The following is a 144,179-nucleotide window of genomic DNA, read 5'->3' on the forward strand; positions in this document are numbered from 1 at the left end:
CCCAATGCTGCAAAGAACAGTATTGCATAGGAAACTGAATGTTAGGTCCATGAATCAAGGTAAATTGGAGGCAGTCAAGCAGAAGATGGTAAGAATAAACATCGACATCCTAGGAATCAGTAAACTAAAATGGACAGGAATGGGTGAATTTAATTCAGATGACCATTATATCTACTACTGTGGGCAAGAATCCCTTAGACAAAACAGAGAAGCCCTCATAATCAACAAGAGTCTGAAATGCAGTACTTGGGTGTAACCTCAAAAATGACAGGATGATCTTGGTTCTTTTCCAAGGCAAGCCATTCAATATCACAATAATTTAAGTCTATGCTCCTATCCCTGATGTCAAAGAAGCTGAAGTTGATCAGTTCTATGAAGACCTAGAAGACCCCCTAGAACTAAAACCAGAAAACAGATTTTCTATTTATCACTGGGGATTGGAATGCAAAAGCAGGAAGTCAAGAGATAACTGGTGTAACAGGCAAGTTTGACCTTAAAGAACAAAATGAAGTGGGGCAAAGGCTAACTGAATTGTACCAAGAGAATGCACTGGTCATAGCAAATACCCTTTTTCAACAACGCAAGAGATGACTTTACATATGGACATCATGAAATGGTTGATACCAAAATCAAATTAATTACATTCTTTGTAGCCAAAGATGGAGAAACTGTATATAGTCAGCAAAAACAAGACTTAGAGCTGACTGTGGCTCAGATCATCAGCTTCTCAAAGCAAAATTCAGGCTTAAACTAAAGAAAGCAGGGAAAACTGCTAGGATAGCCAGTTACTACTTAAATCAAACCCCATATGAATATGCAGTGGAGATAGCAAATACATTTAAGGGATTAGATCTAGTAAACAGGGTGCCTGAAGAACTATGGATGGAAATCCATAATAATATATAGAAGGCAGTAAACAAAACCACTCCAAAGAAAAAGAAAAGCAAGAAGGCAAAGTGGTTATCTGAGGAGACTTTATAAATAGCTAAAGAAAGAAGAGAAGCAAAAAGCAAGGGAGAAAGGGAAAGGTATATACAACTAAATGCAGAGTTTCAAAGAATAGCAAGGAGAGACAATAAGGCCTTCTTCAATGAAGAGTACCTAAAACTAGAAGAAAATAACAGAATGACATAGACTAGAGATCTCTTCAGGAAAATTGGAAATACAAAGGGAACATTTCACCCAAAGATGGACACAATAAAGGACAGAAATGTTAGAGACCTAGTAGACAGTGAAGAGATCAAAAAGAGATGGAAAGAATACATGGAAGAATTGTACAAGAAAGGTCTTAATGAACTGGATTACCATGATGGTGTGGTCAGCCACCCAGAGCCAGACATTCTGGAATGTGAAATCAAATGGGCCTTAGGAAGTACTTCTGTCAATAAAGCTAGTGGATGAGATGGAATTCCAGTAGAGCTATTAAAAACCCTAAAAAATGTTGCCATCAGGGTGTTGCATTGAATATGTAAGCAAATCTGGAAGGCCCGGCAGTGGCCATAGGAATGGAAAAGGTGAATCTTCATCCCAATTCCCAAGAAGGGTGGTACTAAAGAATGTAGTAACTATTGGACAGTTGCACTCATCTTCCATACTAGCATGGTTATGCTTAAAATCTTGCATGCTAGGCTTCAGAATTATGCACACTAAGAACTTCCAGATGTCCAAGCTGGATTTAAAAAAGACAGAGGAACCAGAGATCAGATTGCCCACATGCACTGGATCATAGAGAAAGCAAGAGAATTCCAAAAATATCTACCTGTTTCATCGACTATGCTAAATCCTTTGTGTGGTTCATAATAAACTGTGGAAAGCTCTTAAAGAGATGGAAATACCAGACCATCTTACCTGTCTCTTAAGAAACCTGTATGCGGGTTAAGAGGCAACCATTAGAAGCCTGTATGGAACAGATGACTGGTTCAAGACCAAGAAAGGAGTAAGACAGGGCTGTCTGCAGACATCCTTTTTGTTTAACCTATATGTTGAGCACATCGTGAGAAATGCCAGGCTGGATGAGTTACAAGCTGGAATCAAGACAGGCGGGAGAAATATCAACAACCTCAGGTATGCAGATAATATCACTCTAATGGCAGAAAGCAAAGAGGAACTAGAAAACATCTTGATGAGGGTGAAGGAGGAGACTGAAAGAGCAGGCTTAAAACTAAATATTAAAAAAACTAAGATCATGGCAACCAACTCCACTACTTCATGGCAAATAGAAGGGGGAAAGGTGGAAATAGTGACAGATTTCCTCTTCTTGGGCTCTAAAATCACTGCAGATGGTGACTGCAGCCATTAAATCAGAAGGCGATCGCTTCTTGGCAGGAAAGCTATGACAAACCTAGACAGTGTGTTGAAAAGCAGAAACTTTATTCTGCAGACAAAGGTCCATATGGTCAAGGCTATGGTCTTCCTGGTGGTCACATATGGTTGTGAGAGCTGGACCATAACAAGGCAGAGTACCAAAGAATTGATGCCTTTCAACTGTGCTGCTGGAGAAGACTCCAGAAAGTCCCTTGGACAGAAAGGAGATCAAATCAGTCAATCTTAAGGGACATCAACCCTGAATATTCGTTGGAAGGACTGATGCTGAAGCTGAAGCTCCAGCATTTTGGTCATATGATGCAAAGAGCCGAGTCACTGGAAAAGTTCCTCATGCTGGAAAAGATTGAGCTCAGAAGGAGAAGAGGGAGTCAGAGGATGAGATGGCAGGATGGCATTACTGATGCAATGGACATGTACTTGGGCAAACTTCAGAGATGGTGAGGAAGAGGGAGGCCTGTCGCGCTGCAGTCCATGGGTTGCAAAGAGTTGGACATGACTGGGCAACTGAACAACACGAATTATTTGACATTAGCTACTTTATAGGGTGTCCGAGGTGACACAGTGGTAAAGAATCCCTCTGTGTCAGGAGACACAAGAGACATGGATTTGATCCCTGGGTTGGGAAGATCCCCTGGGATAGGAAATGGCAACCCACTCCAGTATTCTTGCCTGGAGAATCCCCATGGAGAGAGAAGCCTGACAGACTACAGTCCATGGGATGGCAGAGAGTCCAACATAACTGAGCATACACACACACACACAGCTACTTTATGAATGTATAGTTGATCATACTTGGAAATGTCATGGTAAACCGGGAGCTTCTTGAGGGAAGAGTTTTTTTAAAACATATTTGTGTTTGTGTCCCTAGCATGTAAAAGAGAATTTGACACATTATGTGCTTGCGCTTCATTGCTCAGGCATGTCTAACTCTTTGCGACCCCATGGACTGTGGCCCACCAGGCTCCTCTCCTCATGGGGATTCTCCAGGCAAGAATACTGGAGTGGGTTGCCATGTCCTCCTCCAGGGGATCTTCCCAACCCAGGGATGGAACCCAGGTCTCCTGCCTTGCAAGCAGTTTCTTTACCATCTGAGTTACAAGGGAAGCCCAAGAATACTGGAGTGGGTAGCCTATCCCTTCTCCAGGGGAACTTCCTGACCCAGGAATCAAATCGGGGTCTCCTGCACTGCAGGCAGATTCTTTTCCAGCTGAGCCACCAGGGAAGCCCTTGACACATTATAGACATTTGATAAATATTAAGGCTTAAATTGCCTTAAATCCATTACAGAAGTAATAATTGCTCATCTGTCTACTTATCTCATCATCACTAGTCTTACATTAAACTAACACGGTCATTTTTTTTTCTGGACTTTCTAACTGTTCTCCTTATATCTGCTGCTGGCAATACTAATTACATTGAAGATAGAGTACTTAAAAATGCAAATATGATCACAGGACAACACTCACCCACATATATACCCACCCACGCCTAAAACCATTCAATTGTGTTTTATGACTCTATTGCTTTCATTATTTTCCACATTTATTGTGTGATTATTTCATTGATCTATGTCTTTCCTAACAGACTTTAAATTCCATTTTTAGTGCAGGAACTCAATTAGTTTTTTGTCCTTATTGCCATCTCCAGGTCTCTACATAGTGCTTAGAATACAATGTGTGCCAAATCTAAACTTGTTTTATTTTAGCATGTTACTTTCGTTACCTGAACTGAACAGGTAAAATAAAATTATGGAGGAATATTCTTGTCAAAGACATTATTACTTTGCCAACAAAGGTCTGTCTAGTCAAAGCTATGATTTTTCCAGTAGTCATGTATGGATGTGAGAGTTGGACTATGTGTTGTTAGAGAAGACTCTTGAGAGTCCCTTGGACTGCAAGAGATCCAACCAGTCCATCCTAAGGGAAATCAGTCCTGAATATTCATTAGAAGGACTGATGCTGAAGCTGAAACTCCAATACTTGGTCAGCTGGTGCAAAGAACTGACTCCCAGGAAAAGAACCTGATGCTGGGAAAGATTGAAGGTGGGAGGAGCAGGAGACGACAGAGGATGAGACGGTTGGATGGCATCACTGACTCAATGGACATGAGTTTGAGTAAGTTCCGGGAGTTGGTGATGGACAGGGAAGCCTGGCCTGCTGCAGTCCATGGGGTCAGAGAGTGTCAGACACGACTGAGCAACTCACCTGAACTCATTATTGTTAAATTAATATAATTGTTTCTATTTAACCAGTTGCTACAATACCTGTAATATTACAGCTTACTATTTTTTTTTTTCCCAGTGGGTTTTGTCATACATTGATATGAATCAGCCATGGATTTACATGTATTCCCAATCCCGATCCCCTCTCCCACCTCCCTCTCCACCCGATTCCTCTGGGTCTTCCCAGTGCACCAGGCCGGAGCACTTGTCTCATGCATCCCACCTGGGCTGGTGATCTGTTTCACCATAGATAGTATACATGCTGTTCTTTTGAAATATCCCACCCTCACATTCTCCCACAAAGTTCAAAAGTCTGTTCTGTATTTCTGTGTCTCTTTTTCTGTTTTGCATATAGGTACCATTACACGCCAGTCAGGATGGCTGCTATCCAAAAGTCTACAAGCAATAAATGCTGGAGAGGGTGTGGAGAAAAGGGAACCCTCTTACACTGTTGGTGGGAATGCAAACTAGTACAGCCGCTATGGAAAACAGTGTGGAGATTTCTTAAAAAACTGGAAATAGAACTGCCATATGACCCAGCAATCCCACTTCTGGGCATACACACTGAGGAAACCAGATCTGAAAGAGACACGTGCACCCCAATGCTCATCGCAGCACTGTTTAGAATAGCCAGGACATGGAAGCAACCTAGATGCCCATCAGCAGATGAATGGATAAGGAAGCTGTGGTACATATACAGCTTACTATTAACAGAAAAGCAGCACCTACATCTCCTTGACACAGAGTGACCCTGCTTGTCAATTCAAAAAAAACACTGAAAGAAATCCATTTATCTGTCTTTACCTATAATGGTTATGTAGAAAGTGAAAGCATATTTGGCAGCTTTCAGGAGCATAAGCAATTCTAAATGGACAACAGGCAGTAAGTGGAAGCTGTAAAAAATGCCCATTCTGTTTGAGTCATTTGACTTTTAGCTCTTTGGTGAAACTTGTTTTACAGAAAAAAAAAAAAAATGCATAGAAAACTCAAACTTACTGTAGGTAAATTTCAGAGCTTGTTATGTGAAAAAAAAAGAATTTTGAAGAACATTTGTAACCTGCTTTTTTTTTTTAATTGCTAGGTCCCAAGGCATGGCTTCCCAGAACTTTCCTTGCTAGTTCTAGGAGTGATGCATCTTTTGCTCTCTCAGTAGCACCATGTCTCACATTATTATCATCCATGTGCTCATGTTTCTTTCACTGGTTTATAAATGTGTGAGGTCAAGATCTGGTTCTACCCACAGTAGGTGCTAAAGTTCAGTAACTCTATTGAATGCTGTGATCTAATTTACAAAAATTCAATTTATACTGATGACTTCTGTAACAATAGTCATTGTGTTAAGTAGAAGACGCGCCAAGGGACATGGGCCAACTGTAGTAGGAAAAAATCATCACATATGGACTGGCCCAAGGAGGGTAATGGTGATCAGGGCTGACTTTATCTTTGGAGTTCTTTTTCCATCTCTGAACTCCATGTTGGTTACCCCTTCAGATCATCACCCTATCTTCTGTTCAATGGAATTAGGATTTAATGAGTTTCACTCTGTATGTATTGATACTGAAGACCTGGGTAAAGTATCTGATTAATTGTTTAAATCATTTTAAAGTGAGATTTTACTTAAAGGAAATATCATTAAATTATAGCAGCTTATAATATTATGATAGAATAAATTTTTTGCAAAGTTTTTATTAAAAAACCCTTTTGAAAAGTTTTTACTATCTACAGAAGGATGCCGGCTTAAAGTTCATAGAATATTAAAACAGGAAAAGTTTTCAGATAATTTCTGGTTTAATACACTAAAGACTCAAAAAGATTAAGTGATTTTATTAATCAGCTGATAACAGATATTTATTGAGCAGCTCCTGTACTATACAAGGTAGTAGGAACACAAAGGTAAATAAGAACAAGAATCTGATCATAATGAGTTTCCAGTGCAGCAAGGCACAAAAAATGATGGTCCATGTCTTCCACATGTAGAGGAAATATTTACAGACTCTCAGCATTTAGAAAAAAAAATGTGGCTTTTCAATGATCATCTTGATGAGCATATTAGTATTCATGGGGTGCTTATGTCTCTCCATAGGTACCATTGTTATGGAACATATTCCATCTGAAAAGAAATAACCCCCTGAAGGGTGTGCATTTTGAATCTAAATAGTACCCTTTCTTTTTGAAATTTTAATTTTTGGAACTTAATAGAGAGTCTACTGGTACCAGAAAGACTTCATCACCCCAAAATCATCTTAAAGTAGCTATAGAATCCCAAAAGGCTAATGAGTTCTTCAGAGTTTCCCTAGTTATGGAGAGGAAATCATTAGTAACTTAAGACAGAAATAAAGAAATCATCTAATTAATGTATTCAGAGTTGAATCTTAATGTCCAATTATTCTCTTGATTTAACACAACCTAGTAACAACATAACATAGTCAGCAACATTGTATTAATGTTGGAAGAATTAATGGAAAGATAGCCCTGTGGGGGAAGGAAGAATTTTTTTTACTCCTTTCCTTTTTCCCATACAATAAGCGAATCTTCTGCTTAAGTTGATCATCTTTTAAAAAAAGAAAAATAAGTAACCCCACAGAATTAACCTGAAAACAATGTTGTGCTGAAAAGTCAGAATTATATTAATTAAAGCTTATAAAATATAATTTAAACAAAGGTCAGTCTGTTCAACTCTTTAAATATTAGCAAATGATTTTTCTATCATTCATTCTAGTCTCCTAGTTCAGATCTATTCATTGATTAAACCAATGTCTATTTAAAATGTTTAATTTCCATATTTTATAAATGGCCCAATATTAAATAATACAAAGAGTAAAGAACTAAAGTGACACTATTGTCACATCCATGTTCATGCTTCCATTTCTTGAAAGGAGAAAATTAAGAAAGATTCTTTTTTAATATTTTAGTATTTTACATTAAATAATATAACATACAGTGGTAATAAAAAATTGAGAGTATACAAAGGTATTACAGTACAAATCTGTACCAATGTTTAACCCCTAGTCTCCCAGTTTTCCTCTACAAAAAAGGAAAAATTCCCTCTAATTGTTTTCAAGTCTTTCAAAATTAAAAGTTCTTATCTTTTAAATATTAATAATTCATAAAATGCAATAGCCATATAACTGGCTTTATTTTTAAATCATTCAACTACATCTCACATTCCCTCATCAAAACATTAAATAAATTTGTTAAGATAAATTTCAACACTGCTTTAAACTTTCATCAAAGATAAACTTATATTCTCTGGTTGTTTTTAAAAATTGTTTATTTATGTCTGGCTGTGCTGGGTCTTCACTGCGCACGTGGACTTTCCCCAGTTGTGGTGTGTAGGGGCTACTCTTCATCGCAGTACATTTGCCTCTCATTGTGGTGGCTTCTCTAGTTGCAGAGCACAGGTTCGAAGTGCGCAGGCTCCAGTAGTTGCGGCTGACGGGCTCTAAAGCATAGGCTCAACAGTTGTGGTGCACAGGCCCTAGTTGTACATGTCTGAATAGTCTGTGTCCCCATAAAGAAATAGTATTAAGCTTGCAATGTACATACAAGAACCCGTTCTTGGTACTGGATTCAGTTCAGTTCAGTCACTCAGTTGTGTCCAACTCTTTGCGATCCCATGAACCGCAGCACGCCAGGCCTCCCTGTCCATACCAATTCCTGGAGTTTACCCAAACTCATGTCCATTGAGTCGGTGATGCCATCCAACCATCTCATCCTCTGTCGTCCCCTTTTCCTCCTGCCCTCAACCTTTCCTAGCATGAGGGTCTTTTCAAATGAGTCAGCTCTTCGCATCAGGTGGCCAAAGTATTAGAGTTTCAGCTTCGACATCGTTCTTTCCAATGAACACCCAGGATTAATCTCCTTTAGGATGGACTGGTTGGATCTCCTTGCAGTCCAAGGGACTCTCAAGAGTCTTCTCCAACACCACAGCTCAGAAGCATCAATTCTTCTGTGCTCAGCTTTCTTTATAGTCCAAATCTCACATCCATACATGACCACTGGAAAAACCATAGCCTTGACTAGATGGACCTTTTTTGACAAAGTAATGTCTCTGCTTTTTAATATGCTATCTAGATTGGTCATAACTTTCCTTCCAAGGAGTAAGTGTCTTTTAATTTCATGGCTGCAGTCACCATCTGCAGTGATTTTGGAGCCCCCAAAAATAAAGTCAGCCACTGTTTCCACTGTTTCCCCATCTATTTGCCATGAAGTGACAGGACCAGATGTCATGATCTTAGTTTTCTGAACGTTGAGCTTTAAGCCAACTTTTTCATTCTCCTCTTTCACTTTCATCAAGAGGCTCTTTAGTACTGGATTAGATATCAAGAATTACAATCTCTTTCCAAACTAAATTCAAGAAATGGAATCTGACTTTGAGAACCACAGAGTCTAATTGAAGAGATATAGTCCAAGCAGATGACATATATATGGCATTGTTATCAGTAATCACTGGACAACCAGAAATGTAAGAATTCAAAGAAGAGAAAATGACCACTATATGCTAATTGTCAAGAAGTGCATTTTTTTTTCTTTTAGAAAAACAAGGTTTAAACTGGTTTCAAAATATGTGTAAGAGTAAGATGCACATTTAAAAATAGACAGAATCCCAGAGGCATGAGGAAAGAGATCTAGAATACTTCTACAGGACAGTGAATGAGCATTGTGTCTGAAGTACAAAATTATTAAATGGGCATAATGGGAAATCAGGCTAGAAAGGCAGTTTGGGAAAACCAAGTTAGAGAATCTAGTCATTATGTGTCAGCAAGGTACCATTAGGGATGACTTTTGATGAGAAATGACATGATAAGTAATTATGTATTATGAAGATTAGTTTGGGGAATTCGTTTTCATCTAATCATTCATGTTTCCATTCATTCAACAAATACTGATTCAAGCTCTAAAATATTCAGGTATTGTACTGTAATTAGAAGCAAAGACAAGTAAGATACATTTCTCACCCTCAAGATGCTTCTATCCTAGAGATAGAAGTGCCATTGATTGTGATGTGTGGCATGGTACCGCACCACTCTGAATACTATGGATGTTGAGAAGAATGATTTCCAGATGATTCTTGTGATCAGAGAGAGAGATAATACTTGGATCAGAGAGAGAGATAATACTTGGGATCCTGGCAGAGCCAATTCTGGAATAACAGATTGAGGTATCAGTATGAGTTAATTATATGATGTGGAGAAGAGGAGGGAATGAAGACATTTAAGCACATGGGCACACTTCTGTGAAGGCGGAAAACCATAGCATGATGGAGCCATCTCTTTGTTGCCCAATGGCCCTTCTGTGATTTCAGCTACAGCTGTAATACACAGTTCTGTGCAAACTCAGAGGTGACATCCCACTCCAACACTTCACACGTAAGGGCCTTTTCTCAAGTTCTTGAAGTCACTTAGCTTCTGAACAAATGCAGCCTGAAAGGGTTGGGGTGTTATACCCAAAGATATCCTTCAACTGGGGGCGGGGGGAGCAAGAGATGGTAGAAGTATGTCTCAGCTGCCTGTTCTGACAATTCAGATAGTATGACAGGCTTCTCAGACGTTTCCAGGAATGAATCTCTATCGCTCAGTATAGGACTTCCCTGACATACCCTGAAAAAACACCCCATCACTCTATTCCTCCTCCCTCATTTCTGCTTCCTTATATAGCCACCCAAATAAACTCCCTGCTACCAAGTCCTTGCCTCAGGAGAATCAAAAAGAGACAAAAAACCTCTTATTCAAGGTGACTGTAGAGGCATGGGTAGCAACAATGAGAGGGGTCACAGTGGATGGAGGATGGTTGTTTTTCAAACTAGAGAGAGCTTTGTGTGCCATGCTCAAAACTTTGAATTTTATCCAAAGATTTATAGAGAATACAGAATGATTTTAAACAAGAGAATAACATGTTTAAAATTTTTGTTTTAAAAGCTCTCCCTGGCAGCAGTGTAAAGAGTATGAATTGCAACACCATAGATGGAGAGTTGAGGTCTGATTTAGAGACAGCACTGTTATCCAAGGAAGGAATTTTGAGTCTTAATTAAGGAATTAATGATAGGGATGGTAGGGATGAACGTGAGAGTTGAAAACCATCTGCTTTTAGCAGTTGGTTGGATGTGTGGCATGAAAGAGAAGGGAGTCTCTGCTTTGGGACAATGTTTGAGTAGCAACACCATTTGTTCAGGGACAGAATACAGTAGCAGTAGGTTGTGGGGGTGGGGGTGGAAATGAGTCTATTTTTCAGCATGTTAATACAAGGGCTTGGGGTAAAATTTACATGGAGAGATAGGTAGAGAGGTTATTATTGGTAGAGGTTTGGATCACAGACATACGCATCTGTTGAATAGGATTGTGTTAGGCCCTGTGATAGGTTCTTTTAAATATGACTTCACTTAACCCTCATAGTAAACCTAAAGTGTGGATTATTTTTATAACTTTGCATTTGAGAAAACAGTTTCAGAAAGATCATTTAATTTGTTTAGGATCACACAGCAAATGAGCACTGGTGATAATATTTGAACCCAGGTCTGAAAGTTTGAATAATGCTTTTACACTCTGTCACTCTGGCTCCACCATACTGATTATACCACCATCATCATCTTGAAATAGCTGATTGTAGAGCTACAGTTTTCAACTACAGCAGATAATAAAGGTAACAGGACCCACAGGACTCAAGCTTGTACCACAAAAAGCTTGACATTATGCAAAACCATGGAGCTAATCTATTACCCTACCTGAAATGAAACTCACTTTATATAGCTGTCACATTGTTATAAATGGTTCTACCCAATATATGGGATGAAAGTAATATTATCTTTGTGAGTTTATAAAGCATGTCACCAGTTATAATTAAAAGCAAAGAAGGAAGAAAAGTGCTCATCTTAAGTAATATACTCAAGATCTACAGGATGAAGGGTGGTAAAAGATGTGTTTAACAGCACAAAGTGGTAGGTGTTATTTTCACTGGAGTGCTTCACAGAACAGATGGACTCCTAAGAATGAAAGGGTGAGGTATCTTGTGTGTGTTCAAGAAAAGCAGTTCTGGGTGTAGAGTGAAGGCTTGGGAGAACACACATACAGCTCTGAGTGGGCAAAGATTCAAGACCATGGTTATACAGAAATTCACAATTGTAGTTAGAAACAGAAAGTTACAATGATAGTGAGGATCAAGACAATAAGGGATAGAGAGAATACATAGAGAAAAATTGGCTATATGTACACACATGTAGTGCATATATGTACATGGGACACATATTAACAGAGACTTCTAAAGATAGAATCATAAAATATTCAGATTGGAGAAGATCTGGCAGAGTATTGTAATTCACAAGTCCTACTTCTACCCTCATTCTGCAAAAGAAGAAACAAATGGAAAGGTTAAGTGATTTTTTCCAAGATTTTTTTTTTCCCAAGATTTAAACCCACAAATGGGCTGGGCACTTATTTGTCTCACTTTATGGTAAACTTAAGATTTTGTTAGAAATAATAGTGACTATTCCCAAGGACCTTCCTATGCCTGCATCTTATAATACATGATTCTATCTTAAAATGTATAGTCTTTTAACATTCTTGAAACAATAGGATCACCAAAGAGATGTAACAAAATCCATGGGATTTGTGAGATACTCATTGGGTTTTTTGGTTGCTGTTGTTAGTATTTTTAATCAATCATGTGAAGTTAGTTCATTGTCAATACATCTTGGCCATAAACCTAAAGGATAAATATTTATGGAATCTCTGAAGTTCTATGGAATTATAGCTCTCTTAAATGGAAGTATCCTGTTATTTTATAATCATTTTGACTATAAAAAAGATAGTATTAATTGAAAGGTTTTTAATTTCTTCATGCAACTTGTGGTTCTCAAGCTTTAGGGAGAAGCACCAGAAGCATCTGGAGGGCTTGTTAACACACAGATCACTGGGTCTCACCCCAGTGTGCATGATTCAGTAGGTCTTGGAAAGGCCTAGAAAATCTGCATTCCTCACAAGTTCCCAGTGGTGTCAATGTTGCTTGTCCAGAGACCTTCGTCTGAAAACCACGGCACTAATTAGATCATAAACAACCTGTGGATAGAAACTGTGTCTCACTCATTTCTGTACGCTTAGTGTCTACCATAGTAGAAACTCAACAAATGTTTATAGGGATGAATAAATGACTAAGTGATTATATAAATGATGTCACGAAAAATGTTAGCTAATTTGGACTATTAACTGCCCAGCTTAAGAGTCTTCTTGTTACTCCCACTTATAAAGAAATTAATAAATCAAGAAAATATTAAGTAATTGCTGTCCCATTTGCTGAAAATGGAAAAGCTGAACTCTGTTGTCATGGATACAGTATTCTATTTTCAGCACTAGTCGTGTCCTACTTGTTAATGACTGTTACAGTAACCAATAGGAAAATAACACTTCACTCACCACATTTCATTAAATTTAACACCTCATATTAAGCTTAATGGGACAATAAGAACAAAGTTCTGTTTGCCAATTGTTTACAGAATTCCACCATTTCCCTGTAGTTAGTGAGTTAGACAGCATCAATCTTTATGAAAATCTCCCCAAATAAAAAGGAGAGAGGAAAATAAAAGCTTTCTATTTGACTTAATAATAATGACCTCTGGGCCGGACATTTCCTGACATTTAACCAATAGTCAAATTAAAAGACTCTACTGTCTTTGATTCAGGGTCTCTGCTTCTACCACAGATTATTACCTTGCAGGAAATGCCCTTACTTTAGAACATTATAAATTTAATAGAAGAGAGAGCAAAATAATATGAATTCTGAGCACCAGGACCTTAAATACTTGCATTGTAAAAGGATAGATGCAAAATATGGTGGAGAAAAGACAAACTCATTTAACTTGAATAAAATCCTTCACAGTTTGATTTTGATGCCAATCACAATGAAATAATAACCTTAATCATTGCAACCTGGAATCATGTTACTTTATTTCCAAGGAAAATTGCACTGTGAGGGTAAAGAGCTTCCTAATGCATCAGGAGAGGACTGATTATAAACAAACAGTTCAGGCTCCAGAAGAAAAAAAGAGATAATTAAATATATTTAACGATGCATACATCTGAGCAAAAGATCAAGGAAATATTGGAAAACACAATCATTTAGAAGTCAAGGGGAATAAATAGGGTAGGAGAAAAGGACAGATAACTCAGAGGGACTGAATAAATCTCAGATAGGATATAAAAGACTGGAAACAGATGTTTATATTAAACTGCCAATGGAGTGATGAAACCATACAGATTGCGGCACCAATTTAACTGGAAAAAACTATGGCGAGCAGACAGAGATTTGAGTTGGAGCTCTATTTTCCACCAGTCAACTAAAGGAGGTGACTGCTGCCGCTGCTGCTAATGATGAATACCATATGCTAGCAAGAGACAGCCAGTGTGCTCGGCTGTGTGTGTTGGTTTGGGAAGATATGTGTAATTTTCTTTATCTGATACAAAATTAGTGCAACTTCAAATAGCTGCATGCTAAACGCCTGAAGAAGAGCTCATATCATTTCTCATTGAAAAAGTTAAGTGAATCATTTAAAATTTTTTCATCTCAACACAATAATTCAGTTTGAATAGTTTTACCTGATTTAGCCTTGATATTGTCCTATTTTTTTATTATTTTTTTTAACAGAGAGGAAGGCCTACAACAGAATAACCATGTAGTCAAATAGTCAAATGCGATATTAAAAAACAGGAAATTTGCTGCTGACAGACTTAATTGAGTATATATATGTAACATATATATATATACACATATATATATAAGCATGTAAGGTTTATTCTTGTCTCAGCTAAGAAAGGATCCAAAACTTGTACTTTCATCATAAATTTCATTTCATATTGAAAAATGTCAATTTCCCAGTTTACAAAAAGCAATCTTCAAAAAAAGAAAACACTGGATTTGGCAATTTGGAGTTGGTTGTTTTCTTTAAGGAAAAACTGTGGTCTGGATGCAAGGTTAAAATAAGCAAATGGGCAAGGTTGAAGAAAAATAGGAGATGAAAATTGGTGTATAAGTGTTATTATTTTCTTTAATGAAAGCAGCTATAATTTCCTTAATTCTGAGGCAAACACCTGGTTAACCTGATCAATTCAGCAAGAGAAAAAAAAAAAAAAAAAGAAAGCCTTGGTTATCTTCTTTCATATCTGACATGACTGTTGATCTGAATTTTTTATGTCCCCATCATTATCTTAATGCCATATAGACGTGGTCTAAATGTTCATTTTTTCTTTTCCTCCAAAACTCATTAAAATATGGAGAGGAGAAAGGGAGAGCCACAGAATAACTTAAAAATATTTTGGTAGTCCTCATTAGAAAGAGTTTTAAGCACATTGGATTTTATTTTATTACATGGTAATAAAATTTGGCCAGAGGAGAGATGTTCAATGTGGAACTCCAAGGCCAAATATAAGTGCCGCAAAGTCATAACCACTGAGCCTTTGACCGAGTAGACTTGGAGCTGAGGAAAGCAGTTGCCCTAGAAAAACCCTCTGCGCTATTAAAGCTACTACTTTTTTAAAATACCCTCTGCCTTACCAGCTGAGGTTCCTTTTACACTTATTATTATGGAAAGAAAAAAAGCTTCTGACTGAATGTGAACCTCCTAACAAATATTATAAGATCAACAAATAAATAATAAAATATGCCTACTAATCTAGCTCTGTTCTGAAAAATGAAAGAATTTTTTTAAAAAAAGACAGTGTATACTGAAACACTGAAAGAAGAAAATGAACTGTTTGTAGAGACATTATGCTGCCTTTCACACTCCTGTCATTTCATTCCTTTCTATAGGCCTGGGACTTATTTTCTCTGCTAAAATAGTCTTTTGGATCTCTAATATCAAGGGCAAACGTGTTACTTGACGGCGTTCCACACTTGTCTGTTGGGAAGACTTACGCTACCTGATTCTCTCTCCTGCTCCTGGTCCAGTGCTGACCTCCATCACAGGCCTAACCCTCTAGCTCCTCCGAGACTGTGCGTGATCAATCCCAGCACCTGGTGAGCAAGCCTGAGTTCACCTTCAGATCCTTCAGAGTCATGAATCCTATTGAAATTCCTCGCAAAGCTTTGCATTCCTTGCTAGGAAGAGCAATTACTCCCTCTGGAAAACTTGAAAATACTCCCTAACCTAACAAGGGAACTGGGGCTTGCTTGAGGAAGCCAGACAGACACCAGGCTCTGCTCCATCCCCCACTATCCTGCTTGGGTTCCAAGAATCAACAATGAACTAGCAAGCAAGGAAAAGAAATTAGAATTGTAGAAGTGCCAAAGGTATTCCTTGGAGCAGTGAGAATATTGTGTTGTCATGTAAAAGAGCCCTTGAAAGATAAAGGAACGAAGTCCAATTATTTTGCTGGTTCCATGTTCATGTGAATTGCTGTCTAACTTCAGACCTCCAGTGATATCATAGTGCCTGAAATAATTAATTAACCTCTTACTTCCAAAACATGTTGGAAAATTAATTCCCAGTGCTAAGACAAATTTGGCAGCAGAACACATTACAATTTTGCAGGTTACCTGGCAGTCATTTTAAAATGTCATCTTGGGTAAAATATAGTCTTCTATCTTCCCTACAGATGCAGTCTGTCTGATTCGTGGGCTTCATTTCTCATTATATTAAAGAAAACATATGCTTTTTTGATGTTTTTATAAAAGAATACAAGTTACCTTTCTTAAACATTTATATAGATGAAAAAATATATAACTGTAAAAAGTATTAATTTATATCTACAAGTAAGCAAGAATAAATATATGAAAACCAATTAAATTAAACATCATAAATAAATGTTGGAGGTAAACTTTGATATTATTGCATGGCTGTTTTTGAGGTTCATCATGGAAGGTACCTACATAATAATTTAATCTCAGCGTTAGGGCAGCCTAGACTGCAGTGAATTGCTTTAACTGGCGATAAACCCCTGGATTTGTATATAGAAACCTAAGAATGAACATTGAGACACCACCAACATCTCAGTATATAATTAGCACCCCGTCAGACAACTAAGGAAACAAACTGAGACATAAAAACAATTACAGTGGTTGAAATACTGCTGCTGCTGCTAAGTCGCTTCAGTCGTGTCCGACTCTGTGCGACCCCATAGACGGCAGCCCACCAGGCTCCCCCGTCCCTAGGATTCTCCAGGCAAGAACACTGGAGTGGGTTGCCATTTCCTTCTCCAATGCATGAAAGTGAAAAGTGAAAGTGAAGTCGCTCAGTTGTGTCCAACTCTTCGCGACCCCATGGACTGCAGCCTACCAGGCTATTCCATCCATGAGATTCTCCAGGCAAGAGTACTGGAGTGGGTTGCCATTGCCTTCTCTGGGTTGAAATACTAGGTGTAATCAAATGAAAATATTTCTTCCATCACTTTAAGATTTCTTTTTTAAAACTAATGAGCAAGGCTTCAGAATGCACAGACTCTGAAGGAGCCCAAATTCCTTTTGATGGAATCTCATTTGGGCTACTTCAGTCCCAAGAAGAGGCTATTTATGTGAATACTGCAGTAAAGGAAAAAAAAAAAAAAAAAGCCAGACACAGCTGGTTACCCTTTCCTTTGGCAAAGAACAGCAATGGCCTTACCATCCTTATGTTTATGGCAACACAAACTACTTTATTTGAAAAGTCACTCATTTCTATGATTGCAGTGGACATGTTTTCATCAACAGAGCAGTTCAGGAGGAAAAAATTATTTTATTAGCTAATTTTCCTTTCATGAATTAGGGATTTTTCTCTGCACAGAGAGAAACTTCAAACCCCTCTAGAAATGGAAGCATGCCCATGGATTGACTACTACAGATCAAGTTTCCAGTGGGCTAATAACGTGCTCCAGTGAAAACATATTTTTAATTTGCTTTTAAGGTTATTTATTTTTTTATTATTACACTAAGGGTTTATAATTTAATGTCAAACATAATTTTGCACGAATTATGTGACTGTGCTATGATGCAGTAGATAAGCTGAGTGTGCCTGGTTGGCATGGTCTCAAACGATGTTTTTGAGAAAATGGATCACCATTTGGCAGGTTGCCAATTCCATAAACTGCTCGGTAGAACTTAAAAAGGAAAAAGTTGCAAAAAATTTTTGTGTTTGGCAAAAAATAGTCCCAGTGATATTAGAAGCAGAAAAAAAAAATAATTACTCTCTATTGCCATCTACTAGATGTAACATAAATTGTATAAAGCTAATTAAGAAATTAAAAGGCTTCCAATTAAAAATTGCAAAGTCATAGTCATTATAAATTGTCATCCAGCCAAGTGGAATCATATTTTTCAATGAGAATATTTGTTTAAAAATATAGTAGTCATCATAGTGTCTCCAAGGTTTATGATCAGATTGCTAAACATTTAGGAGCCTCAACAAAGTGCCAAGCATTATGCTGGGAATGGGAGACACACAAATAACAGCTATACTGTTATACAGTTCACTGTCTAGTGGAGGAGACAAGCAGAGATGTCCTGCCAGAGTAATGCAGTAAATGTTGTAATGAAGTTATGCAGAGGGTCCTCTGGAGCACAGATAAGGGGCGTCTGGTCAAGATTTGGGAGTGGGGTGAAAGGTTAGGAAATGGCCGCAAGATGAGACTGCAGAACAGATTTAGTGTTCTAAGTTGGAAGACAATGACCCAAGAGAATTAACTTCTGAAATAAATATATATTTATATATCCATCCACAAGTTAAAATAAATGTAAATATAACATTTCTATGACATCAAGCCATTTTCAAATGTGTCAGCTAATCCAAACCTCACACTGACTCTGGAAGTTTAAGGATGGGAGGGGAGAAATATCTTCACTCTACAGGTAGAAAAAATAAATCCCAGAACAGTTAGTGACCAGCCCAATGTCACCAGGGTTAAGAAATGCATTATAAGAAAGCCAAGAGCAAACTCTGGGACTCCTGACTTCCAGACCAACTGTCATGCTGGTGCACACCACTCTGCCATTATCCTGCTCATTTATCATATCATCACTAACAAAACAGCAATAATTGAACCTTTAGCCATAGAATGTGTAATTAGAGAATAACGTGAAATGTCATTTTGGCTCTCCAATTAAAACAAAAAACTTCAAGTTAACATAATCAGTAAGAATCCCATATATATTTTAAATGCCATTCATTTATCAACCACAAATTCTAAATCAAATCATACTGAACATGAAATCAAAATTTTTCTGTTTCTACACTATCAAATTCAAACAAATATTTTGGCAAATAAGTAAGTAAATCTGAAGGCTTAAAGCATTCCACTAGGCATCTGGCCTACTAGACAGAGTAGTCACATAAGTTATCTAACCAATTTTAGGAAAATTGCTATGATGTTAATTGGGTTGCTGTGTCATTGATCTGATTTTGTCATAATGGTAAGTGAAATAACTGAATTGTGAAACTTTCAGGAATTTTTATTTTTTGGTAAATTCAATTGTCTTTGTAGACAATCTTTAGCAGCATACAGTTCTACTTTTGAGTTTCTACTCTTGTCTCAAAGTATTTATTTTTGACAAAATGAGAGATGTGAACATACAAAGCAATGACCTGACTTGGAATAACACAAGTACTTGAGGTTCTTTTCTTTTATTATTGAAGAGTTTTTTTTTATCAAGCATAGGATGGTCTGAGTCAATCTCTAATCCATACAGGAAAATACTCAGTGACTAAATACTTGCTTTCAAATGTTAGGGGGAAAATAGAACTTTCTCTCTACGTAGAATCACAGAGTTGGTTACTAGCAATAATGACTTATCGTATTACTTGTCTACTTGGATTACTTAGGCAATCTATTGCAACTCCTCTTAATATTTTCTAGTTGCCTGTATCCTTACTGTGTAAAAGAAACAGGCTCCTCCAAAGGCTGTATGTATGTCAGGTTAGCTTAGGCTATGCTGCAACAAGAAACATACCCCAGAATCTCAGCGTAATTCATAAAGATTCAGTGACTGTTCATGCTACGTCCTTTATGGGTCAGGTAGATTCTGAGTGATGTCACAGGGATTTAGAATACTCCTATTCTGTAATTATGTCAACAGGAACATTCCAGAGCAGTTTATTGCATCAGAGAAAGAGAGAGCTGAAGAATCTACACATCAGTTCATAGATGCTTTTTTATCTTTTTACTTCCCCTCCCAGACGTTTGGCCAAAAGGAATCAGCTGGGACTGGCTGACTTATAAAAGGGAAGGGAATGTGGAATAACCCTTGTATATTCTGTGAACAGCAAAATTTTTTGTCATACTGGGCATGGTTCTAGTGCAATTTACACTACTAACATACTCAGAAACTCAAAGTCCCTAATTTAAACATATCACAATATAGATTATGCATCTAGAGTTAGAATGAGTATTAAATGTTAAATAATAAAGGAGATAAAATTTTAAAACAATAACTAAAAATTACACAATTTCTAAAAACCAACAAAGTAGAAATGAAACTAATCTTCCATATCATTTCTATTTTGTATTTTTATTTATATATTCCTACACTAAATCTTTATAGAAATCCTGTATTCTAGGAAAAGAAGACTCAGTAAGACTCTAAAGTTCACCCAAAGTGATGATGCTACAAGCACTGGATCTTGGATTGAATCTAGTTAGATCTTAATCTAATATCTCTATTCTTGCTACTTTATCATGCTGACTTCTCAAGTGTAAATTGATCAGGAAAATGATCAATATTTTCCTTCAGTCCAACTAAAATTACAAACAAACAAACAATCAAAAAAAGCGCCACAAGTAAAGGTAACTCTAATCCAAGGTTCTTGAGTGTCCTGAGAGCAATACTGTAAAAGCTGAGTTCAAAAGTATAAATTAGCCGGCTAATTCAAGAAGGCCAAATGAAGAATGGGAGTGTACCCATAGTGCTAAATAGAAGGGAGAATAAAAGTAGCCTAAGAAATATGAGGATTTGAAAATGCAGGAGTTAGGCTTGACACCGTAACACAAAGAATCTAGTGCCTTGATTAAGAACTGGCTCTGGCATCAGACTCGCCTGGGATGATTCCTGATTTGGTTAACCTTTCCATGTCTTAATTTCCTTTTTCTATAAGAAGAGCATAAGGCCTACCTTATTAGGCTCTAATGAAGATTATTTTAAAGGAATGTGTATTTGAAGTGTTGATCACAATGTATTACAATGCCTTTTTCTGAAAGTCGAAAGGTCCTAAAGGGCCTCAAGTCACAATATTTACTATTATGAATAATAACCTAGCCAGAGTGAGACTGCTCACATAGTTTTTCATGTGACTTATAGGGCTTTTACAAGGACTTTTTGGTCATGAGGTGGGATACACATTATTATAGGATGCAATGTGCCATATGAAACCAACATGGCACTGAAAACTCATTCTAAATATCACAACTAACCTTAAATAATAGAAACCTTCCCTACAAAATACATAAGCACTCAAAAATTAACATAAATTCAATAAGACTAAAATAACTTGTCTCAATTTTTCTACAACCTGAAAAAAATTTCCCATTATATTTTCATAGTTCCTGATAACCTAGTAAGTTATTAAGATGGGCAAAATAACTCATGCCCCCAGGAAGTGACTAAAAATATAGGTTAAGATGTTAATCCAACTTAAATCATCTGTGATTTCAATAGCTTGGTTTTACACAATACTGTTCAGCACATTTTCCAGTAGTCATGTATAGATGTGAGAGTTGTACCATAAAGAAGGCTGAGCACTGAAAAGTGATGCTTTTGAACTGCGGTGTTGGAAAAGACACGTAAGAGTTCCTTGGACTGCAAAGAGACCAAACTAGTCAATCCTATAGAAAATCAACTCTGAATATTCATTGAAAGGACTGATGTTTAGCTGAAACTCCAGTACTTTGGCCACCTGATGCAAAGAAACAGCTCATTGGAAAAGACCCGGAATGAGAAAAACAAGTCAGGAATAACCCAGATAGCAGCGTCATGGCCTTGAAAAAGACCCTTTCATTCAGTTCAGTTCAGTTCAGTCGCTCAGTCGTGTCCTACTCTTTGTGATCTCATGAACCACAGCACGCCCGGCCTCCCTGTCCATCACCAACTCCCGGAGTCCACCCAAACCCATGTCGACTGAGTTGGTAATGCCATCCAACCATCTCATCCTCTGTCGTCCCCTTCTCCTCCTGCCCTCAATCTTTCCAGCATCAGGGCCTTTTCAAATGAGTCAGCTATTCGCATCAGGTGGCCAAAGTATTGGAGTTTCAGCTTCAACATCAGTCCCTCCAATGAACACCCAGGACTGAGCTCCTTTAGGATGGACTGGTTGGATCTCCTTGCAAGTCCAAGGGACTCTCAAGAGTCTTCTCCAACACCACAGTTCAAAGGCATCAATTCGTCAGTGCTCAGCTTTCTTTACAGTCCAACTCTCACATCCATACATGACTACGGAAAAACCATAGCCTTGACTAGACGGACCTTTGTTGGCAAGTAATGTCTCTGCTTTTTAATATGCTGTCTAGGTTGGTCATAACTTTCCTTCCAAGGAGTAAGAGTCTTAATTTCATGGCTGCAATCACCATCTGCAGTGATTTTGGAGCCCAGAAAAATAAAGTCTGACACTGTTTCCACTGTCTCCCCATCTATTTCCCATGAAGTGATGGGACCAGATGCCATGATCTTAGTTTTCTGAATGTTGAGCTTTAAGCCAACTTTTTCACTCTCCTCTTTCACTTTCATCAAGAGGCTCTTTAGTTCTTCTTCACTTTCTGCCATAAGGGTGGTGTCATCTGCATATCTGAGCTTATTGATATTTCTCCCAGCAATCTTGATTCCAGCTTGTACTTCCTCCAGCCCAGTGTTTCTCATGATGTACTCTGCATATAAGTTAAATAAGCAGGGTGACAATATACAGCCTTGATGTACTCCTTTTCCTATTTGGAACCAGTCTGTTGTTCCACGTTCAGTTTTAACTGTTGCTTCCTGACCTGCATACAGGTTTCTCAGAGGCAGGTCAGGTGGTCTGGTATTCCCATCTCTTTCAGAATTGTCCACAGTTTATTGTGATCCACACAGTCAAAGGCTTTGGCATAGTCAATAAAGCACAAATAGATGTTTTTCTGGAACTCTCTTGCTTTTTCGATGATCCAGCAGATGTTGGCAATTTGATCTCTGGTTCCTCTGCCTTTTCCTAAACCAGCTTGAAGTAAGCAGTAAATCTTCTTTTGATGAAAATTTATAAAATCAAACACTATTTTCTAATAACTCTTAACTTTTCTAATAACTGAATGTTATCTCAAGTGTATCAAACAAGACTATACCATTTGTCTTTTGGAAAGAGTATTCATTATAAGACATTTTCAGTTTCAAGCAGTCCTCAAGTAAACAAGAATCGTAAATAGAAGTAGTTGTACTATAGGACCAAAAGTCAAGTGTCCTGGATTCCAGCTATGGCCATACCCGTTTTACTAAAGTATTTTATTCCTCCATTCCTCAGCTATATTCATCTACTAGATAAGGAGTTTGCAGATAAGATGATCCTGTGAGTTCCAAGTGAAAACGTCAAAGTCTTCTCTTTGTTCAGTGCCATTCTTAGACCAGTATGTGTTTCCCTCAAGAACAAAATGTTTCCCAAAATATACTAAACACTGACCACCAAAATATAGTAAACTCTGACCACACACAGCCTATGTGACAATCTAAAAGAGGACTGTATCTTAGGAAAACAGAATGACACAGTATGAATGGATGGATAGTTGTCTAACATCACATAATAAAAGACAACTTGGGCCTAGTATATCTAATCATTCATGGTAAATTCAACCAACCACTTTAAATAGGGGTATTCCAGATTGTCTCAACCTCACTAAATGGTCATCTTTGTTTGAAACAAAAAAAGAAACTTTGTGAGTCACAGGGAACCAGACTAACTTAAGACCTAACAACAATTCTATTAGTTATTATTTCTTATGAAAGTGGTAGTAGCTCAGTTGTGTGCCACCCCATGGACTGTAGCCTGCCAGGATCCTCATTCCATGGAATTCTTCTCAAATCCTTTTTAAATGTCATCTTGTGTGTTAAGCAATTAGTAGGCATTATTATATGGAATCCTCTCAACAACTGCAGTTAGATAATGTTATTCACATTTTACATGGAAAAGATGACTCTAGACTTTTTTTTCTAAGGTTGCATTATTGATGTATGTAAGAGCTAGTGTTTGAACACACTTCTGTCCAACTCCAAAGCCTATATTCCTAACTACTGCTTTATGTACAATGTCTCTGTTGGACGCATTCTCCAAATCTTCTAATAGAGTGTACAAAGACTATTTTAGGAGCATATGGTAGGGAAGAATATGTATAATTCTGCTGCTTAGGCAAGGGTTATTTTAATAGCCACCTTAAACCAGGATTCTACTTGTCATTTTGAAAGTAAAAGCTTTGCAATTTAATAAAAAGAGACTAATTCATCGAAAGATACTAAAAGTAAGATGAATAAAAGAGATATATCTCTTTTCCAGAATTAACATATCTATTCTAGGGTCAGACAGATTTGCATATAGTTCAAGTATCAGATTACTGTCATAATCTTCAACTGCCTTGAATGGAGGTAGATTTAAAACAAGAATATTTTCTAAATTTTTTATTGAGGTATAGTTAATTTACAATATTGTGTTAGTTTCAAGTATACAGGAAGGGGATTCAAAGAATAAATATATTCTTTTTCAGATTCTTTTCCATTATAGGCTAATTTACTGAGTATTGTTCCTTGTGCAATACAGTAGGCATTTGTTGTTTATCTATTTTACATATATATTAGTGTATATATGCTAATCCTAACTCATAATTTATCTCTCTCCACTCCCCTTCTATCATCTTTGATAACCATAAGTTTGTTTTTTATGTCTTTCTATGTTTTTTATTTTTTTCTATGTTTTTTAAATAAGTTCATTTGAATCACTTTTCAGATTCCACAAATAAGTAATATAATGATATTTGTATTTCTCTGTCTGACTTCACTTAATATGACAAAGTCTAGGTTCACCCCTGTTGCTGCAAATAGCATTATTTCATTCTTTTTTATGTCTGATTACTATTCCACGATATACCACATCTTTACCCATTTATCTGTTGATGGACATTTAGGTTGCTTTCATGTTTTGGCTATTACAAATAGTGCTGCTATGAAATTTGGGGTGCATATATATTTTCAAATTACAATAATAGGAATGCAGGACCATATGGTAATTCTAGTTTTAGTTTTTTAAGGGACCTCCATACTGATCTCCATAGTGGCTACACCAATTTTCATTTGCATCAACAATGTAGGAGGTTTCCCTTTTCTCCACATGCAGTCCTGCAATTATTATTTAGACTTTTTAATGATGGCCATCTTGACCAGTGAGTCAGTTCAGTTCAGTTCAGTCATCAGTCGTGTCCGACTCTTTGCAACCCCATGGACTGCAGCACACCAGGCCTCCCTGTCCATCACCAACTCCCAGAGTTTACTCAAACTCATGTCAATTGAGTTGGTGATGCCATTCAACCATTTCATCCTGTCATCCCCTTCTCCTCCGACTTCAATTTTTCCAGCATCAGGGCCTTTTCAAATGAGTCAACTCTTCGCGTCAGGTGGCCAAAGTATTGGAGTTTCAGCTTCAACATCAGTCCCTCCAATGAACACCCAGGACTGAGCTCCTTCAGGATGGACTGGTTGGATCTCCTTGCAGTCCAAGGGACCCTCAAGAGTCTTCTCCAACACCACAGTTCAGAGGCATCAATTCTTCTGTGCTCAGCTTTCTTTATAGTCCAACTCTCACATCCATACATGACTACTGAAAAAACTATAGCCTTGACTAGGCAGACCTTTGTTGACAAAGTAATGTCTCTACTTTTCAATTTGCTGTCTAAGTTGGTCATAACTTTCCTTCCAAGGAGTAAGCGTCTTTTAATTTCATGGCTGCAATCACCATCTGCAGTGATTTTGGAACCCAAAAAAATAAAGATGCCACTATTTCTCCATCTATTTGCCATGAAGTGATGGGACCAGATGCCATGATCTTAGTTTTCTGAATGTTGAGCTTTAAGCCAACTTTTTCACTCTCCTCTTTCACTTTTACCAAGAGGTTCTTTAGTTCTTCTTCACTTTCTGCCATAAGGGTGGTGTCATCTGCATATCTGAGGTTATTGATATTTCTCCCAGCAATCTTGATTCCAGCTTGTGCTTCCTCCAGCCCAGTGTTTCTCATGATGTACTCTGCATATAAGTTAAATAAGCAGGGTGACAATATACAGCCTTGATGTACTCCTTTTCCATTTTGGAACCAGTCTGTTGTTTCATGTCCAGTTCCAACTATTGCTTCCTGACCTGCATACAGATTTCTCAGAGGCAGGTCAGGTGGTCTGGTATTCCCATCTCTTTCAGAATTTTCCACAGTTGATTGTGATCCACACAGTCGAAGGCTTTGGCATAGTCAATAAAGCACAAATAGATGTTTTTCTGGAGCTCTGTTGCTTTTTTGATGATCCAGCAGATGTTGGCACTTTGATCTCTGGTTCTTCTGCCTTTCCTAAAACCAGCTTGAACATCTGCAAGTTCATGGTTCACATACTGTTGAAGCCTGACTTGGAGAATTTTGAGCATTACTTTACCAGTGTGTGAGGTGAGTGCAATTGTGTGGTAGTTCGAGCATTCTTTGGCATTGCCTTTCTTAGGGACTGGAGTGAAAACTGACCTTTTCCAGTCCTGTGGCCACTGCTGAGTTTTCCAAATTTGCTGGCATATTGAGTGTAGCACTTTCACAGCATCATCTTTTAAGATTAGAAATAGCTCAACTGGAATTCCATCGCCTCCACTAGTTTTGTTTGTAGTGATGCTTCCTAAGGCCCACTTGACTTTATATTCCAGGATGTCTGGCTCTAGGTGAGTGATCACACCATCATGATTATCTAGGTCATGAAGATCTTTTTGTACAGTTCTGTGTATTCTTGCCACCTCTTCTTAATATCTTCTGCTTCTGCTAGGTCCATACCATTTCTGTCCTTTATTAAGCCTATCTTTGCATGAAATGTTCCCTTGGTATCTCTAATTTTCTTGAAGAGATCTCTCGTCTTTCCCATTCTATTGTTATCATCTATTTCTTTGCACTGATCACTGAGGAAGGTTTTCTTATCTCTCCTGCTATTCTTTGGAACTCTGCATTCAAATGGGTATATCTTTCCTTTTCCCCTTTGCTTTTGGCTTCTCTTCTTTTCACAGCTATTTGTAAGTCCTCCTCAGATAGCCATTTTGTTTTTTTGCATTTCTTTTTCTTGGGGATGGTCTTGCTCCCTATCTCCTGTACAATATCACGAACCTCCATCCATAGTTCATCAGGCACTCTGTCTATGATCTAGTCCCTTATTTCTATTTCTCACTTCCACTATATAATCGTAAGGGATTTGATTTAGGTCATACCTAAATGGTCTAGTGGTTTTCCCTACTTTCTTTAAGTCTGAATTTGGCAATAAGAAGTTCATATCTGAGCCACAGTCAGCTCCCAGTCTTGTTTTTGCTGACTGTGTAGAGCTTTTCCATCTTTGGCTACAAAGAATATAATCAATCTGATTTCGGTGTTGACCATCTCATGATGTCTATGTGTAGAGTCTTCTCTTGTGTTGTTGGAAGAGGGTTTCCTATGACCAGTGCATTCTCTTGGCAGAATTCTATTAGCCTTTGCCCTGCTTCATTCTGTACTCCAAGAGCAAATTTGCCTGTTACTCCAGGCAAATTTGCATTTGTCTAAAAATTAGTGATACTGAGTTAAATAAGAATTCGGATAGATGTTTCTGCCTTGTTAGATTCTGCCAATAGAAAAATGCATATATACATTCAGCTCCAAAGTAAAACCATTTGGAGCAAAAGCTTTTGTCTCCTGAATTTCTTTTTCACAGTATGCCCTTTACTAATTCTACTATAAAATCCACAAATCTAATTAAGAATGTTTGAACCAGCAAGAGAACTGTACAAATAATTTTTATCCCAGTTTTAGCTCACAAATGTAGATACTATTTCATTTGCTATGTATTCAGATAATTCTTTTCCTTAAGAAAAAGATTTTTGAATTCTAGAAATGTCCACAAACTAATTATACTAAGCTTTCCATCATCACAAGAAACACAATTGTACCTCTTGTGGCTTGTAATGGTAATGGTAGGCTTCCGCATCATTGCTTTGACAATCTGCCACTGGTTCTTGTGGTCTTCATCCTGGTCTCCAAACACTTGAAAACAGCTGGCAATCTTGATGGAGAATTACTTTCTCACTTGTTGGTCCTTGAGCTTTTTAACAGCTTAAACTATTGTCATAATGATGTGGCCATGCCCTCGGGCTTCAATCTGATACAGCCACCACAGTCTATGGTTAGAGCCTCTTAGTATGGTCCTGAAATACTTCTTAGAGTTCCAATCTGAAAACTTCTGAGAAGAAATTTGTTATTTAAAATATTTGCCTTCATCTAGCATCAGATATTTATAAATAATTGGAGTTAGGAAAATAAGCATCAGCAATCAATATAATAGCAGGCATTTTATTTTTTTTAATGAATATTCTCTTAAATCCACACCTTGAGAATTGTCTAACTCAGTGAGATTACATGGCATTAATAAAGAGTGTTATAAAATATAATTGCATAACATAATATCACTAAACATGGGTGAGGGAAATAGTAAAAAAAGAAGTGTAGAAAGGAGATAACTTGAGAAGACTATAAAGAAAACAAGGGGGAAAAAATGTAGATAAACAGTACTGAAACCAAGAAGAAAGGAATGAAAAAAAAAAGAAAATTATCATATGGTAAAGATTGCAGATTACTATAGCACTCTGCTGAGTTGAATTACAGCATTATAACACCAAGATGTGAGTGGACTGCAGTTGTATGATTCCATTTTTTCAAAAAGGCCAAAATCATTATGTGAGTTTCAAAATATGGGATATAACTTGTAGGTTGTGGGTCATTTTGGCTGGGTGAAGGGGGTCTAACCTTATCAGAGACTGAAATAGCAAAGGTTATAAAGTATACAATTTCATAAAATAAATTAAAATGTCATGGCTATTTTGGGGATTCGCTGTTAGATTATTGTTACTTTTATTAATCAGTGTTGGCCTCTGAATCTTTTCCTATATAACTGGAAGCAAATCCATAAAGTATTGGCTAATTTTGCTAAAGCGTTTTTGGTAGTAAAGAATGATGTTAATGACCAAACATCATATTCTTCATAAAATATTGGGTTAACAAAAATACTGTTACATTTCCTATAAAATAGCAGATAGTTTTCTTAACATCAGATTTGTGGATGCTTTCAATCTCAATTCTTTGTATGAATCTTCAGAGTCCTAGTAGTTTAGCAGTGCTAATAATAGTTGAACAACTATACTAGGCTCATCAGGTCAAGAGCTTCCTCCCCTTACTGCAGCTCTAAACAAAGTTATCATCATCATTTCTAGTAAGTTGACAAACCTGTGATTATTGGTATTGTAGACTACATGACTATTATTGTATGATTAAAAAATAAACTGTTCACATATTTTGCATTGTTATTAGAATTGAATTACCAGTGAGAAGTAGAAATTATTTATTTAATAGTTAATGTGTCAAAAAGTAGCAAAAACAAAACATTCTCTATAGATGCCTTCTTAGTAATACTGGCTTCCCTGGTGGCTCAGCTGGTAAAGAAATCACCTGCTATGCAAGAGACCTGAGATCAATCCCTGGGTTGGGAACATCTCCTGGAGAAGAGAAAGGCTACCCACTCCAGTATTCTGGCCTGGAGAATTCCATGGACTGTATAGTTCATGCGGTCGCAAAGAGTCAGACGCAACTGAGCAACTTTCACTTTCACTTTCTTAGTAATACCAGGTGTGAAACCATTGTTACACACATATCTTTCCATTCTTCAACCCCTAGTAGCATGTATTGCTCTAGCAAAACACAATATTGAACCTTTCTTTTTCCAGAAGTAGAAATGCTAATAAGAAATGATAATGTATCAATAAAATAAAGTAAAATGAGGGGGAGAGAGAGACTACATTATCAGAGACCATAGCCTGAATCCTATTAAGATAAACTATAAATGCATGGGTGAATGGGGAAAAGTACAACAAAAATTAGGAAGAATAGCTTATAGAGAACACCATGAAGACAAGATTTCTGACAGTTTTTTTTTTTTTCCAGTGGGTACAGTTTTATACCGCCATTATATAATGAGATGACAAAATCTACCAAAGTTATTCTAGCACAAGAACACAAAAGTTACTTTTTCCCTTAGGTGAGGAAGATGAGGAAGACACTGCTTTTCTATAACAAGCTTTGTTACAATCTGAGTTCTGAAATGTACTAAAAGTATTTATCCCTTAAAATTAGAACAGTAATGAGTAAACAAAATGGATTTTTTTCTATACAATTTATAGATCTGTTTGTTTGTCTTTTGTCTGAAAATAAGCTGTTATGAAAAAGCCTTTCTCCACCTTGGTCTTGACTGCCCAGAATTTATGCCTTCTACAAATAGAAAGCTAAAGGTGGCCAAAGATGGCAAAGTAGTCTGCCTCACAATAATATTAATCACACACAAAGCATTAAGTTAACACTCTTAGGTCTAGTTCTTTCCCATAGCACATGCATAACAAAGGCTTCTGTTAAATATATTCATGGATAATATCAGATTATTCCCTTTTTTTTTTTCTCAAGACAACTTAGGGCAAAAGACCTTAATAGACATGTTTCCAAAGAAGACATACTGATGGCCAATAGGCACATGAAAAGATGCTCAACATTGCTAAGTATTAGATAAATGCAAATTAAAACTACAATGAGGTACCAGTCAGAAAGGGCATCATTTAAAAATCTACAAATAACAAATGCTTGAGAAGATGTGGAGAAAAGGGAACATTACAACATTATTGGTGGGAATGTAAGTTGGTGCAGCCACTGTGGAAAACAGTATGGAGGGTCCCGCAGAAAACTAAACACAGAATTACCATATGAACCAGCAATCCCATTCCTGGCATATGGCCAAACAAAACTATAATTCAAAAAGATATACACACCCCAAATTTCACAGCAGCACTATTCACAATAGCAAGACATGGAAGCCACTTAAATGTTCATCAACAGATGAATGGATAAATAAGATGTGGTACAGGTAGAGTGGAATAAATAAGATGTGGTAATAATAATAAATAAGATGTGGTACAGATAGAGTGGAATACTACTCAGCCATAAAAAAGAATGAAATAATGCTATTTATAGCAACATAGATGCAACTAGAGATCATACTAAGCAAAGTCAGAAAGAGAAAGACAAATATCCTATGATAGCACTTATATGTGGAGTCTAAAATATGACATATGTGAAACAGAACAAACACTCATAGAGAATAGACTGGTGGTTGCCGAGGGGGAGGGGACTGGGGGAGTGATGGAGTAGGCGATTAAGATTAGCAGTTGTAACCTACTATATACAGGCTGGATAAACAACAAAGTCTTACTGTATAGCATAGAGGACTATATTTAATATCCTATAATGAAGTATATTGGAAAAGAATATTTTTTAAATGGAATGTATATATACATGTGGGGTGTGTGTGTGTGTGTGTGTGTGTGTGTGTGCATTTCTGATCAGTTATACATAGTTACCCACTTATTTCTTATCCTTTAAAATGTGACTCTACTTTCACAACTCTGCTGAAGGCTGACAAGTCAAAGAGCCCTTTCTCCTTCCCACGTGCTTCAACCTGTTGGCAGCATTGAACGGTGCAAAAGCAGAGCTGAACAGACCTGAGCACAAACTGCAGCTCAACTGCTTGCCAGCTGTGTAACCCTGGTCATGCTACCTTATCTCTCTGAACATCAGTTTCTTCCTTTGTACAATTAATGTAAGAATATATCTCTAACAGTCTGCCTGGGAAGATTAAATAATATCGTGTACATTCAGATCTGATCTATCATTGATATGCAATGTATATTCTTTTTGCTCTTTGTCTACACTGTTTCATTTTCCATTTTCCACGATGCTACAGTCTATGACAGGCCTCTTTTCTCATTGCTATACCCTTTGTCACTTCTCAAACTCCTCTGTGACTCTTCTCCCATTAAAATGGATTCTATAGATCTATCCATATTCCTGATTGTTTTGTTCTTTACCTTATACCTTATAACCCCATCCAGTCTTTGAACTGTAATCTTTACCTTTGAAATGCCTTTTCTTCTGCTTACTTGTCTTCATATCTCTCTCCAATCTCCCCATCTCATGATCTCCCACAGCAGGCTAGCCATCTACTGGCAGTTCATAAGCTCAAACATTGCATTCACCATGCAAAATATACCACTGTCTCCACTCTTACAATATGCTTTTCCTCTTGTGTTTCCCACTTTAGTAATGAGGTCACCACTTATAGAGTCAAACAAGCCAACAGTCTTGCTACCACCTCCTACAGCACAACTCTGACACCTTACTACCCCTAACTGAGCACTTGATGTTGTTCCAATTGCCTACAATGAAGCCTCTTTTGTTTTCCTTCAACAACCTATTTTTCACCAACTCTGAACATCATTTTTGCTATTGCCTGGGTGCTATTCACAATACCTTATTCTGTATTCACAGTATCTTAATTTGGCATTCAATACCAAATACCTGGTCCGTATTTGTCATTTCAACTCATTTTCTAAACTCACATAGATTCATCTTATAGTTTAACCAAATTGGGCTAGTCTTAGCACTTCATTAACAACTCTCAACATTCCTGCCTTCCTCTTTTTATTCCACACCTTCCCAAATCTCTATCCTCCAATTCCTACATTTTCAAATCCTAGATGTCCTACCAGGGTCAGTATCAGTGACCTCTCTCCATGAAGACTTCCCTGACTTCCACAATTCTAAACTCTTTCCCTCTCCTAAGGGATCAAGATAGTTTAGCAGTTTCTCTCTTAGAGTAACTTTCAAAAAATGTCTTTCAAAAAAATGGTTATTTATGTTTTACAGCCTGCTAACTTGAGCATCCTTCCCCCTTCCCAAAACTTTTCTGCACTCTCCCTATCACTTACCTCCTTGAAAACCTGAGTAACAACTTAAAGTGGCCTTAGAATATCCAGACAGCCAAATATATTAAATAAGCAATCTTAAAGGCATACCCATTTAAAATTAAATGTATATAAAATCAATTCAATGAACTTTCTAGGAGATAGTTGAACATCTCCAATAAAGAAAGTTACTTTTACACCGTCAAAGCTTTGTAAAGTACAGTTTCAAGATCTCAGTTGTGTTCTGAGTGGTAAGGATTGCTGGAAATCAGACCACCAGATAAGTGAAGTGTTACTGTACAGCCAAAGGCTTCTTGCCAAGGATATATAATTAGCAGCAGAATCAACTGGCATTACTAAACCATATTTCGTTTTCTTTAATCTCCTTTCCCTCTCTTTTGTTTTCCTCCTCCCTGTTTGTGACTGATAGAGCCAGATGATCAATAATCTCGCTTTCACCAGCTCTGATCATCATCTTTGCTACTGCCTGGATGCTATTATTCACTTTAATACATTAATCCTTTGGTTGAAATTCTTAAACCACAATTCTTTATTCAAGGGCCATCTTGGCATCCACGTGCTGATAGCAGCTTGTCTGATGTTTCAAAAAATTAAATCTGAATGAAGCCTCTCTCTCTCCCCTAAAAGAGCTGAACAGAAGAGAGAAAGAGTAAGATAGAGAAAGATATCAGCTCATTGACACGATCAAATATACAGAGAGAAAAATGAATCTTTTTACATAAGAGAGCAGGAAAATTTTACCTTGTGATTACTACTGGATGTCAACATGCCATTTAATGACAAAGTGCTGAGAAATATTGTGGCATTTTATTGAATCTCGTTATTATCACAATGGGAAATGGAACACACACTGTACTGGCTAGCAGACCAAACCTTTGTATGATTGCTGTAACCTTTGGTAGAGCCCAGTGATTTTTGTTCCTTCTCAGAAAGACATTAAAGTGACAGTGTGGCAGGCCATTTTTTCCACCACACACACTAAAAGTAGTGTGCGTGCGGCAGAACCCTGCCAAAGCACGTCGCATTCATACAAAGATCCATACAGATCTTAATCATAAAATCATCCATTCTGTACTCTGTTTTTATGACATTTATATGAATCTGGCCACAGCCTCATCAAGCAGCTCACAGAGGAAAATTGTTCTATTTATGTGGTCGAGACAGGGTGGACTTGATTTTCAAGCAAAGAGAAAAAGAAATACTCAATTTTTTTTTTGTAGTCACAAATCTGGAACTCAATAGAACTATTTTACACCATTTTGTAACTATATTTGTAACAGAGGATCAGAAGAGATGATATCCTCTTTCTCTGTCCCTTTTCAGTAGTAAAGTCACACACTGATATTTCTGAAACCGAGAGACTGAGTGAAGACACCTGGAAATAGTTTTCTCTTTCTTTCCTAGTTAACTGCAAAAGGCAAAGAAATGGATGTGTGGGTAAAAGTAGAAAGGAAACTTTCCAATGTGCATCTGCTTTAATTTATTCTTGCCCCTGCATGGTAGGAATTAATAATTTTTCAATTAATTTCCTTAATGTTCGCTCCTTTTACTCCTCTGGTATGCCAATGCACACACACCACAGAAAAGGGAATGACTTCTGAAAATGTTTTCAGACTCATCTGCCCTTTCTTTTATGTTTGTGATGATGATGCAAATTAGTCTATGTGCTTTTTAATGTAATTGTTTTCTGGACTTTATTAAGATATATAGAAATAAAAACAACTGTTTTATAACATCTTTCAGAAAGCTAATTTTCTGGGTAAGCTACATGAACAAGTAATCTGTAAAGAAGTAAAAATATCTTGTTGGTGTGCTGACTTAATTATGTTCCATCCATTCTTAACAACCTTCAGTCATTTAGAGGAGTTCTGGCTTCACTAAGAGTGTCTCCATATAATTACTGTTTTGTTATCATCACACACGGCTCTTAGATGTTGCACTCATTTTCTCCAAGTCAGAATCTAGACTCTGATCATCTAAATCCTGCATTTATGAGAGAGATCTGAGTTCAAGTTTTCTGGCTTCTTTTAAAGTTACTGTTACTTATTTGAGTGTGGAATAATTATAGAAAAGTCCCAGATCATATATAAAATATGACACCACATGACTGTGGGCCCCCAAATGTGAATATTTTTATATAATTTCATCAGAAGATAAACCTTTTCCCCTTTCAAATAATACAGAACACTCCCCCTTTCTTTTAGAACAAAGAGGAAAAAAGAGGAAGTGCCAATAAGTGCAAGACTGTTATAAGAAACTGAATTAATGTGAATAATTATGTAATGATTGCTCCTAATTAAATAAGGATAATGCTCAGGGTGTCCCTTTTTTTTCCCTTCAGAAACCACTGGTATTTAGGAATATTCTGTACACTGCTTTCTTTCTTTAGCAACCCCTCCCCCAAATAATGACAGCATAAATAGACACATAAACTCCATATGAATCATTAGTGTATGAGATACTGTTACCCTGGGGCTGCTGTAACTCACATATATTCCCTCTTTCTATTTCAAATCTTTAAAATATTTTCTTTTCAAATACTTATAAAAGCACGTATGGTTGAAATAAAAATAAAGCACATACAGATGATACTTTCAAACACAGCACTCTCATATAGTAGAAATAAAATAGGCATATTCTGTTTCTCTGGGTCCAATATATGTTCAGGGAAAGTAAAATCTTAAAAGTAGAGAAGATCAAGACTAGATTGTAGACTTTAAAATGTTACAACTGTCATTTTGAAAAGAATTGGCATCTTTTATGCAGTCCACCTACTTAATGTTAAAATTTATGAAAGAATGTGCATTCCATTGTGAAAAGTGTGTAATGGGTAAAAGTGTGTGCTTCACATACAATCACTATGTGAAGAAGAGAAGCTTAGATAAATTTAAACCATTTTAAAATATGTTTGCTAAAAAAGCTTTTTATTAAAAAAAAGTAGAGTAGTTTGTCCTGAGACCACCTATTTACTGGTATCAGTGTCATCTTAGGGAACCATAACTTAGTGAAAATAATCTTCAAGGAAAAGAATGTCATATAATTCTGAAAATCCAATACCTTAAAATCTCTATTCTAAAGATACAGGCCTCCTAGGAAGCACGTGTGATCTCTCCCCCCCTGAGGCTTTTCCAGACTTTTAGGATGCTAGCTTTTTGTGAGAGTTAAGACAAATATTAACGACAAAGTTGGAGAGATCAGCATGAAGCAAGGAAGTTGACCACATACCTGTTTTGTTTTGTTCAGTTTGTTTGTTTATCTCAGAACAATAAGAAATTTCTACAGGACTCCTTGAAAACAGTGAAAAAGCTCCTTAATGATCTTTATGGTCCTGCAGATATATTCAGAGAAGGCAATGGCACCCCACTCCAGTACTCTTGCCTGGAAAATCCCGTGGCTGGAGGAGCCTGGTAGGCTGCAGTCCATGGGGTCGCTAAGAGTCGGACATGACTGAGTGACTTCACTTTCAGTTTTGACTTTCATGCATTGGAGAAGGAAATGGCAACCCACTCCATTGTTCTTGCCTGGAGAATCCCAGGGACGGGGGAGCCTGGTGGGCTGCAGTCTATGGGGTCGCATAGAGTCAGACACGACTGAAGCGACTTAGCAGCAGCAGCAGCAGATACATTTCTCACTAAACTACACTTTTTTGACAACACTGGGATTTAAAAGAGTAACTTATTTATTTCTACTTTGCAAATAATTTCATCTATACCATTTTTCTAGATATAGAGAATAAGTGTATGGATACTAAGGGGGGAAGGAGGGTATGGGATTGATGGGGAGACCAGAACTGGCATAGGTTCAGTTCAGTTCAGTCACTCAGTTGTGTCCAACTCTTTGTGATCCCATGGACTGCAGCACACCAGACCTCCCTGTCCATTATCAACTCCCAGACTTTACTCAAACTCATGTCCATCAAGTCGGTGATGCCATCCAACCATCTCATCCTGTGTCGTCCCCTTCTCCTCCTGCCCTCAATCTTTCCCAGCTTCAGGGTCTTTTCAAATGAGTCAGTTCTTCACATCAGGTGGCTAAAATATTGGAGTTTCAGCTTCAGCATCAGTCCTTCCAACAAATGTTCAGGACTGACTTCCTTTAGGACGGACTGGTTGGATCTCCTTACAGTCCAAGGGACTCTCAAGAGTCTTCTCCAACACCACAGTTCAAAAGCATCAGTTCTTCGGCACTCAACTTTCTTTATAGTACAACTCTCACATCCATATATGACTACTGGAAAAACCATAGCTTTGACTAGACAGACCTTTATTGGTAAGGTAATATCTCTGCTTTTTAATAAGCTGTCTAGGTTGGTCATAACTTTTCTTTCAAGGAACAAGCATCTTTTAATTTCATGGCTGCAGTCACCATCTGCAGTGATTTGGGAGCACACAAAAATAAAGTCTGTCACTATTGTTTCCCCATCTATTTGCCATGAAGTGATGGGACCGGATGCTATGATCTTAGTTTTCTGAATGTTGAGTTTTAAGCCAGCTTTTTCATGCTCCTCTTTTAATTTCATTAAGAGGCTCTTTAGTTCTTCTTTACTTTCTGCCATAAGGGTGGTGTCATCTGCATACCTGAGGTTACTGATATTCCTCCTGGCAATCTTGATTCCAGCTTGTGCTTCATCCAGTCCAGCATTTCTCATGTATATAAACTAAACAACTAAGGAGATCCAACTGTAAAACACAGGGAACTCTACTCGATGCTTTGTGGTGATCTTAATGGGAAGGAAATCCAAAAAAGAGGGACTATATATACATACGTGTGTGTGTGTGTGTGCATGTGTGTGTGTGTGTGCATGTGTGTTAATTGCTCAGTCGTGTCAGACTCTTTGCAGCCCCTTGGACTGTAGCTGCCAAGCTCCCCTGCCCATGGAATTAAACAGACAAGAATACTGGAGTGGGTTGCCATTCCCTTCTCCAAGGTATCTTCCTGACCCAGGAATCAAATCCAGGTCTCCTGCATTGTAATAGATTCTTTACTGACTGAGCTACCAGGGAAACCCCATATATATATATGCATATATATATGCATATACATGTGGCTGATTCACTTTGCTGTACCAAAAAACTAACACAAATTATAAAGCAACTATATCCCAATTAAAATGTTAAAAATGAAAACAAAGAATGACATACTTTCCATATGAAGGATTATTCATCAATGACACCTTGACAATCATACCAAGTTGGTTATAATGAAGACAAAATGGGGCAAAGTAGATTTAACATTCAAAGAAGAGCCTCAAGACTGCCTTTACAAGTCAGGTCCTTGCACTGAACACAGCTTCAAAATGCATCAGGAAGCATTTTGTCTGGAATAAGAGAGAAGTTGCACAATGGAGGCACATTATAATGTACATTGAAATAATGGAATCACAACTATACATAACTTGACCAAAAATATAAATGAATAAATGAAGAAAGATTTATTTATGTACCAAGGCAATCCTGTCAGCTGTTTCTACAGAGTGAGCATGAAATAAGAGACATGAGGCAATCTTCCTTTAGCCAGTCTCAGTTCTCATATGTCTTTCATATATTAAACAGCTTCCCGCTCTGAGGGTGACTCAGAAAACCATTATTTTCTAAAATATGGACCTTAAATGCTAGCCAATTATTTATTTATATTCAAGCAAAAAAAAATGTTATATATTCCATTACTGGAGAAAAACCTTGCTGTTTTGGACATACTGAGGAAATAGAATCCATTGGTCTCCAATACGGCAGCTTTATAAGAAAGAATTCTTAAAGTAATTTTGTCTAACACAATCTTCTCCTTATATTCTCACTTTGGAAGCTAGTTCATAGCTCTATAAGATAAGACTCTATATATCTTTTCTTTTACACAAACATATAGCACTACTGATAAAACTGATTCCTGGTACCCATAAAAGAAATCATTTGGCAAAACAGAAGAATTCATTGAATATTTAGAGTATGCCAAGCTGGATGCTAAGAGCAACAAAAGAAAATCTTCTACATGATACGAATTCTCAAGAAATTAAAATATCATGCATGAAAATTACAGCAACCAGACTTAAGATTCTTAGCATGTAACAAACACAAATCTTTTTATTTTGTGAATTAAATTATATAGAAGGGAAGATGTTATGAGTACGACATGAAATAATCCAAGAAAACTTTTGTCAGTAGTACTTGAGATGAATATTGAAAGAGGAAGCATGAATTAAAGTGAAAGAAGTTTGATTTCCTAAGGTTACTAGTACACAGTCATATGAGTAGTAATGAGGTAAAAATGGGTAATACTAGTTTAGAAAGATTTTCTAGCACTCAAAGAAAGATGGTGGGGGAGGCAAGGTGACAGACTCAAAGAGAACAAATTTGTTGCTCATTATGTTTGGGGATTGAAACAGGAAATTTGAAAATGACATTAGAATATTGTCTGGATTTCAGAAAAATCATTGGTTTAACATATTGCAAATATCACCAATGGTTCTTGAATTTTTAACCAGTGAACTGCAGATGAGTCCAGGCTACACACAAGAAAGGGATTTTTTTTTTTAATTTTTTATTGGAGGATAATTGCTTTATCCTATTATGGGTATTAGGATATCCTTTATCCTAATATTATGCTAGCTTCTACCGTACATCACCAAGAATCAGCCACAGGTGTCCATATGCTCCCTCCCTCTTGAACATCCCTCCCACCTCCCACCCCATCCCACTCCTCTAGGTTGTCACAGGGCGCTGGGTTGAGATCCCTTGTCACAGGTCAGACTCCCACTGGCTGTCTATTTTACACATGCACACGGAATCTAGAAAGATGGTCCTAATGAACCTGTTTGCAGGGCAGCAATGGAGACGCAGACTTATAGAACAGACTTGTGGACACAGTGGGAGAACGAGAGGATGGGAGAAATTGAGAGAGTAGCATGGAAGGGAATTTTTGAACGTAGTTTAAAAACAACTCACCACGGAAGTATTGAAGCAGATCAAGATCTGCTTTCGTATTTACATACACTATGTAAATCTTCTAAAAAGTCAAAGATACAAATAGAATATCCAAACACAATCACTAATTTCTATTACAACTGAAGGAAGCTCAAGAATGAACACGCACATACCACACAATAGCATGATGAGACTTTTTCATCTTGAGAAACGGTTTGAATCGACAAAAATTATAACCAACCCAAGGATTTACATAAGAATAAGTATGGTTCTGGCACAACAGGCAACACTTCTTTCAATCTTTTTTTTTTTTTTAACAAACACACTTACATTCCCTCTTCATATACAAAGACATGCACTCAGTTTAACACTGTTACATGTGTAGGCTAGTTCAAGCTCTGTGACTTGTAGATGTGCGAAACCTGGAGGACAGCAAAATTCACTAACATAAGTCATCTTCAAAAGAACAGCAGAAGAAACTCTACAAAGACCAATTGAACAAACTCTAGCAGTTGTGAAATCATATCCAGGAAAGCAACAGGCTGTTAGTTCAGTTTTGGCAAGTAGAAGCGAGGTATCTGTTTTGATCAAAGCTTCCATGATACCTGAGAAACAAACTGATAGACTTGCAAACAAAAGACCATAAGCAGCAACAAAACACCAAGGTCTAAGGAAGCACATAGTCATGCAAGGATTGATTGCTGAAGCCTACGTACGATTGCCGAATCTCTCTTTCTGGGATTAATGCCCATAAAGATAGCAACACCATCATCAGTGTCATCTTCAAACAAAAGACCACAATATAGAGAGAACAATATTAATTATTGTCAAAATCACTTGTGCACTCAGCGATTTCAATAGGAACAATCAGTTTAAGTGGCAGCGGCAAATGCTCGACATAAAACACGCTTGCTGCAATCCAAACTGGATTTAAAGAGAGGTGAGTGACCGCTTTAGTTGTTTAATCTGGTTATATTTGAACTAAAGTAGTTCACATTTTTAGAATGAACGAATCAAAGGCGTAATTGTTTTTGTCATCTGCACAGCAATTTTACTCCTGAATGCATTGTTTTAGGCAGGAATTAATAAAAATTGCATGCGCTTCAGGTGCTGGGTAGATCACCCTTTTCCACACAGCCCAGCCTGGAGCTGTGAATGCTCCTTTTCTTATTATCAGTTAATAATTCTCTCTCATTGAGGCAAATTAGGAACTTGACTGTGTTAGAGAGTCCAGAACACTGCTAGAGGCAAAGGGGGCTAAATGGCAGAAATTCCTCTCTGAGCAAGATGCATGAAGCACGACATTGTGTCCACCACAAAAGCCGCTCTGTATTTTTGATCCTTTCTAATTTAATTAGCCCAAGAGGTAGCGCATTAATTTGCCAAGAATTCTTCTGATGCGAAAGCTGCCCTTATTGCAGTGAAGGGAAAAAATAACCTGCGTGCTACAGTGGCATGCTAGTAATGAAAGGGGGTTATTTTTGTGTTACAAATGGCATTGCAGGGTTACAAGAGACCTTTAAACCTTTTTATCTCTGGTTAGGTCATATGTAACATAGTGCAACACAAAGCGCTAATTAACCAATTCTGGTCCAGACATCTTTTAGAACACTTAAGAGAGTTACACAGTTAGAACCTAGGTCAAACTCATGGCTTTGCTTGCTTTTTAAAAACTGAAAGCATCTTCTAATGTATATATTAAAAAAAAAAAAAGAACAAAAAAGTCATCAATCAGCAGTTCAGTTATTCTACAGACTCAGTGCTCTTAGATATTTATTCTTGTCTTTGTTTTCTTTCTGTTGAATGATATTCTTTATGTGGGCAAGTTGGACCCTTGAAGTCCCTTAGAAGGTCTCTTGGCTCTTTATGCTGTATTTGTTTGGTAAATTGTCTCCATGTTAATCTTCTTCATCAAATACTTGGAGTCAGTTTTGAAAAACTTTGATCAGATCTACCACCACGGCACTTCATCACCATGTGCTTCTGATATGTGCTCATGCACTGGAATAGGTCATTTACTCATTAAAGAGCAAGAAGCATGCACCCTACCTTGAGAAGTCCTCCCCGATACTTTGAACTGTTAATTAAGCCTATGTAATCACATCTCCTGTTTGCAGAATTGTTTCTTTCTAGAAATTATAGGTTCCCACTTAGAAACTTTCAACACCCCTGTCGCTTTCCCTCACCACTTTTCATTCTGCTGCCTGAACGTGGCTGGGTAAAGACACACACTTCCAGAAACCAATTCAAGAAAACCTGAGAAGTATTACATTTAATTCTCCCATCCCCTTAATGAAAACCAGTAGAAGACAATAGCTTTCAAGTAAGGCACTGATATTTCCCTCCCTCCATGCTTCTGGCTAAAAATCAGCGAATTAAGGAGTGGTGGCATTTAGTGTTTGGAGATGCATTATGGATATCCAGAGGCATCGCAAGTAGCCAGTTTAGGGCTGAGTGTAAGATTTAGTAGCCAAACTGAGAAGAAATTAGCTTTGTCAGGAGGTAGGACTGGATGGATCCAGGCTAAAGGGAGTGGGCTGGGGTGAGAGGGCAGAGAGCAGAGCAGAGAGAAAAGCATCTGGAGAGAAGAGAGAGATCTTTTTTAAAAAAACAACTTGTGAACGAGAGGTTTAAAATGAGAAAGAAAAAAAAAAAACAGCAATTGGGTGTTAATTTCAAGGAAAGAAGAGGAACTGGAGTGAGAATTGAATTAGGAGAATCTCTTAATCTAGCAGTGTTTCCTCATGGACAACTGCACAAAATAAGTCTCTCAAAACAGAGCTTGCCCTTTCAAAACATATTTATTTTTTAAAGGTAACATGCTCCCAGATACTTTTGTTCCAAATTAGAAATACTTTTCAGACTGATGTATAATATAGAAGTAAAATTTTAAAAACTTTCTGTTATTAATTTTTGTCCTGAACTAAAAGTCTTTTATATTTTACGTATGCTTTTTAAAACTCAGCAGCTAAATAGTAAAATAACAGTTTTCTTACACAAATTAAAAAGTTCATATATAATGCCATTAATATCACATATGAACAAGATAACTCAGCTGAGAATGTGCTTTTATAGATATATGTTAAACTGTTCTGAATTTTTCCAGGTTGTCCAAAAGATTTGAAAGGGTAAAAAGATTTTTTAATACACAGTAAATACTTCTGAAATAGTGAATTAAAATGAAAAACAGATGACATATTTATTCAGTTTTTGGCTTCTGTAACATCAAACAGCACATTTTCTTCAAATGGTTTCATCAGTGGACCAGTAACCTCTTAAGTTGATTGACTCAAGCATGTCACTTAGTTGATGATTGAAGGTTTATAAAATAGTCCCTAGTTATTTTCATCTGTCAACGTGTTATATATCTCTCACAATAGATTAAAAGATAGCATTTATTCCCAGGCTTTCTCTACAAATAATTTTAAGTTTTCGAATAAAATGAAGACACAATATATGAATGTGAAGTATTTAATTTCCATTAAAGAAATACCTTGAAATTTGTATTTAATTAATTTTATTAAGTGTTTGTTCTTTTAAAGATTGATAAAGTCAATACAAACTGCTCACAAAGGGAAAAAAACATTCAGCAACTTACCAGGATTGTACACACAAACTTATTCAGTCATAGGTGGTGGTGTTTAGTTGCTAAGCCGTGTCTGACTCTTCTACAACCCCATGGACTATAGCCCACCAGGCTCCTCTGTCCACAGGATTTCCCAGGCAAGAATACTGGAGTGGGCTGCCATTTCCTTCTCCAGGGGATTTTCTTACTCAGGGATCAAGCTTGCATCTCCTGCATTGCAGGCAAACTGTTCTACCACTGAGTCACCCAGGAAGCCCATTCAAAGTCGTGGTGAAAAGTAAATTTACTTATCCAAATTTGGGAAAGAAAAAAATGAAATTTATTATTTTGAGGCAATATTTAATAAATGATAACAAATTACTTTCAGTGACTTGATAAAAACCGGCTCTTCCCTCATAATTTCAGATACAGTTACTATCTCAGAAAATACACAGCAGAGCAGAAACAACTTACTTATGTCTGCCTTCAAGACGAAACCAGGACCCTCAGATCTCAATCCATTGCCATGAAGCCCACACCAGGATAAGTCTGTGTATGCATGCATTCCTTAATATTTTCCATATCCCTGGAAATAGGTTGATATTTAAACACTCTCAACTGGGGCAAGTTGAAGAGGAGTTAAAAGTTCAAAATCCTTCCTGGAGAAAAAGGAAGAGTGAAAGACCAAAAGCAGGAGACAGATTTCTCCCCTCAGACACAAAAAGAAGGAAAAAGGATATTTAGTTCTCCACACCTTGACCATTTAGTGGGGGCCAAGGATAAGTGCCCTGAAGTGCTGTATTTAGCAGGGTCACAGTCCAAGCAGATGACTCACTCAAGCCTGGAGACCAAAAATGTTAATAAGAGGACTCTTGTGGTTCAGCTGGTAAAGAATCCACCCGCAGTGCGGGAGACCTGGGTTTGATCCCTAGGTTGGGAAGATACCCTGGAGAAGAAAAAGGCTACCCAGTCCAGTATTCTGGCCTGGAGAATTCCATGGACTTCATAGTCCATGGGGTCGCAAAGAGTCAGACACTACTCTTTGAACCAGGGCCAGCAACCAGGGTGTATCTCTGAGATACACCCAGAGAACTGAAAAGGCAGGAGGAAGGATGCAGCCCAGAGAGTGGTGAGTGCAACGCACCCCTCACTGGAGAGGGGCTTCGCTGGAGGGCCACAGCCAACACAGCCACTCACCAGAGAGAGAACTGGGGGAAATAAATTGACCCCACACTCCTCCCACCCACTGCTCCACTGTTGCTGTGAGTCTTTGATAGAGACTAGTCAGAAGACGGAGGGGAGCTTTTGTGACCAGCTACCCTGAGAGAGGGTGGCCTGGAAGGCAGTCAAAAGGTAAACAGCACAGGTGACTTAATAACTTAATTGTGGATAGGAAACATTTCTTAACATTAATGCAAACTGTTAATGACCTTATGGAAGGAAAACATGATGTCTTTTTCAGACAGAACATTTGACAGTACTTGGAGATAAAAAAATATATATGTGTACACACCCACACCCACCCACACACATACACTGAATTATTGTCGAAAGAAAAATAGAAGTCAACTCATAAAACTAAAAGATTTTTTAAAATCTGAAGTTATGACAATAAAACATAAGAATGTAAAAACAGATAACTCTAAAACTCTGCAACCAGCCTCAGCAGGGGGGAGCACATTTAAAAAATTTTATTGTCACTTGTCATTTATTAAATATTGCCTCAAAATAATGTTATAACATATGAGAATAGGAGGGGGGAAAAAAATGAAAGGACAGGTGGGCAAGGGAAAAATTAACTGAAAGAACATGTTAGTAGCTCAGTCATTTCTCTTACTCTTTGTGACCCCACGGCCTGTAGCCCACCAGGCTCTTCTGTCCATGAGATTCTCCAGGCAGGAATACTGGAGTGGGTAGCCATTCCCTTCTCCATCGGATCTAGGGATCGAACCCGGGTCTCCTGCATTGCAGGCATTCTTTACCACTGAGCCACCAGGGACCCATGTCTGACTTAAAATTAACTGAAACATGACTCTTTTCATTTTCCTTTTCTTCCCCACAGTGTAGCCCCAGAATTCTTCTAAATTTCTAGAGGCAGCAATCCAAGGATCCCCTGAAATCTCACTACTCTTTAGATCACTGCATAAAGTTTTGCTTTTTTTTTTTTTTTTTTTCTACAAACCAGTAGTTCCCATCCTACTTTATTAAGCAATCTTAGGAGGAAGACATTTAGAAATACAGAGGTACAATCCTCCAGTCATTGAAAAATTCCTGCGTGGGTGCTAAGTCACTTCAATTGTGTCCAACTTTTTGTGACCCTTTAGACTAGCCCGCCAGGATCCTCTGTCCATAGGATTCTCCAAGCAAGAATACTGAGTGGGTTACTATACCCTCCTCCATGGGCTCTTCCTGACCCAGGGATCGAACCCAGGTCTCTCATGTCTCTTGCAATGGCAGGCAGGTTCTTTACCACTAGTACCACCTGGGAAGCCCCTTTATAAGTATATATACCTACATATGTATAGGCCTTTGAAGACAGAAGTGGTCCTGGGGACCAGAAGGGCTAGGTTTTGCTGAATAGTCTCCCCCTTTCTCCCTCTCCTGACATACCAACCTTACCTCCTCCCTATGTATGGCTGAAAATATCACAACTGTTTATTTTCTTCCCTGTCACTTTGAGTGTCGCCTTCAATGCCGCTTATTCCTTTCTTTCTTCCTCTCCTCCTTCTCTCTTTTTAACATGCATTCATTACACCAGCATTTACAGAACACTAATATTGGCAACAGTGGTAAAGAACCTGTCTGCCAATGCAGGAGACTCAAGAGGCTCGGGGTTAATTCCTGAGTTAGGAAGATCCCATGGAGAAGGAAATGGCAACCCATTCCAGTATTCTTGCCTGGAGAATCCCATGGACAGACAGCCCTGGCAGGCTACAGTCCATGGAGTCACAAAGAACTGGACACAAATGAGCACTTATTACATTATTTAATTGTAATATTCTAGCCACTGGGCAAGGCTGAGGATACAAAACAATAAATCAGGATATCTGATCCTAAGTAGAACACAATATAGTGAAAGAAAAAGACACATTGTCACACTATCCTTTCCCACACCCTGCAACACAACATAGCAAATACTATACAAATAAAGAACATCTATAGCACATATATATGTATATATGCTATAAATATAAATGTATACAGATGTATTTACAAAATCTGATACTGAAATACCTCCAGTCTCTTGAGGAAAGATTCTCTTCCACTTAATACAGATCCTCCTGGCATCATTCCTATGTCTCCTGGTCTTTATTGAATTTCAACATGCTTTAAGGCATTTAATATATATGCAAGGATATTACAGCCCACTCAGAATGGTAGACATAAGCTTCTTTCTGGATGAGAGTTAACAGTAGTGGGAGGTGAAAGAGATGGAAAGAAGTAAATAAATCTAGAAGAGATGGAAGGAAGTAAATAAATGGATCATACATGCAGAGGATAGTATAAGGATGTAGGAGAAACTAAGTACCAAGATTCCCTCCAAAAATGTCTTTTTCCATTTTTTTCCACAGAAATACACTAATAAACATCTTAAATTTAATCTTTGGAAATAAATTTTATAAGGAAAAACAATATGTAAAAGAACTATTTCGTTGTGTAGTCACCTTTTTCAGAAGCACCTGCCTAAGGACAGAACACATATTTCTCCAAGCTGCTAGAATCACCAGAGATCTTTAAAACTATTGAGTCCAAGCCCATACCAAGTGGGCCCAGGCACCAGTGTGGTTTAAAACTCCCCAGTTAACACTAATGCGCAGCCATGGTTGAATGTAATATACATACATATATTAAGACATATGTAATAGATATGTTATGTTAGTTATATTACCAGTTACCTGTGTATCCTCCTTAGCAAAATGAAACCAAAAAATGAAGTGATTTTTTGTTTTCAATAATTGTTAAGAATTTGTTATAATTACATATGATATGCCTCTAAAATCCTTTAAAAATAAAGATGGTTATTAAATTTTGGGGCTTCCCAGGTGGCTCACGGTAAAGAATCCTCCTGCCAATTCAGGAGATGCAAGAGATGTGAGTTTGATCCCCAGGTTGGGAAGATCCTCTGGAGAAAGAAACGGCACCCACTCTAGTATTCTTGCTGGGAGAATCCCATGGACAGAGGAGCCAGGCTGGCACTTTTCACGGGGTTGCAAAGAGTTGGACATGACTGAGTGGCTGAGAACACACACACACAAATTTTTAAATATAGCCTATTGTTGAATAAAATAATTGAAGTATAAAAGATTTTTTTAACACTTTATAAAATGAGACTCCTAGAAAAATAGCAGTCTTGGTAAGCAGATGGAGTTTTAGTCAGAATAATAATACAAAATTTTTATTCAAGCTTACGCCCTCCCACTTACATCCTCTTTTTTCTCATCTATGCCATATCTGGAATCTATGGTACAGAATTTAGATTGTTTAGCAATTTGCAGTACAAGTTAGTGTGGGTAATGCTGACTTACAGGAACTCGAAAGTCTCTTTCATCTGAATATTCAATGCTATGATAAATATGTTTGAGTCCCTATTAGTAAGTAGTATTAATATATGTCACAGCTCCCAAGTGCATTCACAGTTTTAGAAGACATCTCTAGGTTGGGCTTGTGCTATGTGTACAACTGCTGAAATTATGGAAGGGTTTAGTCTTCAGAGGTATGCTTTTAAGGTATGGAAACCCAGATTAGCTCTGGCATATAAACTACCAAAAACGTTCTTGTTAACTGGGCAACATGTTTTCTAAAGGTGCAAAATCCACTTTGTTTCTATCACTTGTCAGAGTTAAGCATAAATAATGTACAAACAAACAAACTGTGCCAGTATAAAATGTAATATTTGTTTATGAGACACTTTCAGAATCTGACAGTGGCCCTCTGTTAACAATATTTAGGCCATAATTATATTGGCCAAATTTTACAAAAAATTCTTAAGCTTTGGGTAATGGTAAGTGGCTTTAACACTGCCCCTGTATCTGATTTCTAATCTCATATAAAATCAGACCAGAGTTACCAGTTTTAATGATCAAACTGTCACCGTAAAAGCTAAGCAAGAATAAAACTAAGAAGCTGTTATTTAGCAGGCTAACATTCTCCTAATCCTGGCCTCCTTAGTCTTTGAAATTTTCTGAATCAGTAAAAATCCCCCAAAATGTTAAAAGCAGTTACCATTATTTTTTTTTATTTTGTCAAGGAAAAATATTATATAAAAGGAATGAAACTACATCTATTGTCATCATCACATCATTACATAAACACCAAAAAGTAGGAAGTACAGAATCTCTCAATAAAGACTAATTTTTAAAAGAATAGACTTAATGAAAAGTTTTTTTTTTTCCCCTTGAAGACCTAATTTCACTGCAATCCAGTGAAAATGTCATCACAGATCAGCCTGAGTCCATTGGCCAATATTTGAGATTCACGGTTCTGAGGGCTTCATTTAGTCTCCTGCCTAGTTTCCAGGAAAAGTCTGCTTTCCTTCTCTTTGATACCTGCACAGAGCTTCCTGTCCAACCTGTTTAAAGCACAACCAGTGTATTCATGACAAATCTGAAAGGAATATTTCTCCATCCAATTTAGAGCTCACAGTTGTACCAGAACTTACAATAAAGTTAGCATAATTAGAAGAGTCACTCCCCTTAAAGATTGCCATCTAGGTAATGCCAGGGTTCTTTTTTGTTATTATTTTGTTCTGTTTTTTTTTTTTTAAAAGAAAAACCAAAACAAAATTTATTTGTGTGTTTACCTTTAAACAAAAGTTCAGGCAGCAACCTTCAACCCATCGTAAGAATCTGGGGCCGGTCAGTCTTATAAACTAAAGCTTTTCCATACTGTATGGGAATTAAATGATATATTGTGTGTAATTTTTATATTTATATACAATTGCAATTTTATATATTAGCCAAGTGTGTGATTTTATATGTTCAGCCAAAGAATGAAAGATTTTGTTCTTATGAGAGCATTTATTATGACATTCAGAACAATGAGAATACAGATTGTCTTATTCACATTCTACAATCCATAATCATGTGAGCCTCTGTTCTGCCATGCTTGAGATAAATTTACTATTACACGATAAATATATATTACCAAACTGAACAGTACTACCTGATGATCTCATTTTCTTCACAATATAACATTCAGATTGTTGATTTGAAAGCATATTCTTTATTTCAAAAGTCTAAAAACAGTCATCTGATTCAATATAAAACTTTGAAAACATCTTGCAACTGAGCATACTCCAGATTTAAAATATAGATTTTTAAGTTGATTGTAAATGGTAAATTGTAAATGTAAACCTTTAAGTAATTTCCATTTTTTCTTAACAGTACTTTGATCTTTGGTAAAGAACAAACATAGCTTTATTGATTCTGTTAATAAATATTTCTTTCTTAATTGATTTATTTCTCAGTTCAGTTCAGTTGCTCAGTCGTGTCCAACTTTTTGCAACCCCATGGACTGCAGCACACTGGGCCTCCTTGTCCATCACCAACTCCCAGAGTTTGCTCAAACTCATGTCCATTGAGTCAGTGATGCCATCCAATCATCTCATTCTCTGTCATTGCCTTCTCCCACCTTCAACCTTTCCCAACATCAAGGTCTTTTCAAATGACTCAGTTCTTCACATCAGGTGGCCAAAGTATTGAAGTTTCAGCGTCAACATCAGTCCTTCCAATGAACACCCAGGACTGATCTCCTTTAGGATGGACTGGTTGGATCTCCTTGCAGTCCAAGGGACTCTCAAGAGTCTTCCCCAACACCACAGTTCAAAAGCATCAATTCTTCGGTGCTCACCCTTCTTTATAGTCCAACTCTCACATCCATTCATGACTATTGGAAAAACCATAGCCTTGACTAGATGGACTTTTGTTGGCAAATGTCTCTGCTTTGGGTCATAACTTTCCTTCCAAGGAGTAAGCACCTTTTAATTTCATGGCTGCAGTCACCATCTGCAGTGATTTTGGAGCCCAAAAAATAAAGTCTGACACTGTTTCCACTGTTTCCACATCTATTTCCCATGATGTGATGGGACCGGATGCCATGATCTTAGTTTTCTGAATGTTGAGCTTTAAGCCAACTTTTTCACTCTCCATCTATCCTTTTTAAAGGATGTAGTTCAGGGAATGACAGTTCAAATACTCATGTGAAGTTTCCCCAGTTTTCCAATGCCCCACATCCATACTGATCTCAGACTTTATATTCTGTGAAATCATTTACAAGGACTAAAGGTCCTCCAAACGGTTAATGCTGAAAGAAAATCTTGCAGGTTATTTTTCTCTCCTCCAGTGTTACGGACACAACTTACAGTAAGAAGCCAAGTGCTTCAAAGGAAGTGTCCAACAGGGCCTCTGTACAGGTAATAAAATAACAAATCAAGCAAAGACTGTCAGCAAAACAATATTTGCATTTAATGTGGGCTAGCTAGCTGAAACACAAAAATAATCAATAAAAATAATTAAACAATTTTAAAATTTGTCATCCAATATTCAAATCAAAAGCTTATAGTAAGGCACTTTATCTGAAAAAAAAAAAAGAGCAGCCTAGCTTTACAGATTTGTAGCAAACAAGGACCATCTCTTCTGTCCAGGTTAAGCAAGAAGCAGACAAGTGAGCATCAATGTGCCTCAACCAAATGGAACCTAAAAAGCAGCCCTTTAACAACAGTCCTTATCTTTAAGCCCCCTTCTTCTTCATCTAATTTCTCAATTTTTATTTCCAACATTCTTCCCTCCTGTGATTGGCTGAAATAGTGCTAAACTGCTAGACTACAAATGATTATTTAATGCTGATCCATATGGTATTCTTAGCATAGTGCTTTAATATTTGAAATCCAAATTTAATTTTGAAAAATTTAATATCTGTATACAATGTACCAGAGAAGACATATATAACCACCTTAAAAAAGAAATGACTTCAAGTTCTACAATATTTGATTGTACTTGAATTGACAGTTTTAACAGAGATCTTAAAATATGTGCATTCAAAATTGTGTTGGTCAGCCCCCGAAACACTAAAAAACAAATCACAGAGGCTTATATTGGCAGTGCAATCCAGCTTTGTCTAGAAGAGGCAAACACTTAGCCAAACACCTTGAAAATTCCATTCCTATTGTGGAAGTAGATATACCAATCTAAATCTATTTATTATTTGACTTTTTTCTTCCTCTTCCTCTGCTTTTTTCTCTTCTTCTTCCTTGTCCTTCTCCTTCTACTTGTAGACTCACCAATTAGATGCCCAGATAGGACTATCCAAAGTGAGTAAGTCTGCTTGTAAGGCTGATCTATGAGTTATATTTCTCACTCTAAATTAACAAGATGGTATTCCAACTCCATATCAGTCACCCTGAACAATGGATTCACTCCTTGTGTGTGATTGAAATCAAGTTTTTGAGACTGGGAGGCTGAGGACCGGATTGGACTGTGTTCAGTTCCACAAAGACTGTCCCATTGTAGAAACATCTTGAGAAAAGACATTGTTGATTATGAACATTGTTCTTTCCATTTTGAAACTTTTATTGACATAAGCTTTTAACACAACTTTACAAAGATAGAGAATTTTCACTACGATATAAAGTTCAACTCTCTCCTTGTGTCAAAGAACCTAGACAAACATGGTTTTTGGTTTTGGGGTTTTGTTTCTGGGGGGGGATCAGTATCACATTTTAATATGTTTCACATTGCCTCTACAATGGTGTTGAATGCTTAAGAAATTTTCACTTTTCTACAAACGAGATTGCTAGCTTTAAGCAACAGCAAAATGATATCCCATTTCACCAGCCTCAGCACTTGTGTAAAACAAAATGAGCTTTTGGACCATATCAAACCTCCGTATGTCCAGGCAGTGTTTATCTTAATTTGGAACATTGATTACTGGATGGGAAAAAATATATATAGTTAACAATTAAAGGCCAGAAACCAGTGAAAATTCCTAACCTGAATTTTCAGGCTCAGGTAAAGAAAATGTTATTTCTAAAGTGACATCAGTTATCAGGAACTAAACCATGCATACAGGGAAAGGGTTTCAACTGACAAAAAAAACTTTCCAGAAATGTGTCCTTCATATCCAAAGTCCTAAAAGACTTCGTAAAACTCTGCCCAACCCCTATAGCATTCAGGAATACTGACAGACAACAGGAATTTTGCAGAAGGCACTAGTAGAAGGTGTCACTTCTAACTTTTTCAATAATGTATAATTCTTACCCTTAGTAACAAAAACATAATGTCTGGCATAATACATGTATTACAGAAACCCCTGTATTTGAATGACTCAGCTTGACACAATAGAAGCCAAAAGCCTGAGCGCTCCTAGCCGTAGCTGCTGCAGCTCTGATTCCGGCTGTGTGTGGATAGGATGTGAGGGATGTAAATGGCTTCATCTCTGATTGGTGATGGGCAGGACTCAGAAGCAGATGAGGCACACATCAAGATGACAAGCAAAGAAAAGGACTCAGTCTAAACCTACATCTGCTCTGTTCATCCTAAGACTGTCACCAGTATTCTAGACAAGGAGAATGAGCTTTTACTATGATATATTTACTCTAGATATACCTGTAACGTGCATGCTTGATAGCCTCAGTAATGTCTGACTCTTTTGAGACCCCATGGGCTATAGGCCACCAGGCTCCTCTGTCCATGGGATTCTCCAGGCAAGAATACTGGAGTGGGTTGCCATATCCTCCTCCAGGGGATTTCCTGACCCAGGAATGGAACCAGAGTCTCCTGTGGGTCTTGCATTGCTGGCAGATTCTTTACCACTGGCCAGTGGGGAAGCCCAGATATACCTGTACATAAGTTAACTGGATATATCTGTATAAAAATTAAATATATGTAAATATTCTTACCTATTAGTTAACTGGACATAATTCTTTAGTGCCTATTTTGAGATGAGCTTTCTTCAGGTTAAAAGCAAACAAGTAAACAAATTTAGGATGTTGATGAGTGCTATGCAATAAGAGTATTATAAAAGAGAATAGCAGAATCAACAGGGAACTTACTGCAGACTGAGTGTTCAGGAAAGACCTTGTACGTGACCATTAAGCTGAGCCCTGTAAGGGCTCAGAGAAAAAGCAGGAGAAAAACAGATTTCTAGGCAAGAGAGGTATAAGAAGGATCTAAGGCATCAAAAACTCAACACACTCAAGGAACTGCGTGTAGGCCATCAGGGACAGCCAGAGTGACTGAAGTGCAGACACTGATAGACAGAGGAGCCGAAATGCAGTGGGAGAATTTGGTCAGGCAGCAGACACAAAGGCCTGAGGGGCCAGGTCAAGGGGCTTGGACTTTATTCTCTGCACGATGGGAAACTGCTGAAGAAATTTAAGCAAGAGACTAACATGATTTAATCACTGTCACTGCTATCTGGGGAATGGATTTATGAGGACACAGTAAGCAGGAAGACCAATTAGAAACTTATCATAGTGAAAATAAACTCCACAGGGAAAAAAAGAGATAATAATGGATTAGCACCAGATAAAGGCAGATGAAACAGAGATATAGGCAGGTTCCAAAGTTCTTTCAGATATTAAATTGACAGGAATTGGTTATTCCTTTGGTGAAGGGGTGAGAAAAGGAGCAGTAGCAAAAACGACTTACAGGCAATGGACTTGAGCCAGGGAAGGGTAAAGGAACAGCATTCAGGTCTTTATTAGATAGACCCAAACACAATGATACTCTGGGGAAACTAGTCACACACACACACACAAAAAAAATCACCTTCAGAACGAACATAGATAGAGACTATTTTCCTTAAGGTGTGAGTTCTCTGAAATATGTCATAAATTTGAAGAACAGACTGGGGAAGTATTGGTATTGTCTAGTTCTTTGAGGAATCTTTCCAATCCTTTCTATCAAGCTTGAATAATATTAATGTCGGGTTTTTAGAGAGTTAAATAACTGTTTTCTTTCCCCTGGATTTGGAACCAATTGAAAATAAGACACAAAATATAAAAACAAAAAACAGCCCGTCAGAGATCAATAGGGCTTATTACAGAACTAGGCGTTGGATCTATGGTCAAAAGGCTGGCTAAAACTCCCCACAATCCACATGCCATCCCCCATTCTAGCCTTAGGACAGCTCAAAGATAGTAAACTGTAGGTCTTAAAAGCAGACAAGGCTTCCCAGATGCACTGCCCTGCACTAGCCCAAGGCAGAGAGGGAACACAAGGGAGAAAGTCCCCAATACTTAACATCTTTTATTTTTCTCCATTCAGTTGGGAATCAATTATTAAAGGAGACCAGACCCTTGTCACCCTCAAATAAGATTACCTGCCTGCCCTGTCTCGGAAGTTGTGAATATGCCTTACTCTAGCTTACCAGAAATATCACTGAATGAAAATGAAGATTCAAATTGATTGCAAGTCCCTTCTCGGTCATAGCACTCATTTGCCCTGGGTTCTGGGGAGTAATTTAATCCCTGTTAGGGATAAAACATGATAATGAAAATAAGTGCTTTAGAATTGCAGAAGATATAAGCTTTATTCTTGAAGAGTTTGCCAGAGTCACTTCCCACTTTGTGTATCTTGAAAAGTGTGAGACCCTTTAGCATCTCAATATGCTTCCCTGGTCAGTTAAACTTGCAAGTATCATTTCTTCACCTCTGAAATGACAGACAGTACTTGGAGGTCTTCAGTCTTTTTCTAAACAGTGGAACCCTTTCTTCAGATACCATTAGAGTTGGAAGACCAGTATGTGAAAACACTAGAACTAAGTGATCTTGGAGAGACCTGGAGTTCTGGGGTTCATCAGATAACATCTTAGGACTCCAAGCAACATTTTAGGACTTCCTTTCTGAAATTCTGTAACCCTGTGACTGCCACCCTCTCACTTCTTAGTAACAAAGTATCTATGTGTCCAAAGAACCAGACAGTGGCTCTTCCCCTTGACAGTATATTGAAAGAAGCACACCACTTGTTCATTAATGGCAGATGAAAAAAAAAAAGTCTAAAAGCAAACAGGTGAGGTGATGGGGACCCTCTCAAAGGAAAGAAAAAGGAAAAAAGATGAGAATTACCAAGGATATATTTGATTGAGAATTAAAACTCTAACAGAACCAAATTTCATTTCATTTCATTCATTATCATAGATGGTTTTTGTACAAGTTTGTGTTTTTTTTTTTAACTCTATGTCCTTGCTTCTTTTGACTCTTAGGATTCGTGAAATCCTTTTACATCTGAAGTTCTTTGCTGTTCCACGTGCCATGTGCTCAGTGGCTCAGTCAAGTCTAACTCTTTGTAACTCTTTGCAGTTCCACAGGAACAATTAAAAAAGAAAACAGAAACTTCTGGAGAGATATATAAGCAGGATATACGTCAGAGTACTGATGTTCCTGGTTTCAGGAATTCTCGTTTAATTCAAATGTTGGTTTAGTCCTGTATTGAATTATACTGTATTATCCCATTATATGATAAAGCATCATTTAACAGGAAGTCATACTCTTTTGTTATGTTTGCATTTCATTTCCATGCTACCTTTTAGAAAACAAGTAATAAGTGGAAGCAGAACAGGTATTTGTGATTACTCATGAGTTTGCTTTCACATAATTTAATAGCCACAGATTTTTAATATTTATAACACATGTTGAAAGGATTTAACATATGTAGTGATCTTCACCAAGTAACTCCATACTCTTCTTGAATACAAAGATGCAAATTTTGTCACCATTTATGCAACCTGTTAAAAATATTGCTATTAATTCATGTGAATGATTTTTCCTCTAAAATTTTAATTAAAACACAAATGCTTTCCACACTTCTATCTGCAGTATCCAACACATGCATTTTTAAATACTGACTGATCAGTTGAATAAGAGGGGGTTTCTTTATAAGTGAGGTGCTTTCTTATACCTGAAATTTTCCATAGAACAGTTATTTTTGTGTAAAAGGCCATTCAAAAGCTAAATAACCATCACACTGCAGGCTCTTAATGACAATTCTTTTTATATCTCTCTATATTTCTAAATGTGCTGTAATAAGAAAAAGAGGAGTAGAAATATTCTAAGGTAAATAGGAATAATAGTACCCATAACCAGAATTTGAGAGAAAACCATGTCATAAGTAAAATCACCATTAATAAGAAGCAGAAGCATCAGAAATGTCCTATCACAAATGCATAACTTAGGACTTCTGCAAGAGCTGTTATTTGATGCAGAACACTTGACTATCAATTATAATGATAGCTAGTAATTCTTTTTCCATTCCTAAATCTAAATTAATCCAAAGCTTTCTAGCATAATACAACTGAGAATGTTGTCATATATTTTGAAATTTTACATTCTAAAATAAGTTTAAAAAATTTATTGAAATACTTCTTTAATTGGCTAACTTTTTCTTCATAATAATAAGAAAAATTGAAATAATACAATATAATAATGTAACAGTTTTCCAGAATCTTTAAAAACAAAACACACACACATATCCTTTGTTCTTTAAAAACATTCTTCACAGGCAAATTTTCAGCTGTGTCATTTTTGTTAATATAGGTAATTATAATGTTTCATATTCTTTCATGATCCTGTTTTCTTAATAATACTAGGAATTAATCAGTAATTGTGGGCTATTACAAAGAAAAAACGAAGATTTTTCTAGATCCATTTTTTGAAACAGAAGAGTGCATTTTTCTGAAGGAATGAAATAGAAATGTTTGATTAACTGACACTCAGAAATCATTCCTGAGCAATCTGTTAGAATTTCTTTCCCTTTACAATGTTTTCTGTTCTTTGCTATCAAGAACTATGAATCATAATTTCTGGCAGCTAAAACCAGAGGGGTGATAGGCTTTATTAGCATTCTAAAAATATGCATGTCCTAATGCTCTCTTAAAATATGTCTTCTCAGAGATGTTTCAGATTTTCTCAGCCAAACAAGATGACATTAAGGAAGACCCTGGCATGAAGATTTGCTTGTTTTAGTTTGCTTAACAATGTAACCACAGCACAAAAATATTGCTACTAAATGGCAAATAAGTTATTCTGTCACATTCTGACCTATTGCTTTTTAACATCACATGATGAACTATTGAAGCATTTAAGATCATTCACATTTGAAGACAAAAAATTAAATCTATGTGAGAAGTAGTTCTTTTTAGGATAAGAAAGTATTCCCTCTTTCTGTTTTAAGGAAGTCTGGTCAAAATGATTTCAGCCTAAACTAGTTAGCCTAAACTAAATAAAGCAATGACAAACCTAGACAGCATATTAAAAAGCAGAGACACACAAAAAAATAAAATAAAATAAAATAAAAAGCAGAGACATTACTTTGCCTACAAAGATCCATATAGTCAGAGCTATAGTTTTTCAATCCACGTCTGGATGTGAGAGCTAGACAATAAAAAGGCAGAGCACCAAACAATTGTTGCCTTTGAACTGTGGTGTTGGGGAAGATTCTTGAGAGTCCCTTTAACTGCAAGGAGATCAAACCTATCAATCCTAAAGGAAATCAGTCCTGAATATTCACTGGAAGGACTGGTGCTGACGCTGAAGCTCTGATACTTCTGGCCAACTGGTGTGAAGAGCAGGCTCATTGGAAAAGATTCTGATGGTAGGAAAGACTGAAGTCAGGAGGAGAAGGGGATGACCGAGGATGAGATGGTTGGATGGCATCACCGATTCAATGGACATGAGTTTGAGCAAGCTCCAGGAGATGGTGAAGGACAGGGAAGCCTGGTGTGCTGCAGTCCATGGGGTTGCAAAGAGTCAGACACAATTGAGCAACTGAACAACAACAAGTAGAACTATTGAGAACAATTAACAGTTTAAATCAAGACAGGATAATGTGTCTATATCAATAGCTGATAAATTTCTGGGGGGAAAGTGCTACTAATATGTTACTTGTATTAAGCATTCCACAAGAAAATTTGATTTTATTTGCCTTTTCCTTATGAAAGTTTACTGCAGGATGGGGAAAAATTTCCTAAGGAATACAATATCTGGCAACCTATTTAGCTGACTCTCAATAAAAAATGAGTAGGATGCAGAGGTCAGATATAAGTCAAAAGAGAATGTCTTATTATTCTGATATTACACCTTTGAGGCAAAGGCCTAATACCTCTACAGAAATTAAAAAGCAACAAAATGAATACTTTTCTCTCTTAGAGACAGTGAAATGACAAAGGTCATATAATTATATCTCTTGTCTGCATTGTTTCACTATTTTCCCTTTTTTAATAGAAAACAACAAATTGACCAAAGAAATAATGCTTACTAACTTACTTCATGTAACTAGTATATTTATACACTTCCAAAAATATAGTACACTTTATGCAAAATAAGATGGAAATGTTTGATGAATCAGTGGGAAAATCTAAAGAATTATTTTAGCTATGAAAGAACACAAAGAATTCTGGAAATAACTTTAAGACTGATATGAGTAAAAATGAAAAACTCTCCAAAGAGAATCTCTAGACTTGGAATTTAGAGAATTAACAAAATAGGAGACAGGAACAAAATACGGAGTGAGAATAAAAGTCTTACTATTATTTTATACCAAAATCATGACTAAAGAAGGCAATGGCACCCCACTCCAGTACTCTTGCCTGGAAAATCCCATGGACGGAGGCGCCTGGTAGGCTGCAGTCCATGGGGTCACTAAGAGTCGGACACGACTGAGCGACTTCACTTTCACTTTTCACTTTCATGCATTGGAGAAGGAAATGGCAACCCACTCCATTGTTCTTGCCTGGAGAATCCCAGGGACGGGGGAGCCTGGTGGGCTGCCGTCTATGGGGTCGCACAGAATCGGACACGACTAAAGCGACTTAGCAACAGCAGCAGCATGACTAAAAACCAAGTTTTATTTATTCCATTAGGCCAGCACAACCCAAAAATGTGTCTTGAAATATGAATTCTACCGTGAGGTTACAAATTTGGTAAAAAAAAAAAAAATCTGTAATCAAAAAATAGGGATAAACTGGATTAAGTAATATTAATGAGCCTCAATTATAGGATTTTTTTAGTCTTTAACATGCTAATGACCTTTATTACTCACGAAAAGAAATACATACCATGTTTCTCAAACTTATTTCACAGAGGAAATTAGGTTTAGATCTAGATCTAGAGTATAGCAACTCTAGGGAATTATTGCCCATAACTGTCTCAGATCGGAGTTTCCCAAGAATTTTTCTTTTTAATATAAATTTAAGTAATCATACTAATGAAGAAAAATAATTTTTCCTTCAATTTAGTTATTTAAACTTTTCCTTTTCATGATCTGCATGAACACTTTCTACACATTATAATTACTCTATTATAGTATCTCTTAGTCAACTTCTTCATAAACAAAGATAAAAAGTGTTAAACATACTATGCTATGTTAGACTTTATTCATGACAAAAGCACCAATCAGAGTGACTTGGGATCACATGGCTACTTGCTTTGCTAGAAAATTTAAAACATGAAAACCAAAGGAACTTGATTCAAGATAGTGTACAGAACGTGTGAGTTAATTATCTATTGACCTGAGGCCCCCTTTAAAAAAAAAAAGTAATACACATTTAATATGTTTTAAAACATCATCAGTTGTGAGACATTGTGACTCAACAGATGTCAAGAAATGGGGTAAATGGACGTGTAAATAACAACAAAATACAATATATATACACATGCAAAAGCAAAATAGGTGACAAGCCATATGGCCAACCAAACCCTAGAATATGCACAAAGGATATGCAGTCTAGAAGAAAAGCAATCTGCAATGCAGAATTTCAAAAAGTCTGAACTCCCACCATAGGTGGGATGGAGAGAAGGGAGGAGAAAAAGCTAGTAGGCCAGAACCAAGAGGCATTGAAGGATGATTCTTTCCCGAAAAACTGTACCCCAAAACACTCTCAGCAGTGGGCATTTTCAACCCCCAGGCAAAATATACAAATAGAGAAAAACAGTTCTTCTCAAAAAAAGAATGAATGATCTCTTTGGGGAGAAAAAGGGCAATTATTCTGTGTGTGTGAGCACACTGATTAATAGCCTGAGAGCCTTGATGTAATTTTTTAAAAGGGAATAGAATGATATAAAAAAGGAACAAGTAAATAATTAGAGCTCTTCAAAATAATTTTTAATGTTTTTGCAAATAAAAAAGTTCATAAAAGTTTTAGAAAAGTAGAGGAATGCATAAAACAAACAAAAAAAAAAAGATGTCCTCTCATAGTTAATATAAGAGAGGAAAACATTTAAATATAAAGGATTAACCAGTAATTCCAACATGTAACTATCAGAGATCAGAGGAAGAACAGACGAAAAGGAGGGAAGGAAGGAAACCATAGAAAATATAACCTTAGAGCTGTCAAGAGTAAGACTGAAAGTGTCTGCCAGGTGCCCAACAGAGTGAATAAAAAGGGAACCCCACCTAGACTTGCTAGTATGAAAAGTTAGAACACTAAGAATAAAGGTCTGATCCTAAATATGTTCACAGAGTCACTTATTAATAGAAATAATGATCAGGTTAGTATCAGATTTCTCATTGGCATTACAAGATGCTAAAAAACAATGGAAGAGTATTTTTAACCTAATATCTACAGCCATGCGTAAAAAGTCAATTTATCATAGGAAAAAACAAAGACATTTTACCAACATTCAAACATTCAGAAAATGTTTAGGCCCTTTCTAGTGTTTATATTAACCAAAATGAAAAAAGAAAACCTGAAAGGGTTAGGAAACTGTGCATTTAATTCAGAGGAGCATTGATGTGTACTCCCAGGCCAAGCTGGAGCAGAGAGATCAATGGCTTAAAAAAAAGTGGATGCTCACAGGGAATTGAGGGTGAGAGAATTTGGGCAGGTAATCAGCATTATCACTGATGAAGAGAGAACCTGAAGATCTAATAAAGTTAATTGGTTGAGGGTATTAAAGAGAAAACTTGTTTAATTTATCCCTGGAAACATGCTCTTTTGAATAGTAGAGAGATAACTGCATTGGATCTGTAAATGTGAAGAAATAAAAGTGATCCTAACAAGCACTATGTGTCTCTACAATGAATAATTAAGCTGCAATAACAGTCTAAAATGTGTTCATTGTTTTTTCAGTTTTTAGAATCAACATGTGTACAAATGACAGAAGACTTCTGTTATGTGTTACAGAATAGAAAGTCTATCCTATAAAGTACAAAAATATAAAAGTGCAATAACATCTATAATGTTGAATTAGGATTGTAGATATCAGTATTGCCATAATCTTAAATATATTTGTAAAAACATGTATATATGCATTTATAATTATATTACATATAAAGATGCTTCCTTTATAATATATACATTATAAATGATATACATAAAAGATACACATATCTTTATCTCTATGTAAACATACATATATGTGGATACACATGTATACATATGTATATTAAAATAAATGTATGTGCTTTTATGTGCATGCATGCATGAGTGTTAGGTTGCTTCAGTTGTGTCCAACTGTTTGCGACCCCATGGACTGTACCCCAACAGGCTCCTCTGTCCATGGGAATCTCCAGGCAAGAATACTGGAGTGAATTGCCATGCCCTCCTCCAGGGGATCTTCCCAACCCAGGGATAGAACCCATGTCTCTTACGTCCCCTGCATTGGTGGGTGGGTTTCTTAACCACTAGCACCACCTGGGAAGCTCACATATATGTACACATGTATATATATCTATAGGGAGATCATACATCTATTCCCTAGTTATGACTATTGAGAGAACCTAGAAACAATAATACCTACAAGGGACAATGAGCAGACTTAGTACCATGAACTTCATTTTCAAATATCATTGTCCAAGAATTCAAGGTAAATTCCAGGCTGCATCAAGAAAAGTGCAAGATAAGCCTGAAACATTTCAACATGGCAGAAAATGGAAGTTCTCAAAGAATGATGAGAATATATCAAAGAACATCTCATGGGACTTTTCTTTTGTTAGCTAAATTTGAGCATCAAAATAACGTTAGTATTTAATAACTAAGCAAAGGAAGAACCCATAAACCCACACTAAGATAAATAAACAATTAAACATCTTTTAAATAAGGGCATGACTGACATAGAATCGGGGCAGCAGAAAGTGAGAGGCAGTAAAGGAAAAGAACAGCACCACATCTTACAAAATAAAGGCCGGTAATACTGTCTAAGAATGATGTGACAAGGTGTAATCCTTTGAAATTATAGAAATGAGCAAAGATAGAGTTGTGAATGTAATTATATTAGGAATGTTATGGTCTGAATGTTTATGATTCCCCAAAATTCACATGTTGATATCCTGACCCCCAAAGATGACATATTAGGAAATGGAGCCTTTGGGGGGATTCTTAGGTCATGAAGGTGGAGCTCTTAAGAAAGAGACTCCCCAGACCTTCTTGGCCCCTTCTACCATGTGAGGTACAACAAGAGGGTGTTTTTATTATGTGTTTTTTTTCTATCCTGATAGTTTTTCACCTACCAGTATCATTATATTTCACATGAGCTTTTTTGTAGGAAGCATGTAGTTGAGTCATATTTTTAATCCATTCTAAAGTCTGTCTTTTAATTTTGGCAGTTGAACTTTTCATTTATTGATCATTTTTGGCGTATTTAGATTTAGGCTCTACCATTGTATTGTTTTGTTTTCCTCTCTGTTGTTGATTCTCTCTTGTCCTTTTCCTCCCTTCTTTTGCATTATTTGAATATTTTTTAGTATTCTATTCCAGTGGATTTTTAAATTACTCTTTGTATATTTTGTTTGTTTTTAGTGGTTGCTCTATGATTTACAGTACATATTTAACTGCTTAATTAGAATGACTATTTTACCACTTGAAATGTAATGTAGATATCAGATCACTTTACCCCTCCCCTTTATGCTTTAATGGCTTTATATATTACATCTATGTTCATTAAGAATCCCTTCAGATGATGTTATAATTCTTGCTTTCAATTCCCAACAATATTTTAAAGAACTAGAGAAAAGATGTATCTATTATGCTTCCTCAAATATTTACAATTCTTTTTGCTCTTCTTTCATTGCACCTATTCCATGTTGCTTTCTGGTATAATTCCCTCCTGTTTGAGAACTTCCTTGGGCAATTCTTGTGACACAGATCTTCTGGACACAAATGTTCTTAGCTTTCCTTCACATGAGAATGTTATTTCACTTTCATTCATGAACTACATTTTTTTCCCTCATTATAGAATTCTAGATTGACAGTTCTTCACTTTCAGCATTTCAACATTTCTTACAAAAATGTTCATATACTTTTTTCTGGCCTCCAAGATTTCTGATGAGAGATCTGCAATTATTTGAATCTCCTGTAAGGAAAACATTGTTTTTCTCTGGCTGCTTTTAAGATATTTTTTGTTTGTTGTTAGTTCTTAGCACTTTGATTAGTGTTTCTTGGTCTAAATTTCCTTGAGTTTATCCTGTTTTAGTCTTACTGAGCTTCTTGAATCTTTAAGTTTCTTTCAGCATATTTGGGAAATTTTCAGCTAATATTTCTTCAAATATTTTTTACTCTAGTAAATCATTTCTCCTCATTTTCTAGGATTCCTATAACATGAATATTAGACACTTTGTTATTGCCCTGAGGCTCTGTTTCCTGTTTCTTTTTCTCCTTTTTCTCTTAGATTTCATAATTTCTACTTAATTATCCTCAAGTTCACTGTTTGCTCTTTCATCTCCAATCAGCTCTTGAGTTCATATAATGAAGACTTTTATTTCTTTGTTTATTGAAGAGTTTCTGTTTTGTTTGCTAATTTTTTTTTTTTTTTGCAGAGTTTGGGTTCTTATAATTTTAATCCTAAAACTTCCATTTGGTAATTGTTAATATCAACAGTACATGAACCGAGAACTTCCAGATGTTCAAACTGGATTTAGAAAAGGCAGAGGAACCAGAGATCAAATTGCCAACATCCGTTGGATCATAGAAAAAGCAAGAGAATTCCAGAAAAACATCTACTTCTGCTTTATTGACTACACCAAAGCCTTTGATTGTGTGGATCACAACAAACTGTGGAAAATTCTTAAAGAGATGGGAATACCAGAACACCTTACCTCCCTCCTGAGAAATCTGTATGCAGGTCAAGAAGCAACAGTTAGAACCAGACGTGGAACAACAGACTATTTCCAAATTGGGTAAGGAGTATGTCAAGGTTGTATATTGTAACCCTGCTTATTTAACTCATATGCGGAATATATCATGTGAAATACCGGGCTGGATGAAGCAGAAGCTGGAATCAAGATTGCCAGGAGAAACATCAGTAACCTCAGATATGCAGATGACACCACCCTTATGGCAGAAAATGAAGAGGAACTAAGAGCCTCTTGATGAAAGTGAAAGAGGAGAGTGAAAAAGTCGGTTTAAAGCTCAACATTTAAAAAAAATGAAGATCAGGCATCCAGTCTGATCACTTCACGGCAAATAGATGGAGAAACAATGGAAACAGTGACAGACTTTATTTTCTTGGGCTCCAAATTCACTGAAGATGGTGACTGCAACCATGAAATTAAAATATGCTTGCTCCTTGGAAGAAAAGCTACGACAAACCTAGAGAGCGTATTAAAAGCAGAGACATTACTTTGCCAACAAAGGTTCATCTGGTCAAAGCTATGGTTTTTCCAGTAGTCACGCATGGATGTGAGAAAGTGAAAGAAAGGGAAAGTCCCTCAGTGATATCCAACTCTTTGCAACCCCATGTACTATACAGTCCCTGGAATTCTCCAGGGCAAAATGCTGGAGTGGGTAGTCTTTCCCTTCTGCAGGGGATCTTCCCAACCCAGGGATCAAGTCCAGGTCTCCCACACTGCGGGTGGATTCTTCCCTGCTGAGCCACAAGGGAAGAGTTGGACCTTAAAGAAAGCTGAGCACCAAAGAATCAATGCCTTTGAACTGTGGTGTTGGAGAAGACTTTTGAAAGTCCCTTGGACTGCGAGGAGATCAAACCAGTCCATCCTAAAGGAAATCAGTCCTGAATATTCATTGGAAGGACTGATGCTGAAGCTGAAACTCCAATACTTTGGCCACCTGATGCAAAGAACGGACTCATTAGAAAAGACCTGATGCTGGGAAAGATTGAAGGCAGGAGGAAAAGGGAACGACAGATGATAAGATAGTTGGATGGCATCACCAACTCAATGGACATGAGTTTGAGCAAGCTCCAGGAATTGGCGATGGACAGGCAAGCCTAGCATGCTGCTGTCCATGGGGTCATCACAAAGAGTTGGACACTACTGAGTGACTGAACTGAACTGAATATCTTTGAGGTTTTGCTTAGACTTTCTGTACATTTGCTTAAATAGTGTTCATTCTTACTTCTTTGAGCACTTTTATAATAGCTGTTTTACTGTCATTGTCAGGTAATTCCAACAGCTTAATTATCTCAGCATTGTTATCTGTTCATTGTCTTTTCTCATGTGAAGTGGGATTCTTTTTGCCAATTAATTATCCATTATTTTCCAGACACTTTGAACATTATCATATGAGACTCAAAGTCTTATTTAAATCTCATGGAAAATGTTGATATTTTGCTTTAGCAGGCAATCAACCCACTTGGGTTCAGGCCCCATGTTCTGACTAGCCATCTGTGGTTTGTGGTATCAAGATACATTCCAGTTTCCCATGCCTTTCAAGTGCTATTTCCACCTGTCCTGTGTGTTTGCCACCCAGTGGCCAGACTAAGACATGGGCAATTGCCCACCAATTAGTTCCATTCTCAAAGAATCTTATAAATTAGATCCATGCACATGCAGCTCAAGTGAGTCCAGAAGTTCATAAATAATTTAATAGGATTGCTTTCTCTATTGTTATATATTTATGATCCCTCTTGATACTTTCTGATGCCCTGGGACTCCCTTTTTAGTTCCACAGAAATCTTGGGCTTTAGTTAACTACTCTGACACTAATGTCCTGTGGCTGCCCTTTTATTTCAGATCAAGCAACAGGAGGACAGAGAATAACAAAGAAAACAAAGTATCAAATGTTCATATCCCTCAAGGTCTGAAGCACCTGTGGGCCCTTGCAGTCACCACTGCTGCTACCAAAATATCTCTTTCTTTCTTTCTCTTGAAACCTGACCTGGAAGGCTTCACCCCAGGTTCTCTCTCTTAGTCTGATGCTTACTTCCATGTATTTGACTACTTGGATCCAGGGTAAGGTATACTAAAGGGGAAAAATATGGTAAACTCATTGACGGGTCATTGGTACTTTACATTATAGTGAGAACCTCAAAGAGTTGTTCTATACATTCTGTTCAGGTTTTACAGCTGTATTCATTGTGAGTGACAGGTTGAAGTATGTTTAGTCCATCTTACTCAGGGCTGAAACTCCAGTGCTTTGGCCACCTCATGCGAAGAGTTGACTCATTTGAAAAGACCCTGATGCTGGGAAAGATTGAGGGCAAGAGGAGAATGGGACGACAGAGGATGAGATGATTGGATGGCATCACCAACTCAATGGACATGGGTGTGAGTAAACTCCGGGAGTTGGTGGTGGACAGGGAGGCCTGGCATGCTACGATTCATGGGGTCGCAATGAGTCGGACACGACTGAGCAACTGAACTGAACTGAACTGAACTCAGAACTGGAACCCATGAATAGTTATTCTTTTTCTTTTTTTTTTAAGTGAAGCTTAAAAAAATTACCTTGCTAGCAATTCGTTAGAGTTTCCCAGGTGGCGCTAGTGGTAAGGAACCCACCTGCCAACGCAGGAGACATAAGAGACATGGATTCAGTCCCTGGGTTGGGAAGATGCCCTGGAGGAAGGCATCGCAACCCACTCTAGTATTCTTGCTTGGAGAATGCCACGGACAGAGGAGCCAGGCAGGCTACAGTTCATAGGGTTACAAAGATTGCAACATGACTGAAGTGACTTTACCTGCGTACCCAGTTACTTTAGATCAAAAGGCTGTCTATGGAAAAAATACTAAAGAAAGAAAGCAATAGGAATTTAGGAATCCCCTGGCAGTCCAGGGGTTAGGACTGGCACTTCTACTACAGAGGGCCTAGGTGCTCAATCCCTGATCAGGGAACCAAGATAAGATCCCAAAAGCCTCGCAAGCAGACAAAATATAAAAAATTAAAAAAAAAAAATGGAGAGACAGAAAGGCAAGAAAGAAAGAAAAGGAGGGATGGAGGGAGGGAAGACCAAGAAGGATGGAAGAAGAGAGAGGGAGGGAAGATAGATAGATATTAATCTCAGACGTCTGACTGGAGGGAAATGAAGACAATCTTTAAGAAATGATAAATTATTTTCTTTGTTTGAGAAAGAGACTATTGTGAGGAAGTCAGATTCCCTAAATGTATGTGTAGAAGTTATATTCTTCATCAAATTATTTGTGTCATCAAGTGGAATAGAAATACTACTTTGTTTTTTTTTCTTGTTTTAAATTAAAAATACAAAAATTTAATGCTTATACTGGAAACTTTAGGAGTTAAGGTAGGGAAAGCTGCCTTTCAAAAAGCTTTCAAGAAATGAATTTCCAGGTGTTATTAAAATGAAGGATGAAGCAGAATATAACCTTAGGAGAGGGAATTGCATGTATAATTTTAAAATATATCCTTAGTTTTTTTTTAGTAAACTGAAATACACAGAGAGTAGAAGTATTAACTTTAAGAGATATTTTAACTCAATTATGAAAAATATATAAAATGTTTTTGTGTTTATACATTTACAGCTTGTGATATAATTTTATATATATATATAAAGATTAGAAATCTCTATTCATTATGAACTGTTTTAATCTTAAAAGCATATTTAAATTAAATGGTAAACCTACTATAGCACTATTCATGTTGATGAGACTCTTATGAATAAATGACTCAACTTGTAAATTTAAAATATATCATTTTTTTCTATACATTTTTCCTGTTCTATTATGTTCTTCTTAAAATGGGCAAACCAGAGTAAAATCTATAGTACTCTGGAACAAAACGTTGAACAAGGATAAAGTAAAATTTTCATATTGTACATCACTTTAGATGTTGTGGAAAGAGGGGCTTTTAAGGGATACTGTTAATATAGAAGCCAAGAAATATGTAAATCTTGTCTTGGCCCAGCCACTTCTCATTCCCACCGTGTCCCTATGGAAATCTATGTATAAATAAAAATGGCAGAGCAAGGCAAGTTAACCTTCATTATTCACTTGAACTTTGGTCCCAATGACTAAGCAGATTCAGAACTCTAGTTGGCTGAGTGGGACAAATGGGAAGCTCCTTTCTCAGAAGCTAAACAGAGGAATAAACTAAAGTATACTGAGTGACCTATGATGTCGTCTAAGCTCACATTAAAATCTTAGATTTTACCACTGATTGCAATATGGGCTGGTTTTGAGACCATCTTTTCTGAAAGGAAAGGTGAGAGTATTTGTCCGTAAACTTAAGACATCTGCCCAGTATTCCTGCTGCTGCTGCTGCTAAGTCGCTTCAGTCACGTCCGACTCTGTGCAACCCCATAGACGGCAGCCCACCAGGCTCCACCCTCCCTGGGATTCTCCAGGCAAGAACACTGGAGTGGGTTGCCATTTCCTTCTCCAATGCATGAAAGTGAAAACAAAAAGTGAAGTCGTTCAGTCGTGGCCGACTCTTAGCGACCCCATGGACTGCAGCCTACCAGGCTCCTCTGGTCACGGGATTCTCCAGACAAGAGTACTGCAGTGGGGTGCCATTGCTTCTCCGCCAGTATTCCTAGGCCAGGACAAAAGCCTGAGGTCTATCTGCCTGGTGGGAAGAAGAAAGTTTCCAAAGAAAGAAAGTAAAATAACAGCAAATGCGGAGTGAGAAGTAAAATGAGAGAGATAAGACCAGGGATAGCCTTAGGTCTGATACTCCAGTTCCCTTCTTAGAATCAGTTTTGGAGTATTGAACTCAACTAATCCTTTGGGAAGACATAAGAACTGAAATAAAAGCAACAAAAAGACTTTCTTCTGGAGGAACACACTACTTTTCAGGTATTGGCCCAGCCTTTCCTCAAATTTTTTTTTTCTTTTTTTTCATCTTTCAGAATTATGTCCATACAGCAGCTCTCAGATCCCTATCCCTTCATTATAATCAAATACTCAAGTTTTCCCTGATGACTCAGTGGTAAAGAATCCTCCTGACAATGCAAGAGACGCTGGTTCAGTCCCTGGGTCAGGAAGATTCCCTGGAGAAGGAAATGACAACCCATTCCAGTATTCTTGTCTGGGAACTCCCATGGACAGAGAAGCCTGGCAGGCTACAGTCCATGGGGTTGCAAAAGAGTTGGCCATGACTTAGCGACTAAGCAATAACCACCAAAGCTTCATCTTTAAAAACAGAGATTTGGTTGTTTTAAATTATATTCATGTCCTTGTACTGATTAACAGAGAAATTAATTGGTGGTTCACTTTTCTGTCAACTTTCACAGCAGATCTTTCACCTATTTCTTTCTATAACTTTGCATTTTGCTGTGTATAAGTTTCCTAGTGCTGCTGTTACAAATTACTACAAACTTGGTGGTTCTAAATCTGCAAGCTTAATTAGGTCTAGGAATTAGATATGAGAACTTGCATGCTCACCTTGGTGACCTGAGTCAAATTTCTGCCCACTAAAATTTTTCCACATAAAAGAAGCAACACATATCCAGTAAACTGTATATCCATTTCATTTCTACGCATTCCATGATAGATGAATCATTACCACAAGTTCCTGTGGGTCAAATACTCCGCCACTTTCTTTTTGCAGCTTATCCAGGTGTTGCACTCATCTTGTCTCTGCTAGTTAAGCACTGACACACAGCCTCTTCTATCCTGTGGTCTCATTATTCCATTGAAAAATGGAAGTCTAGTACCAGTATGGCCTCTCCCACTAAGATCACCAGCCTGCAGAGGACAGCCACTACAGAGGCTGGAGTTTTCCTTGTCAATGCATCACTGAATGTTCAGCTGAAGGGGGCTTTTTCTAGGGAGCATGGTGAGTGGGTAGATAAGCAGATTCTGTATAATGTACTCATCCCAACATTCACACTTCTCTAAGCCTTTGAACTCTTTTTCACTACAGCATTTCAGGGAAATTCCAACATTTCTTTCTCATTGACACTAGGCCATCTTTGAGTCTAATCTTCAGTCCACCATATTTATATTATTCTCAGGCGGGTGAGCCAACATAAAGAATCTCCAAACATAGGTAAAGGCAACTATGTAAATAAAGTTGACCCAATCTAATCATCTATTTTTCTTCCTCGACTTAACACCCTTAGAAGCTACTTTTACATATGGCACACAGACTCCTACTGATACAACTTGACAAGGTCATAAAACAATTTCCTCCCCAGCCATTGTAGCTCTTTTTCTGGGCTCTCCTGTGTACCCTTATTCTATTATTAAATGATTGTGTGGTCTTAGACAAGTCACTCCATGTATGTAAGACTCATCTTTAAATGAAGTTAACAATACCTATTTCATAGGGTTAATGAATGGAATAAATAGAGCTCCTACACAGACCCTGAAACATAAAAAGTACACAGAGCATAAGAGTTTCTTCCCTCCTCTAAGGATCAATCTTGAACCAAATCCCCAGATACAAACAAAAAGAATCAACAGAGAATTCAACCAATTTAAGTCACCAAGATTCCTTCTAACTTAGGACTAAGGAAATCTTAAATATGATTAAAAAAAAAAAAACTATTTCAGTTTATGTTAGCCTATCTTACACATAGCAAACACTTCAAAATATTATTTGTAGAATTAAATCCTTATTCAAAATTTGCATCTGTGCAGCTGTCCTTAGAGTTTATTCTCCTTCAAGCATTTATGTCCAAAGAAAAAATCTACAGTTTTTCCAGATATACCAGTAAAAGACAAATGCATCATAAATTGGTATTTTAATTACTCATGAGTGGGATTGATGCTGAGCCTTGAGTATACTTAACAGGTTTTGTTTTTCGTGAAAGCCTTCATTTCCATTGACATTGGCAATCAGATTATGAATCTTAGCTCCAGTGCAGTAATTATGTCAAACTCAGCTTGGGAGGGTAAAAGTGTTCAGTGGAGAGCAGCTGCCCTTGTTCAGAAAGAACAAGCACAAAAAGGATAAATGGTTACTTATTACATTCATCCTACTAGGGGAATGACAAAGTTTTTGTAGGGTCCTAGGAATAAAACTATTAGAAATCTAATTTCCCTCTTGTACAGGAGAAGTAAACAGAAGGACAGTAAGAGTGGACAATAGAAAATTCATTTATTCACTAACATTTGATTCTCCTGTTGCCTAGGAGGAAAGTGTAAACATACTGTCTCCCCACATGTTTTAATTTATACTAATATTTTCACCAATTAAATTGTTGGGGGAACGCCCTTTTAAAAGCTGATGCATTTAGGACTAGCTTGCCATCAACTTGTGATGTCAATGCTATTTGCTTTAAGAATCTACAGCTTGGAGAAAGAGCCATATGCAAGTATTGCCCCAGCTACAACCATTCTTTTGGAAAGAAACCTTAATAGCAAAAAGGTGCTATGTATAAACACAGAGTTGAGAGTCATCTATTAGAAATGCATTCATTCCAAATACTTCCCCAATGTGTAAAACTGAGATACAAAATAACCATTCCATGATGTGCTTCAAAAACGTACCAGATGTATTTCTCCATTCTTGCTGGAACCTGTGGATTAGCCTTCCCACATGAGCTATCCCCATGCAGGAAGATCATTTCCCTCCTACTTTTCCCACGAACTGTGTTGCAATTTGCAGGACATTATGGGAAATTTGCCACAATATGTGGGACACTTCCATCTCTCACTGGAATTTTGCAGGCATGAGCTGCCCTAGTTTGAAGCGGGGATCAAGATATTTGTTTCATATGATGAGCTCTAACATAATGCTTCATGAGGGGACCAGTAGGCTGCCTCTCTTTTCCAAAGTCATTAGAACTGACAGTACAGCCCATTCATTTAGTCAAACTGCAGAATAGAAGGCATAACCATTAGCTGCAGATATCCCTGCTGATTTAACAGTGCTAGAAATTGCAGCATCACATCTCTGTGCTGCCAAAGAGGGAAGGAGCTGGAGAACGAATCCAAAAATGGGTTCTCCTCTTAAGAGAAGCTTACACACTGCCATTCTGTTTGCACTGGACACCGCAAAAATTTTGAACTGCTACAAATCCTTGTTGTGGTTGCATTTTATTCCCCTGATAGGCCTGACAGCCCCAGAAGTAGGGGATTACTTTTAAACATGAAACTTGAATTGTTTATCTAACCTGGGCTTCCATTTAGTCAAGGAAGAGATATATCTTCAAGTAAATTTTCTCTTGAAAAGTAATGATTCTATATGAGGGGGAATATGTTTTATGAACCTCAAAATATGAAGCTCTCAACTTTATAGAACCCAAAATATTAAAAATTACAGAATTTTAAGAAACATTCTTAGTTCATTTCAGGTGTTTCTACACTTATTTTCTCCTTTCCTTTTTTTCTCAAAATATTCTATAAGAATAACACCAAAGTGTACAAAAAACCCACTGGGTGTGTCTAAAAGTAAGTGCCCAATAATAATAATTGATTTGACCAATTCCAAGTGGTCAGCTTGGGCTTAGTCTATGACTTCTGTGCTAGGACTATGAGTCACCAGGACATAAAGTTTATGTTCCTATTTTAAAAGCGACTGAATGGATTCATAAACAGAATAGTTAATTACACTGAAATATAGTTTATCTAATCATGAATTGAGATTGGTTATTAATAGGATGAAGTTAAAATTTCAGTCTGTACATGATTAGTTCAGTGGCAACCTAGAGCCATATGTATTGTCAGAGATGATTTTTTAAAATAAAGCTCTGACAAATTATCACAGTGGTCTTCATATGGGAAATTTTTGAGAGAAAGAGCTAATCAAATTTCATTTTTGAGATGTTTTTTAAAATCTCTAGAATAAAGGAAAAAACCATAAAACCTTGAAAACAGCCCCAAGTTTCTCTGAACAGTTGTATAAAATAGTTATTTCTCTTTTCTTATCTCCTCACAGCTATCAGCCCAGACCACTCTATTTGCAGCTCCTTTTCTGCAATATACACACACTAGGTGGAAGTAGCTTCCACTGCAGTTACCAATGACAAAGATCTAATTAACACTAATAAAACTGATCAATTTAATTGACATTCTTTTTAATCCTCATCTTCCTCAACCTCTAAAAGACAAACATGGGCCACTTTTTCCGAATCTCTTCTTGGAACACTCACTTCGTTTGGCTTCCATAACATGTCAAGGTTTCCCTTCTACTCTGACCATTTCTTTTTTTCTAAGTGGAAAACTGAATGGAGGCTCCTCTAAAAAACTAAAAATAGAACTACCATATGACCCAGCAATCCCACCACTGGGTACATACCCAGAGAAAATCATAATTCAAAAACATTCATGCACCCCAATGTTCATAGCAGCACTATTTACAATAGCCAGGACATGGGAACAACCTAAACGTCCATTAACGGAAAAAATGGATAAAGAAAATGTGGTACATATGCACAATGGAATATTACTCAACCATGAAATGGAGCAAAATTGTGTCATTTGTAGAGACATGGATGAACCTAGAAAGTGTCATAGAGAGTGAAGTAGGTCAGAAAGAGAAAAATGAATATCATATATTAATGCATATGTGTGGAATCTAGAAAAATGGTCTATAGTTGATCCTATTTGCAAAGCAGAAATAGAGACATAGACACAGAGGACAAATGTATGGATACCAAGGGGGAAGGGAGGATGGGAAGAACTGGGGTATTGAGATTGACATATGCACTATTGATGCTATGTATGAAGTAGATAATTAATGAGAACATACTATATAGCACAAGAAATTGCACTGTGTTGGCCAGAAAGGGACGGAAGTCCAAAAGGGAGGGGAAATACGTATATGTGTGGCTGATCCATTTCACGGTACAATGGAAACTAAAACAGCATTGTAAAGCAACTCTACTCCAATAAAAATTAATTTTTAAAAAATAGTCTCATCCTCCTATCTGCTGACCCATTCTCTTCCCTCTCTCTTATCACTATACACATTGTTCCCACACAGTATCTTTGAAACTCAAGTAATTTTTATGTAGATAAATCAGAAACTTAACTCTTCAAACTAGACCTCCCATTCCAGGTAACCAACTGCCTTGTCATGCTCACTCAGGTCTCTTACAGAATCACATGCTTAAGTTGTTCAGAACTGATCTCATCGGAGTAGTTGTCTATTCTATTAATAAATCTGGGTTTCTCCCAATGTTTCTTAATGTCACCAACAGTGATCCAGTTATGCAAGTTAAAAACCTGGGAGCCATTCTTAAGAGCTCTCTTCACCAGTTCTTCCCCATATCACCAATCTATCAGATATATCAGTAAAATTTCCTTCTAATTTTCTACAGAAGTCATCCATTTCTGTTCATTTCTGGTGCCACTATCTTTAATTCAAGCTACCATTATATCATGTCCAAACCATCAAAATAGTCTCTTTAACTGGTCTTTCCACTTCTAATCCTGCCCAATTCAAACTAAGACCCCACTAAAGTCAGAGTAACAAAAGTAAATAAATAACTAAATGTGATTATATCACTCAGTGACTAAGACACTTCACTAATTTCCAGGCTCTTAGATACTAAGACTTTTATTGGCTTCTTCTCTACACAGCTCAGTAGCATATTGCCTACACTCTCCTTCCCATATTGTCTGCTTCTGGCACACATAGCTTTTTTCAGTTCCCATAACATACTATGTTTCTTCTTGCCTTACATGATATCCCCCCTGCTGAATACTTTCGCTCTTGTCTCAGTCAATTCTTCCTGCAGATCTCGGTTTCAATGTCACTTCCTTGGAGAAGCCTTCCATGACTTCCCTGACTAGACCAAACTTCCCATTTTATGCTCTTATAAAAACATCCCTATACCTGTACTTTGTGGCATTTAGTATAGTTGTCATCATCGTTGTTTTCAGTCATTCAGTCGTATCTGACTCTTTGCAACCCCACGGACTTCAGCATGCCAGGCTTCCTGTCAGTACAGTTATAATATGGAAATTATCTGCACTATGATCAGATATATATTTATATACATTCAATAAGTTCCATGAGGGCAGTGAAGGGTCTGATATTCCCTGATCCAGCATATTATAGGTGTTAAGCCAATATCTGTAGAACAAATTACTTCATGATTTCTGGAAACTCTTGTTAAATGAAGATGGATACTTCCTAAAAATATTGAACAGTCAAAGAACAACTACTGAAGTGATCATAGAACCGGACATTCATAAACAGTGAGGCTAATACTGTTGATAATGGTTAAAATGAAGGTGGGGACAATGATAATGCTGATAATAATGGTGGTAATAGCTAATACTCAATGAACTTTATTTGGCACATGAATAAGGTGCCTGTGTAATCCTCATCACAACCCTAAAAGTAAATATTTCTTTCTCCTTTTTATGAGGGCACTGAAATTCAGAAAGATGAAGATGATTTATCCAGTTACTATCCTTAAAATTTGATGACCTTCTCAAGTATTTTCTACTATTTTCATCTGTGAGGTAGAAAGTATATCTAATTCCTTCTTCAATCCAATAATACTGAACTTCATATTTTTAGTGCCCTAGGGGGGATTGCTGACCTTTAAAAATGAGCTTATTCACAAACATTTCCAATAATTTAAGTACATTGTTGTTCATCATCAGTAAGTGGAATTCTGTTCTTTGACACTGCAGAAGTATTTATTTAGAATGTAATGTGTGCAGAAAGCTAACTAGTGAGTTGACTTTTGACTTTTTCCTTGCTAGAGTGTTCTCTCTAAACCTGACCAACTTTTTAAGTTAAAAATGGAGGGGGAGGGGATTGAACTTTTTACAACATTAAAATAGAAACTCTATTTCTAGTATAGACAGTAGGACTATACCAAATTTAACAATAAATCTCCTAGAAAGGAAGAGTGAATTTATTATTCACCTGATTCTGTTTTACATGTCTCTAATAAATGTTTTCATATTTATTATTCCAAATTAAATTTTCAACTTGTAACTGAAAAACATTCTGTGTTAACATGGAATGTACCAAAAAATTAAAAAACAATAACAAATAATTATTCCTTTCTTATATACTCATCTTCAAAGACCTCTTATCACTTTCCACGTTGTAACAACCATACAGTGAAGTTGATTGAAAGTGAAGTGTTAGTTGCTCAGTTGTGTCTGACTCTTGGCAACCCCATGGACTGTGCATGATTCTGCCAGGCTCCTCTGTCCATGGAATTCTCCAAGCAAGAATACTAGAGTGGATAGCCAATCTCTTCTCCAGAGGATCTTCCCAACCCAGGGATCAAACCCAGGTCTCCTGCCTTGCAGGCAGATTCTTTACTGTCTGAGCCACTAGGGGTAAACTGAAGCCATGACTTTTCAATATAAAAGCAATCCCAATGGTTTCTAAACTAAGTGTTAGAAAAGAATTCTCCAGTGTGGACCAAGAGTCTATGATAATATTGAGTAATTTTTCCCAGATAAGTACATCATGCCCCTGTCTGCTCATCATTTGGTGTACATAAATTATCTTATTTGACCCTCTATCATCTAATTTTTTAGAATATGTAATTTATGATATAAACTATTTGGATAAACCTGTGAAAATGACAGCTGATCCTGTTTTAAGAAACGTGTCACTCTGTCTCACAAGAAGTCATGCAATATTGAGACCTAATGATGGTTTTACAACTGTTTTCCAGCATATTTTTATATTGCATGCATTTTCACTTCCAGCCATGAACCCAGTACTTAACAAGACAGAAAATTAATAATTCAGCTGAACATGTTTAACCAGGTAATACAATCACATGGTAACTCCAGATGACTGAGCTTTATTTCATTTTCTAAACAGAGATTTTAAGTCATCTGATACTATGACCAAGACAACTGAGACTGTAGTGCACCAAAATCACAATACTACACACCTAAAAAGTGCTTTTCTTCTGTGTTTGCACTAAACAGGAGAGAAAGGAGCTTGGGGAGAGAGACACCAAGCCGACACTCCATCCGTAACTTGTCCCATTGTCTCTCGTTATTATAGCACATATGGCTCATACCATACTGATCTGAGATCCCTCCAACACATAGAAATAAGCAGAAAAAGTGAGGAATTAAGTGTTAGCCTTCACTTTGAGTTTCCCAGCTTTGGAGATTTTTCTCTACAAGTTTTATTTAAAAGTTGTTAATTTCCTTTTATAACAAATTTTTTTTTAATGGAAGTAATACAAGGAGATGGCATGATAGACTAAATGTTCTAAAGATGTTGCATATATGTGGACTTTTTGAAATGCAGATTATGCAAATACTCATCAAGTACTCAAAACACTACTGATTATTATTGATCCAACTCACTGCACTTATTTTATTTGGGCTTATTAGAATCTACCTTTCAAGAACAACTTGATTATTTTAAATATCATTTACCTAGTAGGTTATAATGATTCCACCAAAGTTATTATAGCTTGTACATACATATTTAGAATAAATCTTGAAAATCTGAGGTACAACAAAAATCCTTATGCACAGTTCTTCCTCAGAAGAGATAGAATTCAAACTGCAATTTTAAAATCAGAATCCTTTTTCTAACTCACCATCACATTTGGCATAAACAAACATTCTCTAATTTTCCATATTATCAGGTCAGTATGCAGCTCTTTCATCCATCGCAACATGGTTTGAGACTCTTTTCTTCCCTGGAAAAGTTTTAAATAGCAAATTCCCCTACAGAACCTTAACTAGCTGTGAGTTGTCTTCTGGATAGTTCAGGGCTTAAATAATAAGGTTTTGTTTACCAAGTTTGACAGGTTCCACAACTTTGAAATGCAAAAATCACTACAGGTGTAATTTCAAGCCCTTCATTATATTAACATGATGTGAAAACAAAAATGAATTTTCATTTATTTAGAGGATGAAAGAGATCAGATTATTTTATCCACCTAGAATAATTTAAGTGGATATCTAAACCTTATCTAGAAGGTACATGAACCATTTAAATTTTTTCTCCTTTAATATATTAAAATGATGTAAATTGATAATTTTAAAACAAATGTATTCATAGTAAAAACCTTTCTTTTTGTATTTCACACAATAACTGTGTAATAGATATGGTATAACAGTTTAAATATAAAAACATTTTCAAGTTCTAAGTCTAGAATGATAATTTATTATTCACCCATTTGTTTCTGGTGTATTGTATATAATCTATTGGCCTAAATGGGCATAGGGTTCCAAAAACTTAATGTAGGGAAAAAGTACTGAGCAGTTAGGAGTATGTTAGCAGCAGTGTTTAGTTACAAATGACCTTGTAAATTTTGCATGGAAGAATAAAGTTGGAGTGGGTTACTTAAGGCTATTCCTAACCTGAAAATATTTCCAATTGTATACTACATGCATTTTTCACATGGAAATAATATAGAGGATGAAGGAGAAATTCAAAATGCTAGTTTTGACTATAACCTAAGCCTTCGGTTACAAGCAAGAATGAACAAAAATTAAGTTCCCATATAACAGGAGCGAAACATTTCAAAATCATATCTGGGGCCCTGCTTTTGAAAGGGGCAATATTATATTGATCTTTACAAACAATAGTTGACTCAATAAATATACTGAAAGCAAGTACACATGGATGAAATTTCCTTGACTTCATTTAAAAATATTAAAGAAGGGAAGTACTTGGGATAGAAAGCATTTGGAGTTTTATTGAAAACAAGTCCTTTTGTAAAATAACTGGAGATGTTTAATGAGCTTAAAATGTGGTTGTGCTGGCACACCTTCCGTTTGGATTGGTAAACTTTTTATTACTAGAGTCTGGTGGGTATACATCAGTGTCAGCACTATCCTCTATCAAGAAAGAACCTCAGTGCCAGCCACAGACCACATCCATAGTGTCCTTAAGTATAGGAAATCCAGGGAATAGACAGGTGGCAGGAGAAAGATGCAGCAGTGTAATATAATGATAGGATTTTTCTCATGAGTTGTTTTGGTCTTAGAAACATAAGTGTGAGGGAAATGACTTGAACTTTGTATTTGTAATCAAAAAATTATTTTCTTAGAGGTCCACATGATTGTAAATGCACCTGTCCTGATAGAATAAGCTTACAGTTCAGCTTACTCACTCACTCGTGTCTGACTCTTTGTGACCCCCATGGACTGCAGGCCTCCCTGTCCATCACCAACTCCCAGAGCTTACTCAAACTCAAGTCTATAGAGTCGGTGATGCCATCCAACCAGCTTATCCTCTGTCATCCCCTTCTCTTCCCACCTTCAATCTTTCCCAGCATCAGGGTCTTTTCCAGTGAGTCAGTTCTTCACATCAGGTGGCCAAAGTATTGGAGTTTCAGCTTCAACATCAGTCCTTCCAATGAATATTCAGGACTGATCTCCTTTAGGATGGACTAGTTGGATCTCCTTGCAAATCCAAGAGATTCTCAGGAGTCGTCCTCCAATACCACAGTTCAAAAGCTACAATTCTTCAGCCCTCAGCTTTCTTTATAGTCCAACTCTCACATCCATACATGACTACCGGAAAAAACATAGCTTTCACTAGACAGACCTCAGTTGGCAAAGTAATGTCTCTGCTTTTTAATATGCTGTCTAGGTTGGTCATAACTTTCTTTCCAAAGAGCAAATATCTTTTAATTTCATGGCTGCAGTCACTATCTGCAGTGATTATGGAGCCAAAAAAAAAAAAATAAAGTCTGTCACTGTTTCCATTGTTTCCCCATCTATTTGCCATTAAGTGATGGGACTGTATGACATGATCTTAGTTTTTTGAATGTTGAGTTTTAAGTCAGCTTTTTCACGCTCCTCTTTCACTTTCATCAAGAGGCTCTTTAGTTCTTCTTCACTTTCCGCCCAAAGGGTGGTGTCATCTGCATATCTGAGGTTATTGATATTTCTCCCGCCAATCTTGACTCCAGCTTGTGCTTCATCCAACTTAGCATTTCTCATGATGTACTCTGCATATAAGTTAAATAAGCAGGGTGACAGAATACAGCCTTGACATACACCTTTTCTGATTTGGAGCAAGTCTGTTGTTCCATGTCCAGTTCTAACTGTTGCTTCTTGACCTGCCTACAGATTTCTCAAGAGGCAGGTCAGGTGGTCTGGTATTCCCATCTCTTTAAGAATTTTCCACAGTTTGTTTTGATCCACACAGTCAAAGGCTTTGGAATAGTCAGCAAAACAGAAGTAGATGTTTTTCTGGAACTCTCTTGCTTTTTCAATGATCCAACGGATGTTGGCTATTTGATCTCTGGTTCCTCTGCCTTTTATAAATCCAGTTTGAACATATGGAAGTTCATGATTCACGTAATGTTGAAGCCTCACTTTGAGAATTTTGAGCATTACTTTACTAGTGTGTGAGATGAGTGTGATTTATGGTAGTTTGAACACTCTTTGGCATTGGCTTTCTTTGGGATTGGAATGAAAACTGACCTTTTCCAGTCCTGTGGCCACTGCTGGGTTTTCCAAATTTGCTGGCATAGTTAGTGCAGCACTTTCACAGCATCATCTTGTAGGATCTGAAATAGCTCAACTGGAATTCCATCACCTCCACTAGCTTTGTTCATAGTGATGCTTCCTAAGGCCCACTTGACTTTGCATTCCAGGATGTCCGGCTCTAGGTGAGTGATCACACCATCGTAGTTATCAGGGTCATGAAGATCTTTCTCATATAGTTCTTCTGTGTGTTGTTGCCACCTCTTCATAATATCTTCTGCTTCTGTTAGTTTCATACTGTTTCTGTCTTTTATTGTGCCCATCTTTGCATGAACTTTTTCTTTGGTATCTCTAGTTTTCTTGAAGAGATCTCTAGTCTTTCCCATTCTGCTGTTTTCCTCTATTTCTTTGCAGTGATCACTGAGGAAGGCTTTCTTATCTCTCCTTGCTATTCTTTGGAACTCTGCATTCAAATGGGTATATCTTTTCTCCTTTGCCTTTTGCATCTGTTTCCTCAGCTGTTTGTAAGGCCTCCTCAGAAACCATTTTGCCTTTTTGCATTTTTTTGTTCTTGGGGATGGTCTTGATCACTGCTTCCTGTACAGTGTCAGAACCTCTGTCCATAGTTCTTCAGGCACTCTGTCCATCAGATCTAATCACTGAATCTGTTTGTCACTCCCCCTGTATAATCATAAGGTATTTGATTTAGGTCATACCTGGTCTAGTGGTTTTCCCTACTTTCTTCAATTCAAGTCTGAATTTGGCAATAAGGAGTTCATGATAGGAGCCACAGTCAGCTCCCGGTCTTGTTTTTGCTGACTATATACTGCTTCTCCATCTTTGGCTGCAAAGAATATAGTCTTTCTGATTTCGGCATTGACCATCTGGTGATGTCCATGTGTAGTCTTCTCTTGTGTTGTTGGAAGAGGGTGTTTGCTATGACCAGTGCATTCTCTTGGCAAAACTCTGTTAGCCTTTGACCTGCTTTGTTTTGTACTCCATGACCAAATTTGCCTATTACTCCAGGTATCTCTTGATGTCCTACTTTTGCCTTCCAGTCCCCTATAATGAAAAAGACATCTTTTTTGGATGTTAGTTCCAGAAGGTCTTGTAGGTCTTCACAAAACCGTTCAAATTCAGCTTCTTCGGCATTACTGGTTGGGGCATAGACTTGGATTACTGTGATATTGAATGGTTTGCCTTGGAAACAGAGATCATTCTGTCATTTTTGAGATTGCTTCCAAGTACTGCATTTTGGACTCTTTTGTTGACTGTAATGGCTACTCCTTTTCTTCTAAGGAATTCTTGCCCACGGTAGTAGATATAATGGTCATCTGAGTTAAATTCACCCATTCTAGTACATTTTAGTTCGCTGATTCCTAAAATGTCAACATTCACTCTTGCCATCTCCTGTTTGACCACTTCCAATTTGCCTTGATTCATGGACCTAATATTCCAGGTTCCTATGCAATATTGCTCTTTACAGCATCAGACCTTGCTTCTACCACCAGTCACATCCATAACTGGATATTGTTTTTGCTTTGGCTCCATCCCTTCATTCTTTCTGGAGTTATTTCTCCACTGATCTCCAGCAGTATAGTGGGCACCTACTGACCTGGGGAGTTCATCTTTCAGTGTCCTATCCTTTTGCCTTTTCATACTGTTCATGGGGTTCTCAAGGCAAAAATACTGAAGTGGTTTGTCATTCCCTTCTCCAGTGGACCACGTTTTGTCATGGGTCTCCACCATGACCCATCCATCTTGGGTGGCCCTACATGGCATGGCTCATAGTTTCATTGAGTTAGACAAGACTGTGGTCCACGTGATCAGATTGGTTAGTTTTCTGTGACTGTGGTTTTCAGTCTGTCTGCCCTCTGATGGAGAAGAACAAGAGGCTTATGGAAGTTTCCTGATGGGAGAGAATGACTGTAGGGGAAAATGGGTCTTGTTCTGATGGGCAGGGCCATGCTCAGTAAATCTTTAATCCAATTTTCTGTTGATGGGCTGGGCTGTATTCCCTCCCTGTTATTTGACCTGAGGCCAAACTATGGTGGAGGTGATGAAGATAATGGCGACCTCCTTCAAAAGGCCCCATGCACATCCTGCTGCACTTGTGCCTCCATAACAGTTAAAACTCAGATAATTTCCAAGTTCTGTGTTTCACCTTCTCCACAGCATTTCAAACCTTTTGAAATGACTTAGCCTTCTTCAATGGTGTGTTTTATTCCTGGGAAAAGAGCAATGATATGGAATCTTGGGTACTCTAGGCAATACCTGCCAGTGAGGATGGACCTGAGGTCCCAGGCATACTTCACCCAGACTTCAAGGAGTCCGCATCATCCAGAAGGCTTGCTTCCTTAGTCTGGGTCTCTTGGGCACAGGCTGTCATGCTGGGCCCTGCAGCCCCTGGCTTTAATCATTGGGAAATAGTTTAAGGGAATTTAAAAACAAAAGTAACAAGAGACCACAGACTATTGCCTACTTCTGTGTCAATCATATTCTACAAAATGCAAGTTACTGAAGGCACTGTTTTCCTAAGTATAGGGTCCAAGGAGTTTACTAATCAAAAATTGATTTTAAAAAGTAGCCAATGACTCAGAATATATAATTCTGATATTGATGAAAATACACTAGTATATTTAATTTTTCATCCCCCTCAAAAACACTCTGTAGGACAGAAGATATGTCTTTACAACAGTAATTACTTTATGACAAGTCTCATTTATAATTTGGCAATTTACCTAATTTAAAACCATTAAAATTCTTTGAAACAGCTAACTACCCATTCCCAAAACAAATACATTCAGAATTCTTAAAGGAAAAGATGAGTATAACTGGGAGAAGACAAAAGTACTGGAAGAGCCAAGACTTAAAATAGGCCTGGAGTGTTGGATACAACTGAGAGAGGCTAAAAGGCACGTAGGAAGGTAGACACAGAATGAAGAGTGAAGAATCTGAGCACAAGACTGACTTCTGAGGACAGAGAGCTTCACCTGACCAGAGTAAGGTGTGCTTCTGAGGACAGTGAAATACAAGGATGAATACAATGCAAGAAGGTGATATCAGGTCTTTAAAGCAAAGTAGAAAAGAAAGGACATCATGCAATAGGAGAGCAATTACATATTTGAGTTCAAAAATGTCATGATGGAATGGATGTTTTAGAATCCCAAGTGTAGAGGTACAAGTACATAGAACAAATTGAAGAGTCCTTTGAAGAACAAAAATGAACTAGGATCTTATTGCCGAATTACAAGCATAAGGTGATTAAGAACTAGGATGGTGTGCTGGCAATCATCAAAGCTAATGGAGCAAGAAAGGTCACCAAAGCATCAAAGGCCAGCAGAGTCAACTAACAGATAAATACGCATGTGGCAAAATGAGAAGAGCATAGAGTGTGAACCATGTTTGAATCTCTACTTCACTATTTATTAACTCCATGACAATATTAAAGTCACATAATCCCTTGAAAATGTTCATTTCTTCATCTGTAAAATAGACACAAAAATGCCTACCATACATAAATGTAAGAAATAAATGAGAGAATGCATACAAAATACCTGGTAATAAAAAAATAAATAATGGATGTTACAATTAAAAGACCACAGGATAAGCAAATGTGGAATTTTTGTAATTTCCCACCATGACCAGATATGTCTTCAGTGATCCTCTCCCTCACCCTAACAGATATACTGCAGCAGAAAGAACTGAATTATGGGATCCCATTTGGTAAACGAATACTTTTAATCATCACTTGCAAAAATAAAAGTTATTTTCTGTTCTGCTTCTTGCCATTACTCATTTTCAAGCCAATGGCTGCAAAGCAAGTAAGAGCTTGGCAGGATGAACCAAACAGATGGAATTTCAAGGATATCTAGATACTGACAAATGAAGAAAACTAAATTTCTAACATTGATTAGTTTTTGCTTCAAGTACTCCAGGTATTTCTTACTGAGTGTCTTGTGCACTTTTTAGAAAGATAAAGATAATAGATTCTGCTGATTTTTGCTGCAGCTAGACTATTTTCATATAAATAGACTGTGGACCATATAAAGATATTAATAATAACATACCAGAAAAGCCAAGCTCGCCTCATCTTTGCTATTGAAGAGCCCTTGTCTCTCACCTTTTAGGTTGAACAGTTTTTCAACAGCTCAGAGTACAGATGTTAACTTTTACCTGAAATGAACATAGCTACAACTTCTGCTATGTTGTTGTTGTTTGTCCCTCATCATATTCAACTTTTGGCGACCCCATGGACTGCAGCACCAGGCTTCTCTGTCCTTCATTAACTCCCGGAACTTGCTCAAACTCACGTCCATTGAGTCAGTGATGCCATCCAACCATCTCAACCTCTGTCGTCCCCTTCTCCTCCTGCCCTCAATCTTTCCCAGCATCAGGATCTTTTCTGATGAGTCAACTCTTCACATCAGGTAGCCAAAAGTATTGGAGCTTCAGCTTCAGCATCAGTCCTTTGAATGAATATTCAGGACTGATTTTCTTTAGGATGGACTGGTTGGATCTCCTTGCTGTCCAAGGGACTCTCAGGAGTCTTCTGCAACACCACAGTTCAAAAGCATCAATTCTTCAGTGTTCAGCCTTCTTAATGGTCCAACTCTCACATCCATACGTGACTACTGAAAAAAACCATAGCTTTGACTAGATGGACTCTGTAGGTAACATAATGTCTCTGCTTTTTAACACACTGTCTAGGTTTCTCATAGCTTTTCTTTCAAGGAGCAAGTGTGTTTTAATTTCATTGCTGCAGTCGCCATCTGCAGTGATTTTGGAGATGTTTCCACTGTTTCCATTGTTTCCCCATCTATTTGCCATGAAGTGATGGCACCAGATGCCATGATCTTCATTTTTTGAATGTTGAGTTTTAAGTCAGCTTTTTCACTCTCCTCTTTCACCTTCATCAAAAGGCTCTTTAGTTCCTCTTCACTTTCTGCCATTAGGGTGGTGTCATCTGCATATCTGAGGTTATTGATATTTCTCCCAACAATCTGGTCTGTTAGTATTTCAGAAACAAATACCAGTGTCTTTCAAAAATTTGAATGGAAGGTATGACTTTCCCATGTGCCACAGCAAACAAGCCTTGATTTTAGAATATATAATTAGTTCCTGTACTATAAAAATTTTCCTTTATCCACTCTTACAGCACAAATAAATTTCTCATCATAAATAATTTAAAGTCTTAGACAAGACCTTTAAATAATATTCTCTTAAAATGAATATTTTGATGATGCTTTACTCAACACCTCTATCACAAAGAGGTATTAAAAGTGTTTCTTATTTTAAAAGCTGGCAGTTCATTCCCACCTTGCTTTCAAGAAATAGCAGAAAAAGGTGATTCTATATAGGACAACATCTTAAACTATTGCTTAGTTTCATGTAGTTTTTAATATTTTTAATTGTATTTTTACCATCAGGTTTTTAGATGCCTATTTTTATAAGTTACAGATATGTAACCATTAACAGAATCAAAATCTAGAATGTTTCCATTATTTCATAAATTTCCTTGTGCCCCCTATATCATTAATCTCTTCACCTGTCCCAACCCGAGGTATCCACTGCTCTGTTATCTGCCCCAGTAGTTTTTACTTGTCTGATATCATGTAAATTGAATAATACAGTATGTTTGTCTTTGTATCTGGATTTTTTCTCTTAACATAATGCTTGTGAGATTCATCTACGTTGCTGCAAAAGTGCTTTGTTCCTTTTTTGCTGTGTAATACATTGTGTGGATACATCACAGTTTGTTTGTACTTTCAGTAGTTTATGGACATTAAGAAAATGTTGTTACTGTTGTTTTCAGCTTTGGAGAATATGAATAAAACTACTATAAATATTCACCTAGAGCTTTGTGTAGACATATGTTTTCATTTCTCTTGGGTAAAAGCCTTGAGTGGGATTTCTAAGTCAAATAACAACTATATGTTTAATTTAATCTCCAAAATATACAAGCAGCTCATGCAGCTCAATACCAGAAAATGAACAACCCAATCAAAAGTGGGCCAAAGAACTAAACAGACATTTTTCCAAAGAAGACATACAGATGGCTAATAAATACATGAAAAGATGTTCAACATCACTCATTATCAGAGAAATGCAAATCAAAACTGCAATGAGCTATCATCTCACACAGATCAGAATGGTTGCCATCAAAAAGTCTACAAACAATAAATGCTGGAGAGGGTGTAGAGAAAAGGCAACCCTCTTACAAAACTGTTGGTGGGAATGCAAACTGGTACAGCCACTATGGAAAACAGTGTGAAGATTCCTTAAAAAATTGGAAATAGAACTGCCATATGACCCAGCAGTCCCACTACTGGGCATACACACTGAGGAAACCAGAATTGAAGGAGACACATGTACCCCAATGTTCATCGCAGCACTGTTTACAATAGCTAGGACATGGAAGCAACTTAGATGTCCACCGACAGACAAATGGATAAGGAAGTTGTGGTACATATACACAATGGGGTATTACTCAGCTATAAAAAAAAAAGAACACATTTTTGAGTCAGTTCTAATGAGGCAGATGAAACTGGAGCCCATTATACAAGTGAAATACAAGTCAGAAATGAAGCACCAATACAGTATATTTACACATATATATGGAACTTAGAAAGATGGTAATGATGACCCTATAGGCAAGACAGCAAGAGAGACACAGTTGTAAAGAACAGACTTTTGGGCTGTGTGGAAGAAGATGAGGGTGGGATGATATGAGAGAATAGCATTGAAACGTGGATATTACCATAACCAGTCCATCCTAAAGGAGATTAGTTCTGAGTGTACAATGGAAGGACTGATGCTGAAGCTGAAACTCCAATATTTGGCCACCTGATGTGAAGAACTGACTCATTGGAAAAGGCCCTGATGCTGGGAAAGATTGAAGGCGGGAGGAGAAGGGGACGACAGGATAAGCTGGTTGGATGGCATCACCGACTCTATAGACATGAGTCTGAGTAAGCTCTGGGAGTTGGTGATGGACAGGGAGGCCTGACGTGCTGCAGTCCATGGGGTCGCAAAGAGTCGAACAAGACTGAGCTACTGAACTGAACTGAAAATAGATGACCGGTGGAAGTTTGATGCATGAAGTAAGGCACTCAAAGCCAGTGCTCTGGGACAACCCAGAGGGATGGGGTGGGGAGGGAGGTGGTATAGAGGGACATATGTGCACCCATGGCTGACCCATGTCGATGTATGGCAAAAAATACTGTATACCACAATACTGTAAAGTAAATATCCGCCAATAAATACATTAATTAAAATAAAACTACTTTCCAAAGTAGCTGTGCAATTTGGCATTCCCATCAGCAACATAGGACTGTTCCAGTTGTTCCACATCCTTTTCAGCACTTTGTTACTTTTTGTTAGTTTTTATCTTTTAGCCCTTTAGTAAGTGTGTAGCAGTATCTCATTGAGGTTCTATTTTGCATTTCTCTATTAGCTAATGATGCTGGAAATCAATTCATATGTTTATTTGCATTTGTAGTTCTCTGATAAAGTGTTCATTTGCCTTTTTAAAAAAATTGGTTAGCTGTTTTTTTATTATTAAGTTGTAAGACTTTATACAATAGTTCTGAATCCAATTCCATTACCAAGAATGTGGTTTGTAAATATCTTTTTCTCAGGTGGGAACTTATCTTTTTATTTTTCTTAACATGATAAACAAGAGAAGTTTTTCTGAAGAAATCTCAATTATTCCTTTTTTTCTTGTGATTTTTGTGTGTGTGTGTATTGTCTAAGAAATATTTTCCTCATCCAAGGCCACAAAGATAATCTTCCTATGTGTTCTCCTAGAAATGTTACAGATTTAGGTTGCGCCTTTAGATCTAATATATATTTCTAGTTAATTGTTATAAATGGCATGAGAAATGCGTTGACATTAATTTCCAGCACTTTATGGGGTATTCAATACCACATATTGAAAAAACTATCCTTCTTCCATTGAATTATCGTGCCATCCATGTCTCTATTTCTTGAGTCTCCATCCTGTTCCAGTGATCTATATGTCTGACCTTTCACCAAAACTATACATGTGAGTTTCTGTAGAATTAGAGATGGATTCTAAATAATGAAGTGGTATCCACTTTGTCTTTTTCAAAGCTATTTTTACTATTCTAGGACCTCTGCTTCATTTTAGAATCAACTTGATAATCTCTACACAAACTCCTGCTAGGGTTTTTGTTGGAATCACATTGAGTCAGTAGATCAAATTGAGAACTGACATTTTAGCCATGCTAAATCTTCTATCTATGAGCACCCCACTTATTGGAGTCTTTGATTTTTCTCAACTGTGCTGTTAATTTTCAGCATGCAAATAATGCAAATGACTTTCCAGTTTTATCCATAAGTGTTTCATGTTTCTCAATGTTATTTAAAATGGTACTGCTTTTTTAAAATTTGATTTCCAACTTTTTTCTGAAAATTTCATAAGCAGGGAAATGCAACAGATTTTTGTATCCTGAGACCTTGCTAAACTCACTTATTAGTTCTTACAATTTTCTTGTAGATTATTTGGGCCCTTCTGTATGGACACAGGGCTTCCCAGAGGGCTCAGTGGTAAAGAATCTGCCTGTCAAGCAAGAGACTCAGATTCAATCCCTGGGTTATGAAATCCCCTGGAGGAGGAAATGGCAACACTCTCCAGTATTCTTGACTGAAAAATTCCACGGACAGAGGAGCCTGTGGGCTATATAAAGGTCCACGAGGTCACAAAAGAGTTGGACATGACTTAGCGACTAACACAATAACAACAGTGCAATATGTGGACACTATGTCTTCAGATAGGAATGGTTTTATTTCTTTGTGTTTAATCTGTATACCTTTTATTTCTTACTGCATTATTGCACTGGCTAGGAATTTTTAATAGGAGTGGTCAGAATGGACATCCTATACTTGTTCAAGAACTTAGGTTTAAAGAATTCATCTTTCCACCCTTCAATTCAGTTCAGTCGCTAAGTCATGTCCGACTCTTTGCAACCGCATGGACTGCAGCACGCCAGGCCTCCCTGTCCATCACCACCTCCCAGAGTTTACTCAAACTCATGTTCACTGAGTCAGTGATGCCATCCAACCAGCTCATCCTCTGTCATCCCCTTCTCCTCCCGCCTTCAATCTTTCCCAGCATCAGGGTCTTTTCCAAAAAGTCAGTTATTTGCATCAGGTGGCCAAACTGATGATGAGCTTCAGCTTCACCATTAGTCCTTCCAATGAATATTCAGGACTGATTTCCTTTAGGATGGACTGGTTGGATCTCCTTGCTGTCCAATGGACTCTCAGGAGTCTTTTCCAACACCACAGTTCGAAAGCATCAATTCTTCAGGGCTCAGCTTGCTTTATAGTCCAACTCTCACATCCCTACATGACTACTGAAAAAAACATAGCTTTGACTAGACAGACCTTTGTTGGCAAAGTAATGTCTCTGCCTTTTAACATGCTCTCTAGGTTGGTCATAACTTTTCTTCCAAGGAGCTTCTTTTAATTTCATGGCTGCAGTCACTATCCGCAAGTGATTTTGGAGCCCAAACAAATAAAGTCTGTCACTGATTCCATTGTTTCCCCATCTATTTGCCATGAAGTGATGGGACCGGATGCCATGATCTTAGTTTTCTGAATGTTGAGTTTTAAGCCAACTTTTTCATTCTCCTCTTTACTTTCATCAAGAGCCTCTCTAGTTCTTCTTCATTAGGTACTATATTAACTGTAGTTTTATAAGAAATTTCTCTAAAGAGATTGAGGATGTTTTCCTCTATTCCTCAATTCCTGAGAATTTTGTCATGAATGGATGTGGTTCAGTCACTTAGTCGTGTCTGACTCTTTGGGAACCCATAGACTGCAGCACGCCAGGCTTCCCTGTCTTTCACCATCTCCCGGAACTTGCTCAAACTGATGTCCACTGAGTCTGTGATTCCATCCAACCATCTCTTCCTCTGTCATCCCTTTCTCCTCCTGCCTTCAATCTCTCCCAGCATCAAGGTCTTTCTCAATGAACCAGTTCTTCACATCAGGTAGCCAAAATATTGGAGTTTCAGCATCAGTCCTTCCAATGAATATTCAGGATTGATTTCTTTTAGGATTGACTGGCTTGATCTCCTTGCAGTCCAAGGAACTCTCAAGAGTCTTCAACAGCACAGTTCAACAACATCAGTTCTTCAGTGCTCAGCCCTCATGGATGTTAAATATAAATATTTTTTCTGTATCCTGAGATGCTCATTAAGTTTCTGTCCTTCAATCTGTCTTTCAATGTTGTAAATTATATTGTGTAAATTACATTGACTGATTTTCAAATATGGAACTAAACTTGCTTCTCCTCAGATCACAATTTATTAACTTTTATATATATGGATGGGTTTAATTTTCAAGTTTTGTTAAGGATTTGTGTGCCTATGTTCAATAATAAATGTATTCTGTAGTTTTGCTCCATTGTTGTTTTCTTTTTTTTCAATTATTAGTTATCAGGGTAATGCTAGGCTCATAAAATCATTTGGGAAGTTTTCCTCCTTTTCTATTTTCTTGAAAATTTTTAATAAAATTAATATTATTTCTTCCAAAAGTGTTTAATAGGCTTCACCTATGAAACCATAAAATATTGGAATTTTTATTTTTGGACTGTTTTAACAATGAATTTAATTCCTTTAATAAGTATAGATGTACTAGGGCTATCTATTTATTCTGGAATAAATTTTTATAGTTTCTGTTTTTTTAGAGAATTTACCCATTTCATCTAAGTTATCAATTTATTGGCATAAAGTTGTTCATAATATTCTTTTACTGCCCTCCTAAGGTCTGAATTACCTGTAGTGATGTCCTCTCATTCCAAATACTGGTAATTTGTATCTTTTTAAATTTTTTAATCAATTTTCTAGAGGTTTATATATTTTATCTTTTCCGAAAACCAGCTTTTGGGTTTATTGGCTGTTTCTATTGTTTTTCTTTACTTATCTTCACTATTTTCTTCCTTCTTCTTAGTTTAGATTTGATTGGCACTTTCTTTACTACTTTTCTAAGGTGAAGCATATATTATTGTTTTGAAACTGTTTTTGGTTTCTAATCAAAGAATTTAATGCTATAAATTTTCCTCTAATCAATGCTTTGACTTAGTCTCATAAATTTTGATATATCCTGTTTTCATTTTCATTCAATTCAAAATATCTTCTAATTTCCCTTGTGGCTTCCTTTCTGCTACCTGAGTTTTTTAGAAGAACATTGTTTAATTTTATAACATTAGGAATTTTCTATATATCATTCTCCTACTGGTTTACAGTTTAATTCCACTGTGGCCCTGGAACCTGCTTTGTGTAATTTCAATTTTTTTACATGAATTAAAGTTTATTTTCAGCTCAGAATACATCTTTATCATCTTGTTCAATATACTCTGTTTGTTAAAGTTGTTCTTTACTTTCTCCTTCTCTCTGCTTTCTTTGGATTAGCCAATTATATTTTTATAATTTTATTTCATCTCCACTATTGGATTATTAGTCATACCTCTTTTTTTGTGGGGGGCTGGCCATAGGTTTTGCAAACATACCTTTTTAATTTACCACAATCTATTGTTACATAATGTTATACCATTTTATGCTTAGCATAATATTCTTACAGCAATATTCTTCCAATTCCCTCTTCTTATTCTTTGTGTTATTTTTGTCAAACATCTATTTTTACATCTTTTATACTCCCCAATAATACATTTTTATTCTTTTGCTTTAGGCAGTCTGTTATCTTCTAAAATGATTAAATATTTTTAAATCTTTTAAATTTAACTTAGGTTTTATCATTACGTCTGCTCTTTATTTGTGTACGTGTGTAGACACAAGTTTCCATTTGGTTTTATAATACCTAAGAACTTCCTCTTTATTTCCCTGAGTGCTGGCACATTGTTAATAAATTCATATTCTCTCAGTATAGAATGCTGAGTCAACAATTTTTTTCTTTAGTATTTAAAGATGTTAATTCAGTGAGTTTTGGCTTACATAGTTTTGATAAACATTCTGGTGTAATCCTTAATTTTCTTCTTCTGTATGTAATGTTTCTTTTTTTCTCTAGCTTCTTTAAAGATTTTCTCTTTGTCTTTGGTTTTCATTACTTTCACTCTGACATGTCTAGGTGTTGTTTGGTTTTGTTATATTTTGGTATTTATCTTCCTTACCAGTCTTTGAGTTTTCAAATTTGTGGTTCAATCTCTTACTTCTTTGAGGGGAGGGGGGAATTCACAGACAGTTTACTCTTCAAATGTATCTTCTGCTCAATTTTCTATCTGTCCTCCCTCTGGAATTATACATACATTAGACTATACAATGTTGTGCAGATTTTAAGTTCAATTGTGTTTATTATTCATTCTTTTTTTTTCTTTTTGTCTTTCAGCTTGGATAATTTCTGTTGTCCACTGTTTAACTTTCTTCCCTAGGCTGTGTCCAGTCTAATAATGGGTCCATCAGGTCAACTCTTCATCTCTGATACCATGTTTTCATTTCAGCATTCCCGCTTGACCTTTTCTTATAGTTTCCATGTTACTAACTTTCCCAACTGTTCTTGCATACTGTTCACATTTTCTACCAGGCTAATATACTAATAGTCATTATTTTTTAATCCTTTTCTGATAGTTTGAACATCTCTGTCATATCTAATTCTCATTCTAATTGCTTTCTCTCTTGACAGAAGGCTGTCTATTCTTGTTACTTTTAATATATGCCCTATATTTTTTATAATTAAATGTTAGACACTTTGTAGAAGATATTTTGGAGACGGAAGAAAACAGTATTTATTCCTAGAAATGAGCATCTATCTTCTGCTATGAAGTGATTAGAATGGGATTATGAGCCAATCTAGTCAGGAATTGAGCAGATCTGGGGTTTTGTTGTTGCTAGTCAACCTGAAATCCAGCATATCTCAGTTTTCACATTCCTCTAGCAGTAGACTGGTGTCACTTTGGGTTCAGAGTGAGGACTAGAGTGCCAAATGGTTTTTCTCCATGTTCTTGATTTCCCATCAGCTTTCAGCATAGCACAAGACCCACTCGCATGGGATCTGCCCCCATGCTCTGTCTCCCCTTTAGTAATGGACTGCTGCTGCTCATTATTCAGCGTTAGGCTCATGGAGAGGGCAGGGAAGTTCTCTCTTGTCCTGGGCCAGTCTCAGTAATAGGTAGGCTTTCCATGCCTGGGTCTTCTCAGCATTTCTACTTCTCCCAACTATGGCAGCAAAACTCTGCCTTGTAATTACAGTCATATTTGGATGGGAGTTTTCTCCTCTCCCCCAGAAGTAGCAGATCTCTACTTAAATATCTCTAAATATAAGGTCTCTAAATATATGATTCTCGACCCAATCTGAATTCCAGCAGCCCTCCTAGGGGTGGGGAGTTTGAGGGGTTTTCCTCTTATCTTTTCTCCATCAGCAACAGGTTTCTGCTCAATTCCTAAGAGATTGTTCCCTGTCCCACCCAGGAACAGAGAAGTTTCGTTTCTACTTTTCTTCCTGAAACAATACTTGTACATAAAAGAGAGGATTTGCTCCTCCTTCCTGGCCAGGCTTTTTCTTCGCAGGAAAGAAGGGTGCAGGAAAGCAGATTTATACCTGCTGCCCTCCCCCCACCCCCTCACAGCAGTCAATCACCCTTCACACCTAAACCATTGAGAGGGACTCTCCAGTTGTCTTCCCCTCCCCAGATTTTTCTCCTGAGGAACCAGCCACGGTCCCTGGAGAAAAACTTCTGAGTGAATGTAAACTCCCTTTGTGTCTGTTGCCCTGTTTGTTCCCCCATGAGATCTTTCTAATTGGTGGCTTTCCTGTTGTGTCAGTCTGGCAAGGGTACAGTTATCTGTTATTTAACCAAACCCTAATTTCATTGTTGATGTAAAGGAAGTTTTCAGATATAAGTAAGATCCATAATCAGTTAACTTAAATAAGGGAAAATATCTCAGATAGTCTAGGTGGACTGATTTCATTCATTAGAAGGCCTATTGTCACCAATAGCAGAATTTCCTTCTCTTTATGGCCATCTTATATTTTCACATTTTTAATCCATTCATCCATCAACAGACACTTAGGTTATTACCATATCTTGGCTATTGTGAATAATACAGCAATAGACATAGAAGTGCAGATATCTGAGATAGTGATTTTATTTCCCTGAAATATATACCTAGAAATGGGAATACTACATCATATGACAATTTTATTTTTAGTTTTTTGAGAAATCTACATATTTTGAAAAATCTATATTTTCCATAATGGCTATACAAATTTACATTCCCACTAATGGTGTACAAGCATTCCCCTTTCTCCACACCCCATGGCACTGGATAACTTGTCTATTTGACAACAAACCTTCTATCAGGCATGAAGAGACATCTCATTGTGATTTTGATTAACATTTCCCTGATGATTAGTGATGTTGTAACTTTTCATATAACTGTTGGCCATTTGGGTCTTTTTTTTTTTTTTAATGTCCATTCTGGTCCTTTGCCCTGCCACTTGTGACAACATGGATCAAACTAGAGGACATTATGCTAAGTGAAATAAGCCAGACACACAAAGACAAATATTGTGTGAGATCACTTATAAATGGAATCTAACAAAGTCACAGAAGCAGAGAATAGAATGGTACTTGCCAAAGGCTTGAGTGAAAGAAATGAGGAGGTGTTGATCAAAGGGTATTAACTTTCAGTTATAAGATTCTGGGGACCTAATGTACAGAGTGGTGACTATAGTTAATAAAACTGTGCTGTATACTCAATACTTGAAATTTGCTGAAAGAGTAAATCTTAAGTATTCTCACCACACACAACACAAAAAAATGGTAACCAGGTGAGGTGGTGAATGTGTTAATTACCTTGACTCTGGTTACCATTTCATATTGTATAGATATAGAAAATCATGATGCTATATATCTTAAATATACACACTATTTATTTGTCAATTATACCTCAATAAATCTTGAGAGAAAACAAAATATTTCTCCCTGTAGACAACAAGTGACTGTGACTTGTGGGTTTCATGCTGACCATGATCTTTTCTTCATGAAGATCTGCATCATGGATTTCAAACTTTCTTAAACAGCTCCCACCATCACCTGACACAGTTCCTTGAGATAGGTAGACAGGGGTCAGTCTGGCTTCCCTGGTAGCTCAGATGGCAAAGAATCTGTCAGAAAGTATAAATAGATATAAAGTATTTATACCTATTGTCTATTTATAAAGTATAAATAGACAACTAGATATTGTTCTACTTGTCTTTCTTCTTTAGTTGAGCCTTGACTGATATAGTCCAAGATGTCAATAATCTTACATTCTGATAAGGACACCAACAATAAAAAAGAAATATATCGAGAAGTGATAAATGATAAGAAGAGAAGTTAAGTAAGGTAAAGGCCTACATGAGATAGAGAGGGTGCCATCTTAAATAGAAGGTCAAGGAAGTATTCTTGATAATATGATTCTTGGGTAGAACCCTGAATGAAGTGAGGAAGCAAACAAAGTTCTACTTTTATTTGAAAGGGAAGTGTGTCTAGAACAGTAAGTGCAAAGCTCATGAGGTGATGGAACACTTAGTGTAGTTGTGGAAAAGAAGAAAGGAAGGGCTGACAAGCAAGCAGCAAGGTGGAAGACAAAGGAGTTAAGATCAGACAGACTGCAAAAGAAAATCATGAAAAGGTCTTAGAGGCTTTAGGTCTCACTCTAACTGATATATTAGACTCTGCAGGGTTGTGGGTAGTGCAGGTTGGAAGTACCTAGATGCCGGGTGGAAAACAGAACATAATGGAGAAGAGTGGAAGCAGGGAGAGCAACTGGGAAGCTATTACAATATTTCAGGAAATGGGTGAGGGAAGTTTGGTCTAGAGTGATACAAAAGGAGGAGGGTAGTCAGATCCCAGTGTATTTTGACAGTAGAAATCAGAGGTTTGCTGAAGGATTTGAATGAAGATTTTGAGAAAAAGCAAAGCAAGGAGAATGACACTATACTTTTGAGCCTCAACTTCACTGCCTTGAGAGGCTTTCTCTGGTTTCCCAAGTCCATGCTCTTTAGACAGCAAAGTGATTGTCACACCACCTTATATGTGCCTATTTAATTCCTACAATCTACTCAAAGGGCTTCCCTGGTGGCTCAGACAGAAAAGCATCTGTCTGCAATGCAGGAGACCTGGGTTCGATCCCTGGGTTGGGAAGATCCCCTGGAGAAGGAAATGGCAACCCACTCTAGTACTCTTGCCTGGAAAATCCCATGGACAGGGAAGCCTGGTAGGCTACAGTCCATGGGGTCTCAAAGAGTTGGCCACAACTGAGCGACTTCACTTTCACTTTCACTTTCAATCCACTGAAGATTGCAAGCCTCTCCAGAGAGGACTGTCAATGTCTTGTTCATCACTACATCTCTAGACCTGCTTTAGTACCTTGTAGATACTCAAAAGCATTTATTAAATGAATTATTGGCTTTTTCTTTTATGTTTGCAGTATAGAATTAGGAAATTTTATAACTGTATTAATTTCAACCTATTATTATATTTGATATTAAACATAATCTATTTGTCAGATTTCATTTTCATAAATTTGTTAACCACTTATAATTCATTTTCACTGTTTTTTACCCTTTCCTGTATATCTATGGAGGATTTATTATTTTTTTTCCATAAATTTGGGTGAAATGTTTTTATATATTGAAGATATTTTCTAATCTGTGATACTTGTAGAAATGTTCATTTGTGGTTTGTATTCCCAATTCTCATATTTTTGATGTACAGAAATATATTTTATTTTCATTTTTATGAGGTCAAATTTATTGATAATTTCCCTTAGACTTTCTCTAAAAGTTCTGTTACACCTATGAAGCAAATATATATTCTTTATGTCATTCTTCAGGTTTTTATGGCTATATTTCTTCAATTATCCTTTTTTTCCCTCCTAGGATTTTATATGTAATAGAAAAGTATTTACTAAATTGACCTTTCTCTAAAAATGCAAAGTAATTGCAAAGGTCAGTGAGTTTTAACCTGAGAAATTTCCTTTCAAATCTCTCAAGGCCAGGTGTTATATATTCTGAATTATTTTTTAAATGGTAACTGATATCCTTATTGTTTCCAAAACAATACCAGCTGTCCCTGCAGACAATACTAAAACATGGAATAATAACATTCTTTATTTTAAAAGGTGTATCAATACATATCACATGTCTTTTTGAACTGTTTTACTGAAAGATTTAGAGTCTATGTGCAAATAGCACTTTTTACTTTTTCTAAATAAACTTTCCAGTTCCTAAAGACTCCAAAACTGGCATAGCTAAAAGCAAGAATTTTATTTTGGCATAGCTATGCTTTTTGTGTGTTAGTCACTCATGTCTGACTCTTTTCGACCCCAGGCTCTTTTTGACCAGGCTCCTCTGTCCATGCGATCTTCCAGGCAAGATACTGGAGTGGGTGGTTCATGCTCCAGGGGAATCTTCCTGACCCAGGGATTAAACCCCAGTCTCCCACATTGCAGGCAGGTTCTTTACCATCTGAGCCACAAGGGAAGCCCTAGCTATGCTTTAGGAAGGCAATTTCTAGGCATTCATAAATGCTCAGCATAGGCTAATTTGATATAATTTTGCTCATTTTACCTATGACCTAAATAAGGTTTAATTCAATTCTTTAATAGCATAACTCTAGTCCACTGAAACATTTTTAATTTAGCACAGCCACAAATAATTGAACAAACTTCTAAAACCAAAGAGCACTGTAATCTCTGTGTGTGTGTGTGTGTGTGCGCTCAGTTGCTCAGTCAAGCCCTGTAACTGTGGGGACTAAAAATACACAAACATAAGAAAATTTTTCAAACTTTAGAAACTAATAATAAATTTGAGGGCAAAAGTTGACTACTATACCAAATGTAGGACCTTACATAGTTCAGGACCTAAATCCCTAGAGTTACAGAAATTCCAAATACAACATATTAACTATTATTAGAATTTTCTATTTCTAATCCTGTTAAATTTCTGCTGTAATAAAAATATAGGGATTTATAAAGATAGCTTATAAGATTAGAAAGTTTTCAGGATCTTTCAAACACCAACTCTAAGTTTTCATTAAAAAATCAGATTCATAATCAACTTATCCTAATTTTTATCAAAAGGAAAACATTTGCTGAGGAAGAGAAGTGACTAAGAAATATGCTGGAATTTCACCTTTGTCACTTTCATTTAAATCAAGTAAAAGAGCATCCATGTGGCTTTCATAGGTACAAATAAAACATGTTAAGAATTTTAGCTGACTTCTTAATGACTAGATTTCTTCTTATATGTTATTAACTTTTGAACCATAAATCTACTTTACATCTTAGAATCTTGGCATCAGGGCATTCAACAAAAGTTTAAATGTTCCTGTTTAGAGAATATCCTTTGGTAAAAGATCTAAGGAATGTTTAATGACTGTCAAGTGGACAAGTAAGTCATTTGAGGATTCCATCTTGTGTTTTTCATAATTATGTACCTTTGCATTTGGTTCACCATCCAAATATTCAAACAAATGGGTTTAAAAATAAATACATATATTTTATCTTAGAGATGATATAATATGAATATCTAAATTAATCTTTAATAAAAACACTTTATTTGAAATATTCAAATAAAAACCAAAATTGACCATCTATTAGAAGTAACAATTTGTAATATACAGAATGGATAAACAATGAGGTCCTACTGTGTAGCACAGGGAACTATATTCAGTACCCTGTGATAAACCATAATGGAAAAGAATATGAAAAAAGAATATATATTATATATATAACTGAGTCACTTTCCTGTACAGTAGAAATTATTTTATTTTATTGGAATATAATTGCTTTACAATGCTATGTTAGTTTCTACAAGCAGAAATTAATACAACATTGTAAATCAACTACATTTTAATAAAATATAAAAAATAAGTGTTATTGCATTGTAATGAAAACAGTTTAAAGCACTTTAGATTTCTTTTTAAAAAGTAGCAATTTATGCAATAGTTCAAAAAGCCCCTGTTGTTTAAAAAAGAGCAATATAATTTTTAAAGATAGACTGTAGCATCTATATGTTGTCACCATGGTGTATCAGGTGTTTTTACTGAATATATTTGTTTTTTGTGTGGGAGCTAGGAAAAAATAAGTTCTTTTCTATGCCGCATTTAGCCATTTGGCTTTATGATGAAGATTATATTCAGGTCATCATTGTGGACTCATGGCAATGAAAGTAAAATTGTGTTATGGTAAATTTTCAGTGGTTTATTTAAATGCTTCTTCTGGTGGCCTAATAATATCTTTTGAATCTAAAAAAACAAGTCAATTCAACAATGAGTTAAAAAAATGTACACAAGTGCCCAGAATTCGATTCACCTCTATATCATCTGAATATAGTGATCATTTTAAACCACTGTGAACTGTTAGAGTCCAGGCTCCCCTATCACTTGCAAGTTGAGATTCTTAATGGTAAGTTGGAGGGACTCTAAAAATTTTAAATCATAGTATACTGCACATGCTCAGAACTGATCACTTCTAAATTTGAGAGCATATAAAAATTTGAAGAGCTTCAATTATTTTAAATCGCCATGTGCAGCCAAGAGAAAAATTTGAAATTGTAGGGCCTCACATTTTTTAAGTGCTTCAGTGGGGAGAAGAGTCCAGCAGAATTCCAGCATTGAGGCATAAGACACATTGGCCTAGTCTGAAATCATAGTGCCCATCTCAACTGGAATGTATACCTAGAAGCCAAGGAACTAGCTTTTCTCAATTACACATTTCGCAAGGTGGGGTCTTTTAAAATACAAATGAACACTCCATTCCAATTAAGAAACAGTCAAGTGAAAAATGTGGTGATTATTAGAACAGGCCAGTGGGAGAAAGACCCAAACAATATTTACAAAGAATGGTTTTCCTTAAACTTAAGGCAATGCAATAGATAATAGAGACACAAAGCTAAAGAAATACAAAAAGTTTCTGAAAGCACAGCAGGCAAATTCATATACTCCCACAACTGAATTTTAATCACAGTGGCATTTCCCTCACCATGTTTTTCCTTGCCTCAATTTGCCCAGCAAAGTTAACTTTCTGATTCCCTCTTGGAAGAATGATTGTACGGCATTATGTTTTACCAACACTCTTGCGCCACTTTTTCTATATTCTCTTTGTTTGATTGTGGGAGAGGGTGAGCACTTTGACATTTTATTCAGCTCAGAGTTCACTTTCGACATCCAAATCCTTAAAGAACCATAAAATTATGTCAGCACAATCGGGCTATTAAAGATGGTCTTTCTTCAACATTTTCCATCTTTTCATCTAAGTAAAAAGTTAGGGTCTCCTTTGTTGCCTTTGGGTGTTCACATATTTTGGGGTTGGCACTCCCCAGGGAGCAGGACGCTCTTCATAATTCTGCATCAGTGAAAACATAATGTCCTATAGTTAGTGGGGGTGGGGGAGGGTAAAGAAAAAAAAATGAAAGAAAAAGAGCCTGAAGGCACTGGAATAATTAAGCAAAGGCAGTGACAGCTGTAGCAGGTCCTGGGCAGAACTGGCTCCACTGAGCTGAATTAATGACATCAACAGCCTAGTATCTCCATTAACATTTGATCATTAATTATTACCCTCTGACAGTAAGAGCTTAAACCTTCTTAGGAGTGGCCTGTTATTAATCTACTTTACCTGCCCTGAGCACCGGCTACTTGCCCACCTCAGAGCAGTCAGTGGGCTGGTTTTCACTTCTTGTTTGTTTTTAATCACATCTATTACTTCATTTTCTGGAGGAAATGGTGATGACCATTAAATTATAAAGACTGCTTTGAAGTTCTGGGGTGTGTTTTTCCACCTAGGACACAGAGATAAAGTACCTGGAAGTGTTGGATTGAATTTCTCTGTCAAGTTTAGAAGGACCTAAAGACACAGTTTACCTGAAAAACTGTACACAGCAGCAAAGAGGTAAATCATTCACCATCAGAAAAGGCAATGGCAGCCCACGCCAGTACTCTCGCCTGGAAAATCCCATGGATGGAGGAGCCTGGTGGGCAGCAGTCCATGGGGTCGGGAAGAGTCGGACACGACTGAGCGACTTCACTTTCACTTTTCACTTTCATGCATTGGAGAAGGAAATGGCAACCCACTCCAGTGTTCTTGCCTGGAGAATCCCAGGGATGGGAGAGCCTGGTGAGCTGTGGTCTATGGGGTCGCACAGAGTCGGACATGACTGAAGCGACTTAGCAGCAGCAGCAGAATTTACCATTGTGCCCTTCCTGAGCCTCGTGGGGACAAGAATTCCTCAGACTTCCTGAGAATCCCATTCTGGGGACTGTGATCATTTGGATAATTGTCTTCTCAATTCTTAAATTCTCCACTGAAAATGCTAACCAAGAATGGAGAGAAGTCCAATTTTACATACATACCATCAAATAATTATCTCCCAAATTCTGATAATCTTTAGTCATATTCTGTTTTTCAATGAAAATTACTTAAATTTTATCTTTTTAAACATTCATCTCATATCTATATCTAAATGTCTCTGGGGAACTTTTAAAGTTTGTCAGACCCTTGACAATTTCCTATATGTACAAGCACACAGAGACATACACAGACGCTACAGATAATCTGTAAAATTACCCAAGAAATACTAAAGACCCTCCTCCCTCCACGTGGCCTGTTAATGTTTAACGCTGCCTCAGTTTCTCTCCAATGAGTGTTTATCCTTACCACCTGACAGTATGACTTCGTCACTGGTGAGGGAAAAAAAAAACTCGGAAAATGCAAACAGAAGCTCATGTGTTAAGTGCTCTCCCCAGGCCTACAGACCTTACAGTATTAGAGTGATAATTAACTTTTACCAAAGAAGACTTCATAGAAGTCCAATACATTAATTTGCTGATTGTTCTTTTCCTGTTAGAGACATAATCCAGAGTTCACTTCTAGTCATAAACATAGACACAATATAATTTAATAGAGTGCCTGCTTCGGCTAATGGCCCTGAATGGACTGCGAAAATCCCAGTGCTTTCAGGACTGGATAGTGTATTCCCCAGCTCACAGAGGGAGCTTATGCATTCCTTCTCTTCACCAAGGAAACAATGGTAGAATCAGACTTGACCAAAAATTTCCCTCAGTTTGGTTCTCAGTAGATCACTGATATTGGCTCCCATGTAGTAGATAGTTTAAGATTTTCTAAGATGATTGTGAGAAAACACCATCTTAACCATCAAAAAAGACTTCCTCCCACTTAGAGACAGACCTCCGTTTTCCTATTAACAACAGCCCAACAGCATCCTTGAGGGTCCTCCTGGGTCCTCTGGTCAATTCATATGGCTTCACCAGACCTCTTTATTGAAAGTTCCTAGTTATCCAGTACAATGCAAATACAAAATGAGAAAGAGAAACTAACTTAAGTTCTATGGATTTTAGTTTTCTCCTCTTAGAATTACTAGGAAAGAATAAGCAGCCTGGTTCTTTTTCAGTTGAAAGTTGAGACTTGTGTTCAGACATAGTTGTTTGCATAGCTAAAGCCAGTGTAAGGAGGAAGAAGCTAGATGAAGGACAAAGTAACCAGAGCTACAATCCATTTAATTAAAATAATTCTAACTAAATATCTTTAATGCACAAGGGAATTTTGTAACAAAAGGGGGGGGGGGGGAGTCAATGTTTCCTACTAAGGTACCATTATTTATAACCTTATAGGAATTATCATCATCATATGGTATCAATTTTTCCCATCAGTTGACCAGTAAGCTCTGTTCCCTAACACTTTCTCTCACTCCACATACATTGTAGTAATTCTTAGGATGTAGCTCAATCCCTCTTCATTTCAATAACATGCTGACTACTCCTACAATCACACCCACCAATGGTCCAGACACACCCACTGTAGATTTATCAGATCTCATAAACTCGGATAGTTTAACTTTTTAAAACTTTCTCATGACTTTGCTCAAGTCTTCTTTTTTAATACTACCCTAAATAGAAATGAACCTATAATACACTTTTTTAAAGATTTCTTGTTTCCCTTTAGCCTTCTTCCATAATAGGAACACTGTTGGCTTGGATTCTTAAAACTTCCACCAAACTTCCTCTAGCTGGTTATAGATATTACCTTATTACCACTACATACTAATTTTCCCTACCCAATATTATCTGTTTAGTTTTTCCATAGCATTCCTGACTCATAAGTCACATTTGAGTCACCCTAGTGCACCTCAGGACATCTAACTATAAATACTGGTTTCTGACAATTCACCCACCATATATAATTAATTCATATTTGAAAATAGTAAAAATAAAAAAATAATGAAAAGAAAATTAATGAACACAAAACATTAATATGCCATCTTCATATGCTTATAACAAAAGAATTCTCATTTTCCATGGGTGATCATAAAGAAAAAAGTCACTATGTTAAACACTCTCCTATTATAATTCCTTATTAAATATTTTCCTGAATTTTCTTCATCTTATGTCACATTCACAACAACTTTTTAAAGAATTAAAATCTTGCATTTTGATTACCTCTTTTCTACATTTAGCAAAAGATTACAGAGCAGATATTGTTTGACATTGAATTTCTGTTAACATGTCCTCCACTGGAGCATAGTTGTACACATTGTTTCAGAGCTAACATAATGGGGAATATTTTCAAAGAGGGCTGTGTTTCAAGCCAGATGGTTTATCTGCCGAAACAATTCTCCCAGTAGAGAAATAGTAGCTGCACAGTTGCAGTAGTGTTCATAAGCCTAGTGCAGTAGATTCATTTGGCACCCACATTTTGGAGTCAAACAAAAGTGTGGTTTGTGTGAATCTCAGACTCAGACGTTCATAAGTGAAAAGGCGTTTTCTGCAATTGCACATTGTGCTTTATTGTAAACGAGGTCGTGTGTTCATATCAGAAACATCATATGCAAATATGATATGCTTTTTAAATATATATAATAGTTTCACCCATATAATGCAAAGGGACAATACTAAAATAATTGTTTCAGAGAGTTTCACAGTCTGGTCTCAAAACAGCCAATTTTCCACACTTGCATTGAAAGGAAATGCTTTACCAAAATTCAGGGCCACCATACCTAATAAAATTTGAAAAAGAAAATACTAGACATATATCACATCTTGGGCTTTTGGCACAGATCAACTGTTGCTTAATGAACGTTCAAGGATTACACCAAGGGTCCCATAGATGTTGCCATGCAAAGAATTCTAGACTTAAAATCTCGTGATTTTCAAGGGCCCCTTAAGAGGAGACTTAATGACTCGTGGCATTTGCTTCTCTGCCCAACAATGATCTTCAGAGGTATTGCTATACACACTGGGAATCTCATCCTTCTTTGTCATAGGAACTGTCACTTCCCTGTACACTAATACTGCCCACAGTTTAAAAATAAAACAGAAGAGTTAGAGGATTCCAAGAGGGGGTTACCATGCTCTGAAACGTCTCAAGCATGTAGCGGGATGGGAAAATCCCTGAGATTCCAAAGATTTAAAAAAAACAGCACATGGGAGGTTCTAAATAAAGAAATTCTTGGGTATGTTGGGGAACCTGGCCCCAGTCTTGCAGCTCTTTTCTGCAGAGACTATTTTTGCTAGTTATCGAATGAGCAAGTGAGAAAATGCATGTGCACACATGTGCCCTTTTATGTTTAGAGAACTCAATGAACGTTAATGACATTTTATTTTCATGGAGAATATCTTTTAATATATATATAATATATAATTTTTGCTGAACTATTTTCACCTCTAATATATCTTTATATCTTAATTTTTTAAAACTATGTTACCCACTTCAAAACTTCAGGATGAAAGAAGAAAGGAAGTTTTTAAAAACAAAATAATGAAAATGGGATTAGAACTATGATTTCCCCAAAGTGAGTTAACACCATCTTCACACACAAAATATACACACACGATTTATGTCCCATAATAACTCTCAAGCAGGAGGAGAAAAAAATTAAGGTAAAGATTAGAAGCTTAACTGCTCTGAAATTAACAGCGTCGTTGGAAAATCCAGGATGCTGTAAATATTCGCATATTAGGTTTTCAGGGCCCTCAAGTATGAGAAAAATCTAGTTCAGAATATTTCATTCTGAATTAATGTGTATATTAAATCCAAACAAATGTTAGAGATACTTGCCAAAATGAAAATCTTTACATGACTGTCTCCAAAACATACTGTTAAATGAATACCTGTGGGCAAGTCAAAACGAAAAATATAAACACCTGCTAATTACCTGCATCATTTTGGAGGCTACCCAAGGAATGTTGACACTTTATTTCTTAGTATTGTATTTAAATACTTCATCTTCTATACTCAATCTTATATTTTCTGCATCTTGATATATTTGAGTAAAGATTTACTGACGTGACATTTAATGCAGGCATTGAATACTGGCAGAATTGTGGGACTTTTTATAAAACTGACTGCTTTGGGGGATTTCTCATTTTTCTTCTTTTTCATTTTATGAATGTTGTCATTTATTAACAGGCAGCTTGTAAGACACTGTGGTCTAAGAAGCAAATCCCACTGCATTTATAACGGAACTTTTGTAAATGTTTAGTAAAGGGTCTAATATTATATACTTTGAAACAAAGAAAAGTCCTATCAGGTCAGATATCTGATACTTCAGTTGTTTATGTGTAATTAATGTCACAAATCTCTAAGTACTCCCATGTTCCAAATACCAGGAAAACTGCCAATTGCTTCTGCACATCATTGGAGTGGTTTTCTTCTTTGCTCTTGACATTTTGTATCACTTTGAATGACTTTACCAAGCAGAAACCAAAGTATACATTTTTCTTACTTTCTGGTAGATAGTGTCATCAAATTACATATATGATGTCCAGGAGAGACAGAGGAAAGTCTCTGATGGACAAGTTGAATCCAATTCAAATATTTACAGCATCAACAGCAAACTGGATATATCCAGCAAGTAAACAAATGGAATTATTCATGAGACCAAAGTTAAGTCAATACATCTCTATCTTAACCAGATCCTTTCTAACAATGTTCATCGTACAAAATATGCAGTACAGTTAAGACTGATAAATATCATATGTAAACAGAGAAGAAAGACTAGTAATTTGTAAATCAGCTTATTTTTAATATAATTGTCCTGACACACTAACTTTTGTATTATCCAAATCCTTAAATATACTTAAATCAAAAAAATTTGTTCAGGGATGCTTTGAAGCCCTGAAGAATATTTGGGGGATCAGGAAACAGATGAAAGGAAGGGAATTCACCTCCACCATTTCCATTAGAGTAGCTTACAAGGGTCCAGTGTAACCTTTTTCTCCTCTCCATTTGGTTGTCTTTTAATTACAGCCATTTTCAAAGAAAGAACATCTATCATTGCTCACACAAGAATAGAGGTTGCATGAGCCCTCATTCAGGATATTTTTTTCTCAACACTGTTACTCCATTCACTACCAAATTTAAAAGCGAACTTCCAAGCAAGATAAGGCTGAAAAAATAGGGAGCAACCCACTTCCTTAACAATGGAGTGATTTTTGGAATGTACTACTTGTCTGCTCTGCATGCGCCCTGCTGGTCCCCGCTAACCACCACCACCAATAAAAGAGGAAACCACCAAATTTTCTGTCCAACATCAAATCTATTCTACCCCTCCTACATCATAATTCTAGAACCAAACTGATTTCCAAAAGGTGTGTCTCCAGGCTGTGCCAGTCTGCCAGGATCTTTCTGGTTAGGATCCTGAGTCTCTGCTTTAGCCCTCCACTCTCCAAACATAAAAAACTATAGCCACAGGGACCTGAGCCACACTTCTGCATGTGGGCTGAAGTTTCCAGGTGGCCTGTGTGTGTTATGATTGTGCCTGGCCTCAAATAAAAGCAAATTGCCAATCCCTTACCTCCCTCAAGCTAGTGCCAATTTTAAAATAAAATGTCTAGTGGTGATTTATTGCCAGTGCAAACTGCCAGCCTGGCAACCCCATTTACCTACTAAGCAGACAAATTAGTAAAACCAATGTCAACCTTGCCCAGTTTCACCATGTATGTTCTAGAAGGCATTCCAAATTTCATATTTATTCTGTTACCAGATTTCTTATTTGTGTGTGTTAGAAAACAAAATACCTAGTTGATTTAATGACTTCAGAAAGTTGCCATTCTTCCCTTGAGGACTTCCCAGGATCCTCTAAGTTCATGTCCATAGATCACACACTTTTCCACTTATATAAGAATTGTTGACACCATTAATCACCTGGCTTGAATATCAAACAGGACTGCAGAACCGAAAGAATCTCTTTCCTCCTACAAATATCATCTCAAGGGCATGCTTCCTACCACTTCCCCAGGGACCCAACACCTGCCTTCGCGATTCTCAGGAGACTCCCCTCCCTTATTCCTCTCCAACTTATAAATAATAGCACCTGCTGGCCAAGGTATAAGTTTTCAAATGTTGATTTAGGGTTTGTGTGTTTTTTGTTTTTTTTTTTTTGGCTCTGTCCAGCCCTATTATCCCCCACCAAGTCAATCTCTATGTTTGCCAGAATAAAGTACAGGAGATTTTTGCACTGCTCTGGTCAAAAGCACTTCTTTCTATTCAAGACCAGCAATTCAAAGAAGACTGGGCTACAAATAATGTATTTTAAAAGAAAAGGAAGAAAAAAAAAAAAAACAGAGCCATCAATTCCTACTTTTTTAAGATTACAGACAGGCTGCTCTGACGAATGAAACCTCACCCAGTCTTACTTAAGCTGCCCAGAGTGACTACTTATCAAGCCAATGAGGAGAAATCTTTTATGTCTTTTCTTGATGCCTCCATATCATTGTACACAAAATGCAGAGCTGTCTATATTTCATCAACCATTTTCTTCATGTATTATTTAATAAAATGTTTAGAGCATGCCTAATTACAAACATTTATTATAGAATCCAATCCTAGAAATGTCTGAGAATATGCTAAATTGTTTCCTACCTAAAGTTTTAATGAGAGTATAATACCTCCGGCCCATATGCTTCAAGAACGTTATCCTTAATTATGTAACATGGGTATTTTACTGATATCTGTTAACTGCTCGAGCAGCTGTGGTTTTCTGCTTTTTTGCACAGCTCGGGAGGAGCAGTGAGTTCAGTTTCCCCTTTTTGGGGGGTTGCAAAATCCATACCCCAAACAGGTGTGTGCAATCATGAACCGCAGTGATGAACCAAACTGCTGCCTTTCTAAAAATTCCACCAGCCGGTGACACACGCTGCTCAAGGTTGCACAACCTTGTTTTCCACTGGTTATTTTGATGATTCATTCCCCCATGGGGAGGTGAATTTCAGCTATTGTTACTGTGCTCCTGTTTCTGATAACTAGAGGAATCACTTCCTCATTTCGATGATTTCTCTCTCTTTCCCTCTCCTGTTCATGCTCTTGCTGCCTCCCTGTTTCTTTCTCACTCAATGTTGATCTCTTGCAAAGTCCTGACTGGGGGCTGGTCTCTTCTTCATGGAAGAGGACTAGGAGAGGTGAAGGTAAAAGAAGCACATTCACATGTTAAGTAGGACTCTTTAAATTTTCACTTCATTGCAGTGAATCTACCTGGACGATATGAAACTACAAAGTAATCACTCACTACAAATATAACAGCTCATAGCAATATGTAAGTATTGTCCACTTTCAAGTGATAACCTTGGAAAACTACACTGATTCTATTGATTGCTTAAGAAATGACTGTGGAATTGCCATCAAAACTTCTTTCATATTGTTTTGAATTTCAAATGTGGAAAACTGTCCTCTTTAAAAAAGGGGGCGTTTGGTTTCTGCAATTATCCAAAGTTTATCTAGAACCGGGTCTACTGACAAAACGATCAAGCCTTCTTTTTTGATAAAAATTATTTTTATCATTAAATAAACTCTTCATGAAGAATAAAAACAAATCTTAAAATGGATTCAGAAAGGAGGTACAAAGCATTTTGAACAGTGGCGAATACCACGGAATTAAATGTAGAGGACGAATATGACTTCCCAGTAAATCTTACATGCTTGCTAAATATTTCACCTTCACATCTTAGTTTCTCTAGAAAATGAAGCAATTCAAATTAATTTGTTTTTTCCTCTTAAAACAACAAAATGCAATAAGAATACTCTGTAGAAATTTTATTTCTAATTAATGACAGCACATTAATGAGAGCTAATTAATGAGAGCACATCAACTCATTTCACATTGCTCTAAAAGTGTGGATTTTCTCATACCAGAGAATAATGTGTCATAATGGTAAGAACACAGGTCATGGAATGTGAATTCAGATATTAAACTGTAATTTACCATTTACTGTCTGTCACCTGGAACAAGTGACTAGACCTCACTGAAGCTCAGTTTTCTCATCTGTGACACATGGAAAATAAATACATCCTTTGCATACATGTTGTGAGGATTAAATGGATGAAAAATATCTCTGCCTGGCACAAAGTAGATGTCTAAAGCAAGGGGACTTTTGTGATTCTTGTTATTATTACACACTGATGCTCTCTACCAGGGCATGAGCGCCTAAAGAACCAGTATCATGCCTCTGTCATGCTTGTTACTCAACATTTAGCATAGTGTCTGGCACTAGCAGGGCTTAATAATTGTTCATTGAACTACACTGAATACATCCTTGCATACATCTAAGATTGAAAATTGGAAATAAAAAGTAGAAGATTTTAAGTTAAATTTATTGTAAAAGCAATCCAGGGGCAACATGACTCAGTTTAGTTTATAATATACCCTAGGTTCACTAGTAATCAGAAAAAAAGAATATTATTACATATTTTTAAATACCTGATTTCTTGATCTAGCAGTTTCCTGCCCTATTCATGTTTCTAGAAGCCTAGGTATTGTCAGTGCAAAATGATTTCATTAGAAGTAATCACAAACTATCTTAAGTAGGTGATTCTAGCCAAAGTAGGTAGATTGAGTAGAAAGTATAGCAGAACTCATAGACTAGCTGCCTGATGAGGATATGGTGGGAAGAGGACTTCGGATAGGAAGAAGATTAAGCCACCACTTCTATAATTCTTGGTAGTTGCAGGGGTGTGGGCTCCATAAGGGTGGTGGAGAACTGAAGCAAAGTCACACTTCCCTAAACACACAGTGGGGTGAAGTCTCCTCCTAACCTGCTCCAGGCACAAACCTAATGCTTGGTCCTCACAAATCAACCAGGCAAAATGATTCCCATATGAATTGGACATTTACAAAACAATTGTCATACAGATAAATAAGCAAATCCCTTAATCATTTTATTTTCCCCATTTGTTCCTTCTTTTCTCTATTCTTTGACTATAGAAATAAAAACTCTAAAAAGAAAATAATTCAAAGTGAGACATCTTAGGCTCATAAGACAATTGCACACATTGTTGTTTGTAAATTCAAAGCCATCACTATACCTGCATAAATTTAAAGGTAGAAAGCTGGATGGTCTCTTTCAAGTAATATCTTATTACAGAAGCTTAGAAGGTTGTAACCATCCTACAACTACCAATGGTCATGTCTATTGAATCTCACTGGATTACTTGTATACACCAAAAACAGAAAAGGAAATTTCTATAAAAATAAGCACTTGCTCCATGGAGTGAATGATGGTGTTCACAGAGCCCTTTCAAAGGAATGAACAACAAAATTACAACATATACAGGTATCTTCAACTCTCCACAATCAATAATTCTAGTTGAGCTTCTCACTCCTGAATATCACTAGTCTTGCTTCTTCTCAAGCACCCGGTTACAAAGAGCATGAACAATGCATTAAAGCTGCACATAGGTACCCCTATTGAAAAAACTTTGCTTTGTCATGGCGCTTGGAGAAGAAGTTAGATAATCGTGTTTAGGAGAATTACAAACAAGGAACAGAAACTTTGGACTTTTTTTTTTTAATCCTAGGTTGGAATCCCATGACCCAAGATTTTGCAAGTCCTGAAGGAAATGCAGCTCAGGCAACAAAGAGTCGTATGATATATTACCCTGCAATCTCTCTTCATAGTTAAACCTCTGATTCATAAAGAAAAATAAGAATACCAATAGAACAGAATCCCAGAATTAATTAGCAAAGGAGAAACACACAGCCTAGCTCACCTGACAATTCATCATCCCCTGTTATTTTATCTCATAGACTGGGACTATCCTCTGTAATAAAACTTCTCATTGTTTATTTATGTTTATCTGCCCTCCAGGCTGAGCGCTGCTCCAGAGTATCTTATACTTCTCTGTAGCCCCAAATCCTGGCACAGAAACTGGTGCAGATAAGATGCTTGGTAAGTATTTGTTAAATAAATCAAATGGCATATAAATCTTTGTCTTTTTAAAGAGTATATCTATGGCTAATAATGCATTTTGTAATTTGTGTAATTTGTGTTTAGTAACAAACACTATATGGTAAGCACATGTAGTTAAATTTCTTAACACAGGAGCAAGCAGTTAGGTTCTCTTCCCTTTCTCCTTCCCAGTGTGAAATTGGTCTTATCTCCTCTCTCCCCACTTTTCTTCAGCCTGATATTGCCTGAAGGCCACCCACTCATCACTAGATTGCCATGGTTGGAACCTTAAGGGTTAGAACTGAAGAAGAAATACAGTGGTAAACCCCTATAAGACACTTCTGCCTACCCTTAAAATCCTACTGCTTAAATAACACTACAGAGCTCCTATTAACCAAATTCCTCCCAAATAAAAATATCAATCCTCACCTTGTCTACGCCTCTCAGTTAATAGCATTTCATCCTTAGTTATTCAAACCAGGACCTTGGTGCACCATCAACTTCTCTCTGTGCCTCAAACTCCATATCAAGTCAATTGGGAAATCCTATTGATTACACTTTCAAAATATATCCATAATTCAACCACTTCTCATGATCTCCACTGCTACCAACTTGGTCCAAGCCACCATTTCCTCTTGTGTGAATTGTTGAAATAGGTCTTAATAGATTTCCTCTTCCACCACCAGTCCATTCTTAACGCAGCAGGAAGAGTGACCCTCTTAAGCATAAACCACATTCTCATTCTTTCCATCTGAGCCCACCTCTGACTTTTTGTGTTACTCAGAGAAAAAGCCAAAGTCCTATCTCTGATCTACAAGGCCCTGTATCATCTGCCTCCACTCCACCTCCCATACCCATTACCGCTCTGAACTCTCTGATGACTCCCCCATCTCTCTGCTTCAAGCATACTGGCCACAGCACTGTTTCTAGAATGAACCAGACACTGACTGTCCTGCCATCACATTAAATGTACCCTTTCACCTGGCATTCCCCCCTCCCCATATGGCTAGATTATGTGCCCCTCATTTTCTTCTTATCTAAACTGGATCTTTTTAATGAGGCCTTCCCTAGTCATTCTATTTAAAATTTCACAATCCCTCCATGACACCTTATATTTTCCTCCTTTACTGTAGCTTTGTTCTTGGCACCTTTCACTACCTAAAAAACAATATGATCTCCTTATTTGTCCTAATTATTATCAGTAACCCTCACTAGAATATAAGTTCCACCACAGCAGGGACTTTTACTTTTATTTTTTTACTACAGTAGTTAAAAATTAGAGAACACAGAATTGTTTCCAAGATGTACTAGGTATTCAGTAAGCATTGATGAATGACTATGCCTCCAGGCATTGGCTTCCCTTACAGGATTTATAGTTTTATCATTTATGTTTGGTCTTTCTTAAAAGGTATCACAACTGTAAATGTTGAAAGACACAATGTTTTAAAACTTGTCTTTTTTAGAAGAATCCAATAACAAATGAAATATAACAAAATGGCTTATTTAGGAGAAGGAGCTTCTCAGAATTTTTGAACTTAGATCATGAGCAGGAATAAATGAGTTAATACATGTTTAAAGGTATTGACATTTTTAAGAAGTAATAAAGAGGCAAAGTTATTTTATTTTCAAATAATGAAATTTATAATTAAAAAGCCTAGAAAATTGACTAAAAACCCACTAGAAAAATCTGATAATGAAATGGAGTAGCAGTTTACATTAATTTAAAAAGTAAATAACACTCTTTTATAGAAAAAAATAACTTACTAAAGAATATCATGAGGAGGGTGAATCCTGTTGATTTGGATGTTATCTGTGGCAACAAACAGATAAAGCATTATGAAAAAAGAGCCACTAAAAATTGTGTACAACCTATATGAATAAAATACTAATATGCCTTTAAAAAAGATAAAGTGACTTAAATAATCAAAAATATGTCTTCATAAAATTACTTAAAAAGATATTTTCCTGGTACCTATCAAAATGCAGGATAATATTCTAAGCACTACAGATAAACCGTCCTTGATAGCTCAGTTGGTAAAGAATCCACCTGCAATGCAGGAGACCTGGGTTTGATCCCTGGGTTGGGAAGATCCCCTGGAGAAGGGAAAGGCTACCCACTCCAGTATTCTGGCCTGGAGAATTTCATGAACTGTATAGTCCATGGGGTTGCAAAGAGTTGGACACGACTAATAGAATTTCACTTTCATGGATAAGACAGTGAATAAGAAAGATAAGATTCCTGTGTTTAAGATGTCTTAAAGGTACTGAGAATTCCATCTGTCCAAAACTAAACTCATCTGTCAAAAGTAAACTCAACTGTCCAAAACCACTGCCCCCAAACTTAGTCCTATTCCAGTGACTCCCATAGCTAAGAAAGATACACCAAGCAAGCAAGCCAGGAAGCTGGCTTCATTTTTGACAATGCTCTTTCCCCTACTGTTCATTTCAAAGTTATCAATAAGCTATTGATATACTTTCTCTATTTGATATTTCTTGAACATGTCTCTTTCCCATCCTCACAAATAAACAACATCTCTACCTCAACCACCATTGTCTCTTGCCAAACAATGATAATAAGGCTACCAGCATTATCTGATCTGCCATCAACTCTTCCCAAAAGAAAAATGTTTAATGACTCATCATCATTCAGATTTTAACTCAAACATCAGTTCCTCATGGAGAACCTTCCTGACTATTCATAAATTCTTATGGCATTATATACTAACTGGTCCCTTGACTCAGCTGATATTTGGTTGCATAATTTAATTTTTTTTATCTCTTCTGAAAACTATACACTCTATGAGGCTAAGAACAGTAGCTCTTTTGGTTCTCATTGTATTTCTCATGCTTAGCATAGGATCTGACATATAGTAGTAGGTGCTTAGTAAATAATTTCTGTATACAACACTGTGCTCAGATTTGGACTTTTGCCATAGTCTTCTCTAGAATCTTGCTCCATAACTCTCCCCCACCACACACACAGAGCTAAAGAACATGATGATACCTCTACCATGTGACTTTCAATACCAAGTCATAGCACAGTGCAACCTACTACCTTCAATATCTACTGTCATAATCAATATCCTCTAGAAACCAAGAAAATGCTTCCTCTCCTTCCATGCCCTAAATCCTCCAAACAAAAACATAACTGTAAATGTTGAGGATTGGGATGATGCTGACATTGGAAATGAACTTTGCTTCAAATGAGTAAAAAATGCACAGTTAATCATCTTGTCAAATCCATCCTTTCAGACAGTATGAATGCAAGAGATTCTTGCAAAAAAAGTATCATTTCCAAGAAGTGTCTAGCATCTTTCTTTTTCCTGTCTATGTTCCGACTCATAATCCTGGAGGTCTCACAAACCAACTAACTAGTTACATGTCAAAATAGCAAAGTTTAAACCAGCTCAGAGTTGATGAAGGGGTGGGAAAGAGGCTCTTCACTATTGCTGGGACTTTAATATGGTGTTAAAATTTCAGAAAGTAATTTTGAAATATACATCAAGAATTAAAGTCTCATATCCTGGAGAGACACTATATCCCAGGGTTATGATACAAGCTCTGGATCCAGGAAGAATTGAGTCATAGTGTGGTTCTGTCACTTCCTTGCTATGTGATTTGGGGCAAATCTCTTAATCTCACTATGCCTCAGTTTCCTTCACTGTGAAATGCTTATAATAGCACCTACATCATCCCTCCTAAAGTGGTGAGGGTTAAAAGGAATCAGCTCAGTTCAGTTGCTCAGTTGTGTCTGACTCTTTGTGACCCCATGGACTGCAGCACATCAGGCCTCCCTGTCCATCACCAACTCCCAAAGTTTACTCAAACTCATATTCACTGAGTCCGTGATGCCATTCAACCATCTCATCCTCTGTTGGCCCCTCCTCCTCCCACCTTCAATCTTTCCCAGCATCAGGGTCTTTTCCAATGAGTCAGTTCTTCGCATCAGGTGGGCAAACTGATGCTGAGTTTCAGCTTCAACATCAGTCCTTCCAATGAATATTCAGGACTGATTTCCTTTAGGATGGACTGGTTGGATCTCCTTGCTGTCCAAGGGACTCTCAAGAGTCTTCTCCAACACCACAGTTCAAAAGCATCAATTCTTCAGTGTTCAGCTTTCTTTATAGTCCAACTCTCACATCCATACATGACTACTGGAAAAAACCATAGCTTTGACTAGACAGACCTTTGTTGGCAAAGTAATGTCTCTGCTTTTTAATAAGCTGTCTAGGTTGGTTATAACTTTTCTTCCAAGGAGCAAGCATCTTTTAATTTCAAGGCTGCAGTCACCATCTGCAGTGATTTTGGAGCCCATAAAAGTAGTCTTTCACTGTTTCCACTGTTTCCCCATCTATTTGCCATGAAGTGATGGGACCGGATGCCATGATCTTATTTTTCTGAATGTTGAACTTTAAGCCAACTTTTTCACTCTCCTCTTTCACTTTCATCAAGAGGCTCTTTAGTTCTTCTTCACTTTCCGCCATAAGGGTGGTGTCATCCGTAAAGTGCTTATCACAGAGCCTGGGTCATAGAATAACACTTGACTAATATCAAATATCATCGTCTATCGTCTCCTCTAACTACACCTCATCTTACAGTCAACATTAAAACAAATATTCCATATGACTTAAGGTTTACAAATGGAAAACCCTACCATTAGATGTAAAAAAAGAAAAAAAAGAGAATCATATATGCTCAAAGTGAAAAGTGCTCATAACAGAGTATCTCAATAAAAAATGCTCCACACAAATTATCAATGATCTATGGTATAATCCTATTTTGGTATCATCTATAGTATGACTTTGTTGTTGTTTAGTTGCTAAGTCATGTCTGACTCATTGCAATCCCATTGACTGTAGCCCACCAGGCTCCTCTGTCCATGGAGTTTTCCAGGCAAGAATACTGGAGTGGGTTGCCATTTCCTTTGCCAGGAGATTTTCCCAACCTAGGGATCGAACTAGTGTCTCCTGCCTTGGCAGATGGATTCTTCACTGCTGAGCCACCAGGGAAGGCCATAGTATGGCTTGCAAACATACAAAAAACAGTGAAATGTATATGTATATATATAAGCTTAAAATTTCCAAAATGGTGTACAAAACTGTTAAAAGTGGCTATATCTAGGATACTTGAATTAGGGGGAGGATTTTGATGATCACTTCGTATTCCTTTATACTGTTTTAATTTTCTAACATGAGTATTTATTACTTTTATAATTAGCTTTCAATTTATTAAAAAAATATTTTTTTCAATTTTAGTCTCTGAACCAATTCCAAGACTTGTCCTTCTTTCTCACATGCATAGACGTCCTATTCTCTTTGCAGTCTGGTTGAAGCCATGTGACTACTTTTGGCCAATGAGCTGTTAGTAACTGTGACATGTATCACTTCTGGAACAAGGTAGTAAGACACTGATATCCCCAGGCTCTGTCTTTTTGTGCCCCCAAAACCCTGGAAGAAATATGATGGTGCTATTGTGGCTGTCAGATAAAACAGGGCAAGCCCTTAACACAATTTGAGGAATGCTATATTTTTTCTTTTACATGTTTCATTCCTGAAGGACATTCCTCTTACTTTTTGTTTCTTAAGGGAATAGTGAAGTGTACTGTACCATGGAAAGGTTCCAATAAACATTTACTAATGGTACTATTCCTTTTCCTTCCCTCATTCCTAGACATGGACCTGCAAACTATAGTGAATGTTATTGAAATTTTGAGGAGTATTATACCTGTCATCTTTGCAAATGGATAAGAAATGAAACAATAACTAACCACAGAATATATTTGTAATTCAAGTACATTTGGATTTTAGTAGTTTACTAAATTGTCAAACTCTATATGTAACATGGATTCAATAAGCAAGTTCCTAGTATCTATTTGTACCAGGACCTTGAAAGTCAGAGATAACAGACTTAGAGCCAGATCTCACCAAGTCCACAGCCTAATTGGAAGGCAACACCTGGAAACAAGTAACCAGAAGAGAAAAGCTGATAGTATTATGCATGAGGTCTTGTGGCTGAATAGAGAAATGAGTGGCTATTTATTTCTTTTGGCCCAGGAAACCTTCAAGAGGAGATGCTATTTGATGGGAACGTGAGTCAGTTAAGCTATATATTTAGTTGTGAAGTTGAAACATATCCCAAATAAAGGTGTTTAAAATAAATACATGATAATTTTTACCCTTTGTTGATTGAATACAACAGAGTGAATTTTTCAGCTATGTTTCCACATACTTTCTCATAAAGATATACTTCTATTTAATTTCTATTTATAGTTAAATATTAAGTATTTGCACTGCCCTTTGATTATTTGATGAATTCTTATTAGGGATTGGTAACTAGTGGTTTAGTATTTTAAGCACATAAAATTCAGCCCCGAATCAGATTTATGGCAGTCTAGTAATTTAATTGCGAGCCATGGTTACAGCTCAGAAAGCCAGAGGTGTGGTCAGATTGCACATTGAGCAGTGGATGGTGGAGTAATGCTTAGTCAGCATGCTATAGTCTTACCAGGTTTCACCCATTAAGGTGTAGGTAGAAGACCTACACGTTAAAATCACACAGCAGAATTAGATATAAAGTACATGAAACTTAACATCTGCCATCCATTTCTATCTTAACTTTGAATAAAATCATCTTTATCAACTAAACTCAGAGTTACTGTCCACCCCCACCATCAACACCACAAAACTATAGTTTATATTTTGTGTGAAACACCAAACTTGGCAGGTAAAAAAGAAAAAATTCTTAAGTGTATATAAGTTTAATGTTAGGTAATCAATAACTAACTAGTAATCCTGTGTCCACTTTGTTGGAGTATTTATTCTGGTGTAGTTCTCAATCCCATTAAAGTATAAATTACTACCAAGTGTGACCAACTATGTCAAGGTCTTCCAACCTGATCGCCAGACCAGCTAGTCAATATTTTTCTGCTCTCCCACATTCCTATTTGGTCACACTGATATTACAACTCAGTTCCATATTCTTTCTTACATTATGCCTTTCTCAGACTCCTGGAATCTCCTGTAGACAATGTAAATTTCACTAGCTAGACGTTTAACCTGTATTGTGACTTATATGTCTCAAAACAGTACCTGATTTTTATTATCCCCTCATAAAATTTTTAAATCTCTATTCAGATCTTAAAAATATTTATAGTGTTTAACCCAGTAATTCTACTTCTTGGAAGTCATCCTAAAAAAAAAAAAAAAATCAATATCAATACAGGAAGTTCCACTATCTCTGAGTCAGAAACATTGGAAACAAACTAAATATCCAACAGATGAGATTATAAAATAGAATATTATATAGCCATTAAAAGTCAAGTTGCTGAAGATTGGTAAATTATAAATGAAATAGTTTCTGTATATTGGAACTAGCAAAAATCAAACAGATTGCAAAATGTTACATACTATATGATCCTGAGTTAATAAATACATGAACAAAGAAGACCAAAAGGGTGCACAACAAAATGCTAACGGTTGTCATTTCTGGGGAATGAGAGTGTAAATGCTTTTTCATTTTCTTACTCACTTGTCTCTAAATTTCCTAAAACCCCATCATTGAATTTGTTAGTTGTTCAGTCATGTCCAGCTCTTGTGAACCCATGGACTATAGCCTGCCAGGCTCCTCTGTCCATGGAATTCTCCAGGCAAGAATACTGGAGTGGATAGTTATTCCCTTCTCCCAGAGACCTTCCCTACCCAGGGATCAAACCTGGTCTCCTGCAGATTCTTTGCCATCTGAGCCACCAGGGAAACCCATTAGACATATAATTAAAAATGTAAAATAAATACATATGTATAGAGTTTTACATCTTTCTCTAGAGTTTGTTTAGTAGTCTAACCACTGAGTGCAATCATTTAAGTAGAATGAAACAACATCCAATAATACTCAGTCACTTTTTAATATCAAGAGGAAAATTATCTTGAAAAACTCAGACTCATCCAGGTCAGAAAATAAGAATTACACAAAACCCTGACACTAACACTAAATTGTGTCTAACTCCATAAGAAGGCAGTCAAATGCTGACACTTCAACTGCAAAGGCCATGTCAGTTCCTGTTGGTTCAGATCCTCTTCAGGCTTGCTGTTCTAGTCAAATTAAACTTGGCTTTTTAAAAACACTAAATATCAACTCTAGCCCAACTAGTACAGTTTGGGTTAGGATAGGTGATGACATGAAACCTCACCAAGACAGTCGACCCCCAACATCAGAAGAGAGTAGTCTGACTGTATTTAGAACAAAGAGGCCCCTTGTAGCTCTCAAGTTGTCCAGTTCACTGGTTCCCAGACTTTTAAATTTTAAAAACTGTCCTATTATAAGCAAAAATTAAGGAACCTACATAGCTAAATCTTTATTTTTCTATGTTCTATTCTCATCATTCTTTTATGAAAGAAAACACAATTTTACATTAAAAAAAATAAGGGCATGATCTCAAGGAAATGAACTTCTCAAGAAAAATAATTTGTCAGCCTTACGCTAAAACCTATGTGTGACACAATCCAGTGAAAATGTTATCACCAAACGGAAGTAAGTGATCCTTCACTGGTATTTGGAAACTCCTAAACCAGATGATGTTGGCTGATTTCTCTGAGGCTTTTCCTCAGAGGCTAAGGTGTTTTCATTGTTGAACTGACGAATTTATTATAAAATGAGCTAAGGCACAAAGATTTATTTGTCCACCCTCAAGTGACACTCCAGCAAGCATCAAGAAATTGCTTATTTGACAATCCAGATTAAATATTTTCTTAAGGTAAAAGGAGCATCACAGATCTACCTCTTCTAAGGACAATACTGTGCATCATTGTGGATTTGGGGTTTTTAGAATGTTCACGCTAGAACCCATCTCACAGTAAACTCCGAGTTCTAGCTGAGTGCCAGAATTCCTTTAGTCTTGCTGAAATCCTCTAGCCTAAATGAAAGACAAAACCAAGATACAGCTACTGTCCTAGGACACATGAAAAACTAAGGGACACGACAGCAAGCTTACCCTGAGGACTGATACAGATACCTTTCATTTCCACATGGCACAGAGCAACAAGTTACCATAAAAGATCAAAATCACAATTCTAAATCTCACTTCTACAGCAGCAAAAACTGCTCATCTGGGACAGAGGGAATCCTTCCCTGATTGCCATCTTTGTTTCCAAAGCACTCTTGTCATCCAAGAATATTTGCTAGCCAAGACCTAGTTAACTTATCATAGCATATACATGATGAAAATACAATTAATAACTCACTTTTCTTTGTTTCAAAATCATTATGTAGTAGTTTAAAGTTAATGAAAGTTTTAACAAGAACCAAGGAGCAAAAATACAGGTAAAATAAAAGATGATTTCCTGCAGATGGTTGGTTTCAGCTAATAGGCTTTAGGTAGTACTCAGACAAAGTATTCATAACCATGTTTTTCTTCAGTTTCTTAAACCAAATTCAAAGGTAGTGGTTTCTGTTATGAATATTTTATCAGATGAGAATAAATGCAACATTTTATTTGGATTACACCACTCAGAGAAAGGGGGAAATAGAGAAAGGCCAATAAATCTTAAAGAGTTAATTATTTATACAGAGAAAATTTACTTTGTATGCTGTTACTTGCTTTATTGGTATACTGCAGTTCGATTTAGATTAAGAAGCAGAAAGATTATTGTTTCCCAACAGAGAAGTATCATAAGTAAATACAGCAGATAATTTTTTTTGTATTTGTACCAAACCATCCACACATATTTAGAATAAAAGGAAACATACATTCCTAAAATTACTCAAGTTTAAACTCTTGAAATGGCATTTAACTACACTTAGCATCAAAAATTTACTGATGGGGCTAATCAGGTCAGGCCCTCTGTCTATGGGTGATGCCAGCTGGAGTACTGGCATCATAAGTACTTCATCTTTGCTAGAATGTTTGCTAGCTTTCTGGTTCAGTGTCATTTCAGTTCAGTTCAGTCGCTCAGTTGTGTCCAACTCTTCGCAACCCCATGGACCACAGCACGCCAGGCCTCCCTGTCCATCACCAACTCCTGGCATCTACTCAAACTCATCTCCATTGAGTCAGTGATGCCATTCAACATCTCATCCTCTGTTGTCCCCTTCTTCTCCTGCCCTCAATCTTTCCCAGCATCAGGGTCTTTTCAAATGAGTCAGCTTCTCATGTCAGGTGGCCAAAGTATTGGAGTTTCAGCTTCAGCATCAGTCCTTCCAATGAACACTCGGGTCTGATCTGCTTTAGGATGGACTGGTTGGATCTCCTTGCAGTCCAAGGGACTCTCAAGAGTCTTCTCCAACACCATAGTTCAAAAGCATCAATTCTTCGGTGCTCAGCTTTCTTTATAGTCCAACTCTCACATCCATACATGACTACTGGGAAAACCATAGTCTCGACGAGATGGACCTTTGTTGGCAATGTCTCTGCTTTTTAATATGCTGTCTAGGTTGGTCATAACTTTCCTTCCAAGGAGTAAACGTCTTTTAATTTCATGGCTACAGTCACCATCTGCAGTGATTTTGGAGCTCAAAAATATAAAGTCAGCCACTGTTTCCACTGTTTCCCCATCTGTTTGCCATGAAGTGATGGGACCGGATGCCATGATCTTTGTTTTTTGAATATTGAGCTTTAAGTCAACTTTTTCACTCTCCTATTTCACTTTCATCATGAGGTTCTTTAGTTCTTCTTCACTTTCTGCCATAAGGGTGGTGTCATCTGCATATCTGAGCTTATTGATATTTCTCCCAGCAATCTTGATTCCAGCTTGTGCTTCATCCAGCCTGGCGTTTCTCATGATGTACTCTGCTGGCTCAGTTTAGTTTACCTAAAAAACTGTTCCAAATACATTATTCTGTGAACAAGAATGTGCTATCATATAATATGACACTGGTTATCACAAAGGTCCTATTGTAATTGAACTATATGTCTTCAATTATCATGATCCATACTGAAGTTAAAATCTCTGCTGTTAGAAAATAAAATGACAATAAGAGGAAACTTTAAAGGAAAGTTTCATTCCTTGGCATGAATAAGTAGTACTCAATAAATATTTACTAATTGGATAGATGGATGATGGTAGGGAGAATTATGAAAACTGACACTACAGATGCCAACCTCATAACCCTCAGAGAAGTACCAACAGATACAAGTCTGTGACGGCTGTCTTGATCCCAGGAAAAGTTACAAAATTATACCATACAGTTGAAAACAACGCCAGTTATAAAAATGTTTCATATATTGGATGTTCATTAGGATGGAAATGAATTTTAGCTTAAAATCAATAATAGAGCATACATTTCAGCCAGGTTGGTAAAGCTGTGAATAATAAACCTGTGTACTATTGTTGTAGTCATCCTTACTTTGAAGATGAAGTAAATAATATTCAGAGAATTAAATAACTCTACAAAGAAGATATTAACAGTATAAGACAGATTTGAGGACTCAAATCCATGATTCTAGCTCCAAAGCCTTATCATCATTACATCATCCTGTCTTTACTCTTGAAACTAGACTAGAACGGGGTCAAGAACTTGAAGTCCAAATTAAACAGTCCATGGTACCATGTAACTTAACTGGCTATGTGTAGACATTGTCAGATGCCAGTCATCTTCACAACTGCTGAACAAAGCCAAACCTCTCTGTCCCTCCATCTGTGATTCATAACTTAAGCTAAGATCAAAGGTAGCCTGGTAAGCTTCCTGCTATGGTACTTGTAGTTCCAATCCAACCTCTTCCAGGCAGAAGATAGGATTACACTTCCTCTTCCCCACTGGATATAGAGAAACATATGACTAGTTCTAGTTCTGCCCAATATGTTGTGAATATAAGTGATGTGTCACTTACAGGATGTAATGCTTAATTTCTACTTCTCTACCTCTGAGAGCCCTCTCCTTCTTCTTGTGTTTAGCCTAGAAATGTTCAAGATGGCAATGGCTACATCAATGTGGATTTCTAAGTAACTACAATGACCAGAACTCCCTCTGTGTATCAGTAGTGGACTACATGGTGAGTGAGAATAAAACTGTTATTTAAGCCACTAAGACTTCAAAGACTTTTGTTAAACAGTCCAATCTAACCGATCCTTCTTTTGCCATGACATGGTACACGCGTGCTCAGTTGTGTACAACCCTGTGTCTCCATGGTCAGTAGCTTGACAGGCTCTTCTGTCCATGAGACTTCCAAGGCAAGAATACTGGAGTGGGTTGCAATTTCCTTCTCCAGGGGATCCTCCAAACCCAGGGATTTAACTCATGTCTCTTGTGTCTCCTGCACTGGCAGGTGGATTCTTTACCACTGTGCCACCTGGAAAGCCCTACCATGACATAGTTCAGTTCAGTTCCGTCATTCAGTCGTGTCCGACTCTTTGTGACCCCATGGACTGCAGCATGCCAGGCCTCCCTGTTCATCACCAACTCCCGCAGTTTACTCAAACTCACGTCCATCGAGTCAGTGATGTCATCCAGCCATCTCATCCTCTTTAGTCCCCTTCTCCTCCCACCTTCAATCTTTCCCAGCATCAGGGTCTTTTCCAGTGAGTCCGCTCTTCGCATCAGGTGGCCAAAGTATTGGCGTTTCAGCTTCAGCATCAGTCCTTCCAATGAACACTCAGGACTGATCTCCTTTAGAGTGGACTGGTTGGATCTCCTTGCAGTCCAAGGGACTCTCAAGAGTCATTCCCCAACACCACAATTCAAAAGCATCAGTTCTTTGGTGCTCAACTTTCTTTATAGTCCAAATCTCACATCCAAACATGACTACTGGAAAAACCATAGCTTTGACTAGATGGACCTTAGTTGGCAAAGTAATGTCTCTGCTCTTTTAATATGCTATCTAGGTTGGTCATAACTTTTCTTCCAAGGAGTAAGCGTCTTTTAATTTCATGGCTGCAGTCACAATTTGCAGTGATTTTGGAGCCCCAAACAATAAAGTCTGTCACTGTTTCCACTGTTTCCCCATCTATTTCCCATGAAGTGATGGGACCAGATGCCATGATCTTAGTTTTCTGAATGTGGAGTTTTAAACCAATTTTTTCACTCTCCTCTTTCACTTTCAAGAGGCTCTTTAGTTCTTCTTTGCTTTATGCCATAAGGGTGGTGTCATCTGCATATCTGAGGTTATTGATATTTCTCCTGACAATCTTGATTTGAGCTTGTGCTTCTTCCAGCCCAGCATTTCTCATGATGTATTCTGCATATAAGTTAAATAAGCAGAGTGACAATATACAGCCTTGACGTACTCCTTTCCCTATTTGGAATTCGTAAATCTCTTTCCCTTATTACAATGATGTGTAGATACAAAGCCATATTGAATAAAAGTGAGGAGCCCATAGTTCAGGAAGTAACTATATGATATCTGGCAGAGAAGATATTAGAAAGTAAAGTGAAAATATGTACAGCAAATTTTGAGGAAAAGAAAAAAATTACAAGAAAAATATATATTAAAAACATTAGTAAGCAAGGAAAAATATATGCAATCAGAAAATGTAGAGGTGTTTCTCTCTCCTCAAACAAGGAGTTAGCACCATGCACAATCTAAGATTAAAAGAAAAATTTAAAAATTGGAGTATTTAATCCATTAATGTATTTTAAAATACATTTCTTATCAATTGAGCCCTTCCCTAAATAAAAATAAACTCTAGGAAGACAAGATATGTGTCTGTCATGTGCCTGAAGAATCTTTGAAAAAAATTAAAAATTTGACATGCAAATGTTATACAACTATTTCAACAAACAGAGCCAGAGAGAAAAATCCCCAAGAAACAAGACACCACCTGCATTTACATCTTCCAAATGAAAAGTGAAAAAGGAACAAATGTGGTCTCATTACTTTCCATCATGGGCAAGATTCTTACCACAACAATGCCTATTGCACCAGATTATCAAACACAGAATCATATTGCAACTTCTGAAAAACTACAGAAAATATACACAAAGAAGAGCCAAAAGACCTCCACATAGGTATGCCTCACCTTGAGTAACTCAGGTATTACATTACTAAAATAGCAAAAATTGAATAATATGGACAAAAGAAACATGTCTTATTAAGGTTTCCTTAATTATTAGAATTTTTGTAATTTTTTAAATTTACCTTTTTTGCAATTCTTAATTCTCATATTTTTTAAAAGTAAGTTGTATTTACAACTTGTTATGTTTTAGCCTTACTGATATAAAAAGACAGTTTCTTGCAGGATTGCATCAATATCTATTTCAGGGTACTGAATTCAAACATTTTCATTACTCTAAATAAAAAAGAGGAAGATTATATAATAAGTTTTGACTTATGAAAACCAAGGTTCACAGTCATAGATGAGAATAACTGAAAATGCCTATAAGCTGGTATTTCCAAACTTGTAAGAAAACTGTCCATGTGTATCAACAAGCTATAAAAAATTTTTTAGTCAGTTTGTGACTCCATGGACTGTAGCCTGTCTGGCTCCTCTGTCCATGGAATTCCCAGGCAAGAATACTGGAGTGAGTAGTCATTCCCTTCTCCAGGCGATCTTTCTGAGATCGAACCTGGGTCTCCTGCATTGCAGGCAGATTCTTTACCATCTGAGCCACCAGGGAAACTATAGGCATCCTCCAAACCCTTAAACTGTCATCCCAAAATGATGTAGCCAATGTATACTTACAGTAAGCATCCCCACTGACCAGACAGCATCAACAATAGAATACAGCCTGATATGAATTATCCTAAAAAGAGACTGGGCTGATTTGTGTAATTAGGAAACCTTAAAATTCAACCAAATTTGTTCTCATTATCATAAGCCATTTGAATTGCTGTTTTTCTATCCAGTTCCTTAGAGAAAAATTCCAAAGTAGAACTCTTCACAAAAGTCATGTCTCCTAATATACTCTTTTCCAATTAACAAGAAGCAGGACTTAGTGGAACTGTTATCAACCAAAGGAAACCCAAAGATATATCTCATAGACTTTACGTGTCCATGCATGCATGCATGCTTGATTGTTCAGTCATGTCTGACTCTTTGCAACCCATGGACTGTAGTCCCCCAAGCTCCTCTGTCCATGGAATTTTCCAGGCAAGAATACTGGAGCAGGTTGCCATTTCCTCCTCCAGGGGATCTTCCTGACCCAGGTACTGAACCTGCGTCTCCTATAGCCCCTGCATTGGCAGATGGATTCTTTATCACTAAGCCACCTGGGAAGTCTTTAAGTTTCCATAAAGCTGACTATTTTGTAAAAGTAATCCATGTACTTGGAACTGTTAAATATCACCTCTGGATGTATAATATAGTACTTATGTTCTGCAGATAATTCTCAGATAAGTTCTCGTCTCATACTCTGCACATAATTCTTGACTAGAAGATCAATCAAATATTTCTCTCCATAGACTAATGTCAACACCTAATTTAGTTCATTTGGACAGGGTATTAGTTTGATGAGGGTTGTGTATTCTCTAGCTATGGGGTCTAATTATATTCACTCTTGATAGTGCTGCCACAGAACATCCTCCTGATTTCAAACAGTGGTTTACATTGTTTCTGCAATATTCTCAGCACCAACAGAGCGACTGACTCATCATTTACAATCAATATGTATTTGTTAAATGAATGAGTCAGTTTCCTTAGAACTGTACGTCATGAATTTTAGAGGAACCAAGGAGAATGAAAATAAGGGGGTAGGTTTACCACACAACTATTATGTTTGTGTTGGGGAGGGGATATTCTGTCCATTATACAGATGAGGAGACCAAGGCTCAGAGAGTTTAGTAACTTGTACAGAGTTGTCAAATTATTGAGTGACAGATATTCCTTCCAACTCTGGTATCTCTGATTTAGAATCCTATGCTCTTCCCAACATACCACATAGTTTAATCTCACCTGTCCCTAAACACCAAAACTTGTTTTCCCTTTTCCAAGCCTTTGACTGCTGTCCACCAACAGTGAATTACATTGCAACAGCCCCATGTACACTACACACTTTCACATCAGGTTTTCCCCCCAATTAGATGCCCTTCATCCACCCTAACTATGCAAACATTACTCTTCCTTCAAAAGCCATTTTCTATATGAAGTCTCACTTCCTTACCAGCCCATTCCTCTCTCAGTGTGAGTTGCACAACTTGGCTTCTGTGAGCATAAGTTAGTTTGGGGTATGCCCTTTCTGGAACCATTTTCTAAATAGAATTTTATTTCAACACCAAACACATGATAACTTCTTGTACTTCAGTTGTCCTTGAGTTCCCCATCTTTCTTCTCCTCTGTGTTGATATGTCATAAGTAGAGTTCAATGGCTTCACTGCTGTTGAAAATGCTGTCATGCCAATTACATTTCCATCTTCTCAAACTGTATCATTTGATTCTTTTATAATAAATTAGAAGTTGATGTAATCCACAAAAATTGCACTGGACTGAAAGTCAAGAGATCTCATTTGATATTCCATACAGTAAACTAGTTGCGCCATTTTAGTCAAGTAATATAACTTCATTTTACATTTCAGTTTTTTCATCTGTAAAAGAAAGGATTTAGACTAGATGTTACCTAAATATAATGCTTATCTTTATATTATTTTAAATTGTGTTTCTAAAAAGAAAGGTGATGTTTGTGGCCATGTACTTCTGCAGCCAGGCTTACTCAAGTTTTTCCCCACAGGGACACAATTCTCCCTTCAGTGTCTTCCACTTCACTGATAAGGTCCAGCAGATGCAGTGTGGAAAATGCAGACATTAACAGAAGCTCTTTTCAAATTATAGCCAGTTTCCCAAAGCAAACCCCCACCAACCCACCCAGATATATTTAACACATGTGGTTCATAAATAATATGGTTTGTTAGTGAAAATCACAGTGGTCCCTAGCCTAAAACTCAGACTTCCACCTCTGTATGATGGCTTAGGAGTACAATAAAAAGTTCACATATGAGACTTGAGGCAAAATCAGTTCCATCTTGCCAACCATCCTGTCTTGCCTTATTTTGTAGCTTTTACTTTAGTTACCCACATGCCCTGGAGTGGGAGACAGATTCAAAAATTCTGCATGGAGATTACATGAAGTATATTATTAATCTAGGAAATACCTATATTTAAGGTCATGTGTCACAGGTGAACCTTAAAATTAAGGCAGCACAACAAATAAGTGTGAGAGTTACAAAAAGATATAATAATGACCTACAGCATCATTACAAACCATTTTTCCCCTTCATACTTGGTTTCTTTAATTCATTGTTTCATTTACCCACTCATTCACGCATCCAATATGAAGTTACTGAGCATCTACTATGGGTTAGTAACCAGTCCAGATCCTCAGTTTCAATTTTGTCATATTAGATGAAGTACAATTATTTTGTTTCTAGAACATGTTATATAAATGTAAAAAATAAGCAACTTAAGACTTAACAATGGAAGGAAGGCAGAAAGTACATATTTAACTTAAAGGGGAAAAGTCCAAAAAATCAGAAGAAAAAAAAAAAAAAGGAAGGCTTCTAAGAACATAAAAGATGTTAACTTCATCTACACAGAAAGAGAAATCATGGTTGATAAATTAATTAAAGTCATATCCTCAGGAATGACTGGAAAACATTCTATATCACCTTGACTTGTGTATGCTATTCGAAAGAAGTAACCATAGTTGTTAAGTTAGTTATATCTTATAACTTTACAGCTGAAAAGTTATTCAGTCATTAACAGATACTCTACTGGGAAATCATTACCTTTCTTAATAGAATCAAATAACCTGACATTTTGCCTTCATCGAGTCAAACAGTGTTGGAGAAACTGACATGTTAAAATTTTATATATTACTCCATGAAAATTAGTGTCTTAGGTAAGTAAGTGTTTTCTTTCTTGCCTTTGTTATAGCATTTAGCCTTCTGGGCTTTCAGATTTTTAAATACTTTAGATAAGCAGTCATTTCAATCAGTTAAAGGAAAAGGAAGCAAAAACTCTAAAGCCCATAACAAAATGTCTCAGAAAATTAGTATCCAAAAGACACTGGGAACCCAAGATTTCTAGCGGGGAAAAAAGCAAAAAAGGACTTTGAAGTATCTTATAAATATGTCGATTTATTTTATTCCATTTCCTTGTGGGTTGTTGTTGGTTTCATCTTTCTCTAACTGAACTTAACAAAGCTAATCACAGCTCAGTTGTTTTGAATGCCTCTTAAACATCAAGCATTTTACAGGGCACTTCACAGCATTTAGCTGATTTCTCCTTGAAAAGCACATCATAGTATTATCTCATTTTGTCAAAAAAAAGGGGAAAGGCTCGGATAGGTTAAGTAACTTTCACTGGGTTACCCAGCTAGTATGTGCTGGAACTGGGATTTGAGCAGCAAGTCCAATTCCCAGAACCTGTGTTTTAAGGATCTCTTTTACTGAACTAAACACCTATTTAGCTGCCTCACTTTATTTAGAATAAAAATGCTGGAAAACCCAGGACGGTATGTTAATCCCTATTTGGTGAGGTTGCTTAAAAACAGAGAACTCTGCTCCAGATATGCTACCAATGTGTTGCACTGGTCATTCAGGGAACCAGGTGAGAATGTCTGAATGGTTTAATATAAAGTTTTATCACTGATGACCAAACACTTCAAGTTGAATTTAGGACAAATTGGTAAAAATAGTTTGCATTCCTATGAACGCTGTTTGCTGCACATAGTCATTTTCATATACTTTTTTAAAAATTTAGTTTGACAAGAAAGATAACTGTCAACTTGCTGAAATCCGAGAAACAGCAAGTTAATAATCGCATGACTAGGTCCCCTCTCTAGGACTCTGATTATGTGAAGTAAATAAACTTGTGACTTCCACCAAGTGCGTTTTTTAAATGAGGCACCATCCTATCAAATTATGTAAATAATTCAAAGCTTCCCCTTGTGCATCCTTCCCCACTATTTGTAAGTCACCCAACAATTTGCAAAAATAACCCAGGGAAATGTTTTGGGTGGGCTTTTGAAGATATTTTTAGCTAAAGTGGCAGAGGTTTAAAATACAAGCATGGGAGTGTCTGCCATTTAGAGAAATCACCTGCTCGCACAGTTCCATGGAGAAGTGGAATGTTTTAATGTCTGTCGTTGCGTCCAACATGTGGACCACATTAAGTCAGGTTAGAGCAGGTCACGCCACGTGACGCAGCTGAGCCACATATAATCGCAAGCAATACAACTTGCTCAGTGCAACATAAATTTAAACAGGAGTAGGGTTTTTTTCTCAAAACGAGGTAACAGCTGCTGTAGATAACAAAGTGCTCATACTACCCCACACTGAGAGGGGTTTGTGCTTTGACATGATCTGAATTATATGTAGGTAGTTTAGTACATCTATATTTAGGGGCATCTCTAAATATGAACAATAGGTGTTTGGGTGCATAGAATACATTCTCTAAGTGGCATGAACCTCATGTTTTTTTAATAACCAATTGTGTAATTTTCTCCCAGTGAATAAGATGCATTTTAAAATATAGCCTTAAAAACTAGACAGTAGAGACAATTTTTGGCCTAGACAAGCTGACTTCTGAGCCAGTAGGCCAAATATTTAGTATTCTTATTTAGACTAAAGATAAAATACTCTGCAAGTGCAGACATTAAGAAAGCTCAGAAAAAAGAAAGCAGCATTGAATTATGATAAAACTAGAAGTAGGAGAAAGTGGAGAGATGTATTGCTGAATACCACAACAGTTAATTTCCAAGAAAAGCCAGTAGGTAAATGGCATTGGCAAGTAGTATAGTCCGGAGAATATTAAGAGGTTTGTTTTTTGTTTGTCTACTTCTTCCTCCTTGGGTAGGGTGTAACATTATAATTTGAATTACCTTAAATTTGGATAACACTTTTAACATTCACACTTAGATTCTCACTTAAGCCTCGTAGGAACACTTTGAGTGGGGAAGAACAAATCTCTTCTAGAGAAGTCCCCCAGCACTGATCATTCCCACCATGCCCGCACCCTCCTGCCAAGAAACTCGGCACATCCCTATACAACTATCATTAACCATGTGCTAGCCTGTAAATCTATTTGAAGCCCAAAACTTTAAAAATATGGGGAGATTTTTGCAACATCTATTTTGGATTACTCAACAAATATGAATCAGTTTCACTGAACCAACCTTTGGATGGTATAAAAACAAGTCAGGTATCTCATTAAAAAGGTGAAATTTCAGTTTCAGAAATAATTTGGGGGCTAGAACAAGTATAATACAGCTCTGTTCTGGAGAACACAATCAATGACTGTCTCAGAAATAACTTTTATGGACTGCTTAGTATGTGCTGAGCACATTGCCTTACCCACTAATTTAATCCACGTAAGAAAATAATGGTAACAACAGCAAAAGAATATTTAGGTTAAAATTTGTCCAAATTTGGGCTTTTTCAGTGGTACAGAGGTAAAGAATTCACCTGCCAATGGAGGAGACATGGGGTTCAATCCCTGATCTGGAATGATCCCACATGCCACGGAGCTACTGGGTCCCGGCATCATAACTATTGAACCTGTGCTCTAGACCCCAGGAGCTGCAGCTGCTGAAGCCCACATGCCCTAGAGCCTGAGTTCCACACGAGAGAGGCCACCACGGCGAGAAGCCCACGCACTGCAGCTAGAGAGTAAGTAGTCCCCACTCGTCGCAACTAGAGAAAAGTCCTTGCAGCAGCATAGACCCAGTACAGCCAAAAATGAAAGAGAGAAAGAAACAATTTGTTCAAATGCATAAAATTAGTCTATGGCAGGACAAGAATTAAAACCCAGATCTTGCCACTGTCAGAGCCATATCACCTAACTAAATCCTTTTAATGTCCTTCCCTAACTTCATCTACAATGAGAATTTTCTCTCTGTGCTCAGGCTAAAATCTGTTCTTCTTGGAACTCATATTTAGTCCTCAAGTTCTTAAAAGTGAGCACATAATATTTTAACAAATAAACTGAAAACTTCTTATGGCCAAGGACTTTTCTCTTTATCCTTCACATGACTACCTGTATGTCATGAAGACATTTAATGTGTGCTGAATTTAAATGTGTTCTCATCCACGTCAATGCAACTGTTAACCCATCTTCCCTGATCAGTTCTGACACCATCAGAGAGGCAGTTGATGTTCTGGAAATATGACTAGACTTACAAAAGACCTGAGCTTCACATTAGTTGTGTGACACTATAAAATTCATTCATTATCTTCTTCCTCTGAACTTTACTTCCCTCATCTGTAAAATTGAGATGTGTGTAATCTATTTCATGTGACTTCCCTGGTGAGCAGTGGATAAGAACCCACCTGCCAATGCAGGGGACACAGGTTCACTCTCTGGTCTGGGAAGATTCCACATTCCTCAGAGCAACTAAACCTGTGTGCCACATTTACTGAGCCCATGCTCTCGAGTCCAAGAGCCACAACTAGAACCTGTGCTCCACAACAAGAGAAGCCACCGCAGTGAGAAGCTTCTGCACTGCAACAAAGAGTAGCCCCCACTCACCGCAGCTAGAGAAAGTCTGTACGAAGCAACAAACACCCAGCGTGGCCAAAAATAGTATTTTAAAACATCTATTTCACAAAGGTAAGATATTATCAGATTTTTCTTTGAATCTTTTTGTGCTCTACACAAAAGGCAGGAAGATTTAACATAAACTTTTAAGTATCTGCTATGGATATTAGCAAAATTTTCTGGATTTATGTATCATTCATTCATTCATAACCTGTTTATTTTATATAGGTACTCTTCTGGAGGATGGTTATACAATGATAAGGAAAAGCAGACTCAATCTCTGCTCTCATGGTATTCATGATCTAATGGAAGGCCAGATGTTATATCTGAATATCATTTTATTTTAACACTTCCATTATTAAAATTCTACTATTTCAATTTTTATTAAGGGACCTTTCATGAGTCAATTTAATATCCATCATATCTGTGATCCTAATAATTGAAATTTCTTATAAAGTAACAAGAGTAAAAATTACACATGACACCAGAAGTACAATGCCTACAATGCGGGAGACCCAGGTTCAATCCCTGGGTCAGGGAAGACCTCCTGGAGAAGGCAATGGCAACCCACTCCAGTATTCTTGCCTGGAAAATCCCATGGATGGAGGAGCTGGTAGGCTACAGTCCATGGGGTCACAAAGAGTCAGACATGACAGCGACTTCACTTTCTTTCTTTCCAGAAGTATAGTTGCCCACATTTCTGAAGTGTTACCAGTCATGAGCAGAGCACTTGGGAATTTCAGAGACCATCATAAAATCACAGACATTTTTTCAGCTTGAAAGTGTTGTGCTCAAAGTATCCCCAGTGTAGGTGCAACTCAGATTCTACTTCAGAAAGATAAGCAATTAGACTAATGTGAACAACACGGCTTTGACTATCTCCATTGTATCGTTGGAAGGAATATAAAAGTAAAGAGAAGCATTTCAACACTTACATGATGGTATTTCATATTATATTTGATATTCTGGCAGATTGAATTCTCAATAGAAAAAATTCTGCTTTATTATTTGCAGAATTTATTATACTATGACATTTATACCAATAAGCCTCTTAAACCTGGCATTGTTTTAAAAATGTGTTCATGTTCAAATCTTCATTCTGCAGGATTACACTTTTTTTTTTTTTTTTTTTTTTAGGATTACACTTTTATTTACTTTTATTTCTCATAAAAAAGATATGATGTGTTTAATGTTAATAATTCCATAACAACCAATTAAAAGGAAATGTAAAGAATAGGCCTTGCATGGGAAAGGGAATTACTGCAATGGATTTCAACAAATTCCCCAGCTGGCTAAAGATTTATCATGCTGGGCAACAGAGTAGGTAAACCTTCCATGGCAAACTTTCAAGGACCCGTCATTCATGGCCATGCTCCCTGTCCTCTCTTGTCTTCTTTTAAAATGCCAGTCGTGTATGGGTGAAGCACATGTTTCTTCTGCCAGTGCCTGCTCAAGCAGTTTACTAATTTGTAGCTCGCTAAACCTTTCACTGCACTGAGCACCTTGAGGTTAGCACATCTCTAATCATTATTTGATAACAGAAATCTGCAAGCATCACATCCCTAGTAACAAGAACATTGTATCTTAGCAACCAGCCTTGATATTCAAACAATTTCATTAAAGCGTAGCACCTCTTAGCAGGTGGGTGAGTGTGAGTGTTGATAAACATTTATAACATGATCAGCCATTGTGTTTGCCAACACTATAATCAGCATGACAAATTTATGAATTTGTTTACAAGCTCCTAGATAGCCAATCTATGTAGGTAAACTAAATTTCAAACAGGTTGGGAAATCTGAACATCAGATCCTTATTTGAAATGGAGAGTTTCTTTAGAAACCTATCAATTTAAGAGATTGCCAAGCTGTTTTCAGCACAGAGACATCATTAATATTTCCATTGTGTTTTAAACTTTAAATAGTAGTGTTGAATTTAAATGCTTCAGGAGCAAAATCTGAGTAGGAGTTTCAGCTACTTTGAGATTCATTAGAACCATGTTATGAAGAAACTGCCTCTTGAATTTTTTCTTCTCATATGGACTGAGCTAGCTGATATATTTCTTGTGTCCAAAGGATCTATTTTATGAATGGCTAAAAGAAAACAAATGTGGTGAACCTCTCATTTATTTAAAAAAGTTTTTCAATTAATAATTTACTACAAATTTTAAAATGTATTATAAATGTATTTATGTAGACATTCATTTAAGGAATTACTGATATGCCACCACCTCATGAATTGGTCCAACATGAACAGACTTTTTTCATCTATTTACTTCAATCTAATACCTACCTGTGGTATCAGGATTTGAATGAAATTTAATATTCTATTTTAAAGAGATTTTTAAATCTTTTTTCCTGGTGAATGATCAGGAAACTCTGTATGAATATTTTCAAAATTGAAAGTCTTCTAACCTAGAAAGTACTACCAGAGTATATCTCTTTCTTAATTATATAACCAGCTCCTAATATTACTATAAGACCTCAAACCTGGGATTGTTCAAGTGTTACCAAGTATAAAAGTTCACTAAGGCATGCACTGTCAAACAGGTAGAAGAAAAACAAGAATTTTTATACTTTCTGAAGTTTGAACCTTGAACCCAACAGCACACAGTTACAACAGGGCCCCTGGGCTCTTCATCCCTGAACAAGCTATTAATCTACCTGAAATAGGTGAACCTCAGTGAAGCATTATCAAATACGTAACAAGCTCCCTTTCAAATTAAAACCAGTCATGATGAAAAACAAGTTTGTTGACCTAGCTTGTTCACAATGAACCATGACACGTCAGTTAATAACTACCACCTGGGTAACTCCAAGCTTCAAGAGCTAGCATGACAATGTTGGAAAGATTCAGAGACAAAAAAAAAAAAAAATAGAGTATAGCTTGGAAGACCAACAGCTCTGTGTTCAAATATTGCTGTTGAAAAGTCTTCAGAAAGACAGAAAAACCTGAAAATATCAAAACTTATAGTCAGAAAGGATCATGATCTGGGGATTTCTCCAAAGTAAAGATAACAAAAATTATCTGAATTTCTGTACATGATACCATGGGGGTGGGGTAAGACAAGGGAGTTCAGAAGTGGAGAATGAGGCAGTATTTACCATACACATTAGGTTAATTGTTATACTTACTAATTTAGCAATTATTTACATTTTGGTCTAGTCTTTAAACTTCTGTTTATATAAGCACTTTCAACTTGTCAATTATTTATTAGTTTCTTATGTTCCTAAACTAACTTTTCTTAAAAACTAGTCATTTCTCATGAGAATTTTAAACTTTCTGTTTTCTCTGTGAATTTGGGGCAAAAATCAGTGTGTTTGTGATTGCAAGTATGTGTGAATATGTGTATGTGCCTGTGCCTGTGTGTAAATGAGTGTGAGTATGAGAGAAGATGTTAGTTTATTCTGCTTACTGACTTCACTAGATAATCCTACATCTTACTTTTATAAGACTGCTATCAAAATTCATTGACTCAGTGTTGGGTGGGCTACTTCCTACACTGTAGATTTGTGATCATTAAAATGTTAGATTTCTAAATATATATAATAGAACATAACTAATGCAAGGGTTCCAGAAGTTCCAGAAGTAAGAAAATTTTCTGTGCAGTATCTTGCCTTCAAAACAGTGGATTATCTTCCAGTTAAACAAAACAAACAAACAAACAAAAAAAGTAGATAACACCATACTCCCAATAGCCCCAGCTAGTGAAGACCATTTAGAGCTGGCTTTCCCTGCCCATGGGATACAGATAAAGGTATACTACATGCTTTAGAGACCCACCTCCAAGGGGCAGGTCCCACTAGAGTCAGGACCCACTGTCAAGGCAAAACCTTGAGTTTTGTGTAACAATATTAGATGGTATATACTCTCTGTAAAGAATTCACCTGATAGGACTTCAAATATACTTTTCACTGTGGTTACTCAGACATAAGTTTCTGCCAGAATACTTTAGACCAAACAATAGTCCATTTCATTGATCATATTAAAACTCAGAAAGACTCTGAGAAAGGTGACAGGTAAGAAAAGTGATTTTACTGATGAATTCAAACATCAGCATAAACCAGTGCTATTGTTACTACAAAAGGAACGCTTTTTATAATAAGCTACTGAGTAGTTTGCTGTTAGCAAACTGTAAGAACTGAAAATTCCACAGAGCTCATTGTGCTTGATATTTGTGTGGTACTTGTCATCAGAATGTAGCAAGGTACAGGATAAATATTAACTCGCAGATTCTGTCAGTTTTGCAGCACTTGGAGTTTATAAACTCAGACTTTTAGTCAGAATTACTCCCAAATTGCACTTTACTTCATTTCCCAGGACAAGAATAAATTTTACATTTCCACACAAAGTTTGAATATAAATCAAAAGTTATTATACCCCTGAAACTTGAATTTCTAAACCTCCCCTTTCTCAGTCAGAATTCATTCTCTTTTTTTAGATTAAATTAATGCTTGGTTTTGGCATAAACAAGGAAAAAGGTGTATTACTTTAAGAAATAAAGCCTCATTATCAATGATGAGGTTTAAGTAATCTTCATTGAATGAATGCCTTTAAAATTTTATCATAAATGTTGGGGTTTGCTAGGACAGAGTAAACCAAAACCAAATTTAGCCTTTCCTGATTACTCCAGGCCACCACTATGACCATTCACAACTGAACTATCTTGTCATATAGATCTGACATATAGAGGGCTATTGGCTCCCAGAGTAAATATTTCAGATTAAAAATTCTTTTTCCATTTTTGTATCTCATTTTGTGGACTTAAAAAAAAAATTCTCCTTTTCCATAAGCTTCCTAGCTACTTATAGCAATCTCTACTCCTTTCTACCTTGTTATTTCTAGTATAATGCTAGTCAGGAGACCAGACACTTGAGCTAGAAAACTAAACTGGTCATGAGTGAGAGCCTATGGCTGTTGTCAATGAATGGGGTATATATGAGTGTACCACATTCATGACATATACACATTATAGTACTTCTTTATTCATGACATTCTTCTAAACATCAGCCACATCCCTCAATAGGTGAGCTATTACCATGTGCAAAACATACAGGGAAAAGTCTACAACTCTACCATGGTAATTCGAACTAGTTAACTAGTAGGAGGGGCTGGTCATAGCATAACATACTTAAAGTGAATTTAAGGTTAGTCAACAGACGAAGTAGTAGAGCTGCTGGGTTTTTTTCCCCTTTGATTTTGCAATGATATCGTTGTTTTTTGCCGTGACAATTCTTGCTTCTAGAAAATGACTCTTCCAAAATCTTAATTCCCAACTGGAGCTTTTTTATATTCGTTGATCATTAGAGACTCAGGATCAGAGCAATAAATATTGTTTCACAAGTTTTCTTTGGTTTGCTTTTCCAGATTAGGTTGTCCCTATATTAGCAACCAGTACAATCAGCCTGGGATTGAAGAGAATTGAATGAGAGAGAAAACACACTTCCAGAAAAAATACTAAATCAAGTAGACAAGATCCCACTGATATCTGAGGACATATGTAACATCAGAAAAAAAAAAAAAGGTGAAAATCCTAGAGAGAGAGAAAAGGTTCATGCATAATGTTCACAATCATGTACCTGCAATAATGGTACAGGCAACAGTGCTCAGTAGGTTAAACTTTGTAACAGGATGAATAACCGCATCCAATGTTTCTGTAGCAACTTGCTGAGCATGGCAAACACTATGTTAGTGTGTTAGTCACTCAGTTCACTTCAGTTCAGTCGCGCAGTTGTGTCTGACTCTTTGCGACCCCATGAACCGCATCACCGCAGGCCTCCCTGTCCATCACCATTTCCCGGAGTCCACCTAAACCCATGATCATTGAGTCGGTGATGCCATCCAATCATCTCACCCTCTGTCGTCCCCTTCTCCTCCTGCCCTCAATCTTTTCCAGCACCAGGGTCTTTTCAAATGAGTTAGCTCTTCGTATCAAGTGGCCAAAATATTGGAGTTTCAGCTTCAACATCAGTCCTTCCAATGAACACCCAGGACTGATCTCCTTTAGGATTGACTGGTTGGATTTCCTTGCAGTCCAAGAGACTCTCAAGAGTCTTTTCCAACACCACAGTTCAAAAGCATCAATTCTGAGTTAGTCACTCCGTCATGTCCAATTCTTTGTGACCCCATGGACTGTAGCCTGCCAGGCTTCTCTGTTCATGGAATTCTCCATGAATTCCATGGAGTGGATTCCCACTTCCTTCTCCAGGGAATCTTCCCAAACCAGGCATTGAAACCAGGTCTCCTGCCTTGCAGGTGGATTCTTTACTGTCTGAGCCACCAGGAGACTCATAGCAAGCAGTAAATACCTTCTCTGAAATGATTCCTGAAGTGGTTTCCCAGAGACATACCAGATTGGCTTCATTATGAAAGCACTTTTTAGTTTAAATAGGAAACATTTTTTGAATTTACAAAACAAATTTTTATTTCCCCAAAATTCCCATTTCTCCCAATTGCCTTAATGGTTGCCAAAGTGTAAATGAAAATCACCCAAAAGATTAATGGGATTATGGATTAGACTTCAGACTATGGATTACATATCAGTTATTCCTATGATGCAGCATATATTCCTTCAGACCTCAAAAGAGTTTATAGGCAAGAAATATGTATTAAATGATTCTGTACAGCTCCTCTCTTATAAGCTTCTAGACATTAGTTAAAGATAATCATGGCTAAGACCTCATAGACTCTACTCACCTCAAGACTAGATGAATCACTACCTACATCTTTGATACTCAGAATGCATGAATATCACCCATCTGCCTATAAGAAATACTGAATCTCAGGCCCCATTCCAGACCTACTGTGCCAGTTTCTATATTTCAATATGATCCCCAGATGACTGTTATGAACACTAAACTTTGAGATGCACTAAGCTAACAAATAATATAGAAAATAGAATATATTTCATGTACTGATCTAGGAGCTTATAAACCTTTACCCAACTCATGCAATAAACTCACATTGTAGGTATAAATACCATGGTTTTTAGATACAGGCAATAAAACCTAGTTTCACTAATCTCTGATAGATGTTTAAGCTAGCACATTTAAGTAAAAATTGGTTTACTTTCTCATACTCCACTAACTTTCTTTAGGAAAGTTCTGTGGATAGCATAGTTACCCTGGCCTAAGATTCCTTTCTTTATAACCTTCCACTCTTGGCTAAGAAGCAATTGACAGAAAAACCAGGGCAGTTACTCATCCCAGAACTGTGGAGTAAGACACTTTTGGCAAAACTGAAAGCTCTACAAAAGGTAGATGAACTTTCCATCTCAGCTTTTCCTTTCCTCCCAAGGTGTCTTACCTTGAAATTTAGGACCACCATAAGGGAAAGCTATTCTTAAAAATAATTATTTGCATTACTAAGCATATTGAATAACTAGAAGGTGGAATTTCTTGTCTGTTATTGTTGGTAATAGTCCAAGATTAAAATAATTTCAGGAATAAAATCAAAAATATGCTGTGACTCCAGTGTGAAAAAGAAAGGGAGAGAGGGAAAAAGAAGGGAAAGAGGGAAGGAGGTAGGGAAGGAAGAAAGAAAAATGAAAATTCCAAATCTGATTTGGAACAATCAATTAGACACTTTAAAACACTGCTTTAAAAGAAAAAAAAAATGTTTAAGTGTCACCTTTAGTAATGGATGAACAAAAGAAAAAGTGCTACATTGGTCACTATCTCTATGCTCATCTTGAACAGCATATTGCATATCCTGAGGTAGGATAGATTTCTAATGAAATTACAATGTCTGGTCCATTGGACACAGACCTACCTCATAGTATTTTTTTCTTTTCTTTGACATAAGCCATCTGCTATGGAATTTATTCAGTTAAAACAGTGACCAGAATTTGTTCTTTGAGAATTGAACTCTTTCTTTAATAAACACTAAATAAAAATTACTCATAGAAAATATATTTTATTACCTAGAGTACAAATACCAAAAGTCTATTATTAGAGCTGGCATTATAGATATGACAAGAAATTTATTTTTTGAAACTATTTACCTCTATAATGCTGGAGTTTGTTTTAGAACCCTTGGGAGGATAGTCAGATTACTTTGATTCATAAACGACAAAAGGTACAAACACTCAGCAATTTCCTCAGTAATCTTCAAGTTACTATTTATAAACACTTTATCTATTGCTATAAAGCAACCATGAGGTGTATATGTAGAAAGATTAAATATCAAATATTTACATTTTTATGTTTTACAGTAGTCTTGAAGAGAATTTTCCTTATATCATAATAATTCCTAGATTTGAAACAAAAACACTCCATTTTTATTTTGATTTTGTGCCCATTCTAACATTCAGATTAAATTCTAGACATTAACCATGATTATTGCTGACATTCTTGTATCAATGAGCTTCTAAGACTTTATGCAAAGCCCTGAAGACTTCATCCAGGGTATCATAAAATTAAGCAAGGCTGGTTATCCTCTGTGTTTACTAACTGAAGCACATGGTCTCTGATTTTAGAAGTGCATGCCTGGCTAGGCAGTCATGCCCAGTTTTCACAATTTATCACTCCTTATAACGCCTTTCTTTTAGTCCCAATGAAATACACTGTCTCAAATTCACATGAATATCCTTTACCTGAGAAAGTGGAAGAAAAATGATAGCACTTGTTTAAAATTAATTTCTGACTTTTCCCTCAGTGCACTGCATCTAAGGAAGCAAAACTTATTGAATTAAGTTTAATGACACTATAAATTCTTCCTTTCCTAAAATACTATGGTTTAATTCACGAGTGCACTTTAAGCATTTTGCCTTTAGCATCTGATGGGTCATTAGTCTGTATGTAATCCAGCAGCTGGACTCCTAAGAGTCTAAACTCCATCAGCAAGAACCAAATCAGTAGTTTCTGAAATATAACTGGTAGGTCAAGTGTCCTGAAAAAGAGTGCCTTGGGCATTCCGGATGGAGAACAGGGCATGACAAGCAGCAAACCAGGACAGAATTTAATGCCTGTGCTCACTAAAGACTTCATTCATTCTAACTCACTAAACAACTATTCTCCAAATAATTTGAGTCCTACTTGTGATATTTCTAGCCAGTAGATCATGCAATGAAATTGGTTAGTGTGTGCCAATAGGCTTAACATACACATCAAGTTGAACATATTCTAATCATGTTTTGCCCCAAGAATCTTTGCCTAATATCATAATACAGTCCATGGAATCACTATCAGTCATCCTAAACCAAAACAGGCTAATTACTACACATCATCACCACATGTGAAACATGTGCTCTGCTAGGTCAAAGAGTTCCTTTTCATTGAGAGCAATTCCTATTGCTGAAAATAGAAAGATATCATTAACATTTTTTCTGAGTTTCACATACAATTTAGAAAAACCATTTTCTACCCTATCTTCAGTAACTGAAATAGCCAGCCTATCCAATTGACTGTAGTTCTGCTATATTACTACATTTATTTATTCATTCAAATAATGCTAGATACTGGAAATAGAGATAAAGTTTGCTGATCCTGCCATCAAGAGTTAAACAGGTCATTTTAGGTACGTGATGTAATAGTGTACTTTGGCCTACATCATTATCATCATCATCATTATTGTGATTGTCATCATTACCATCAATTACCATCATCTTATGCTTTTAATGAATTTAACATAAATCACACAAGACTGGACATTAGATATAACTGAGTCCTGACATTGTGCATGGAAAAATAGAAAAGAAATCCACCATTGCACTGCCCTTTCCTGAACTGATCATGATGGTGTCATCTTCCTAGAGGAACTTGGAAGAAAGGCCAGACCCAGTAGTCCAGTTAAATCACTTTATTTAGAATTTTCAAAGCTAGCATCTAAAACTGCTGGTTATCCATTGCCCCATGAGCAGATAGAGAAGCAATAAAGACAACAATAGCATGAAAGATGTAAAGGACATAGATTCTTAGAAGGAGAGTGACTGTTGACAGGATGAGAAGGAAAGACAGACAAAAACAGGGAGTCTGAAAGAGAAGTGTCCCCTAGCAGGGGGACAGAGGAAGCAAGAAAGGAAGAGCAAAACGAGAAATCAGAGTGGGTGGGTGGAAGAGCAAGTAAGAAGAGCATTAAACTAGAGCACATATGCTCATACCCATGAAATTAACATATTGAAAACCATCCAGTGCTTCCCTGTAGAGAGAAGAAGGGGTTGGATCAAGCTGCAGGGCCTTATACGTGAGAAAGTCAAGCGACCCACAGAGGAAGGCAGCCTCTCAAACGATTCCTGACTCCTGATGTTCATGTCCCTCCGTAACACTTTCTCACTGAGAGTGGGCTGGACATAGTCATTCACTTCTAACATACAAAACACAGCCAAAGTGATGGGATACCACTTTCAAGGTTGAGCTCAGGCTTCTACCTTGTTAGTTTTCTCTTGCTTTCTCTCCCCTGCTCACCTTGAGAAAAGTCACCTGCCAAATTGTGTGCCCAGTGGAAAAGGCTGTGTGATAAGGAACTGAGGGGGGGGTCTCCAGCCAACAGCTAGTGAGGAAATCAAGCCCTCAGGCCAATGGTTCCCCAGGAACTGAATCCTGCCAACAGCTGCACAAGTAAGCTTAGAAGCTAATACTCCCTCAACAAAACCACAATCCTGGCCAACACCTTGACTGTAGCTCTGAGAAGTCTTTGAGAAGAATTACTTAAGTAACCCTCAGATTCCTGACCCACAGAAATTGTGAGTAATAAATTTGTTTTAAGTTGCTATATTTTTTAGAATAATTTGTTACATATCAATGGGTAGCTAAAATACATTTAATATGAATTTGACCACTGTGGCCAAGATTAATTCTAGATTAGTAGGTGTATCACTAAGACAATTGGAATAGACTTTATAACAGAATTATGAAGATCCAACTTGTGATAAGCCTAAGAATGTGGCTTAAGTTAATCAGCAAGTCTTATCATATTTCACACAGACACCTGGGTTTGAATACTGACTAGGGACCATGTATTTACTAACTGTGAGATAATAGCTAAGTCATTTAACCTCTTTAAGACATTTAACCTCTTTAAGATACTTTACATGTTGGAAATGGAGCTAATCATTATCCCTGCTTCCCAGCTGACTCAGTGGGTAAAGAATCCATCTGCAATGCAGGAGACTCAGAAGACACAGGTTCGATCCCTGGGCCAGGAAGTTTCCC

The sequence above is a fragment of the Cervus elaphus genome, chromosome 33, assembly GCF_910594005.1.
Source record: "Cervus elaphus chromosome 33, mCerEla1.1, whole genome shotgun sequence".
NCBI lineage: Eukaryota > Metazoa > Chordata > Mammalia > Artiodactyla > Cervidae > Cervus > Cervus elaphus.